We start from the raw sequence: 144,179 nt of genomic DNA, 5'->3' as shown, positions 1-144,179 counted from the left end.
GTATGTAATTTTATGACTTCTACAACATAAAAATCGTTGAGAAATGGCATTAAAAATAAAATTATGTCAAATTATTCCATAACTTGCTTCATATATCTTAAATAAACTAATTTTGAGATAATTATAGATTCACATACACTTGTAAAAATAATACAAAGACATCAATGTACCTTTTGCCCAGTGTGTCTCTACAGTAACATTCTGCAAAACTACATAGTATAATTAAAAATAGTTTATTGACATTGCCACAGTCAAGTAGTGGAACATTTCCATTACCATAAGGATCCTTCATGTTTTTCCCCCCTATGGTCACACCTCCTTCCCCCTTACCAGTCCCCCTCTGAATCTCTAAGCCCTGGCAATCACTAATCTGTCTCTTTGTCTATAATTTTGTCATTTCTAGAATATTATACAAATAGACTCCAAAATGCAGCCTTTAGGATTGGCTCTTTTTACTCAGCATGATTCTCTAGATTTTCATTCAAGTTGTTGCATGTTTCAATGATTTATTCTTTCTTATTGCAGAAAAATATTCCATGGTATGGATGCACCACAGTTTCTTTAATTTCACCCACTGAAGGACATCTTTATTGTTTCCGGTGTTTGGCTATTAGGAAGAAACCTACTATGGACATTGTGTACAGCTTTTTGTGTGAACATAGCTTTTCATTTCTTTGAAGTAAATGCCCAGGAGTACTATTCCTGGATTGTATGGTAGTTGCATGTGTCTGTGTATTTTGAAGAAACTGCCACCCTGTTTTCCAGAGTAGCTGGATCATTTTAATTTCCACCAGCAATTTATTATTGATCTGGTTTATTTCTAGCCTCACCAGCATTTGGTGTTGTCACTATTTTTTATTTTAGACATTCTGATGGGTGTGTAGTAATATTCCATATGTTTTAAATTTGCATTTCCCTAGTGGCTAATAAAAAGGAATGTCTGTATATCTTCTTCCATGAAATATCTGTTCATAACTTTTGCCCATTTTCTAATTGTATTTTAATTTTAGATGCATAAAGTCCTTTGTTGGCTATGTGATTTGCAAGTCTTTTCTGTCAGTGCTAGTTTGTCTTTCATCCTCTTGTTTTTTTACAGAAAAAAAAATAAAGCTTTGATGAAATCCAGTTTATCAGTATTTTTCTTTGTGAATCATGCTTTTGGTGTGAAGTCTAAGAAATATTTGCCTATCCATAGACGCCAATGACTTTCTTCTATATTTTTCCCTAAAAATGAATAATTTTAACTTTACCTTTAAGTCTGTGATCCATTTTGAGCTATTTTTTTAAATATAAGATGTGAAGTTTAGGCAGACATTCTCTTTTTCCCCCCCTATGAATGTCCAGTTGCACCAGCACATTTGTTTTTTTTTTTGTTTTATAAATTAATTTTTTATTGGTGTTTCAATTTACCAAATACAGAATAACACCAGTGCTCCATCCCGTCAATCAAAGTGTACCCCTCAGTGCCCCGGCACCCATTCACCCCCACCCCCCACCTCCTCCCCCTCCACCACCCTAGTTCATTTCACAGAGTTAGAAGTTTCTTTATGTTTTGTCTCCCTTTCTGATATTTCTCACACATTTCTTCTCCCTTCCCTTATATTCCTTTCCGCTATTATTCCTATTCCCCAAATGAATGAGAACATACACGGTTGTCTCTCCGGTTACTGTGGCAAGTTCAAAAGGGTGTTTTGCCTGAGTTTCTCTGGGATTTGCTGGATCTAGTCTCACATTTTAGATTTTCATCTATTTGAGTTTATCTTTGTGTATGGTGCAAGAGGGTTCCAGTTTTCAGTCTTCTGCATGTGTGTCCAATTCTCCAGCACCATTTATTGAAGAGACTGTCTTTCTTCCTGTGGATCGTCTTTACTCCTTTATCGTATTATTAGTTGGGCATAAAGTTCAGGTTCCACTTCTGGGTTCTCTGTTCTGTTCCATTGATCTATGTGTCCTGTTTTTGTGCCATACCACACTGTCTTGATGAACACAGCTTTGTAGTCAACCTGAAATCTGGCATTTTTGATGTTGTCCCCAGATATGGTTTTCTTTTTTTTTAAAATTCCCTGGCTGTTTGGGGTCTTTTCTGATTCACAAAATCTTTAAAATAATTTGTTCTAAGTCTCTGAAGAAAGTCCATGGTATTGATAGGGTATTGCATTATACGTGTGATGCAATCCAACTAGAAGGTCCTAACGGCGCGGGTTAACGAGGTGGAAGAACGAGTGGAGTGACATAGAAGAAAGTTAATGGCAGAAGAGGGAAACTGAGAAACAAGAGATAACACAATTAAAGGAAACCATGAAGAAGTTAAGGAATAAAAGACCTCTAAGGAAGAAAAACCTAGTTTAATTGGGGTTTCCGAAGGGCGCGAAAGGGCCAGAGGGCCAGATTATGTATTAGAACAAATCCTAGCTGAATAATTTCCCATCTGGGAAGGGAAAGGCATTCAGATCAGGATATAGAAGAGATCCCCCCTAAAATCAATCAAACCGTTCAACACCTCGACATCCTAATAGTGAAGCTTGCAAATCCCCAAAGTTAAGAGAAGAAAGATTCTTAAGCAGCAAGAGACAAGAAGTCCTGACTTTCATGGGAGGTAATAGTAGGGTAACAGCAGACTCTCCACAGGAGGACCTGGCAGGCCAGAAAGGGATGGCAGGATATATTCAGGGTCCTAAATGAGAAGAACATGAACAAGAATACTTTATCAGGCAAGGCTCCTCATTCAATGGGAACGGAGAAGATAAAGAGCTGCCAAGACAGGCAGGAACTGAAAGAATATGTGACCTCCAAACCAGCCTGCGAAGGAAATTTAAAGGGGGACTTTAAATCCCTTTAAGAGTAGTTCCAAGTAAATCTGAATGTGACTGGGCTTAATGAACCCCATCAAAAGGCACAGAGTTTCAGACTGGATAAAAAAACAGGACCCATCTATTGCTGTCTACAAGAGATCATTTTAGACAGAAGGACACCTGACACCTGAAAATAAAAGGTTGGGAGCAAACCATTTTACATTCAAATGGTTCTCAAAATATACCTAAAAATACAGAAATAACACTTCTGAAAGAAATTGAGGAAGCCACAACGAGCTGGAAAAATATTCCATGTCATGGATTGGCAGAATTAATATTGTTGAAAATGTCAATGTTACCAGGGCAATTTTACACGTATAATGCAATCCCTATCAAAATACCATTTGTTGAAAAAGATATTCTCCTATTGTATTGCTTTTGCAGCTTTGTCAAACTTTAGTTGAGCACATTTGTGTGGTCCTATTCTGTATTGTCTATTCTGTTCTGTTGATTTGAGTGTCTGCCCTCCACCACTATCACCGTTTTGATTGGAATAGCTCTAAAGTGAGTCTTCAAGTCAGGTAATTTGATTTCTCCTACTTGATCCTTTTTCAAAATTCTTTTACCATTAAGTTTCCTTTATCTTCCATATCCTTTTTTTAAAGAGTTATTTTTTTTAGTGCAGTTTAAAGTTCATAGACAGTGACACTGAGAGGAAGGCACAGAGATTTCCCATACATGCTCTGCTCTACCCTGCATAGCCTCCCCTATAATCAACATCCCCCACCAGAATGGTCCATTTGTTAGAACGAGTGAGACTGCATTAACACATTATACTCAGCCAGAGTCCATAGTTTACCTTTATGGTTCACTCTTGGTTTGGTCAGTTGTATAATGGATTTGGACAAATGTATAATGACATGTACTGTCATTACTGTCTCATACAGAATACTTTCACCGCCCTCCAATTCCTTTGTGCTCTGCCTTTTCATCCTTCCCCTTTACCCAAACCCCTGGCAACCACCGATATTTTCACTGTCTCCCTTGTTTTGCCTTTTCTAGAATGTCATTTAGTTGGAATCATAGTATATAACTTTCTCAGCTTGGCTTCTTTCGTTTAGTAATATATGCCACTCCTGTTTTATTTTGAATAATGTTTGCATAATATATCTTTTCCTAATCTTTTACTTTCAACTTACTTATATCATTATATTTGAAGTGTGCTTTTTGCATACGCATAGAATTGGGTGATGCTCACTTTTAATCTATTCTACCAAAGCTTTGTCTTTTAGTGGGGATATGCAGGCAATTTATAGTTAATATAGCAGTTGATATGTTGGGGCTTATATATTGATTTGACTTTAATTCCTGACAGATATTTTCTGTCAATGTAAAATTTTAAGTTCACAGCATTTTTTTCCCCTTTTAGTACTTGAAAAATATGCGTTTTTTTTTTTCTGATCTCAATGGTGTCAGATGAGAAATCCACTGCTATTTAGGGTGTTTTCCCCCTTAAATTAAGTTGTTACTTATCTCTCACTGCTGCTAAGATATTTTCTTTGCCTTTAGTTTTGAGAAGCTTCATTATGATGTGTCTTCGTGTGGATTTCTTTGGGCTGATCCCATTTTGGAGTTTGCTTAGTTAAATCCGTAAGTTTATGTCTTTTGTCAAATTTTGGAAATTTACAGCCATTCTTTCTTTGAGTATTTCTCCATCTACCCTCTTTTGTACTACAATGACATGAATGTTTAGTTCTTTTATTATACTCCCACAAGTGTATAAAGTTCTGTTACTTTTTTTAAAGTATATTTCTCTTTGTTGCCACAATTAGGTTATTTTTATTGTTTTATCTTCAAGATCACAGATTCTTTTCTCTTTCCTTCTATTCTGCTGTTAAGTCCATCCACTGAGCTGCTTTCTAAAATTTCAGCTGTTGTACCTGATTGGCTCAGTTGGTTAGGCGGCTAGCTCAGGTCATGATCTCAGGGTTTTGGGATGGAGCCCTGCATCAGGCTCTGCACTCAGTGGGAAGTCTGCTTAAGGATTCTCTCTCTCTGTCTCTCCTCCTGCTCATTCTCTCTTTCTAAAATAAATAAATAAAAATCTTAAAAAATAATTCCTGCTCTTGTATTTTTCTGTCCTAAAATTCTCATTTGGTTCTTCTTTATATCTCTTTCTTCTCTCTCTCTCTCTCTTTTGTAAGCTGAGACTTTGTATTTTTTGCTTCATACATGTTCATAACAGCTTGTCAAAGCCCTTTCATGATGGCTAGTTTAAATCTTTATCCAATAAGTCTTACACCTCTTTAATCTTGATTTTGGCATCTATTGATTGTTTTTTTCATTCAAGTTGAGAGCTTCTTGGTTCTTGATATGATGAATAATTTTTGTTTGAAAGAGGACAGTTTGGATATTTTAAGACTGGATTTTATTTAAACCTTTTGTTTTAGCTGGCTCCCAATGATACTATTTTGGCAGGGGAAGGATGAGGGGTGGGTGTGTTGCTAAGGTATTGACATTTAAGAATTGACATCCAGTTTCCTTACTAGGCTTCGTTTGACACAGATGGAGAGGGAGCAAGGGATGGCTCCTCATTGTTCCTGGGTGGGCTGAGAGTTTCTGTCTGCCCTATTAGGCCTCTACTGTTAACCATTATGACTGAGAAAGATAGGAATGTCTCTTATCACATATTAGTCATCCCATAGCCCTGCTGATATCACAGAAGGCAGTCCCATTACTGTGGTGAAAGTCTTGACTCTTTACTAGACCTCTGACACCACTTCAGAAAGAAGGATGGAGTGGAAGTCTGGGATACCCACTTGGTCTCCACTAAAACTCTGAGGTAGGTGACTCTTGACTGGCTCAATGCAGATGGAAGTCCTGGGTCTCTACTCGGTCTTCTCTGACATTACCCTATGGGGTAGTGTGTGGTGTATGTGCTGGTGCAAGCTTTGGTATGCTTCATTTAGCCTGGTAAGGGCAAAAGTTTAGTTTCTTCACTTGTCCTTTGGTGGCATGGACATAAATGGGGTCTCGGTTTTCTCTGTGGTATTTAGATGCAGTAATATGGTTGATGTCTAAAAATTTTCTGTTCTGATAGGTTTCCCTTTTCTTGGTCCTTTGGCTAGAGAGATAATGTTCTTGGGTTTTTTTCATTGTTGTTGTTTTGTTTTGTTGTAGTGTTTGTTTTGTTTTTTATCTGTACCTTTGGCATTCTTCAGGTGTCAACATCTTCAGCTCTAAGTCTGGAATACAAGAGGTAAAGAGAAAACAATCTCATCACCTTGTCTTTTTTTTGGGTTCCAAGGTCCTCATCTAGTCTGTCTTCTTCCCATCTTTCAGAGTCTTCTATTTTATTTTAATATATGTAATATTCAAAGGTTTTAGTTGTACTTGGTAGGGGGAATGTGTGTATATACTCTATCATCTCCATCTTTACAGGAGATGTTTGAGCTTTTTTTTTTTTTTAAGAAAGGAAACTTTCCTCCCTCAGTAGTCTCATCAGTAGACTAAGGCAGGGTGCCTCGGCTTAGCCCTTTGATTGAATGCCAGACATTGCCATGGCTCCTTTCTAATACTATTAGCAAGTATTTCCTTAATATAATATGATTTTAAATATACCAAATATACCTAAATGCTGATTAATGTGTGTGACCAGGGTGTCTTGAATTCTTTAACTTTTCTGGGCTTTTTCTTAGTATGCCAGAGGCCAGATTGGACTGACCTGGAAGATGGCAAGATATTCTTGGCCTTCTGGGACACTTAGGAGCATTTAAAGACTACTGGGGCCTAGTTTGTGCATATCTCAACTAAAATTAAACTATAATTGTAGGGCTTTGTTATAGAGAATTCTAATCAACCTTGAAACTAATGAAACATTAAAAAAATTCTACATTGAAGCTCTCTTCACAAATGAGAGTTGTATTTTTTTTTCCATGTGAAGCTTATACCTATACCTCTTTGGGATCTTAAGCATCATATTTTGCATGATAAAATTTCATGGGGTTGAAGAGATATTACAAGAATAATCTTGTTATAATCTTATTTGTATTTTTCTACTCCTTATTTCTATAGTATGATGGCTAGGGATTCTTGACTGCTTTTCTTTTTCCCTTTCATTTTATATTTTCATTTTACTAAGATTACATTTATGTACCTTTGAGCAAAAATATTTGAGCCACATGACTGAGCTAACGTTACATTTAGAAGTTATTTTATTAGGCTGAATTTTAATTTTATTCCATTTGTCCTCATTAAACAACTGTTTGCCCCCTCAGGCATTTTAGAGCTAACTTTCTGACTCTATATTGGTTCCCAGGCTGTAAAAGTTAAAGCTTATTTGAATTTTTTGCCTAGGACTGTTTTAAAAATACTCTCATAAAAAATAAACTTGAGAAATTCTAAATGTTTTTGTGTATATACCTACTTTGGTAGCATAATATTTGTTTTATACCCAAAGGATTGTACCCATAAATGATAATAGTAGTATCTGAGTAAATAATTTTCTCTAAAAGAGATGGTTGTGTGTGTGTGTGTATCCCTAAAAAGGATATGTGTATATATACATTTATATGCATAAACACATAGATATAGATATCTATATATATATAGTTGGCTGTGAAACAACATCGGTTTGAACTGCGTAGTTTTAGGAATTTTTTTTTTTTTGATAAATACAGTACTGCAAATGTATTTTCTCTTCCTTATGATTTTCGTAATAATACTTTTTTCCCTAGTTTACTTTATTGTTAAGAATACAGTATACACAAATCTACAAAATATGTATATGTTAATCAACTGTTTAGGTTAATGTTATAGCTTAGTAGTTAGGCTCTAAGTAGTTAAATTTTGGGTGAGTCGAAAATTATATGCAGATTTTTCTACTGTGGGACAGATTGGTGCCTAACCCTCACATTGTTCAAAGGCCACCTGTATATATTTATGTATATATAGTGTATATTTATATATAGTATATAAATTTACAGTATAGATTCTGCCTAGGACTACATGAAGCCAATGTGTCCCTGTTGTGTTCAAGCTCCAACCTTAACTGCTCTTCTTTCCATCCCTGCCTCTCACCCTTCCTCTGTCACTTCCATTCCCTCTTCCCCTTCTGTAATACTTGACTGGAGGAACTGGAAGGAACAGGAATGGGGACGAAGAACTGGAGAGGAGATGATAGGGGCCATTGTTACAATACTTTCTTGAGGGTCTGTTCCACCACGCTGGAGTTGTATTTCTCCACTGCTCCTTTTTACTCTTCTCTGGGAGGCATGGAAAAGGAAATCCAGACACATGGTCTTTGCTAACTTGAAATTCTATTGTTACAAATTCTGATTGGATAGAAATCATTCAAACTCTGTGGACTTCTTGTTAAGGGATTTAACATTGTTTTAAATTAAGAGCTTTAAATTGACCTTGCTCTTTGAGATCATTTTCTAGATTTAGGTCTGTAATTTATCTTTTATTTTTTCTCTTTTTTTTATCATCTTTGTATCTTAACTGCTTTATAATTTCCTTTACCAGGCTTCTTCCTCTCTCTAGCTTTTTTTCATCTGAAAGTATTGTGGCAGATATCAAGTTCAGAACTATATATGTAGCTGGAAAGAGATTTTTCAATAGCAAAGGAAAATAATTTCCTTTTATTTGTTCATGTCAGAATTCTTTGTTTCTTTATTAGTGTCATATTCATGATATGTTAATTTGAATTATTGGTTTTGTACATTTTCTTTTTACTCATCCTCATTGGAAAGGCAATTTCAGTCAGTGGGACAGCAATTTCATTACCTATATCCACAAATATCAAAACTCTCCTTTCCAATAAAATCAAATACTTGCCAAAGAAAAAAACCATTATGTGATCATGAATTTCATACTGTCTTATAACTTGTCTTCAGTTTGATATAGTTCCTGGTTGCTACTGAATTTTATCTTGGAAAATTCTACTCATTAAGAAAATTTTCATAGTGTAATAAAAAAGATTTCTCAGCCATGTGATCAAGAAAAGGAAAGAATGGAAAATAACCTTATTGAATATCTGTGTGTCAGGCATGCACTCAAAGTTATATAGGTATGAACTCTTAAACATAAGGTCAGTATTGAAGAATGTAAGAAGCTGAATAATTGCTTAATTGTTCTTAAATGCTTAAAATACAGTATTGCTTAAGGATGAAGAATACCTCAATCAATATTTAGAGTTTCTATTGATTGAACACCTTAAGCATTTTAAAAATGTTTATTTATTGATTTGAGACAGAGAGGGAGAGAGAGAGAGAGAGAGAGAGAGAGAGAGAGAGAGAGAGACAGAGAGACAGAGAGACTGTGTGTGTATGTGTGTATATAGGGGGAGAGGGAGAGAGAGAGAGAGAGAGAATCACAAGCAGAGTCCTCTCTGAACACAGAGCCCATCATGGGGCTCACAATCCCAGGATCCTGATCATGACCTGAGGTGAAATCAAGAGTTGGCTGCTTAATTAACTGAGCCACCTAGGGGCTCCGAGCCCCTTAAACATTTTGAACCCCGTCATAGACAATAATATAATGATAATGTGATAATGGTAAAAATGTTGTGAATTTCATGGACAAGCAGCCTGGTTTAAGGGAAAGAAGACTCCTCATAGCTTTTTTCTATTATAATTATGTGACCTTGGGATCATCTTGAACAAGTTGTAAACTTCTACTGATCATCTACAAAATGGGGAAGCAGTAGAATGTAGTTTAACAGTGAAGTTATACTTTAGGTGCTTTCTTCCCTACATTACAAAGATCATAGCCAAAATTCTTCAAATTTACTATTATTGCCACCAAATAATCTGGTTTATGCCTCTTTTTTAAGTAAAAGAGGGAGAATTTGGCTATTTGATAATTTATTGGAACTGTCCTAATATAGTTCATATATGGAACAAAAGACTGCATAAACAAAAATGGCAATAAGAAAGAACTATGCTTCTATGTTCATGTGCAGGGGACACTCCTTTATTAAGTTTTAGGAAAAAGAGCTGAGTATGTTACTCAACCTGGGTTCAAGTCCTAGCTATGCCACACATAGATATCATTTAACCTCACAATTTCCTTGCCTAGAAATAATGTGGTATTAATACCTGCCCTGCCTAATTCATGGTAACAGCGGTAAGATTAGTTGACATTCAATATTTCTTCTTTTAATTCACATTGGACAAGATCACTTGGAGGTATAAGAATCCATGGGTTACTCTTCTATGTGAAACAATGCTTCTGATTGCTTGTAGTTTTTAAGATTGCATTTATCAGTTACACAGTTTTGAAAATTTACTGTATCTTTCAGAACACCCTACTTGCTATGTTACTTCCAACTCTAGGCTCAAGTTCTTTTTCTTAAACGAATGCAATGTGCATAAAAAATGTGAGAATATTTACAGGCTGTTCCAGAATGATATTTTGATGCATAGTACTAGAAAAATGAGACTGACTTGGTTGGGACTAACAAAGTTTCATGTTTTCCCCCTTATTCACAAATGTTAATGATGGTTTCAAAAAATGTCAGTTTTCCAAGATAAAAATGGACAGTTTAATGTCATCTTGTTCCAATCCTTGTTTTTGAACATTTCAGTATTTGTTACACTGAAGTGTCTGTCAGTAAATAATATTCACTCATGCTTCTTGCTTTTTCTTTTTAATGTTTTGAAAAATTTGACTCTGATGGAAAAATACTGATTAACTATTCCAAAACTATTTTGATCATATTCCAAGACCCAAGTGGTGCATGAATAAGTTTTTTAAGTTTTATATTTTAAAAATAATTGGATCTTTCTAATCCTAGGTGCCCATATCCCATGTGTTAGCTGGCACAGAACTAAGTAAATAACCCTTTTTTGTATTTGCATTTTAATTTCCCTTTAACGGTTTTGCAATCTATGTTTTCATACAGAGAATATGTCTGCATTATAAATAGATGTCACTTGAGCTGTCATTTCAAGGATCTATGATAGGAATCTGAAAGCCTAGAGACAATGTTTAATGTGGCAAATTTATTTAGAGTTTTTGAAACATTTTTTAACTGTGCACCTTAAGATGAAAGATTATATGGCCCCCTAATTGATACCACAATTTACGGTGTAGTGCTTATTAATATGAATTACATAAATGCATGAATTTGATTTATAGTTCACAAGATAGTTTTAAACAAAATTATACATACAGGGACGCTTGGGTGGCTCAGTGGTTGAGCATCCGCCTTTGGCTCAGGTGATGATCCTGGGGTCCTGAGATCAAGTTCCACTTTGGGCTCCCTGCAGGAAGAGGAGCTTCTCCCTCTGCCTATGTCTCTGCCTCTCTCTCTTGTCTCTCATGAATAAATAAATAAAATCTTTTAAAAAAATTATACATACATCATAAAACTGGATAGTTAACACCCTCCCATTTGATTATGAGTATACATACATACATATGTTTCATCAACACATTCTATCAATACAGATATAGTTCTCCTAAATACACATCATTCTTCTAATAAAAGTTAAAGACATTTAACAAAATTCAAAAGATACATCATATAAATGAAGTAAGCCTCTGGGGTGTTTATTTATCATAAATGCTTGAATTAACTGTGACTATGGTGAGTTTTTCCTGAGTTATGTTTTCAATGAATTATATCTTTTTATGAGTTTTGTTTTTAAAATGATATTACATTGTTGCTGTTCCTTGCTGAAGTATACTTTGCAGTGGGAAATATTTTAAACTAAATACTTCCCATCTGGCCCTGCCAGAGTGAATGTTTCCCTCCCAGTCTTGACTTGCAGTGGAAGCTGATGTGAGAGTATGTCACGGTTGTTTTGACAGTCTGGTCATCCTAATCCAGGGATCCGATCCCTGTGGTTTGTCAATTATCCTGCTAACCCTACAGCGAGAGCAACACTCAAGGCACTGAACTGTCAACCAATAACCAAGAAATAATGTCAGGAGCCAGAGAGGCAAGAATGAGAGAGGGATGCTTTTGACAACAGAAGTCTGTATCATTCAACATTTATTTTATTTGTGGGGGCTCGTAACAAATTAATTACGGGAATCATATGATGAAATGTCATCCATTGCTTTGGACATTCTTTAGTGTCTAAATTTAAAAAGCAAGATTTGACTGCTTGTATAAGGTGTCCTAACATAGGATTCTGGAACATAACTCTATGTTGAAAATGGCTAGATCACCTGAACTTAATTTGTTAGTGATTTTTTTTTTTTTACCTGCCTTATGTTTACTTTAAGGTCTTTAGGGAAAAAAAATGTACCTGGGGACTATGTGTGTGATTGTGGAAATAATTTTGAAAGTTATTAGGAGTCCCATTAATGTGGAGATGAACATAAATATAGGGGGTGAAATTGTGCCTATGTATGACAAAAAATGCATTCAAAACCAAGAATTTCAAAAGGAAACTTATTTTTGAACAATTCATGATCATTAACAGTTTAAAAAAGAAGAAATAAAAGGGACTTTTAAGTGACAATGGTATCTGTCTTAAAATGAGAACATGATAATGAAGATTTAAATCTGCAACTGCTCTTGAATAGGGCCCACTGGAACTCTCCAGTGACATAAGGTAAAATCTACCTGGGTTTTTATTCTTCTCTAGTTTCCAATTTGTGTTCTATGCATCAATTCATTTTTTTTTTTTAAATTTTTATTTATTTATGATAGGCACACAGTGAGAGAGAGAGAGGCAGAGACACAGGCAGAGGGAGAAGCAGGCTCCATGCACCAGGAGCCCGACGTGGGATTCGATCCCGGGTCTCCAGGATCGCGCCCTGGGGCAAAGGCAGGCGCTAAACCGCTGCGCCACCCAGGGATCCCTATGCATCAATTCAAATATCTGCTGTATGTATAAACTGAATGGTAGACCATGAATAACGAACATGAACCTGGGATTGATCTTCAAATAAATGCTTGATTGCTATATCCAAATGAAACTTTTTATCTGCATATATTTCCTTGGGAAAATATTGAATGATTCAAAGTTCCCACTTTGGAAAGTGAAAAAAGTTTGAAATTTAAACACATTTTGTGAAATTCTAATAAATAGTTACACTGGCTCTTGGAATCGATTTAATGAATACAGAACACATTTTTCCTGCTTTGAGAAATAATAAAGTAGCATAAACTAATGCTTATTATTGGCAGTACCCCCCAAATAAGAAGGAAAAATATAAACATCATGCAGACATTCATATGTATAATGCATGTATTTTATGTATAATGTATGTATTATATATATATATATATAGAATGTAAACTACTTCTTAAAAAATGATTTTATTTATTTATTTGAGAGAGAGAGACCACAAGCAGGGGAGAGGGGCAAAGGGAAAGATCGAAAAGCAGACTCTGATGAGCAGGGAGCCTGACACACAGCTTGATTCCAGAATGCTGGATTCATGACCTGAGCAGAAGGAAGATCCTTAACCAAAGAAACTACTCAGGTGTCCCTATAAACTACTTTTTAGAATATATATATATATATATATATATATATATATATATATATAGAGAGAGAGAGAGAGAGAGAGAGAGAGAGATCAGAAAAAACATATCACATTATATAGATATAGATATGTAATGTTTGTACCCAACTTCTTTGTCCCATTTAATGAATATGTTCCCACGTTATAGCAAATTCTCTGAAGATATATTTTTGACCCTGTTATATTTTAATATATGAATATAGTATAATTCACCTAAGTAATATGCCAATGTTGGATTTAATATTAGTTAAATTTGAAAGGATGTACAATGACTGCTAGAGATATCTTTTTTTTTTTTTTTTAAGATTTGATTTATTTATTTGACAGAGAGAGAGGCACAAGCAGGAGAGAAGAGGCAAAGGGAGAGGAAGAAGCAGGTTCCCTAGTCTGGGATCATGACCTGAACCAAAGGCAGACACTTAACCAACTGAGCCACCCAGGCACCTGCAAGAGATAACTCCTATTTCTGATTTAGTTTAGATTTATTTCTAATTTTCATTTTAGGATGGATTTGCTTCAGGTAAATTATAAGTCAGAGGATATTTAATAGTTTTGGTCATGTGAGAGGACTTTGAATCTCATTTAAAGTTAATGATTAACTCTTTTTTAAAAGATTTATTTATTTATTTATTTATTTATTTATTTATTTATTATAGACACACACACACACACACAGAGAGAGAGAGAGAGAGAGAGAGAGAGAGAGAGGCAGAGATACAGGAGGAGGGAAAAGCAGGCTCCATGCCGGGAGCCCAATGCGGGACTCGATCCCGGGACTCCAGGATCGCGCCCTGGGCCAAAGGCAGGCGCCAAACCGCCAAGCCACCCAGGAATCCCCTAATGATTAACTCTTAAAAAAAAAAAAAAAAAGAGGTATCTGGCTGGCTTGGTTGGTTGAGTGTGCAACTTTTGATCTTGGATTTGTGAGTCTGAGCCCCACACTGGATGTAGAGATTATTTAAAAATAAAATCTTAAAAAAAATAAGTCAAGTGATTAGCACTAGACATTTCCCTATCTACTTAATATATTGTTAATTGTTTCGTTTTAGGCTATTCGAGGTATAGCAGACTTGTAGTAATTAGTCATTAGGTGTTCTAAGAGATAGAAACATGTCATGGCTGAAGAATAGCACTGGGGTCATTAGATGAAATACTTATGTTTTAATCTAGGTGTTAATTTCCCAGTGCTAGTGGCTTACTCCAAAATTAGTAGGGTGGATGGCAGATTTTCTACTTCTGTGGGTTTAGGTTCCACACTCACTTCATGCCAACTGTATTCTCACACAGATTATTTAACCTCTTTGCTTTAATTTCTCCTTCCATAAAATGAAGGTGATATTATTGTCCACATCTTGAATTGTGGAGAGGATTAAATCAGGTAATGTGCATAATCTACTTCATGCAGTGCCTGGCACATAGAGAGCCTCCAATGAAAGTTAACTCCTGCTATTACTGGAATATAGTCATTACCAAAGAAAAATATATTCAGATTTAACAAGCATTACATTTCTATTTTTTATAATAAATTTATTTTTTATGGTGTTCAATTTGCCAACATACAGAATAACACCCAGTCCTCATCCCGTCAAGTGCCCCCCTCAGTGCCCGTCACCCATTCACCCCCACCCTCCACCCTCCTCCCCTTCCACCACCCCTAGTTCGTTTCTCAGGGTTAGGAGTCTTCATGTTCTGTCTCCCTTTCTGATATTTCCCACACATTTCTTCTCCCTTCCCTTATATTCCCTTTCACTATTATTTATATTCTCCAAATGAATGAGAACATATAATGTTTGTCCTTCTCCGATTGACTTCTTCAAGCATTGCATTTCTTGTGTGGAAGTCAGGAATAGCAAATATTTTCATTACATACATAATCCCTGGTTACAAAAGCTTTTATTTGTGGCAATAGGAACTTTTAAGAAAGGTACAAAGCAATATAAAAACAATTACTCTTGCTTGCTGGGAACATCAGAGAGGAAAGATCCTAGTGTCTGGTTGGGTTATGTGTTATGTGCCTTAGCTCAACATGTGAGGATTCTGTGTCTGTATTATGTGAAGAAGCCCAGAACTGCTTAAAGTTTAATGAATCATTTGGTTATCTTACTAAACAGCAGATTCTGTAAATCTGGGGTGCACCCTGTTAAGTCTGGGGTGAGTCCTGTATTTCTGGTAGATCTCAGGTGGTACTGATCGTCTGATGGCTCCATTGAGTAACAAAGATTTAGAATAAAAAATAAAGTTAGTAAAGTTTAATAGCAAGTTTTAATTTTTTAAAGATTTTATTATTTATTTATTTATTTATTTATTTATGAGAGAATGAGAAAGAGAGAGAGCATGTGAACAGGGAGAGGAGCAAAACGTGAGGGAGAGAGAATCCTATGGGGCTCAATACCAGGGCCCTGAGATCATGACTTGAGCTGAAACCAAGTCAGTCGCTTAACTGATTGAGCCACCCAGGTGTTCTGTGAGTTTTTAAATTTTGAAATAATATTTTTTTCCTCTTCAGCTTTTTGGTTTGGGCATTTAGTATATTTGCGTATTAGGAATTTGAATTTCTTCAGTCTTGCAAAAGTGAAAAGTCAACACTGTATTTTTCTTTTTAGAGAGAGGGAGAGAAGGGGGAGGGGCAGAAGTAAAGGGAGAGAGAGAGAGAGAGAATCTTAAGCAGGCTCCACACCAAGTGCAGAGCCCGATGTGGGGCTTGATCTCACGACCCTGAGATCATGACCTGAGCCAAAATCAAGAGTTGGACACTTAACTAACCGAGCCACCCAGGCACCCTAGGAAGTCAAGACATTTATATAAAACTAATATTCTCAAACAGTTGGCAGGTGGGAGGAGACTAGGATTAAAACAAACAAACAAACAAACAACAAAAAACGAACCTCTCCATCCACTGATCTTTGGTTGTCTGCCAATTTGACACGAATATTTGTAGCCAAGTTGTGGATTTTCTCATCTCTGGCTGCTCTCAATGTCACTGTTACCAGAGAATGGTGTGAGTTTTTTTCAGCTGGCCTCTACCATGGCACAGAAGCAGAAACAAAATTCTATCGGTATTGTTTACTGATGACCCTGGTGAGGACACACACATTCCTCATATCATAATCTGTGCTCTGATTGCTTTTTGTCCATAATCCTCTCCTGATTATTACAGAGTAGGTGTGCAGCCAGGAGGCTATAAAATATTGGGTAACTTATCCTAATCTTCTTAGAACATCCATTTTACTCAAAGACCTGGAAAATTCTAATTAACACAAATATGGATCATTTATACCATAGAATTTGTATGCATTAAAAAACAGTAGGAGAGATTATGGTAGGCCACCTCTGTCTATGTTCCTATACCCCAGGGGTGGTGTTTCACATTATTTTGCCATTAAGACTAATTTCAAGGAGAAAATACGAATGCTATAGGAAGTGGAAAGAACAAGAGAAGAAACCCAGGGAGGCATCATGATAAGAAAATTGATATAAGTCAAAATACTCAGTTTCTAATCCTTGCCCTGCCATTCACATCCTTGGCAAAGCTTTATCTCTGTGGGCCTCATCAGTTTTCTCATTTGAAAAATGAAACAGTTAGACTGATTTTGCAGTCCCTCCAAACTCTGGCTGTCTATGATTTTATGATTGAATTATTCTTTTTCTACTGAGAATTTTACCCTAACTCATAGGCGGCCAGTTGACTATTTTGTATGGTAGAGCCTTCCCCGGCCCTGGCTCCTGTGGCAGTCTCCATCTGTGACCAGGACTGCCAGTCATTCTGTGATTATTTTTACTGTTCTGCAGAGTCAAAGGCCTACCCTAGAGATGGAGTTTCATTTGAAATACAGTTGAGTACACATGATGCTAAAAAATGTGTTACCCCTCATGCAATGGGGTAAGTCTCTAAGAGAATTTACCCCCTAAATTTAGGGTATCAATGAGACAATGTAAACCACCACAACAGCTACTTGACAATTTGTCACTCAACTTCAGCAAAACTATAGAGGAACAGCACAATGAATTAATGAAGAGCAACAAATCCCCATGACAACATGTTAGTTCATTAAAATTTTATCAGCATTCTTCCTAAGGAAAGTGTGCCTTCTGTTCTATGTTGAGTTTCTTCAACATTGTTTTACAGCCAATTCACAGCATTCTGGTGCTTCAAAATTAGTTCCTGTGGAGAGTGAGATACAGATAGACTCTATATTGTGTCACACATGGGTCTCCTGGGTGTCACGATGAAATACTGCTTGCATTTTTGTATATCTTATGGCTTAGACATTAACAAGCATTTCCCTACTGCCTTTTTTGAGAGTAGGTTAATTAGCTGAAAATCCATCTCTGTGTTAATTTTTAGCAAATATATTAAACCGCATTTCATAAGTATCTTTCTAATATTCAACAAAAAAAAGGCATCAAATTGGGAGGGGGGCGGTTGGCAGAATGTTTTTGCCTGCTGCCATAGTGGCATTTTCCCTCTGGCTTTGGAATACACAGAGTAACACACAAGCTTCGATAACTTCGATAATTTCCTTGGATTCCTTTTCTCTCCTTGAATTTTTTTTTAACTCCTTGAAATTTTTGTTTTGTATAATCCAGATGCCAGTGATCTGGGTGTTCCCAAATCTTAGGGATATACTTCCTTTTTATTATTTAAAAAAAGTCTCATAATCTCATTGTATGAACAATAGGAAGTGCAGTACAATTACCAATATTTTCTAGAGTTTTTGAGAGGATTTCATTATTTCAATTTAATTTCTGCTATGAGTTCTACCGAATTCTTGACTTTACTCACATCTATCCTTGTATAAAAGTATCTAAATGGACATATATATATATATATATATATATATATATATATGGAAGTAAGTCCTTTTTACTCTATTGACAACAAACTGAGGATTACAGAAATTTAGCACCCTCTTTATTTACCTCTACAAATTGAATATTGTGTATTGTTGAAGAACATGGATTTAGACCATTCATCCATATATACCCATGGCCATCATGAGGTCTATTTTTTTTTTTTTGGCACAGAAATTGAAGGAATGAGAAGGAATGATTTTTTTCACTTGTCACTAAGTGTGTTTATAATGGACTTAATTATGAATTTGTAAATCTGTGTAACCTTTGTAAACCTGTGTAAATTTTAGCAAAGTGTATCATATAGAATTACACATTTCCCTTGACTCACAATTTTTTTAATATACACTAGAAATAAACACACTTATGCCAAAATTTATATATAAAAATATTTATGACAATATTGCTTATAACAAGAAAAACAGAGTTAATCTAAATATCTGATAAGGTTGATTAATATGATTTGTTACATCCCTAAATTGAATACTAATCAGTCATTTAAAATAATGAGGTAAATCATGATTTTCTGACATAGTGGATTATTTACAATATGTTAGGAAACTATAGAGAAGTATAACATGATTATATGTTTGTCCCAGAATGTGTGTGTGTATATATAAATATACACACGTGAAATGAGGTCTATAAGAAGAAACCAGAAAATATCACTACGTTGTGGGATTTAAGGTGACTTGATATTTTTTCTTTATGCTTATTTTCTATTTTTCTGTCATGGTCATGTTATATTTAGTAATGTCTTAAAAAAGAAAAAAAAAGCTTTTAATCATAAGCTTTAGAAAAAATTTCAAGAATTACTTTTATAGATAACTAAATGCATCAGAATCTAATTATTTGCATTATGTATAGTAGGATTTCTTAACAGCCTCATTATAGACGTTTTAGGTCAAATAATTCATTGTCATGGGAGCTGTCCTATGTATTGTGGGATATTTACTAGCATCCCTGGCCTCTACCTCCCTGATGCAAGTGCAATCTCCTCATTATGAAAACCAAAAATGTCTCCAGAGATTATCAAATGTCTTCTGAGTAGGAAGAGGCGCAAAATAACCCCTGTTGAGAACTACTGATTTACAGGTATTGATTGATTTATACCATATACCATGATTCTTTTTTTTTTTTAAGACTTTATTCATTTATTCGTGACACACAGAGAGAGGCAGAGATATAGCCAGAGGGAAAATCAGGCTCCCTGCGGGGAGCCTGATGTGGGACTTGATCCCAGATCGCCGGGATCATGACCTGAACCAAAGGCAGCCGCTCAACTACTGAGCTGCCGAGGCATCCCTGTACAGTGATTCTTAATTCGTATGTGGAACAATTATCTTCTCTCACACTTTTTTTTTAAAGATTTTATTATTTATTTATTTATTTATTTATTTATTTATTTATTTATTTATTCATGAGAGACACAGAGAGCGAGGCAGAGACACAGGCAGCGGGAGAAGGCTCCCTGCGGGGAGCTTGATGCGGGACTAGATCTTGGAACTCCGGGATCACGACCTGAACTGAAGGCAGACGCTCAACCCCTGAGCCACCCAGGTGTCCCTTCTCTCTTATGTTCATTCCTCTAGTAATATTATCTCGTTTCATTCTTCCATCTTGAAGGAAAAGTTGTATTTGCCTTTTTCCAGAGAAAACCTGAATGCAGACTGAACTAGAGTAATTGACAAAGTGTAGCTGGCTTACACCACTGAATCTGAAAGGATTATCTGTTAATGTCACCATGGCTAATTGCTCAAATCAAAGTTATCAAGGGGGACTTGTGCTCCATACTAGTGGGCTGTACATCTTACACTTAGCTTAACAACAAGAAAATGTCCAGCAAACTTATTCGATCAGTCACATATTTGAAAAATATTTATTCTAAATATAGATACATTTTTATTTCCAATAATTAGTCTGACTGTGGAAAATGTGATCATTAGACAGGGCTTTGAGTTCTGAGCCTGCCACTTTCCTGTTAACATGACCTTGGACAAGTCTTCTAATGTCTTCAAGCTGAAGTTTTGTTATTTGGAAATAAAGATAATAATATTAACAGCCCCACTTCATTACATGATTATAATAAATAATGAGTGCATTTATAGCTTGAAAGTGCTGTGTAAACTGCCAAGGATTCCATACCCATTGGGAATTCATTTCTCATGGAGATTGTTGGCAGCTGAGGTTGCTATGGCAACTTCCTGGTCTTTTTTTTTTAATGTCCCAAAAGCAATGCCTAATATATAAGTGCCATCTATTTACACCTAGAAAGTAAATAGGGATAATTAAGGAATTTAACTTGTTTAACTGGTGCTTTTCTGAATGTCTCTGTTCCCTTTGTCAAGATTTCAGTACTCATAGTAGAAATTAAATGAATCTCAGATGTTGGTAGATAGATAGATAGGAATATAAATCTAAAGCAGATAGGAAAGTAAGAGAAAGTAAAATAAAGGTGAATTCTTAAAAGAAAATAACATCACAGAAATTAGGAAACACATGTTTGAGCTCATTTCAAGAATTACCAGTGTGAGATTTCCTCTGATAGTTGTTTTCCCTGCTTTATTCAACCCTGTTAAAATGAATCAACCAATGGGGCTTCTGCTTATCCCTCAGGAGCCTCTGCTACACTGTAGTATAACTAAACATTAGAATATCTTTTTCTGATTAGCTGTCTCACAGCTTCTCTCCAAAACATCCCCTGTGGATTTCGGAAAATTATTGCAAGCTAGCATCTGAACAAGAATGGAAGATATGCCAACTCCTTTCCCTGATAACTACTATGCCTGCTAAGTTCAAGATTGTACATTGACAACTTTCAGAAAGCAAAAATAAAATGGGTTTAAAAACATGTACCAACCAACTACTTGCTTTGAATTTCATTTGTTCTTATTTTTCAGGTCTTCAAAGTTAAGATATAAGATCAGACCTAGATATGATGCCCAAATGGAAGATGATAATAAATACTTGAATGAGATGTGGGGTATGTACATGTGTGCATGTGTGTGTGTGTGTGCGTGTGTATTAAACAATTCTTGGAAAAGGACAAGTAATGTTATAGTTCCGACATGACAAATTTGTGCAAAAGAATATTACTTTGCTGCCCACTGTGTGCAAAGATGATGCAAGAAGTCCTCTGATTAGCAAGAAAAATATTTTCAGATTAGTTTCCAAGGATGGGGAGTGGATTCCGAGATTAACTTCTTTCCTTCAGTTTTGTTTGATCTTCATGGATGGTAGCACACATTTGAGAAATGATTGCTTTATGTACTCTTAGATCAAGGAGCAGCTTAAAGAGAGTTAATAGCCACAAACTCACACAGATCTGGAAGATAGTTAATGTGATTAACTGAGATGAGAGAAATGGCATGACAATACTCAATTTAGGGAAATGGCCGGATCCATTTTTGATAGCTGTGATATTGGCAGAATGTGTACATACCTATCTAGTCATTCAGCAAGCAGTTGGAATTGACAATGTCATGACCAGGAGAGAAATACATGGGAAAAATAGATGTGAATATGACTGCTTATGCTAATTGGAAGTTTCAAGAGTGAGTGAGATGACCAAGGTCTAAAAAGCAAGCATATGAAATTGTCAAACTTGTCACTACTGTCATTTATTATTATTCTTTTTTACATTTATTGTATTTTTCAGACCAGACCTTAAGCTCTATCACGGAATCTCCAGAAGTCTTGTTTACTATTGTATTCTAGAGCCTACCATCATACCTGGGACATGGCATTCCTGAAAGAAGGCACAACAGCAGAGATTATTCATAAGTTAATACAGAAGTTAACTTGTGTTTTTTCATTGTCGTTACTGATTTTAAGTGGAGCGATCTTATCAACAGAAGAATTTAAAGGTCATTTTGCCTCTCCCATCAGATAGGCTTTTTTATTCTTTATTTGCAGATTTGTGAGTGTCATGGGGTCAGGAAGAAGAAATTATGTCTCTTCATTTCAGGCTAGATGGAGACTGTCATTAAAACACTCTCCTTATTTTGTATGAAAGGTATGTGCCTCACAGGCAATTATAAGGTAGGACTTCTTTAGAAGAAAAGGGCTTGGTGCTTTGGTGCTTCTGTGTAGGGTTCATCTAGATTCAGAAGAAGTCTCTCTAGACCTGAAAGGGACTGTGAAGGGTCCTCTACAGTGAGGTCTGGGTGACTGTGGATTGATTTGTCAGGGCAAGATAACCATTGTTAATATCAATACTGCTTTCTAAGTTAAATGGTCATTTTGACAAGGCAGAGGAATGGAAACAGTAGCAGATATGGCCTCTCCTCTTTCTGAGAAACTGATAGCTTAATTCCCAGCCCCTTGGAGCTAAGTGGGGCCATTTGATTGTGTTCCTGGTGATTGGAATGTGGGAGGAACTACTGTGTGCTTCTGCCAGACCACACTGGACTGCTGAACCTTCTGGCAGCATCCTTTATACTTTTTCTTCCCTGATGGTGGACCACATTCAAAGGATCTGTTAGGAGGCTGGGATCTCACGAATGTCAAAGAAACAGAGTGATGACTCCATGGAAAAGAGTTCTGTTCCTACCAAACTGCATGGATCCATGACATGATCAAGACATCATACTTACACTACTAAAAACAATAGTAAGTGGGGCGTCTGGGTGACTCTGTCTGTTAAGAAACGACTCTTGATTTCAGCTCATATCATGATCTCAGGGTCTTTTGATGGAGCCCCAAGTAGGGTTCTGCACTAGCATGGATCTTGTCTAAGATTCTCTCCCCACCTCTCTCTCTCCCTTTCTCCCTCCCCACAAGACCTCCCACCCCCTTCCTGCCCCCCCCCCGCACTCATACTCTCTCTCCCCTCTAAATAAATAAATAGATAGATATGATAGATAGATAGATAGATGATAGATAGATAGATAGATAGATAGATAGATAGATAGATAGATAGACTAGTAAGTTGAATGGGCAACATGGGAGTGGGGTTAGTGCCCAGTGTGTCTCAAGTCATTATAAGAGGGAAGAAGGATCAGAACCGAAATAGGAAATGTGATGATGAAAGCAAGTAGTTGAGTGATATGAGGAAGGGGCCATAAGCCAAGGAGCACAGATGACTTCCAAAAACTGAAAAAGACAAGGAAACAGATTTCCTACTGAAGGTGCTAAAGAAATATGATCCTGCCAACTGAGGATCCCACACTGATTTAGACTTCTGACTTCTAGGACCAAGAAAGAATAAATTTGTGTTGTTTTAAACCACTAAGTTGTAATAATCATTTACAACAACAATAAGAAATGAATATATGGTATCTATTTGCTTATATCTGATTCAGGTGGGACTGAATGTAGAATTTTTTTTTCAGTTCCTGATTAGAGCTCCAGATGTTCATTCTTTCATAAATCTTATAATGAAATATCTATGATTTCAGTGTAAGTGTATTTAAAGTGAAGTATAAACTTGTGATGCAGCTGGATCACAGAAACTATATGGAGTTATATAATGTCCCCTGTCACTTGTTGTTGGTGTCTCATCTACATGCAATTCCATAGGATTTTCTTTGATCTAGTCTTTCTTTCCAAAGCATTCAGCTTCTTATAAAAATAACACCTACCTTTCTTTTTCCTTGTATTTCATTAGTATATTCAGTATTTAATAGCATTTTTATGCTTTTATTCATTTGAGAGAGAGAGAGAGAGAGAGAGAGAGAGAACGTGAGCAGGAAGGGCAAAGGGAGAAAAAGAGAGAATCCCACTACCCTGAGATCAGGACCTGAGCCAAAACCAAGAGTCGGTCGCTTACCTGACTGTACCACACAGGTGCCCCCATATTTAGTAGCATTTTATGATTACAATAAATTTGAGAAGAGGTATTGATGACTTCATAATAATATTGCTAAACTAGACAGATCCATTCAGTGTGTATGGTTGCCAGTTCACTGTGTTTTATTGAAGGCATAAAGAGTATTAGTTAATATAGATAATTGGTTAAATACAGATCAATTAAGAGAACTCATATCATAGCTCCATTGGCCTGGCATGGCTTACACAATTATCCTTGACATAATCACCCTGACCAAAGGAAGATATTGCAGATAAGGACAGGATAGTTACCCCACAGTGTTTCCCTTGAGCTCTTCACCATCCTCCCACTATAAAAGTTGAATAAACCAGGTACTTGAATCTCTATTCTTTATTGTAACTACAGATGGCCACATGGCCCAGTTTTAACTATTGAAATGTAAACAGTCTTTGGAGGGATTTCTGGGAAAGGGCTTTCTCCCTGATAAAAGGTGAGATGAGCATGAAGAGTGTCATTCCACCCTGGCATGTACCCTTCCCTCACTTCTTGCTTATAGATGCAGTCATGGGAGTACAAGGGAAAAGTTAAGAGTCTTAAGGATATCTACCTCACAGGTTGTGATTATGAAGTTGCTGTAATAACCTGGAATTGGTTATTTAGTTATGACTGGTCACTTTCAGTTGTTTTCCTCTTGCTGGAAGATGAATACTCTGTTAACTGATGGAAAACAGAATAAACTGATTGACTGTATGAGGATTATGTTTTCATTCCCAGAGACAGGGTGTATATTGGTTAACAGTCACCGACTGAGGACGGGGAAGAGTCATTTGCCTAAAGGAAAACGATCTCTCTTTATTAAGAGAAAATAGGAAATGGATCTTAGACAAAAGTAACAACAGTCAACCTCACATGGGCATCAAAAACTCCACTTCTTTTATATGGATCCAAAGTGAAAATCCAAGCCTTAGGTGTTGTTTCTCGAGAAAACTGAAGCACTAAATTCAACTATTCTGCTTTCCTAAGCTCTGCTAATATTTCTTTGCCTTTTCCTTCTTTTCCTAAGATGCTAGGTACTTGTAAATTAAAAACCTATGTGGAGTAGGAAGATAAGTTAACTTGAGCTAGAGTCAAATGAAACTGTCAAAAGAGGAATGCCAGTCACTTTAAGCTGCTGTCTGAAGTCTGCCTGCCTGTCTCCTTCCTATAGTCTCTGTAAGACAGCTCTTGTTAAAGGCATATGTCATGTCAGTCAAACACCATAGGTGGTATTTGGAGTTTGAGGTATTGACAATAGGTATTTGCTTTTGTCTCACATCATCCCATCTCAAAGGTATGTGGTAGGTACAGATGCCTCTTGAAAGAAAGGGGACACAGATGATGGATGAAAAATTGTCAATGGTAGCCGGTACTATCTATTATTTCCTGACTTACCAAATGGAATATTAGATTTAACAAAAACGTTCTTCTTTATTTGAGCATAAGATAATTTCAATGACTGATTTTATAAAAAGATTTAGTTTTGCAGGTTGGTTGAAAATTGCGTAGTTTGCATACATTTCAATTCAATGAAGGTTACTGAGAATCTACTGACTTATGTGCATAATTTAAGACCTTGTAATGGGTAACATAAAAATGAGAAGACAAAAATTCCTGCATTGAAGTGAGTTATAATAGAGGTACAGGGTGGGGAAGAGGAGGCAAGATAGTTCCATAATTATAAGTCAAGGAAATTAATTAAGCAACAAAGCAGAGGTACAAAATAGTAGGAGTTCTTAATTGATAAGGTAAGGTAATCTTCAAGATGAACATGATATTTAATATTATATTTTTGGGGGGCTGTGAAAATGAACTCTATGTTAGATGGGAACACCTGCATTTTAGGTCTAATCTTTAATAAACTAGAAAAAAATCTTTATTAATTTTGGGAAAATTAATACTTGAAAAATTTACCTTTATTAACTCAGATTCATCTATAGGATGGACAATGTTTTATTAGTGATTTTATTAGCCTGAAATATTTTTGTTTCTTTTTTATCTACGGAAGTGATTAAATTATTATATTAGGTGTATTTAAGTATAAGACTTTAAGTTGAAAAATGAGGGTTGCTGGTGGAGAGGTCGGCAGGGAGATGGGTTAAATCAGTGATGAAGAGCACTTGTGATGAACATTGAGTGTTGTATGTAAGTGATGAATCACAAGATTCTACACCTGAAACTTGCACTGTATGTTAATTAATTGGAATTGAAATAAAAACTTGAAAAAAAAAAGACTTTAAGTTGAATACAAAAGGGTAATTGAGTGGTAGGTACTTTTATGATTAATTATGTATAGTAGTATCTATTTTTTAATATGAGTGCTCTTAGAAGATTATATTTATTTCTTTTTGCCCTGCCTCATTTCAAAAATGATTTATACTTAACAAAAAGAAAGTGTATCAAAAGAAAGTGTTTTTAAGAGTAAATTTAACTTCTTGATATAAATATGAAATTTAAAAAATTAAAACATTCTAAAAATGCACGGTATTATGTTATGACATCTGCAAAAAGCAAGTAAAAAGAAAGAGGTAGTTTTTATTGAACATATTTTTCACAACTACTGTCCACAGTGTTAAATCAAGATATTTTTGGGTGTTCATTCAGCAGACCTCCATTTTGTATTTCATGATATCAGGAAGGGTGAGGCTGAGGAAACAAGGTGGGGGGAAAGTCTTGGTTTCTTGAGGACAAAATGGTCTACCAACAAATAAATAATACATACTGACTGAAGGAATTAATTTGGTACTGAATGCATTTTCAATGTTATACTATGGAGTGATAAATGGGATAAATTTAAGTGAACTCCTAATTGCTTTGAGAATTGGTCAAGACAGTTGGAATCTCTATTTTTTTTTTAAAGGGTTAGTAGATCTCTTTTGAGAGAACTAATCTTTCTCAAAAGGCAACAATATTTCAGTTTTTTTTCAGTACTCAATTAGAGCAAAGCAAAGCAAAACAAAACCAATAACCTGAAGCTGATTAGCAGACCAGGGAGAAAAGATAAAGCATATAACAATTTTGGAATGTTTTTTGAAACTTGTTTTACCAAAAATAGAAAAAAGAGAAGTTGTTTAAGAAATCTGCTTTGAAAACTTCTATTCTCATAATCTCTTTCTTAGCCTATTTTCTTTCCTTTTCCTTGGATATCCTGAATGATTGACATCCCTCAGACACAGATGAGGAGAGAAGGGCTGAATTTAGCTCTGACAGAAATTAAAAAAATACAATAAGGAGGGGTGCCTGTATGGTGCAGTCAGTTAAGGGTCTAACCTTTGATTTTGGCTCAGATCCTGATCTCCGGGTCATGAGATCAAGCCAGCATCAGGCTCTGTGGTCAGTGGGGAGTCGCTTGAGACTCTCTCCCTCTGCCCCTCTCTGCCCCTCCCCCTACCTCCACCCTTGTTCTCTCTCGCTCTTAAATAAATAAATAAATAAATCTTAAAAAAAAAAGGTAAGAGGGGCAATGACATATGACTATATTCCCAGGACCACATATGCAATCAGTGAGTGCTTACTTTGTGCTAGGTATTATGTCTGGGGCAAATACACATAGTCCCTATGATGATCTTAAAGGGCAAATACTATCATTCCCATCCTACATAGGAGAAAGCTGATTTAGCAATGAGATGCTGAAGTGGTGGCTTCAGTTTGGATGCTGAAGTGATATGTATTGGATCAAAGAGAGTTTTGAGACATCCTCCATGCAGGTGGTCTTAAATCCCCTATGAATCTTAAATCTGTCCTAAATGTAGAGGATGTAAAAAGTGTTGGGTCATTAAAGATGGGATAGGGGAGGATTTTTGAAGATCTCAGAACTATGAGTGCTATCCCCTCCTCACAGGGTCAGAGTTGGAGGTGTTTTCTCCTGTAACTGAAAAAGAATCTATGAGTTGAGGTGAAGAGAAGGCTGGAGAGATGACTAGGGGCCAGATCATGCCAACATTCTATTTGTCTTCTAAGGATAGTGGGAAGTTGTGAATTATTTTACGCAGTAGGATGGCATACTTACAAGTTTACTTCTGCTACTCTGTGTAGAATGTTATTCTCTGCAGCCAAAAGTGGAGCAAGGTGGTCATTTGGTAGTGGTGGCAGTGGACATGCTGAGAGTTGAGGGGGGCAGCTGTAGTGATGGACTCAATGCATATTTTGTGAGTAGAATCAACAGAATGAGTTAATGGAGTAGATGTGGAGGTGAGAATAGAAGCTGATTTTTATGGAGCAAATTTAATTTAGAAAAGTAGACAGTCACTTCTGAGTTACCTGAAGTGACAGCATTTTTAGGTACTATCAACCACTGAAATTGAGTCAAACAAAGATACTTAATGTCCGCTTTTTAGGTAATTAAAAGAGGAATTTTAAAGGAAAGCATTTACCTTGTAATTCCAAAAATGCATATATAAGTCAGTCCCTGCTATTCATCTGTAGTGGCACATAATTTTCTTTAGGGAAATAAATCTGTTGATTGTTGGAACTGCCCACCAAACATGACATCCTTAGCTTTGGAATGATTAGAAATGGAATTCAGAGAGAATATTTTCATGTGTATCTTTTATAAATAAGAAAAACTGAGACAAGACCAGTCACACACACAGTTCATTGGTTGTCAAAGAGCTCAGGGATCCAGATCCCATCTGATCTTTTTCTATCATCATCAAACACAGGATGACACTGACAAAGCTTGTCAGATGTCAAGGTCAAGAGGCCTGAAGTGGTGGTGAAGCTGAGATCAAGAATGCTGCAGGTCAAAATTATGAGAGAGAAAGACAACATTCAGGTTCGTAGTCTGGAATAAGGTAGGGTCAGAAAGGTAGGAATGCCGATTTGTACTATTGGACGATACATTTCGGCTGCTAGAGTTGACTGATTGGGTCCAGCTCATTCGCTATTTAAATATAACTCTTACGAATTTGTTCTGCTAATTTGTCTCCACTCAGCTTTCTCCTTTTTACTCTCTTGTTCAACTCAAACAACATATAACTTGCACTGATTTGCTTTTGGTAAATAACTCAGAGCTCTGAGACCTTCCCTCTGATTCTTCCTGGTGAGACACTGCCAGAGTGCCTTTTTCTAGGGAGAGCTGCAGGATCCCTTTACTCTGCGTAATCAGACTTGCTACTCATAGGTCCCCCATGTATATATAGCTGGGTGCATTCTCTTTGTGATCTTCACATAAAGCAATGTATATGTCACTTTATAATATTATATATTATATACAGTAGTATGCAATTATAATGTATATATTATAATTATGTCTTAATTATATATTATATTAACCAAATACTTGATTATGTAATTAATTAATCATAACCACCAGAGCTTCTCATCTCTGACTTGATTTTAATTAAGATTTGGTTATTACAAATGATAGGTGTGCCTCAATTCAAGAAAAACCCTTCCTTCTGCCTCCCTCTCTGCCTACCTTTCTGTCTTCATGTCCTCTTGCCTTGTTGCTTTCCTTCTGTATCCCATCGACGCATTCAACAAATGTTGAGTGCCTTCTATATGCTAGGCTTTGAGCTAAGTGCTTGTGATTTAACAGTGAAAAAGACAGATATAGTTCTTTTCTTATAGCTTTTATAAGTAGTAGAAAAAGATCTATTAAACACAATAGTTTCAGATACTGTTAAAGTTTAGGAGGAAACACTAAGCTGTGTGAGAGAATGATGGAGCATGATTTTGCATAGAGTTCCAGGGACAACCTGTCTGAGGAAATGATGTATCCATTGAAAGCTGAAGGATTTAAAAGAAGTAGTCAAATATACTTCAGGAGAAGTGTTTCCATCAGAGGAAACAGCACGTGAAAAGGTAGCTGTAGCCCAAATGGTCTTTTGTATGATGTAGAAAAAAATGTCCCTTCCTAAAGACATTGCTGGATAATTACTATAATAAATAGACAAATATGTGAAGAAACCAAATGTGAGTTAAGCCTCTTATAAGTTCAATTTATACTTTACACAGTTTTACATTGTTGCCTGACAATAGCCCTAACAAAAGTGGGAAAGAAGTTCATATATTCATGGAAATAAAAGATACCTCGTGATTCTGGATTCAATTTAATATGATGGAGAGATAGATAGGAGTCACAGTTATGAAAGTTTTTGTTGTTGTTTATTTGTTTTGTTTTGTTTTTCCAAGCAACTCAATGTCAGAGCATGGAAAGCATATTTCTGCAATTTTTCTCACTTTTCCTTCAGGGTTACAGGATGGTTGCAGTATCTTCATGTGTAACACATTTACACAATTTATTTCAGAAGCAAGAAATAGCAAACGGAAAAGAATTCTCTGTTGGACTCCTTTTCTCTCCTCCTCTTCCCTCCATTCCATTCTTCTTGTCCGTTCCTCTTCCTTCTTCAATTCAGGGAGGTTAGGATTTCCCAGAAGCCCTCAGCCGACTTCATCTCATGCTTATTGGCCAGAATTGATCACTTGAATATACCTCAGATAGGATCACCTTCCTGGTATCAAGGGGTACCCACTTCAACCTACTACCTCCAAGATTTACCATTACATTTACAAGGAGATGTACAGAATAGTGCCTGCTAAATTCTTATGGCTTTAGAAAGGAGTCTGTCGCAATCAAAAGGTTCTAAGAGGAGTTCCTAACGCAAGTTACATCATATAATGTGTGTTTTCATGAGATACCACTAAGAACTGGATGGTGAATGTATCAAAAGGCAGAAGAGTAGTAGCGGAAAGACAAGTTAGGAGGCATTTTCAGAAGTTCAGGTGAGAATTCAAGCCCCCTACCCTGAGGTGGCAAAAGGAGAAATGAGAAAAGGAGCAATGAGGAAAAGAAGTAATGTAACCCCAGGAATACAGAGCAAGGATATAACTCTGTTTATCTTACATCTATGTCTTTTGAATTAAAGATGGACAGGGGTGCTGGGTGGCTCAGTCTTTTCAGCCTCTGGCTCTTGATTTCAGTTCAGGCCATGATTTCAGAGTCCTGGGATCGAGCTCTATATTGGGCTCCCTACTAAGTGGGGAGTCTGCTTGTCTACTTCTCCCTCTTGCTCTTCTCCCCTCTTGTGTACTCTCTCTCTAAAATAAATAAGTAAATCTTAGAAAAAAAGAATTAGAGATGGACACAGACTGCTGAACTCTATTAATATTAGAAGAGAAGGGTGGACTATTAGATCTACCTTTTATTTTATGTGATGAGATGCTGTTAAAACAAATCAAATCAAAACAAGATAGTCATCTTTCCTTTTGCATCGGAGAGTTTTCAAGGTTTTAAGAAATTTTTTCTAAATCTTTGACTTAACCAAAGCTCATGACTTATCACCAAGTCTTATGATTTATCTGCTCTCTTATCTCTTCTTGGTCCTTTGCCTTTCCCCATCATTCTCTCTTGCATGTGGCACCTCACAAAGCCTCTCAAAGACTCCTTACTCAGAGTCTAGGGGTGAAATAGTTGAAACTCCAGCCACATCTGCTATGACAGTATGCAAAAGGACCAGTTCCTCAGGGATCATGCTCCCATTACTCTTCCATGGACTTTGGAGGGATAGGATAAGAGAAACTATGTAAAAACAGTAGCATGCTGTAAATCTCTGCTCCCTGTGTGTCCTAAATATCCATGTCAAGTGCCCTGAATTTATTGACAAAATCCACACTGTTCTTCTTGACGGCAGTACAGAAACTTGAGAGCTACAGAAGGACAAACTGTGTTTGGTTCTGCCTTATACATCTGTGAGAGAATCGCCTCTTAGTTCACCTTCATAATCTTTATAGTTGATGGTGAGAAAAGGTTTGGTTCCAGCTACTAAGTTGAAGCTCGAAGCATTAGCAATGTACGCATTTTATTTAATGACATTTACTTAGAAGAGTGAAATAGCTGTGTGGTTGTGTGATTTTTCTAGGGTTACTTCTTTAACTAACTTTTTGTGAGAGTAGTTTGAAAGTTTTATGCTGTCTTTTAGAAGGCACAAGAAATGGTGCAGAACTTCAAAGCTAGATAAAGCTTCCAGAGAGCACTCAGCTGGTCCTCTGGCCAGAGTGGAACCAGAAAAATTATTTAAGAGTAATACATTTTTTTAATTCTTATTGATAAGATTTTAAAATATTGCCCTTGATATTTTATTACCCACAGGTTTAATGTTTTGGGAATTTTTTTTTACATTAGCTAGGATTCATGAAGAGTATTTTAAGTGAACAATTTAATATATTTTGTCAGAGGTGTATTCTAATGTAACCTTAACCATCTAGTCAGGTGTAAAACATTTCCCTTACCCAGGAAATCCTCTAGTATTCCCTGGCATTTCTTACCGCAACCCCACACAGCCAGAGGCAACCATTGTTGTGTTTTCTATCACTATAAATTAGTTTTGCCTGTTTTTGAACTTCATATGATTCATATTTTTGATGTTTATTTTCTTTCAATATAATATTTTTAGTCATGCATGTTACTGTATTAATAGTTTACTCATTTATATGAGCTGAATGGTATACCACTGTATAAATATAACCCGATTTGTTCATCCATTCTCCTGTTGGTGAACATTTGAATTGTTTACATATATTTACTATTAGAAATAAAGCTGTAAGGAGCATTTTTGTATTGATGTTTTGGTGGGTATGTGTTCATGTCTCTTGAATAAACGGGATTACTTGGTCATGAGGTAGATATACAATTAATATACCAGAAAATATCAAGCCATTTCTGAAGTGGTTATAACATTTATAGTTCCACCCAAAGTTTTAGAGAGTTTCTATTACTCTCCATTCTCAACAAATTTGGTGGTGGTCTTGTTTTTTTAGTTTTAGCCAATCCAGTAGATATGGAATGCTATCTAGTTGTGGATTTGATTTTCATTTCTCTGAGGAATAAAGATGATAATCATTCATATATTTTCTTTTGTGCAGTATATATTCCTACCTTTTGCCCATTTTTAGTGTAATTTTTAAAAGTTGGTATTTTGTTGGAAATTTTTATATATTCTGAATATAAGCTTTTTTGTCAGATATATGCAGTGAATAAATTTTCTCCCAGATTATGGTTTGCTTTTCATTTTCTTAATATTGTCTTTGGATGGGGTGCCTGGTGGCTCAGTCAGTTAAGCATCTAAGTCTTGATTTCAGCTCAGGTCTTGATCTTAGGTTTGTGGGCTCAAGCCCCATGTTGGGCTCCATGCATATAAAAACATTGGGATGCCTGGGTGGTGCAGCTGGCTGAGCTTCTTACTCTTGGTTTCTGCTCAGCTCATGATCTCAGGGTTGTGAGATTGAGCCCTTCATCAGGCTCATCACTCAGCATGGAGTCTACTTGAGATTCTCTCTCCCTCTCTCTTTGCCCCTCCTGCTCATGTTCTGTCCCACTAAAATAATAAATAAATCTTTATAAGTCTTTAAAGAACTGTCTTTGGATGAACAGAAGTTTCAAATTTTGATTAAGCCCAAATTATCATATTTTTCTATTATAGTTAACACATAAAATTCAATATATCAATTTATTAGCTTCATTTTTACTTCTATTTGTTAATCAGAATAAAATTCCAAATTATATGTAATTCATTTCACTGAATACCTTTATTAGCCAAAACTTTTTATGATACTTCACTAATTGGAAAAAGAAGACAAACTTTTTTTAAAGCATTATTGTAGCCTTTATTCACAGAGAGCTACTTTTAACTACAAACACAAAGCAGTGCTGTACAAAATAAAGCCAAAACATTAATTTCCCTGCAAATTTAAATGAACACAAAGGGGACGCCTGGGTAGTTCAGCGGTTAAGCATTTGTCTTCGGCTCAGGGCATGATCCTGGAGTCCTGGGATCAAGTCCCACTTCAGGCTCCCTACGTCAAGCCTGCTTCTCCCTCTGCCTATGTCTCTGCCTCTTTCTCTTTCTGTGTCTCTCATGAATAAATAAATAAAATCTTAAAAAACAAATAAAAGAATGGAAGGAAAATTCCTGCCTACCAAGGAGAAAAGATAATAACCATAACCTCAAAGCCACATCAATAAGAATGCAAGATGATGCTTAGAAGCTGAGCAAAAGGTTAGGGATAAGTGTAGTGGACAGAGATGTTGGCTTTCATGGCTAGAGGCTGGGCCAAAGAAGCTCTTGTAGGAGATGATAGGGCTCAGGGCCCATGCAAAGTCATGTGATAAAACCAAACTGTACACATTTGAAAATGCTCTGTGAAATGGAGACTAGAGAATTCTACCTTTTTGAAACTTATTCCTATTTGGGTACCTGACTGGGAAAAAAAAATCTACCACAAGGCAAAAAACAATAGTGAAGTAGCTAAAGCTTGAACAATACAAAAGCATACTGAAGTCCAAGCTGAAAACTTAACATAAAAACTAGCCCTCTGCTTGGGATACTCCTGGACATTTGGTGAAAGTAAACATAGAATATCTCTGTAAGGGACATTTTCTCTAATCAGAGCAAGCAGTGTCTCCCACCCACAACAGAAACAACAATAGCAAAAAATGAAAGAAAACAAAACAAAAAAACTTTATTGAAGATTATCTCATACCAAAAAAATGATCAAATACATTAGGAAATATTTCATAGGAGAAAGAGTAAATGGATATACTAGTATTTTTCTCAAGATTAAGAAGGTAAAACAATTGAAAAATAGAAGTATACATTGCATATTTAAAACAATAAGACATATAAAGAACATATAATTCACACACATACACCACAATGAAATAATAGAACACTATAAACAAAGAACTAGCAGATCAAAAAAAATCTAGAGATGCAATATATAGGATAATCAGATTAATCTGAAGAGTCTATTAGTGAACTGAAAAACAAATTTTATTAAGTGCTTGGGATCATAGCAAAAAAAAAAAGATTAAGAAATGGGAACTATGAGAAAGAGATTAAGTAACAGTGGGTAGAATAACAAATCCCTACACATGCCTACACATGGAGGAGGGCCAATGCTAAGAGCTAATATCTGACAATCTCCATGAATTTCTGCAAATCTAGATCCCAGGACAAAGAAGCACATCAAATCTAAAGTGAAGTATTTAAGACCACTGCATGCATCACTGGAAATTTGAAAAATAGTGAAACACCAAAGACAGTAGAAAATTATAAGGGCCAATAGAAATGATGACTTACCTACAAAAAAATCTTAGACTCAATGTAATTTTCTCTTTACAAAACTAATGACCAGAACACAGAAGAATAGTATGTTTAAAATACAGAGAGAAAATAACTGATACTATGGAAATGTTTACCCTGCAAAGCTGTCATTTAGCACAGAAGTGAACTAAAGGTATACCAGAAAAGAACTAAGACAGTTCACTATATATTGAATCTCAGTGAAAGAAGTACTAAAAAAAAATGTACTCCTGTACTCCTGTAAGAAGGAAAACAGATAGAGAACACCAGACCTTGGTAATGATGCTGGTTAACTTCAAATCAGTTATACCTATTAATAATAGAAATACTAAATACATTTTCTAAGTCAATAGAAGGGAATAAAGAAAATTTGATTATCTCATATAAGGCAGGAAGAAGAAAAGTAGACAAAGAAAAATCACAGAAAAGAGAAAGCATAAAATAAAATGGTAAATATAAATCCAAATGCATAAAAATCATGAGAAATAAATGGATGAAACACATACTTAAAGATAGATTGTCAGATAAATAAAAAGCCCCAAATATCATTTTTGTGACTTTAGAATACACAAAAAACTACATGATTTCTGATTACCAAAAATGTGGTAGAGTATAAAGACATGATTTGCAGGGAGACACAGGATCTTCTAATTATTAATTATATCGGAAGAGAGATAAGCTGCTTCAACTAACCCTGTGATGTTTTATTTCCTAAAAAAACAAGTCCAATCAAATATGGCAAAATATTAACATTTTTAATCCAGAATGTGCAAAACCTTAGTCATTTGAGAAATAATCTGTTCTAGGTATTCTCTTCTTACCTCAATGGAAAATTGAACAGTTTAGGAAGATTGTTGACAGGTACACACAAAAAAATACATTTTCTTTTAATCTGGAATTAAATAGAAGTCAAACTAACCATAGCTTTGAATTTCTTAAAGATTCATACTTTTGGAAATTTTTCTGTAAATATAAGTACATTAGATACATCTGGGTCTCTCCCTCATCCAATGTATTTAGTTCTGTCAATATAAATTCCTATGAAACACGATATTAAGATAAAATTTACAGGAGAGAACATTTTTTTTTCTGTAAGGGACAGTACCCAATTCACATTTGCTGTTTTAAAAATTTCTTTTAAGTCTTCAGAGTTTTCAATATGATAGTGATTTTATATTTTTAATGATAACATGACTTTGCACAGAGACCTTTGAAAAGAAAATTCCACTGCATTTCTTCATTTGACGAATTATCCCCATGGCCAATACAGCTGTGAGATGTGTTTTTGGATTTTGAAGGGATGTTTGAATAATCATTTTGTCTATTGAAGCTTTGATAATTTTCCATGTACTGCACAGCAGGTCATATAAGAGTGATATAAGGGGAGTGCCTGGGTGGTTCAGTCGGTTAAGCGTCTAACTTCGGCTTGGGTCATGATCGGGAATGATCCTGGGATCCAGCCTGGCACTGGGCTGGGCTCCCTGCTAGCAGGGAAGAGAGGAGGTGCTGCTTCTCCCTCTGCCCTGCTCATGCTCTCTCTCTGTCTCTCAAGTAAATAAAATCTTTTTTATTTATTTTTTTTTAAATTTTTTTAATTTATTTATTTATGATAGTCACACAGAGAGAGAGAGAAAGAGAGAGGCAGAGACACAGGCAGAGAGAGAAGCAGGCTCCATGCACTGGGAGCCCGATGTGGGATTCGATCCCGGGTCTCCAGGATCGCGCCCTGGGCCAAAGGCAGGCGCCAAACCGCTGCGCCACCCAGGGATCCCTAAAATCTTTTTTAAAAAAGAGTTATAAAAGGTGCTAAAAATGTTACCTTGTACTACACTTTGGTTTTTCTGTACTATGGTCTTTTGTTTTCAGTGATAGATTTCTCCAAGAAAGTCAGGTACAGGGAAAACTGATTCATGACACCCAAACCCACTAAAGACAACACATCAGTAACAACAGAACAAACCCCACCTTAAAGGTGAACAGTAGGAAATGCTGGAAACCTACTTTCTTCCCACAAAGAGAAGACAGAAATTCCCATGACAGAGGAGGCTTTTTTTTTAATATTTTACTTATTAATTTATTCATGTGAGACAGACAGAGAGAGAGAGAGAGAGAGAGAGAGAGAGAGAGAGAGAGGCAGAAAGATAAACAGGCTCCATGCAGGGAGCCTGGCATAGGACTCGATCCTTGGACTCCAGGATCATGCCCTGGGCTGAAGGCAGGCGCTCAACCACTGAGCCACCCTTGCATCCCCAGAGGAGGCTTCTTAATGAGTATGTGAGATTAGATCTGGAAAGGATCGAGGAAGGGCAGGAGAGAGCATGGGAGAGAGAGAGAGAGAGAGAGAGAGAGAGAGAGAGAGAGAAGGCCATCACATTTCAAGTACATCAAGAACCTATCTGATTTGAGTGCATATGCAACCTGTGCTGGAAACGGGATTACCCTCCTTTCACTTGTTTTTGTTATCTTATTTGTGTCAAAATGTGTTTACCATTGCTGATGCACTAAAAGGAATTTGGATTTGAATTATGGAAGAAAGTCTAGGCTCAGGATAAGGGTGTCTAAGCAATTTAGGGGTGTGAAGGAAAGTTGTGGAAATGGGAAGACTGAAAGAAAACCTGAAAAGTAGACTTAGAAGAGTTGCCATAGGAAGGATTCTGGGTACAGTCTGTATTTCTGATCAAGAAGTGGGTTTTGAGTGCTGTGTGCTTCTTAGCCTGTAGCTATCCTTCACCTACATCTTGTAGGTGAAAACCTTCTGTTAGTGTCCCACTGGAGGGTGAGTACTTCCTAAAATGATAGGTTCGCTGTTTCTAACAGTGATGGCAGTTGCTACAGCAGACAAACCCCCAGATCTTTGGGGCTTAACACAATAAAAGTTTCTTTCTCTCATATGAGGTCCAACACTGATGTTTATGGCTGATGGGTGGGACTTTTCTGAGTAGTGCTTAAGGTGTCCAGGATCTTTCCATCTTGTGGTTTTGCCATTTCAATGTTTGGCTTTGAAGACCACTCTGCTAACTGCTTTATGTCAGAGGGTGGAGGATGGGGACCATGCATGAGGAGACCTAGACCAGACTTGGAAGTGGCTTATGTTCTTTCTATCCTGGCCACACCAACTCTAAGGGAATTTGGGATAAGTGGTCTTGCCATGAACTTTGCAAGGAGAAACTCCTGGAAGAACTCTCGAACCTTTCAAGTCAGTATTCCTATATCCTCACTGATGTCCAATATTCTACTATAAAGCATCTTTCAATGGTTTCTTATGTTTGTTGCCATATAAATAAGTAGGAATTTGGGGCATTGATGGATATCTATTCTTTAGTATAAATTATTGGTTTGTAATTTGCTAATATAACCTATTAGCAGGTTTGAAATCAATTTAACATCAAGTTATGACCTGCATAATTTTAAAAAGATGAAAAAGAACAGAATAAAAAAGTTACAGTGTGTTAAATCAAGTGCAGTTAAAAATTGTTTTGTATAACTTTTGTGCCAATATATATGTAATATATATAAAACATATAATATCTGTATTATTTATATGTGTAATATGTAATTGCATATCAATATGCTAGTATATGTAAACAAAAAACGAAAGTTATATGTTTTTATCTATTCATATAAATGCAGGTTATTAAGCTGGCTGCAATACATATTTCTTCCTATGGTACAGTAATAGTGTAACTAGTTTATTACATCTTTTCATACAAGGTAGTACTTCAGGTAGACTTGGAAAATAAATTGAACCTATCCTATTTCAGTTCTGGCTGGGGTTGCACAGGGGGAGTGAAAGGATGCCCATGTAATTTCCAGTAAAACCTGAATTTTCTTTTTCCTATAAATAAAAATAACTGGATAGGAAACATCCTAAGAAATTATCACATCTCTACACAAGGCTAAGGATGAGTTGGTGGCAGAAGTACAAACTTAACTCTCAATCTGTTTGCCTTCTGTCAGTTTTAGACAGATAACTTTTTTTTAATCGTTGTTTCAAGAAGTATCAATATACATGCATAGTATCAGTCCTGTCATCTAAAGTTCTTTATATAAGCAGGTGGTTTTGGACCTTGCCTGCAGCAATAGCCTTTGATCATTTAGGGGCTACTGATGTACCCTAGGCAGCTCCAGTTAAACAGTTAGCTGTAGTCATTTAGATATACACCTTTATACTATATCTTTAATCTTTTTGCACTTATAATAGGCTCACAGTATGAGAATATTTGAAAAGATTTTCCCCCACAGTTATACTTCACCTTTTTCTTTCTGGGGACATACGTAGTGTTTTTTTCCTGTATGAATGTAATTGAGATTATACATAAGCATGAATATTTGATAAATACGATTATAGACAAGCCTAGCAAAATCATTTGAGATGGTTTCTACTAGAAGCTTAATGCAGCTGTTTCTATTCAGATCTAACTTTTGAACCTAAAATCTGGAGCTCCTCAAGAATCCCAGAATAATAAAGATATCTATTTCTCTCCATATATGATTTATGAAAGATGGAATATAGTGTATTAAGCAGTTAAGGAGGAGGAGAACCTAAGACCAAAGCCCTGGTTGATTTGGTCCCCACTCTGTTTTCACATTAAGGTTCATATATTCACAACTTATAGGAATGAACAGCTACAAACCCAGTGATGCCACAAAAAATTCCCATGTAGTATCTGAATGTGTGGAAGGTCTCAAGCACATTGGTCATTCTGGTGGGGGATATAGGATGAGTTCACTGAGAATCTTTAGTCTGATGGCTGTATGAATTAGTAGAAAAATGTATTGGTTTGGGACTCAAAGAGAGCTGTTCTTGAATCCTGATTCTGCCATTTATTCTGGCTGCAACGGTTGACTAATTATTTAGTTTTTCTATGCATTAACTTTCTTACTTGTAAAACCAATATGATGATACTTTGTCAGGAATGTTTATTGCTGCCAATAGAACTCAGATTGGCTTAAACAGAAATAGAGGTGTTTTATTTTGTCTTGTTTTTTTGGCTCACCTAATAGAAAACCCAAAGGCATACCAGTATCAGAAGAACCGTTTCATTTAGGGTGATGTGTCATCAAGATTCCAGCTCTCTTTCTCTGCATTTCTCAGTTTTGCTGTTATCTTCTTTTGAGTTGGGACATCATACGAATTGTATTAATGGTAGCAAAAATGACTGGAAAACATCCAGGTTACATAACTGCAGACTAAACAAATCAGAAAAGAGGGCAGGTAAAAAAAATAGTTTCCACAAAAGACTAGAAAGTGAACTAGAACTCTCCTATGAAAGGCTCTTCTTGCAATAAATTTGATTACATGACAGTCTCTAAAATAATCACAGTGGCCACATAAGTGGGGTAAGCTATCTATCCTACAAATAATTTCTGGTTGAGAAGTAGTTCTCCAAAAGAAATGTAGGTTTTGTTTAGAGGAAAAATGCTGGGGAGGCCAGCATCTGCTAGCTATCACTTGACTATCCCGCATCTCTTACATTCTTCTTCCTGTGAAGGTACACTAAGGACTATGTCAGATGTGCCTGTCCCATCTCCCCTCCTCCAAGGAGGCCATCCAACTTCACATCCCTGAGTAGGAAAGAATTAACACAATGCACTTGGTTTTTCAACACTAGCATATCTTCAAGAGGGTCTGCTGTGTGACTGACCATTGGCTAACTCCAGGGAACAGCTTCTGGAGATGTTCCCCCTGTTACTAATGAATATGGTTGTTTTGTATACCCAGGGCACCCACCCATGCTATACCACTTTGTTAAGACAGCTTGTACAGACTTCTGGTGGAGAATGGTTTCCTTCTAGGGGTCTTAGTTTCAGAAATCATGGCTGGTCATGCAAGTAAATGAGCTCATATACACAAGCTCCAATAAAAGTCCTCTCCTCTAATACTCAGGAGTGCCTTCTTGGTCAGACACAATTTGCTAATGCCACAATTCTTTCTTCATGGAACAGTGCATCCTGTGTGATTCCTTTAGGGCCTTAGGAACATGTGCCTACCTCCAGACAAACTCTATTCAAAGGACTTTTCCCCCTTGCTGATCCTGCTTTGTATCTTTTTGCTATAATAAACATTAGTTCTGGATTTTGTGAATCCTTCTCAGGAACACTGAAAGTGTGTGTGGTTGCGTTACCCTTGAAACAATCATATTGCAGCATCCAGATCCAAACTAGGGTTTTCTAGGTTAGTGGTTAGGTGCCCAATCTTAAATACATTTTGCAAGCAATAATACTGTGACAATAACCTAAATCTGCAAGCTGTTGTAGTGCAGCTGCAGATAATTCATAAACAAATGGGTGTGGCTGTTTCACTACAATTTTATTTATAAATGCAGGTGGTGGGGAGTGAGCAGATTTGGGCCACACACATTGAACTTTGTTGACTGTTACTCTAGGTAGTGGGCCATATTCTTGGCTTTGTTCATATCTAACTTCCTATAATGTGATGATCTGATCAAATTTAACTTGGAAGTTTAACTTCTTAAAGTGCAGTCAATATACGGTGGGGGATAACAGATAAAAATATATATTAATCAATGGTCTATAATATACATGTTTCCTGCTGGACTGTATAACATAGACTCCTTGACTTGGGAGTAAATTCTCAATCATCAATCTGGTACTTCTATCCCCCCTGGGAGGTATTTCCTTTATCCCTTGTTACTGTGATTACCTCTTGGGTAGGATTTGAGTGGTATTTGCCTTCACACAGCACACTTTCTCTGGGTGTAGGCCCAATAATTGCCTTGGGGGTAGAGCCATCAACATCCTTAATGTCTCACTAATTGTTTGAAGGTTTTGTCTTCAAACTATTTCCTGAATACTTTAATTGAATTTTAAACAGATTTTAGACTCCTTTTATTGAACTTCAAAGGCTAGTAAACAAAACCAGAGATATTATTAGGTAATAGTCTTTGAGTGTATAACTTGACCTGAGAAATTTATTTCCCAAAGATAGGTGTTGTTTAATGGCCTCTGCCTTGTTCTTTTTTAGGGGAGCAATTCAGAGCAACCCCAAGATAGTTGTGGGGTTGGAGAGTCACTCACCTGCATCTTTGCAATGAGAGGAGATGGTCCCCTTTGCATGCCGTAATGAACAAGAGTTTTCTTGGAAGATGCTTAGGTGATAAGATTTGTCTCCATCTCCAGTCCTATCACTTGTGGATATCTCTCCCCATGATTTTTATTGCAACTGACTTTAGTGTGGGCTGATAAGTCAGGTTTTTTATTTTAATTAATTAATTAATTAATTACCTGTGCACAGTCAACTTCCAGTCAGTTTTGGTTGCTAGGAGCAGACCAAAAGGATCACTCAGAGAACAGTGAATCTTTTTTTTTTTTTTTTGGACCAGATTATTCTCTTTTCCTTAGAGAAGAGTATGTTGGTCTACTCATCAATGAAATGGAAATAAAAATGATGGCTGTGTTGTTAGGTAGGATGTAATGGGCGCATCTTGTATCAGAGAGCTGAAAGCTATCAGTAGAAGAGAAGAGGAAAGGACAAAGGCAGGGAGGGAATAGGTTTTGTTTTTCAGAACCAGTAGCTCCTACCATAAAACTTTCTAAATGTTTCACTTGATAGCCCTTTATATGAGCCAGTTTCATCTGCTTTGGAGCCCCCTAAGTGGTCCTGATGTTACCTTTAGCTCATTATAATACTAAGGTCATCTTTCCACCATTTTTTTGAACATATGATATATGTACTAGCATGTTGACATGCTAGGCATGCATGATTGAACCTAGGTAATAGAATATGTGTGTAAGTTCTTTAATATGTATACAAGTTCTTAGGGCACATGGGTGGATCACTTCGGTGAGCATCTGACTCTTGATTTTGGCTCAGGTCATGATCTTGGGGTTGTGAGATGGAGCCTCATGTCCATCTGCTTAAAATTCTCTCCCTCTCTGTTTGCTCCTCCACTTGCTTGTTCTGTCTTTCTCTGAAACAAATACATCTTAAAAAAATATATGCATGGAAGTTCCCCGTCCTCAACCCCAATACACCGAATAAAAGCCTCCTGTACCAACCCCAAGGGGTGACAGTGTTTTGAAAACTGTCTCTCTGTCTCCTTACTTGTAACAAGTAATGAAAAGTTATTTGCTTTCAATACTCCTTGGGTTGTGTTCAATTTAATGTATCCCAAGAGGTGAACCCTTTGAAGTTGGCTATAGTGTCATCAGTTATTATTAGTGTGAAATTAGTGAATACAAGTAAACTGTTAGAAAAATGCCTGGTGCCTAGTAAATAGTTGATATAATGATGGCAAAAAAAGGTCATAGGAGTCAGCCAACACACTCATATCTTGAAAATTTCCTATTAAATCCTTTAGCGCTTTAGCGTCACTAGATACAAGGTCTGAGCCTAAAGCTACAATTGCTACCAGTTTTCGTACAATAAAGGGGCCAGTTTTTCAGATCTGGACAACAGAATCCTCATTACTCTTATCCATACTTCAGTTTAGCCAATTCTGTATGTTAGCTCTCTTTTGATACCCCATTCCTGGTTCTAAACCCTATATGACTAAGAATCATTTCCAAAAGATGGAGAATGCAAATCAAAGTAGCTTAACCAATAATAAAGAGCTGAGGACTCTGTTAGCTAACAGAGAAGTTCAAGGAAAACAAAAGCCATTGCTTGATCTAGAGTTTCCTGTTACCATCAAAGTTTCAGTTATATATTTCTCTATGAATTTCTTGGCTTTACTATTCTTCATTGATCAGTGTCATTTTTAGGTTGTTTTCCATCCAATTATCAAGATGATAAATGACTAAAAGAAGTTAGAGCCTCACCTATAGTCACTACACTATCCAGAATATATAGCCATTCTGGTTGCTCCCATTAAAAGGATAAACTGAGGCATATTAAGACTTTTAAGAGTTTATTTGAGCAAAAATCAATTTGAAGTAGGCAAATTAGCACTAAACCACAGTGGTATGGAGTGCTGAACAGATAGGAGCCCAGGAGAGACACTTTTATAGAGAAAGGTGGGAGCAAAATAAGGAAATTGTTGATTGGCTATAGCTTAGTGCCTAGTTGGCTGCTTGTGCTTGGTTGTCCTTAGGTTTTGATTTCATAACCTTGAAGCATTTGTAGGCTTAGATTTTAGTTTGTTGCATAGGCTGCCAAGGCATTAGAGTCACCTTAGTCTAATGGTCCTCCTGTAAGTTTAGCTCTCTCAGAGAAGAAGGGAGTTTCCTTATGAGGACATAAGCTCTTCACTTACTCAAATATTTTGGAAGACAGAGATTCCATCTATCTTGTTGACTGAGTGAGACAGCTATTACATACTGGATGCAAAAACTCCGTTCCCACTCATGTATAATACATTTTTCTTTTGTTTTCAAACTGGGAAGTTTAAGACTGTTTCTAGACTCCCTTTCAGATGATATTATTTCTGCCAAGAAAGCCATCAGTGTAAGATTTGCAAGGTAGAAAGAAGCCAGTCTCCACTTTTGGCTTCAGCTAGTTCTGCAGATAAGCACAATTGTGGAGATTCTGTTTGTTTGCTTTTTCTTCATCACTGTTATTAGAGTTCCCAGTGTCCAGTTTTTGTCTCATGAATGTCAAGAGTCACGGGATGGGGCCTGATTTTAGTTGAGGCGATGTGATCTTGGGGCCAAAAGCCTAGATCTTGGAGGAAACAATGGAGGATACTGTAGTTAGCAGTTCAGTGTGCCACTTTCTGATTATCCAGCTTTCTGGTAACAGTGAAAGCAACAGCCTTGTCAGGCCAGTGTCTTGGTGTTCTGGGAATCTTTTTATGATGTTCTGGCAATCATTTCTGAACACTGAGATTTTTGTCTGTCTTCTTTAGCTCCTCCAATGATTTTGTAAGCACCCTGCACTAAATCCCTTTCTGCTTAAGCTGTCTAGAATAGTTTCTGTTCTCCACATCTGAATCAATGCCCTGCTATATGCTAAGTGCCTACAATAGTAGTTGTCATATTGTACATAAACAAAAATTATTGATTACCTGGCTTATTTTTTCCCCAGACACATCTACCCCTAAATTTCTTTTATTTATTTATTTTTGAGTAAAATTAGTCCCCAAAAGATACCAGTTATATACTGAAAAATTAGAACCATGGTACTGGGCTACACTGAGCACTGGAATTGAGGATGAAGTAGAGTAAATCATGTGGCTGAGACTGAAGAAACAAAATTTCCTTAAAATAATCTACTTGTTATTTTGGGAGAGCAGGGAATAGCGCCTGGGGAGGCAAACAATGAATATGTAGTAGAGAGGCCTACTTTTAAAGAATTGTGTGCATTCTAGAAGATGATGTATATTTATTGCAGCCAATTTTATTTGTGGAACAAAAATACCACATATGGGATAGAGGGAGTACAGTTAAAAGGAATTGTTTGAGACAATGCCATATATACCATCTCTTTTCCTATTAGCCACTCATCCCTTCTTCAATAGTATCAGAATCTCAATTTTTAGTCTGGGGACATTGATGCCCAAGTTAAAGATATATTATCTAACTCTCTAGCAGCTAGGTAGAAATAGGTGACTAAGTTATGGCCAATGAGATATAAGCAAGTTTTATGTGTGACTTCTAAGAGAGTTCCTTACCAGGGAAGAGGCAAGTATAATTTTGGCTGTTTCACTTTTTCACTTTGCTAGCTTGTAACACAGATGTGATGGTTGGAGTTCTGGCAGCTGTTTTGGACCATGAGGTGACCTTGATGGTGTAATGGAAGAAGAGGGTCTTGATCTCATAATTAATGAGCCACCATGGCAATTCTGGGCAGCTGATTTTCAAAATCATTTTGTAAGGGATAGGAAAACTATGTTGTTGAAACCAGTGCTGTTTTAACGGCTTTCAATGCAGATGAGTCTAATCATATATATCATATGATTGTATGATATTATATCATACAATATGATATGACTATATCTGTATCATATAATACAGATATAGTCAAGTCTTATGGGATAGGGATGTGATTAACTTCTGTAAGAGAAAGCACCTTATAGACTTTTAAAAGAAAATAGAAAAGGAAAAAATTTGACGAAATCAGAGAATAAGAGTCAAAGAATGGAGAGCAATTATCATCTTGTTAATATTTATCTTTAAAACTTTCTATGCAGTATCTGAGTCTTCTTTTATTTTGTGAGTGTAACATATTGTTATCTGGGCTACTCAGGCAATCAGACCACTCAGTAATCAGACCTCTCACTTTGGACCTTAAATCATAAGCAAATGATGCCAGGCAGAGAGAGCAGGAAACCCCTTGGATGTGCCAGTGGAAAGTGGTGTCATACAGCATCCAGTGCCTACAATGTGGGAGAGTGAGATGTGGGATTGAGAAATTCGTGGTGGCAGCAACAGGGCTCCTCTTTGCAGAAGTTCTCTAGTTGGATTTTGAGGGTAGTTCCCTGAACATTAACAAAAGGAAACCTCATTAACAAAGGAAACCTCATTAAAATGCAGTCGAGAGGCCAGCAGGGGGAGCGCTCATGCCCGACCGCTTGTCAATTGCAGACCTAACAGAGACAACACCTTGCCCGTTGAGAATATTTCAGCTACTACTTTACTCTCCCAGCCGGAGGAAGTTTTCTTTCCCAGCAATAGCCCCACCAGTAAGAGACTATCACAACTCAGCCAGCGAAAAACCACTATACTTCGGACTTTCCATTGGAGTAATTTCCCCCCTTTGCTCTTTAAAGGTGCCTTCCTCACCTTTGTTCTCTGAACTTGCCTATGGTTTTTGCATTAGCTTATTTGTCCCATGTGGCAATTCTTTGGTCTTTCCCAATTAACTCATTTTTGCAGACGATATAACTGGCAGTTTTGCTGTTAAGGGTTTACCGTTCTAGCTATGTTGTTCCTACTTGATTCTTTCTCTTCTCCAGGCTTCTTCATCTGCAGTTTAGCTTTCTATGGTTTCAGTGACTCGAGGTCAAGTGTAGGCTGCAAGCAGATGATCCTCCTGATGTATTGTCAGAAGGTCAGTAGTAGTCTAATGCTATGTCACAATGCCTGTCTTACCTCACTTCATCTCATTGTGAGCATTTTATTTATTTATTTTTTTAAGATTTCGTTTATTTGTTAGAGAGAGAGCAGAGGGAAGGTCAGAGGGAGAAGCAAACTCCCAGCTCCGCTAGGAACCTGACACAAGGCTCAATACCAGGATCCCCAGATCATGACCTGAGCTGAAGTCAGATGCTCAATTGACTGAGCACCCAGGCGCCCCTCCCATGGGCATTTTATCATCTCACATCATCACAAGAAGAAGGGTGAATACGGTCCAATAATATATTTTCACACACACACACACACACAGAGAGAGAGAGAGAGAGAGAGAGAGAGAGAGAGAGAGACTGCATTCACATAACTTTTATTGAGTATATGTTACAGTTGTTCTGTTTTATTATTCATTATTGTCGTTAATATCTTACTGTGTCTAGTTTATAAGAAACTTTATCATAGGCATATATGTATGGGGAAAAGCAGTATAATGCTTCAGTACTCTCTGTGGTTTCAGGCATACACTGGGGGTCTTGGAACATATCCCTCACGGATAGGGGAGACTGCTGTAATTCAAATCTGGGAGCTCCCCAACATCTTTAAAAAAACTCTTTTTATTTGCTTACATTAGCCAGAGTCAGTTTGTGTTGATTGCTAAAGTGAACTCCATCTGATACTCATATTCTAATAATCATGCAGTATGTAATACTGCAAAGACAAGCTTTGATTTAAATAAGAAATTTCAACCTGTCTTTTTTCTGAATTGATTTTAAATAACATCCATATGTTTCTCCAGGGGCGAGAAGTCTTAGGAACCTCTTTGATTAGTCTTTTTGCCTTTCTAAATTCATGTTTCAAAACCAATTCATTTAAACTTGAAAAAGATGAATTTGGATTGAAATAAGGAACCCATATGTTTCAAATGGATTTTGAATTTACCAAGAATAAGACTCCTTAAATCCACACTTGACAAATACTCATCTAAGCCTGTTACAAATGTGACTTTATTTAATGTGTGTTAAAGTAATGCAGAATGAATGGGACATAGTTTCTGTGTTCAGTGAGGTCAGTCAAGATTTTGTCTATTTTTCAAGGAAACTTCTATTAAGTGCCTGGCTCATAGTAGGTCCTTAATAAATATGTATTGATTATTGAATTGGGTGAGAATAATAGAATGACTGTCATGGGATTCTGTTTATGTTAACATACTTGTAGATGGAAATAATTTAACAGCAGGAGGGTGGATAGTAGTAGAAAATGATATATGAGCTTTATAATTTTATTATGCTAATTAAATAAGGGCTAGTATATTTTAAACAAAGCACAATTCTGATTTCTATTTGCAGATTATTTAACATTTCACTGCTATAATCAATAGCAGCTTTTCACTGCTATAATCAATGAGCATTTTCTAAATAGGCATACCTTATCAGGTATGCATTCAAAATTTGCACCAAACATACTATATTTCATGTCTTGAAGAACAATGCTTCTTGACTGTGTTCTAGAGGAGATATCATTATTTATTTAATTTTATGCTTGATATCCCTCTGCTGTGGATGGTTTGCTATGTGGATTAAAATTTGTCCTAATTTTCTTTGAGAGATATAGATTATCCTTGTGCATAATAAAATGTCCTAAGATAAAACAAAATAAAATTTGGGATTCACTGGCTTCAGAGTTTTGTTACTGAGCAATCACCTTTTTACGTTTTTGTTTTATCTTTTTTCATTTCCTCCTCTCCCCAAATTGTCAAGGAAAAATCTGTATTTTTTGCTGTGTTTACTTATCTGTGTTCCTCTTAGACTGGGAGCTTCTCAAGGTCAGGGCTGATGGCATTTTTCCTTTCAGTAACTATCACCTTGTCTGAGATACATATGTAACATAATAGCCACTAAATGAAACTCTACTGTGAAAATATAACAGCAGGAGATGGACCTGACAATTTTTATTTGTGAGATAGTACATTTAAGTGGAAAAAGCACAGACTTTGGGGTCAGAAGCATAGTTTTAAATCAGTCCTCTATTCCTTATGTAAAATTATACTACTTTATTACTTAGATAATGAGTAATATTACTGGATTTTATACTCTCCATGTCCTCAGACAAAAAAGAGATGGGTTATTGAGAAGATTAAGGGGAGTAATTGTATAACTTCTTAAGCTCAGTGACAGATGTATGATAGGCACTAGTCATGTTGCCTCCCCCCACTTGTTTTACTGGCATTCATATTAGGGAGTGTTAAGCATATAATTTTACTTTAGTAGTGAAAGCACTGGGTAAATAGTTGAGAAAACTGAGCTATGGCGTTCATTTTAATCTTTGGTTAAGTTTGTATAAGATCTGTAAACAATCTGGGTCTTAGTTTCTTCCATCTTAAAATGAAAATAACATCTATCAAAGGATAGACAGTGATAAAATAAACCAGATAAAAGACCTTAACATTTTTAATAAATATGCACCTCAGTGATGTTACTATTTTTGCTTAATTGTGCGTAGTACAATATATTGCAATTTATTTCTATTAAAAATATATATTTGTGAGATGCCTGGGTGGCTCAGTGGTTGAGCCCCTGCCTTCTTCACAGGGTATAATCCCGGGAGTCCTGGAGGGAGTTCCACATCAGGCTCCCTACAGGGAGCCTGATTCTCCCTCTGCTTGTGTCTCTGCTTCTCTCTCAGTGTCTCTTATGAATAAATAAATAAAATACTAAAAAAATAAAAATGTATATTTGTTATTAGGTTCAGATACTTATTCTGAGGCTAAGTAGATGTTACTAGAATGCCCCCAAGGGCTCACAGAACATGTTGATTTAGACATAATGATTATCTTGAAAAGTAATCTTACGGTACTATGAGTACTATGGTAAAAGAAGAGATTTAAAAGATGTTTTGAACTAGAAGAGTTTGGACAGATTGAAAAGAGAGCTAAGACAGGTGGTGAGGAATGGGTTTTGGAATATCAGATGTGAAATGACAAGGACAGGAACAGAGATTTAACTGTGGGGGGGAAATGTACTAGAAACATATAACTAATTTTCCAAAGGAAAACTGTTCGACTTGTCTTTGTATGTAGAATTTTGCAATATGGTCTTTTATACACAGCTAACCCCTGACTAATAAAGCAGGGAGCAACTTGTTTATTATTTTTTCTTCATCTGGTAAGAAACCTGTTGTCTTATTTTGCTCCATTGCAGTCAAGCTCTCAAAGTTCTTCCAATTCTTCACTGCCGCTCTGCAAGGAATTCTTTTTACTAAGTGTTTCAAACAAGAAAAAAATATGTAAATGTTTGAAAGGGAAGCCTTTATCTGCAAGAAGATTATTAGCAACCTTTCACTAGAGTTTATATTTAAAAATAAAAATTCAGGCAGAGAAACATTCAAGGCTAATAACTACAAGTTCCAATTTGTGAGGTCTACACCCTCAGCGCATAAATATCTGCCATCCTCATTGCCATTTTTTAGAGGAAAATGCAGGCTATTAGGATAGTCAGTGAGTACTCTTCTTAAATCATATGGATCATTTTGAAAAATGGACATTAGCTTTTGTCTTCTGTGCTGGGAACTCCTTCTACCACGTCTTCCCAGTTGGAATTTGCCAAGGGTTTTTCTAAAGCCTTGACCATGACCTGGATTTCCTGGTCATGATCCGTATGAAAGATATCAGCCATTCTCATGCCCCTGAACATTACTGAAGACTGCCAAATTGATCATGCTAATCTGAACTTTTATAGTTTCCTCTCCTATTCATCTGCCAATTAGGTACCTCTACCTGCGTGCCTTATGGGTGCTTCAATGCCGGCATTCCTAAATTGTTTCCTCTTACAACTTTTCCTTCCCTCTATGGTCTCTATCTTATTTGATAGTGTACTTTGTATCCAGCAGCCATACAAAAAATCAGGAAGTCGCTACAGATCCCACCCTTCTTACATACCATATGGTAGATGTCATGAAATCTTGTTGATTTCCCCACCTAAACTCTGGAATAAGTTCTCTTTTCTTTGTCCTTATAACACTCTTTGGGTTAACCCTCATCCTTTCATGTAATAGATTCCTACCTGGTCATATGCTCGTGTCCAGGCTTATCCTGCTGTGATTATTCTTCATCCTGCCACCAGAATGATCTCTTTAAAACTCAGATTTGACTCTGTTGCCTATTGGTATATAACCCTTCAAAGAAGTCCTAACTCTCACAGGGTAAAATATCGAACTCTTTAAGGTAGCATATAAGCAACTCAGTAATTTAGCACCTGTCATCTTCACTTCCCTACTCTTTTTCCTATTGTCTCTTGTCTGGGATGCCATTACTACCCTCTTAACCCACCGGGCTTTGTGGAATTCCTACTAACGGTAGGAGAGTCAGTTCAGGTCCCCTTCTTCAGGAAGTCTTTCTGGACTCTCCTACTTGCTCTCATTGTGATCCCCAGAAAATGGCTTACTCTGAGCTTTCATCATAGTTTTGCCTTTGTCTGTCACTGTCCTCACAGTGTTGCATTTTGATTATCTCTCTGTAATAGCTTCCAGGCTATATTATGGGTGACTCAAAGGTGACTATAGCTTGTTCTTCTTTGTATCCAACATGCTTAGCACAGAAAGTCTGTACAGAATAGTAACAAAAAGTATTTTTTTTAAATCAGTGAATGAATATATAGAAGTGCAATGAAATTATAAAGAGAGGAATAACATCTTTAAAAACATTTCATCTATGTTTTACTATTTGCTCTTCCTCAGTTTTACTAATATTGTAACCAATAAATCGCAGTGAACAAAATCATAGGCTAGGAGGGAAAGGAAAGCTACTCAGCCTTCTAAGTCGAAGAATATTTCTTTGCATTTCTCTCCATTTCTAGATCTAAGATCTAATTAGATTTCTGGAATTTAATCCCAAATCATAGTAATGTAAAAGATGTATGTTTTTCTTATCTTCACATTTTAATAATTTTACCACCATTTAAACACTTTGGAATCGGTGTAAAAGTCTAAAACTTATTTAGGTCATAATCATTTGAAAACCATTCTGATCTATACTCTGGGTGTGAAAGTAGATGGCTTTATTGCCTTTCCATATTTTTTGCTTTGGTGATATATATATATATATATATATATATATATATATATATATATATCCAGAGAGTTAATTTGTTGTACTTAATCCCATACTTAATAGTAAAACTAAGTTTGAGTCCTCTATTTAAGCGTAATACATTTTAATGAAATAAACTCAAATATTAAGTAGTCAGATGCCACCTTCTGGCTCTTGAAGAAAAGAAGCAAGAATATCAATAGTTGTACACAAATTGGTATATTGAAGGTGACTGTCAGTTCCTTGAGGTTGATTTGTTCTCCGCCCTTAAACACATATGGTGTATCATGCTGTATCTTCAGGCTGTGTCAGCCACACATAGTATAGCAATGGTAAGGAAGAAACACAAAATGCATGGCTTTGATCTTCAAAGTTACCTAATTTCCCTTTGCTCAAAAGCAGTTGTTAGAGCTACAGAGTTAACAAGTCTTCTAAAGAAATGTAAATGGCCGTCTGTGCAACTTCAGTCTTCGGCATAAATCTAGAGACCCAGGAAATATTGTCACCATAAATCCAAGTGGCAACAAAGTCCACAGAGAGAGGAGAGAGTCGTGTTCCTTTGGTGACTACAAATTAAGCTAGTGCATTCCCCCAACTTCCAAGGGGTGGAGTGACTCTTTTACTTTCCTCCTGCTTCTTTTCTTAATCTAGGTTCCACAAGCCCCTACCTTCGGGAAGGTGATCAAAAGTGAATTCCATAAGGCAGGAGGAGAGTTTCTTTTTTAAACTGTGCTTTATGTATTCTCATCAGATTGATAATATGGCTGAACCATTAGTAGAATTTGTCAGTAAAATGGGTTTTTGATGATTGGGGACCAACTGTGATACTTTTGTTTTTGTTTTATTTATTATTATTTTTTTGTTTGTTTTTTGCCTGTATCTGTGGTTGTTATAAGTGAATTTTCTGGAAAAATAAAATAAAACTCAGGACATGTAGGATCTTGTTGGAGACAGCTGGAGGGAAACTTCCTAAGAATTTGGAAACCAATTTTGAAGAGCCCTCAGGTGCTTTACTATTAAATGTGGAAATTTAAAGTCAACAGCCCTTTGTTTAGCAAATCATGTTCATGAATTTTTGAGTATGCAACCCTGAGCCCAAACATTTGGTGTGGGGGATAGAGAGCTGAACTGCTCCTCACAAGAAATGAACCAGAACAGTGATTTGGAGGCTATCTGGTAGAGATAGGAAAAGGATGTAGAAAGTTACATCCAAAGTTGTCCATGATCAATGAGAAATTACTCAGTAGGAGAGGCCCAGTAGAATATAGAATTGTATCTGATAACTAATGTGAAGATTTAAAAAATATTTCTTATGTAATTATCACACTTTGTTGCCAAAAACCTTTAGTAAATTGGGCTCTACAGATACAGTCTTCATTAGAGATACTTGAGAGAAATGAAAGAAACTAGGAGAATGCTATATGTGATCTGAAGTAATGCAGAAGAGGAACAAGATAAAGCAAAACTAAACTTTTGACTGACACAGGAAAAAGAAGTCAATGGTAACTAGAAAAAATGAGGAAACCAAGAATGTCCTTAAAAATTAACAAGTTGGTGCAGTGACTGAGTGGCTAGGGAGGAAGCTTCTGCCTTCTGCCCAGGTCATGATCCCCTGCTAAGCTGGGAGTCTGCTTCTCTCCCTCTATCTTCCCCTCCCCCTCATTCATACTCTCTCTCTCAAATAAATAAATAAATAAATAAATAAATAAATAAATAAATCTTAAAAATAAAAAAAATTAACAAGTTGGGTTAAAATGTTTCATGTAATGAGTGCATTCTGTGGAACTCACAACAGTAACATCAAATGAAGCCTTGACAAGTGAAAAATATTATTCACTTGGATTTGTAGTTTCCTCTATGTAGTATACGTGCTTTGAGCATAATTATTTTACTTTAAAATTTTAAAACCCTGCTTTTTTGTTTCTGACATTACTTTTCAATGGAAGGTAATTGGGTTATGTATTGATGTAAATCAATGACGTACAAATATTTCTATTTGCAGAATTAGTTTTCTCATAAAACCTTAATTGGAAATAACTAAGTTTTTTAAAAAAGATAACCAAATAGAAATACTATAGCAGTAGTAGAGGGTGGGTGTAGAGTTATGGGTGAGATTGCATCAAATAGTTCTGCAGGATGAGAGAAAAGAATAACTAATAACTTCTGGTGTGTTTTGGTCCTCTCCAAGCTCACCCTGTCATCCTATTGTTTTAAATGTGCTCAGAATAATAACCTCGTCAGACAACTTCAGACATAATTAACAATGATCTTGTAGCTCTTTTGTGTTTGCTTTCTGGAATGTTAAAAACTTATTTTGCCCCTTCTTTGCCTTTCTCTTAACAGACGTTGTTTACTCAATTTAATTTGTACCCTTGGTCTTTATTGCTCCTGTGGGAAAGGAAGAGCTTCTTCTGCCTTTCCAGATCCTTCTAGCTGGACTTAGAATAAAATTGACATAAGATAGATTAACAGGAGAAGGTAAAATTTAATAGTGTGTCTATGGAGAATTCAGAGACATTAAATTTTAAGGACAATGAGGCAACATGAAGCTTATATGAGCTAAGGAGAGGAGTAGGGTCTAAGAATACACAGAGGAGGAAGGCTATTAGGAGAAGGTGAAGGGAAATGTTCTGAAAAAATGAAAGCTGCCCTATTGTGCAGTTAAGTTTCTCAGGTAAAGGGGAGAGTCTGTTAACAGCCATTTTCCTGATACAGACTCTCCTTTCCAGTGTAAATTTAAGCAGTTGAGGACCAGGATGAGAGCTTTTCCTGCATCTGCTGGGTTCTGATTACTTTTAACTCAAAATAACACTCATGTCAAGGTGGCCTATCGTGGGGCAGCCTGTGCATTACCCCTCTAATCCCCATGGAACCTTTAATGATTCCCAAGTTGTAGCTGAACCAGCATTTTCTGTCTTCTATTCTCTTCTGAATCTTCCTCTTGTCTCTTTCTGTATATTCTTTTTTTTTTAAAAGATTTATTTATTTATTTATTATAGACAGAGAGAGAGAGAGGCAGAGACACAGGAGGAGGGAGAAGCAGGCTCCATGCTGGAAGCCCGACGTGGGACTTGATCCTGGGACTCCAGGATCGCGCCCTGGGCCAAAGGCAGGCGCCAAACCACTGAGCCACCCAGGGATCCTCTCTTTCTGTATATTCTTCAGTTTGTCTGTGCTATGTCCCCCATTCTCATTTTCGCTGCTTCCTGAATTCCTATACCTTACTCAAAATTCCTTTTGCATTTGCTTCTCCCATAATGACAAACTCCCATAGCTGCTCCATGAAGGAATGTTATTCATTTAATGGGCACTTCTGAAGAGCTTCTTATATGTTCAACTCAGTTTTAAACAATACAGAAGTTACCTGTAACATCATGTCATGGAAAAAAAATGAAATGATTTAAATCTAAACATAGAAAGAGAAAATATGAGCTACATTTCCAACATAGAACTCGTCAATGAAGCATAAAGTTTGCAGAAATTCAAGGCAAACTACATGCCAAGGCAGACTAGAGTTAGATTAGGAAAGATTCTGAAAGTTAGAAAGAAGAATGCTTGACCTAGAAATCAGCATAATTTACTGAGAGCAAAATATGGTAGTCTATCTCGTTTCAAATTTTTCTCAGTGTTACTGGAATGAGGAGTCCAAAAAATGATGTAGGGATAGTGTACTTGTAATTTTGAAAGTATTTTACAAAAACATCTGATAATTTTCTTATAATTAGTTAAAATATAAAATATACATGATTACAACTAGGTGGATTTATTGAATGACAGAACCCTGGATGATGGGTTTATATAACACATAGGGAAAGTTCCATGACCCTAACATTCTCCCCATTTCCCTTTTGTATTTGGCATTTTAATTATTGACTCAGATGGACATATGTAAAGCAAGATTATAACACATAAAGATAATACAAAGCTAGGAATTTCCTCCTACCCCAAAAGTATGAAAATCCTGGAGTAATGGATCAGAGGCAAAAAAATAAATAAATAAAATTGAATATTGATTAGTATAATAGTCTACACTAATAACTCTAGGCCCACTACCCAAATAAAGGATGAGGGGCTCAGTGAAAGCAAAGTGTAAAAAGACATGGGGCTTCCACACTCCGTTGAATTCAGAATGAATCAGCAATGTAATGGGACTGCCAAAACACAGTTAATTCTGTTTATTGCTATGGACTTAGTCCGTGTCCCCGGAAATTCATATGTTGAAACTCTGACCTCCAGGGTGATAATATTTGGCGATGTGACCTTTGGGAAATCAGGTTTATAGGACATCATGAGGGTGGGGCTCTCATGATAGGATTAGTACCCTTATAAGTAGAGATACCAGAAAGCTTGCTCTTTCTTTCTGCCCACCACATGAGGACATAGTGATAAGTGCCATCTGCAAGCCAGGAAGAGAGTGCTCACAAGAACCCAACTGTGTTGGCATCCTGATCATGGACTTCCAGCCTCCAGAAGTTGGAGAAAATGAACTTCTGTTATTTAAGTTACCCAATCTGCAGCATTTTTTTTTTTCATGGCGCCCTGACCTGATAAATACATGTATCTTGTATGGATAGGATTCCTTGATCTTTTAAAAAATATGTTTTTTGAAAACCTTTGATTACATTCAATCATTTCATTTTATTTTAAATATAATTTCAGTTGTTCTTGGCACATTATGTCCTTTTGAGATTAAGCCCCTCAGAAGACCATAAGTGGTTACTAATTCTATGGCAAGCTTGCCCTCAAACTTATTCTCCATAGAGAACAGATATTTTTAAAAGGCTACAAGTCAAATCAAATAATTTGATCTAAATATATAGGCCTGATATGTCCTGGAAAACACGATTATACTATTTATAGTGAATGAAATTGTACTCTAAGCCATGAAATTGAACATGTACACATCTTAAGTAGCCGCAGTAAAATAGGTATTGGGAGCTGGAAGTTGACGATAGAGCTGCATATGGAAAAATTAGAAAGGATTACATGGATATAGGATCAATAATTATGGTTCGAGTTCAGTACCTACATGGTAAAAATTCAGATTTTTTGTTTGATATACACTCTTGGACTATGACTAATTTATAACACCCAGTGAACTAAATAAGTTGAAGAACTTAGTCTGAAATCTATTATCATATTCATTTCTTTAACACTTGTGAAAATGTCGCTGATGGCACTCCATGAATTTCTGTGAATTCCCTTTTTTAGTACTTGAGTAAGGAAGTGTGAAAGAAACCATGATCAAATTAACGCTAAAACATTTCCATAGGCTAGAAAAAAATCTGCCTAGAAACCAGGCCTGGAGGAGGAACAAGCAGTCCAATGTGAACTTTTGGTTACTGTTGAGTGTTTTTGTTTTTCTGAATATGGGCCTGTGAAGAAGAGGTGAGAAGCAGTGCTGAGCTGTGGTCTCTCAGGAAATCCTTTGCCTCCCGCTATCTTGAAGCTAGAGTGTGGTAAATTGCTAGAGGTGATATACAACATATGGAAGAGGAATGGATGTGATGAGACAGACATAATTTATCTGTCTTTTTCATTTCTCTGCTAGTTTCCCACTCCTTCCTATTTATAAATATTGTCAAATTTCATCTACTTCCCCCCTCTTTCCTTCTGTATTTGATAACATTGACTTCTAATCCTTATTAATTCTGATTTGGTTTTCAAACTTAGTTTGCTTTTGTGGAAAGAAGAAAGGAAGAAACAAACTGGCTCACTACAACCCATGAAAATGGTATGAGGAGTAATACAATGGGATGGTGCGATTTAGACTGCACTCAAATAAGCTAAAGAGAGCAAGAGATAAATGGAAAGAAAAGAAAAAGCATCAAGTTAGTGGACTTTCTCATCAGATTTAATCTCCAGCTGTGTTTTGCAATTCCCATTCAAGATTCCAAGAGTAAATGTCTAAGTGGGCATTCTCTGGTATATGAAGACACACATAGAAAGGTTGCTTTTTGCACATTCTCTGAAACCTCTATTCCACCAAAGAGAATTTGACCCCAAGAGTATCTGACCCATAGACAGGTGACCTATAGGATTTCTTCAAGGATTCACATAGAAAGGTGGGAAGTTAATTTCCCCAGTACTTTAGAGAACCTCTGGGGTCATTGGCCACATAAAACCAATAATACAGGCAATGTTGGATCTTCTAACCCTAAATTCAAAATATTTCTGTGCCTGACTCATTTTATACTTAAGAAGCATGTACCACATATTCTTTAAGGAAGGCTAACATTTGAAAAATGCACAGGGGCTAATTTCTTAAAAGATAGTTTTAGACTTGCAGAAAAATTGAAAGAATTCCTAAATTGCTTTACTGAGATTCCCCAAATGAAAACATTTTACCATATTTGCTTTATCATTTGGTCTTCCTATGCACACGCAGACACACACACACACACACACACACACACACACAAACACACACACACTTCTTCCCTGAAATGTTTAAGAGTAATTTGCACAGGTTACTCTCTGCAACCTGAGTGCCTCTGCTCATTAGGATTCAACTTTTGCTTAGGTTTATTCAAATGACAAGGTTATTTAACATACATGACAAATTGACAAATGAATTATAAACAATTATTTTGGAAATAAGAAATAAACTTTCAGGAACTTTTCTAGTGTGAAGTCCAAGTGTACTTTGTTTCTGTTTTATTCTAAATAAGCAAATGCAGCTAACAATATTTGCATAGTAACTATGTGGAGAAATTTAAAAGGTACAAAATGTGATTTAATACTATTTCTTAAATGCCTACCATAAGTGAGGCATTTTACAACAGATGTGTATATGTGTATCACCAATGTGTCTAACAATAATGTCCTTTTTTTCCTTAATGGCAATGTCTTAAGGAAGACATTGCTTATTTTGCTTTTGAGGTACAAAGAAACTGTACCTCAAAGAAGTTAAGTAACTTGCATATACACAACTAGTAAATACTGGAACTGTAATTTCCAGAAAGCATATTTTTTAATAGAGTAAATTCTATAAAAAACAAAGCCTAGTTTATTGTTAATCTTCATCTCTCCCAAAATGAAGCCAGCCAATAGCAAAATTCAACACACGTCTCTTCTTGAAGATGGCTTGAGATGAACTTTAATTTGCATCAGTAATTCATTACCAAGTTATATCAGCTGATGCTTGGAGGAGTTAAGTTAATGCCTCAAGGTCACACAATATCTGGGAGCTGGAATTAGTAGAATATTCTGGAGAAATGGTCTTGGCTCATTGAGTTTCTGGAGGCAACTAAAAAATGGCTTTCTTGTTTTACATAATTGTGTATTCATGATTTTGAAATCACATTTTTAAAAAAGATTTTATTTATTTATTTGAGAGAGAGAGAGAGAGCATGTGTGCAAGAGCAGAAAGAGGGGAGGGGAAAGGAAAGAGGAGGGAGGAGGGGAAGAGGAGGAGGGAGAAGGGAGGAGGGACAGAGGGAGAAATAGACTCCGTGTGGAGCAGGGAGCTTGATGCAGGGCTCAATCCCAGGACCCTAGGATCATGACCTGAGTCGAAGGCAGATGCTTAACTGACTGAGCCACCCAGGCATCCCATTAAAATCACATTTTGAGTTAGCTTTGAAAATTTGTATTTTTTTTTCTGGAAAATTAACTGTGATTTTGGTATTTTAAATTTCATTTAGCATAATAGTTTTATATTTTATTAGGACAATTACAGAATTTTATATTATTTCTCTAGGTCTGTTCTATATTCTTTTTCTTTCTTTTATCTTTTGAACTTGGGTTTTTAAAAACAATCTGTTTTTGGTCTTTTCTAAGAAATAGTTCTTGAATTTATCACTCTACATTTTTCTTTTCCTAATTAATTTTTTTTTGCTTTTATCTTTATTTTTCTGGCTTCTTGAATTGAACTTCACCAATTAGATTTTAACTGCCAGAACCAATGTGTTTTCCTGAGTTCCCATGCTACTTGATCTCTCTGTAGATTTAATATTTTTGGACAGAACTGTCCTCTTAAAATAACTTTTCCCATAGATTTTTTTTAACTCTGTGGTTCTTTTTTTCCCCTTAACTTCCCAGTCTACTTTTTGTTTTCATCATTAGCTCATCTTCTTCCTATTTTTCAAATGAAAATCCCTATAAATGTAGCTCTTGGTTCCGAACTCTCACCTCTACTCTTGAGATTGCAACAACTTCTGGGACTTCAATCACCATTTTCAAGAATATGATCTTTTACAATTTTTTTGAAATATAATTTATATATCCTAAGATTCTTTCATTGCAAGTGTACAATTCAGTGATTTTTTTTTTAGGAAATTGATAGAATTGTGCAGCCATTGCCACAGTCCAGTTTTAGAACATTTCCTCCATCACCCCAAAAAGTGCTCTCTTGCTCATCTGAAGTTAATTCTTGCTTTCACCCACAGTCAAGGCAAAAATTGATCTGCTTTTTATTTCTATGAACTTACCTTTTTTAGACATTTTATATAAATGGAATTAGGCAATCAGGTAGTCTTTTGTGTTAGCCTTCATTCACTTAGATGAACCTATGTATGGATATTTTGTTCCTTTTTCTTATTGAGTAGTATTTCATTATATAGGTACCTCATATTTTGTTTATCCACTAAACAGTCAATGGACGTTGCAATTTTTTCAGTTTTGGCCTATTGTGAATAATGCAGCTATGAGCGTTCAATTCTTTGTGTGGGCATATGTTTTCACTTTTCTTGGAATTCTTTCTAACTGTGGAATGGTAAGTTTTTGTTTTGCATCTGAGGAAACCTCCAAACCGTTTTCCAGAGTGGCTGCTCCACTTTACCAGCAGTTTAGAAGAGATCCAGTTTGTCCACAGCTTTGCCAATACAGAGTTTTTTTCTGTCTGTCTTTTTATATATTTGTCATCCCAGTGGGTGTGATGTATCTTATTTTGCTTTTACGTATATAAATTTTTAACTTAGTACCATGAGTCCTGACCTGCTCTTGAAGATCTAGGTACATATATCCGGCAACTTGCTACTATTTCCACTTGTGGAAATATCCACTTGAATATTTCATAGTCACATTAATTTTAACATGTTAAGAAGCTGACTCCCCACTGAGCCTTAAGCAGGCTCAATCCCAAGACTCTGAGGTCATGACTTGAGCCAAAGTCAGATCAGATGCTTAACCATTTGAACCACCCACATGCCCCTGTTTGAATTTTTTTTATATGGGGCACAGTTAATTCTATAGATTTTATTATAATCTAAAGTAAGATGAGATGTAACCTGAGAGTTTTGAAATATCTCTTGATGCTTCTCATGTTTAATTTGAAGGAAAAGAAAAAAAAAAAAACACTTCAGTGCCTCCTTGCTAATTATCTCAAGAAGGAGCAAGCAAATCACCACAGAAGTAGGGAGCATTTGTTTTTCCCATTTTGGCAGCAAACTAGGGATGAGTGAGAGGCAGAAGTTAGACGTCAATTATATAAATGATTCCAGAACAATGCTGCATGAGCCCACAATTTAAGTTGCATTTTCATGATTTGGCCATTATCTTTGGCAAAACACATAAAGAAGATTTTGTTGGACTTAGTTTGCCTCACTGTATTTGGCTGAGTGGGTTACTGTGATGGGTCAGAACAGAGTCATCCTTACACCTGGAGTAGGAGAAGAATCAGGCTTGTCTGAGCGATGTAGAGTGGGCTATCCTCAGACAAAAAGTTCTCTAATACCAGACAAAGTAGGGGAGGTGTCCTGAAGAGACAAAATCAAGGGATGACCACCATAATCATTTTTGCCAATATAGGAAGTTGAAGACTAATATGAATGAGTTTTTTTTCTGACAAATGAAATATTGATAATTTATAACATTACATATCTAACTATTTAAGCTTATTTTTTAAAACCTATGAATATGGAGTTTAGGGGAATATAGCTGAGACTGAACTGGATTTGCTCTTTTATTTGCCACATTCACTTCTCTATTTGCCAAATCACACATCCAAGAAGATCCTAAGACTTGACCCTTACACATACTCTCAGAAAATCTACATTAGACATGCTTTTGAAATACAGGGTTCTCAGAAAGTGAACAAGGCATTTTTTAATGGGCCATCTGTAAAAGTGCTGAATGACAGAAAGATTTTCTATAAATTTTATCAGAATGGAAAGTATAATGTGTACCCTGACCAGCCTCCTGGTAATATAAATGTGATAATAAATGGGAACATAAATTTGTTGGGCTTGAGCTCTATAAAATAACTTTTTATTTTATATCAACCTATAATGATGTAATTTAAGAACTGTTTTTTGTTGATCCCTTTACTGTATTCTACTTTATTCATAGTCTCCCGATTTTCACTACCCTGAAGCAAAACAATTGGTGAAATAAATTTAATTAGTATTTATGCTATTTGTCTAGTATAAAAAAATTCCATTCCCTAGATTTTGAGGGATAATATAAATGACAATTATTAGGAATTAAAGATGCCACTTTAAAAATTTTAGTTTCTTCTTAGAGCTCACCTTAGTTACTATATTTCTAATGTATTAAACTAGACATTTTATTTTCAGAAGAAAATTTTATGACACTATGTTTACAAGTATACCAGTACATTATCATTAATATCAACTACATTTATTTTGCATACGGAATATTTAAAATAGGTTTAACACATTATACTAATTTTATTCCTTTTAAGAAACTGCATAAAGTGATGAATAAAGAAAAAAAAAGTAGTTAGGGCTGGGTTGAGCCCTAGCCATTATATTTGTTTATAGCCTCACAAGATTTTTATAAATATTAAATAGGATAATTCATGTGAAAGTGACTAGCTTGCAGAGAGGAATTTTTGTAGATGTGCAAAATAATTTTCTTCCCCTTTCCAATTCTTATTTTCCTTTCCTTTTTCTTGTTCTCTCTTTTTATCTTCTCCATTCCTTTATTCTTTTCCATTTTTTCCTCCTTCCGTATACTTCTTGCTTCTGAAGGGGAGCACAATTTGCCACCCCAAAATATATCTCTTTGTTATAACGATCATCTTGAGCTGGTTGTTATTCTGATTTTTTATTATTTTTTAAATTGAGGTGTAGTTGACATTGAGCTAGTCATATATAAGAAACAGCACCCAAAGGAAAAGCAGTGAAAAAGAAGCAAAAGTTACCCTTTTGTAAGAGGCATTTACATTTATAAGGAAGATCTTCATTTGTAAGCGTTCCTTTCTGTACCAAGAGAAGGATGACTCACAATCTCTAGAACCTTTTATCAGTGGAGTAGGCAGAGACTTAAATCTGCGTAACAACCTTACCTTCTTTTACTATGCTTTATTCGAAAGCTTCCATAAATGGTTATCCACCCCCCAAATACCGTCTTTGTCTTTAGCTGGAGATGGTGTTTAAGGTGATGGCTTAGGCCATGTAGGGGAGTAACTCAGGTTCCTTGGGTCTTTCCCATGTATAAAGGAGGTATATGTGTTATGAATCCTCTGTTTTTCTCCTTTTATTATAGGGGGCTATCAGTTAAGAAGTTACAAAGGTAGAGGAAAAATTATTTTTCTTCCCCCATATTTCTCTCAGATTATCCTTTTTTGTTTTGTTCTGAAGCTCCATGTAGTTCCTTTGAGAGCTTCAAGGCTTCAAGGCTCATATCACTTTTTTTTTCCCACTAGAAAAACACCCAGGACTTTATTACTCCCAATACAAAGGACAGGTCTTCGCAAGAGGAGGGAGCAAATTCTGCGGGAAGGAGGCCGCTACTAGCTAGTAATGAGTGGGTTCCGTAGGACCATGATGACCGAGTCCCCGTGCAGGAACATCTTGGAGATGTAGTAGTCCTTGTTAGCTGGCTTGGACTTCTTGCCCTAGCCACTCTTGGAGACGTTGGTCCACATCTCTTTCACATTCTGTAGCACCATGTTGCAGTGCCTGTTGAAGGCCTTGACGTAGCCCAGGAGCTTTTAGTTGTTGTGACAGTTGATTGGAACCTGGGTGTTGTTCTTGACTGACTGCGTGAGCACAGAAAAATTACCCGTGTTTAATTCTTCCTCCTCCCACTTCTGCAGCTCCTCTGGGGTCCTCTCGCTCTTGGGGTTGTTGAAGAGACTCATGGTGGTAGTGGCTGTGCTTGCAGGTCAAGGTTAAGTCCAGTAGGTAAGGCAATATCTCTGTGGAAGGTTTTCCCACACATTCTAGGATTCATTCTGGACTAACTTGGCATCTACTCCTAAATGAGTGTTTCAAGAGATTTGGTGTACTCACTGATATACATTGGGTCATGTAGTGAAGAAGTGGAAATGTGTGGAGAGTGAATGAGATATTTTCCTTAAAGAAACTTTGGATCCTTCTACCAGAAGAAAATGATTGGATGCCGGATAATCAAAACCCAACAAATGCTCACTACGTTTTTTTCCTTTAAGGAGCTCACAATTTAGTTGAAGAGGAAAAATATCTGTTGTATCATATACAGAATGAAAATAACGTAACTGAATTCAAGTTTGTATGCCCAATGCACAGTAATGGCAATCACTGAGACATCAGGTAAGTAGTAAGGAAAGAGTTTACTTGAGACAGCCAAACAAGAGGCTGGAGGGCAGGCCATGAATCTATCTCTCTGAAGAGTTGAGGTTGGGTGTATTTAAGGATAAGGATGTTATGGGATATATAGGTAGAATGGAATATGCTGAATGGATATAGGGAAAAGAAGGGTGTCTTCTTGTATAAGCACGCACATTCAAGAATCATGTCTCTTCATGGGACGTATGCAAAAACTGGCAATGTAAGCATGATGAATGGGGAGGAGAACTTGGTGTGTGTTATTGCAGAGGTTACTGTCATTCATCTTGCTCCCTTCTGCACAGTCACAAACATTCTTCCTGGTTTGTTCAGGTCTGAGCTAATCTACAATACAGGCTCATAAATCAATCAGATGAGCCAAAGTTAGGGTAGAACGGTCAAGCACTTGTTAATGTGTCAGTTTCAATGACTAATAAAAAATGTCAAGTAGAATTGCTGATAAATATATTTATCTTTATGATGATTTCTGTAGAGCAGGCACTAACTGTAATGGTTGTGAACACAGTCTAGAGCCAGAGACCCTGTGTTTGATTCCAGATCCTCCACTTGATAAGCTTAAATTCTTAAATTCTTTATACCACCGTTTTCACATTTATTCTAGTATCTACCTTAACTGGCTATGAGTTAATACCTATAAAGCACATAGAGCCTTGCTGACATATAATAAGCATATAAATGTTAGCTACTATTATTGTTATTTGAAAGGACATCTATTTCAGTTGGAATAAGACTAAGAGAAGCTATGAGAAATACGAAGATAGTTCAAGTAGAAACAAACTGATGGCTAAAAGTATGAGGAGAGGTGCATTCATGTTCAAGGAACAGTATCCACAGAGATCACAATACAAAAACATAAGAATGTACCTCTCAGAATCTTTGTGAAGTGACTTTCTCATTCTGCTCCCTTTCCTTGATATCTTTTCACTTTATATTCCTGTTTCTTTAGATCACTTACTTCCTCATCTTTTATTTATTTATTTTTTAATAAATTAATTTTTATTGGTGTTCAATTTACCAACATACAGAATAACACCCAGTGCTCATCCCGTCAAGTGTCCCCCTGAGTGCCCGTCACCCATTCACCCCCACCCCCGCCCCCGCCCTCCTCCCCTTCCACCACCCCTAGTTCATTTCCCAGAGTTAGGAGTCTTTATGTTCTGTCTCCCTTTCTGATATTTCCCACACATTTCTTCTCCCTTCCCTTATATTCCCTTTCACTATTATTCATATTCCCCAAATGAATGAGAACATACACTGTTTGTCCTTCTCCGGTTGACTTACTTCACTCAGTACAATACCCTCCAGTTCCATCCACGTTGAAGCAAATGGTGGGTATTTGTCGTTTCTAATGGCTGAGTAATATTCCATTGTATACATAAACCACATCTTCTTTATCCATTCATCTTTCGATGGGCACCGAGGCTCCTTCCACAGTTTGGCTATTGTGGACATGGCTGCTAGAAACATCGGGGTGCAGGTGTCCTGGCGTTTCATTGCATCTGAATCTTTGGGCTAAATCCCTAACAGTGCAATTGCTGGGTCGTAGGGCAGGTCTATTTTTAACTCTTTGAGGAACCTCCACACAGTTTTCCAGAGTGGCTGCACCAGTTCACATTCCCACCAACAGTGTAAGAGGGTTCCCTTTTCTCCGCATCCTCTCCAACATTTGTTGTTTCCTGCCTTGTTAATTTTCCCCATTCTCACTGGTGTGAGGTGGTATCTCATTGTGGTTTTGATTTGTATTTCCCTGATGGCAAGTGATGCAGAGCATTTTCTCATGTGCATGTTGGCCATGTCTATGTCTTCCTCTGTGAGATTTCTCTTCATGTCTTTTGCCCATTTCATGATTGGATTGTTTGTTTCTTTGGTGTTGAGTTTAATAAGTTCTTTATAGATTTTGGAAACTAGCCCTTTATCTGATATGTTATTTGCAAATATCTTCTCCCATTCTGTAGGTTGTCTTTGAGTTTTGTTGACTGTATCCTTTGCTGTGCAAAAGCTTCTTATCTTGATGAAGTCCCAATAGTTCATTTTTGCTTTTGTTTCTTTTGCTTTTGTGGATGTATCTTGCAAGAAGTTACTGTGGCCAAGTTCAAAAAGGGTGTTGCCTGTGTTCTCCTCTAGGATTTTGATGGAATCTTGTCTCACATTTAGATCTTTCATCCATTTTGAGTTTATCTTTGTGTATGGTGCAAGAGAGTGGTCTAGTTTCATTCTTCTGCATGTGGATGTCCAATTTTCCCAGCACCATTTATTGAAGAGACTGTCTTTTTTCCAGTGGATCATCTTTCCTCCTTTGTCGAATATTAGTTGACCATAAAGTTCAGGGTCCACTTCTGGGTTCTCTATTCTGTTCCATTGATCTATGTGTCTGTTTTTGTGCCAGTACCACACTGTCTTGGTGACCACAGCTTTGTAGTACAACCTGAAATCTGGCATTGTGATGCCCCCAGATATGGTTTTCTTTTTTAAAATTCCCCTGGCTATTCGGGGTCTTTTCTGATTCCACACAAATCTTAAAATAATTTGTTCTAAGTCTCTGAAGAAAGTCCATGGTATTTTGATAGGGATTGCATTGAACGTGTAAATTGCCCTGACTTCCTCATCTTTTAAGACCCATTCTAGGTTAAGAGGTCTTTTTTAAAATCTTTTTTTATTTATTTATGATAGTCACACAGTGAGAGAGAGAGAGAGAGGCAGAGACATAGGCAGAGGGAGAAGCAGGCTCCATGCACCAGGAGCCCGACGTGGGATTCGATCCCGGGTCTCCAGGATCGCGCCCTGGGCCAAAGGCAGGCGCTAAACCGCTGCGCCACCCAGGGTTCCCGGTTAGGGGGTCTTATTGAAGAGAGGTCACTATCTAAAATTGTTGCCAGCCTCATCACCCAGATTTTGAATGGAAGATGTAATATTACCACAGGCCAAGTTACAATCCTTCCTCACCTTCATTAGTTCTCTCTTCCCAAGGGTTCTGATGATTTTGTGTTTAGGTTCCATAGATAGTCCTGAGTACTCATCTTGCTTGACTTTTTTGAATTATTTTCTCCTACTAATAACCCAGTCACTTTCTTCCAGAGATGTTCCTTTTTCAATGTTATGGTGAAATGATCTATTCGAGTTGCTCCTGTATTGATGGTCATTCTTTCATAGTCTACTTTCAGGAGCCTCCTCTTGTCCTCTTATATTAATGCTTGCTCTTCAAGTTCTTTCCTGGGCTACTTTCTTTTTTGCCCTTTCACTTTCTTCTGCAAACCAAGTATAATTCATGGGCTAATGGCTCTCAGATCTGTATTTCCAATATAGTTTTCTCTCCTGAGACAAATATCTGTGAAGGCATCTCCCAACATCTCCTATCCAATGTCTAAAGAAAATGAAAAATCATAGTAAACCTAAAATGGGGCTATTTATCTTCCCAACAAATCTATTTCTTTCCCTCTGCTCATTATTATCTACCTAGATGTATGGTCTTAAATCAGGTTTTCATCCTTACCTTCTTTGTATTATTAACTTTCCAAATGTCTTGAGTCTATTCCCTTAACTACCCTAGAATCACAACCTCATCCTATCTACATCCCCCTGCTCCCCACTCCATTCTTGTAATTGCTTCCCAAATGGTCATTCTGACTCCAGGCTTGTTCCTCTCTGACCTATTATCCATAACTTTTTTTCCTTTTTGTCTTCCTAATGATAAAATTTGATTAGAGCATGCCCCTGCATGAGGTTATTCAATGGTCTCCTATTGCCTTCAAGTAAAATCCAAAATATTACCGGCTTCTTGACTTCATTTTTAGTCCTATTTTATATTATTTCCTCTGTCTTGCCCTGTTTTTAGTCACTAAACCCTTTTCTGCCCTCTAGGCTTCTATGTGTACTGTTCTCTCTCTGCACTATTTTTCTTCCTTTCTTTGGTTAAATCATTGTCTCTTTGACCCTTTCTAATCCTTTGTTTCCATTTCACTAAACACACTGGATTTTCCACATGCTTCTGGTACCAATTTATTTTAGTCTCCTTTAAGAGTTCTTTGTCTTCTAAGACCAAACACTTTGTTGTCCTGTCCTGGAATAATCAATGAGAACTTCATGATTCCCTAACTAGTCTTCTTCATCATCCTCTCCATTCAACATTCATCCTCTTTGGTCCTCTCAATTTCAAATGATTACCTTTCATCCACACAACTGTCCATATTAAATTCTGGGAATTATCCTAGATAACTTCTTTCTGTTACACACATAGTCAATGAATCTCCAGATTTCCTGATTTTACTATCTAGATATTTCTCAAATGTCATCATGTTTCCCTCTATTGCTGCTCCCACTGTGTTAAGATCCTCATCATTTCTGATAACAATGACAAAAATAGCTAACACTCATTTTTATGGGATGGTGCTCTTCAGTGTTTTTATGGACTATTTTAGTTAATTCTCACAGAATTTATCTTTGAAATAAAGACTACTATTTTTGTCTTTATGTAGATCAGAAACTGGAGGGTCAAAAAAAAGGATACTGGAGGGTCAGAGAAGTTTGGCAACTTGTCTAAAGTCACACAGCTACTCAGGGTTCATGCATTTTTTAAGGGGCTCTAAAATACAATGACAAAGAGTCCTTTGTTTTGTAGTGGTTACCCTTAAAGTCAGATTACTTGTACTTAAAATCTTCCTTGCACTTTTGTCAGAATATGTCACATGGCCTACTTAAAATCCTGTTTCTAGATTGAAATCATTAAAAACATTTTCTGTGACTTTTTCCTGCTGGCATTGATGTTGCCTTTCAAAGTGGATTTGGGTCAAAGAGTAGTCATCAGCCACAGTCACTAAAGGCAGAACACTCTCTTGTCTCTCTCTCTTCTCTTTATACAGTGGCATGAGTATCCTTAGAGCTTTGAATCCCCAAACTCTGGAAGGGCTTCCGCAGGCTTAATATTTTGTTTTTCAGCCCACCTAAAGGAAAACTCAAACAGTGCCTCCACTACATAGCCACACTCTCATTTCCCACCTTATCCTCTCTAGCTCATTAGATGTCCACTGCTTGCCTCCCAAGCAGCTTTCCTAATTATGTCGGTGGCGCACAGCTTGTCTTCTTAAAGACTGTGTTTTTCACTCTGTTCGTGCCATTTCACTGGAGAGGAAATCTGCATCTGCGCTCCTATGGAAGCCATAAGGTCACCACGTGAAAACTTGGAGGGCAAAAAAATGTTGTCAGTAATGAGATCTCAGGCATTTGGAAAGTTCACAGGGTCCTTTGTACAACACTGAAGAATCCCTCTGTTTCCTCTGGTGCTGTTTCATGCTAATTTCAGAACATCAGCCAGTATAAGGCATCTCAACTCAAACTTCAGTTCACAGTGGAGCCCCTTTCATCCTTTTTTGCAGCAAGGCAGTTAGATTTATCTTGTTGATCTGTGGAAAAAAAAGGAATAAAAAAACACAGTCACATGAATATAACAGATGGAACAAATTGAAGGGATTGCTCCTACCACTTTTCAACCTTATTAAAAGGAGAAGGGAAAATTGTTTTTCAACGGGGCACCAATTATTATGATTATTTAATATTTTAAAATTATGTGACATTCTAGAAACTTTAAGAATTGCTGGTATAGGCTGAATAACAATAATACCAGATTAATTCTATCATAGTTACAGGGTTTTTGTCATCACTTCGCTGGTGACAAAATTGATTTTTGATTCTTGACTCCTCTGTTTATATCTAGTTAAGGAGCAGGTCCCCACTCTGTGACCTGTTTGAATATACTATACAGAGAAAGTCTGGGGATGGCATAAAGGAAATAATTGACTCTCTGACCTCATGCTGTTGCCACTGCATCTTATTTAAACTGTGACATTTGATTAGTGTATCGATTTGCTCAGGAGATTCTGAGATCACACTCCCAAAAAGTCCCCTCATTATATTACCCACTGTCCTAGTTTTCCAACACTGTGTGATTCTATCTCTAGGAGTGTGCCTTCACAGTACAGGAAAAAGAAAACATTAGTAAACTTTATGATAGAAAGGATTCTAACTCCCCAGATCCAAGTTTTTGATTTGTAGAATCAAATAAATTCTAGCAAAATTATGTGTTCAAATCCCCCAACTTTAGGCTGTAGAGTAGCTAAGGTCTTGCTCTTGCTCTTTCTTCATTAATCTTTTTTTCAAAAAGTATTTTTGTATTGAGAAGTGAGTCATGCCTTAAATTTGCCAGTCTAACAAGTAGGAAATGAACGTTGATACTGTTACCTCCCTGAGGCTGTCACATAAGGTGTTCAGCAATAGGTCCTTTGTGGCTTGAGAAGTTGTTTTATAGGGCACAAACCATCAAATCCACTCTGCTGTGTTATTTTTATGTATTTATTTATTTTTTTAGAGTGATAAAGAAAAGGGGTGGAGTGGGGGGAAGGACAGAGGGAGACAGAGAGACAGAATCCTAAGCAGGCTCCCTACTAAGTGTGGAAGCCATTGTGGAGCTCGATCTCACAACCCTGAGATCATGACCTGAGCTAAAGTCAAGAGTTGGACACCTAAATGACTGAGCCACCCAGTTGCCCCCTGTGCTGTGTTATGATTTAGCAGTCATGTTGGTTCATAGCACCAGATCATCTATTTTTCAACTTGCTGGTGTCATCCTATAGAAGAGACCTTAGTATAAAACTATTTGTGGAATTTTAGCATATAAAGGGTATTTTAAATAATAACTTGAAAAAATGGTGATTTTTACAAGGATTATGATTTTGTCTAGTTTCTCATTTAATTATATCATTTCAAGAGACACCTGGGTGGCTTAGTTGGTAAGTGTCTTGATTTCGGCTTAGGTCATGATCTTAGGGTGGTGAGATAGAGCCCACATCAGACTTCATGTTCAGCATGAGTCTACATGAGATTCTCTCCTTCTGCCCCTTCCCGCAATTCGTGCCTCTCTCTTTTTCTCTCAAATAAATAAATAAATCTTTAAAAACTTACGTCATTTCATTACATTGCAAGGTTAAATGATATAGGTCTCAGTTTCTCTTTTTTGTACCCTTAACTACCTACCTGACTGCTCACATTTTAGTTGCAGCATTACATACTATTTCTTTGAGGAAGTTTTCTCTGACTTGACTTGACCCTGATCCCCACCCTTTCCTGCCTATACCATATACTCATCATTACTTTCCTTTGTAGCTCTTATCAAAAGTGTAATTATATATAGACTTGCAAATTTACTGTCTGTCAGTAATTTAATGTCTGCAATTTTCCTAGGAAATTATGAGCATAACCAGTGTGGAGCTATATTTATCTTGTTCGATAGTGTGAGACAATATGTACATATAAATATGTACATATAAATACTTACCGAACTTATAAATTATTTCCAAAGAGATACTTAACATTTAACCCAATGCATTAAGCATAATTTGTAACAGGAAACTCTTTCACTCAATTCTAAAAATTTGGATGAATAATTACAATGGCTCCCTTAGAGAAGAAAAAGGTCATCCACAAAGGAACAAGAAATAAGAATGAGTTTAACAACTGATTTATTAATGGGCACTTGAGATACTAGAAGTAAATTGCACTATTTTGAAAATTCTGCAGGAAAAGTATTTTAAACCTAGAATCCTATACCCAGTTAAAATTGCGTTCAACTTTGAAAGTAAAAAAAAAAAAAAAAAAGACATTTTTGGTTATTGGAGAAGTTAGGAAGTTCATCATTTGCAAATTTTTTTCTACAAAGATTACTGAGGATATATTTTACTAACCCAAAATAACTATATACCCACATACATACACAGAGTGTGCCTTTCCCTGTGCCAACACATTAATCCCCAAATTAAAAGTTAAACCAGAAAATAAGACCCGAAATCTATTTCTGGAAGGTGTTTGAGCCAGATTTGGGCAGCTATTGACATACTTGGGTATGCAGAAGAGCAAGTTTACAGGCATTACCTTGATGTTGATAATACTTTAATGAATTTGCTCAAAATGGAATGGTAACTCTCACAACTTATAAAGGAGGAAAATTATAACTTATAAAGAAAGAAAAATGTGTCAATCTAACTATAAAAAGAAAATGTGGAGGGAGGAAAGCAGCAGAAAAACATAGTATAAAAGGTATCAAGATAAGTTCAAATATATTGTTAATTAAAATATTGAAAAGAAGACACGCAGGAGAGGGTGGTCATCTTGTTTTCCTATATTGACATCATTCTTTGATGGTGGAGGAACCTGATTTGAATTTACTTAAGTACATTTGAATTTTTCTTTTCACCACTTCCTCTCTCTTCCCAAACTACTAGCTTATTATTCTAATTAAAAAATTAAATTAAAAAAATTAATTAAAAAATTATGGCATCAAAACTGAGGTTTTTGAATAACAAATCACCCTCCTGATCAAGAGTTAGCCCTTGTTTTAGAAAGGTGTGAGCAGCTTTTTTTGGTGTTTTTTTCCCTAGATATTCACACATTTGATATATCTATATATAAATATGACTATATTATATATTTATATATAAATATCCATATAACTGTATATATTTACATAGAATCATATTATACATAAATGTAAATATATAAATATAACTATATATAAAACATATATAAAACTATATATATAGTTTTTATATATTTATATATAGTTTTATATAAAATAGTTTTTTAATATATATTTATATATAGTTTTATATATATGTGTTTTTAAGAGAGAGAGTGAGAAAGTGGGAAGGAGAGTAGGGAGGGGTAGAGAGACAGAATTTTAAGCAGGAGACAGTTCCATGCTCAGTGCTGAGCCCTGTGTGGGCTGGATCTCACTACCCTGAGATCATGACCTGAGCCAAAGTCAAGAATTGGATGCTTAACCAATTGAGCCACCCAGGTGTCCCATGTAACCAATGATAACAGTGAATCTTTAATTTATCATATAGATCATTTGAATGAAAGTGTCCATTGTTGAATAGTACTAAGACTAATTAAGGATGTTGATTACCTACCCACGTCAGTAGGTTACAGTTAAAAAAAAAATGAGTCACAGAAGTCCAAAACATTGTCTACAAAGGAATGAAAGGTTTCAGAAGTATAAAGTGCTAGGATCAGAGTTATGATAGAGATAACTGATCCTGAGAGTCATACTTCAGAAGATTTTAAAATAAAAAGATGTAATTAAAGAATAGCTAGGGAGTCTGAATTTGAGATTATTTAACACTTATTGGAAATGTTAATAAAATAGTTTTTTGAGCTTGAGTTTCAAGATAATTTTTTTTAATTTTACTTTTTTCAAGATTTATTTATTCATGAGAGACAGACATGGAGAGAGAAAGAGAGAGGCAGAGACATAGGCAGAAGGAGAAGCAGGCTCCTCACAGAGAACCCAATGCAGGACTTGATCCTGGATCCTGGGATCACACCCTGAGTCGAAGGCAGATGCTCAACCGCTGAGCCACTCAGGTATCCCTCAAGATGATCTTAGAATTTAGTTTTTGAGTTTATGAGAAGTAAAGACATATTCTTTCTAGAGCAGTTCTTCCTTATATGACCTTCTGATTCAAACAGGACACACACAAACTATTAAAAACACCAAATTAAAAATTATGAGATATTTCTATAATTTTAAAATATATAAATTAGAAAATTCTCCTCTTCAATTCTTTTTGCCTTCACATTACACAGTGAAGTTCAGATTTTGCCAGATTAGTTGACTATAATAGGAATGTTGATTTATTTGACTGGACGTGTGGCAACATTGTTTTGTAAAAGGTGCTCATACATGATAGTTAAAGAAGAGAAAGTTCTAGAGGGTTTTATATCTCCAAATTGAATGAGGTATAAAACTTAGTCAACATTGGGTTAATTCAAATAATTTTCACACATCCTGTCTTCTGCTATCTTTCTGTAAGAAAAGAGAAGGAAAGGTTCAGTTTTGTTCTTGTTATATTTGAACTAGTTTCCTCTCTCAAATAAACCCAGCAGGTAACAGTTGATACAGATGGAGAACCAAGTTTTAATTACTGTCAATAGTATTGCCTTCTCCACTTTGCCAAATGCTGCATGTTCCTGGCAGGCCAATCGGAGATCCTTCTCTTTTAGGCCTGCTTCTGCCTAAATCAGTGTGCATTTTCTTTGATATTCCCACAGTGTGCACAATATACCCTGGAACACACACTGCTCAGGGTAATATGTCTCTAATGTGCTGAAATCAATGGGAACACAGCCTTTTTTGCCTGACAGTGTTGTCAGGGTGTATTATCTGGTTTAGGCTGTGGCTTCAGTTCATAGCAGTCGTCAGTTAAATTTCCCTTTCTGAAGCTGAGCAAAGTGTGGTAATGTCACAGCCACAGGCGACTGCCGTTCATAGGACGGTTACTGGAGAAGCATAGCCTCCTGGCTTGTCACACTGTATATATCTCAGGGTCTTCTCTTCCTTCCTAGTCAGAGGTTTCCAAGAATGTTGCCTGGAGCAGTCATGGGATGCAAAAGAGAAAGATTTTTGTTCTGCACTTAGCAACATTACCACACTTCACACTCAGTTTCTGATAAGGGAAAATTTAACTGACTTGCTCTGAACTCCATCTATCAGATAATACACTCTGACAGGGCTGTGGATAAAGGCTAGAAAACCTACTAATTTATATTTCATTATCTCTGCACTTGGCTTAATCTGTTATCTTTTGCTAAGTGTTACAAAGATGACAAGGAGAACTGAACTGAGAGGGGAAAGGGGAACCCTGACCCCACAGGGGAAGCGGGAAGGCACACTAGATAATTCAGCTTCCTGCGTTTAAGAAGATGCATGCCAGAGGATAACCTTGGAGTCTGTATCTAAGATTAGAAGAGGCAGGGCAATCCTGCACAGGTGGAGAGTGAAAGGGACATTACCATGCATTAGAAAAAAAAATAAGGATATTGGAAATGTGAAATAGCCCATGTTGGTGCCCAGACACTTCCTAACCCCGGTCTCAGGTGTTATACTCAAGAACCAGAAGAAAATGATGTTTATGGTATTTAGCCATTGTTACTGAAAAAGACCCTTTTAAGTACAGATATAAGTTCATTAGAACCAATGAACTAGTAGGGGTATATAAGGTTCAATTAACTCAGGGAGAACTCTGCTTCCCTCCAGTGCAGAGAATGGCTAGTTGTCATAAACACTCCTGGAGGTGGAAGCATGGGGCTTAGTTTCCAACGTCAATGCAGGAATGTAGTGGTTCAATTTGGAAGTTCTTTACAATAAGGATAAACCCACACTGGAATTGTCCTAGCTTTGAAAAGGAATTATAAAATACAGATATTATAAAATAAAGATAATAAGTTTAAGGGACTCTGGAATTGTGCTGAAGGATATTCTAGGCACTTGCTAGTATTTATTTGTCAGGAATGAGGTCAGACATTGGGAACCTGAACATTTGTAAAACTTTCTTAGAGCCTTTCCTTTTCTCTTTAAAAGAGAATCTTGCTGGCACCTTTGAGAGATGGTCTCCTGATTATCTTTTTGGTCTATGTTGAGAAGAAGCGTACAGAGAGGAGGGTGGGTAAATGCATACAGATTTCAGTTCAAGGTGAGCTTGCTCTGTAAATTATTCTAAGAGGAATTTTAGCTCTCTTGGGGACATGTGCTGAGCAGAGAACATTATGAATTGTATGTCTTCTTTCTCAATGAAACTGTACTTCTTAGTATGTAGTAAATAATTCCTACCCTCAGAGCTTCTGCTTTCACATCTGTAAAGTGGAGTGGTAAGGAGGAGTAAGAAGATATACTTTAACCATATTTTAGGGATGAAAAGTATCAAAAAGGAAGTGACTATAATCACAGAATTTTAGAGCTCAAAGGAACCACAGAGATGTTTAGAAGAAAAGAACTAAACCAGGAGTGAGGATATGTGGATTTGATCTTAGCTCTGTGTTGATTTATTGCATGTCATGAGAACATACTTTCTTTCCTCTGAGATCTCAGGGGCATCTTCTATAAGATGATAATATGTCAGTAATTTATTTCTGAGAGTCCTTCTGCTTCAATTCCTTACCGTGTTATCTACAGAAATGGATATCTGCCAGGGTTACGCTGGTGGTTGATGAGGCAACCAGTACCAGAGTCTCTGTTCTTTGACTCTCTTTCCATTGTTTCCTTCTTCTCCCTTTCTTCCTTCTTTCTCTCTTCCCTTCCTTTCCCTTGCTTCTTTCCTTCTTTGTGGTCTGTTTTTATTTTCTAAGTTCATTCAAATTCTCAAAATAATACATTAAAGATTCAATGTTGGGTTAGTAGTCACAATAAATACTAGTTATTATAACGTAGCTTCTGATAGATTATTTAAATTTTACTGCTTTAAAGTAAAACTTTACAGTTGTGAAGCAGCTACTGAAACAACCCTATGTAAATTTCAAATTACGATACTGAACTGCTGACTTAGAATCCATGAATAACAGTATGTTATCTTTAAAACTTGTCTTTCTCTAATGATGCACTTCAAATAACCATATAAAGCTAATGTCAGCTCCCAAATTTTTCTGTTCCCACGGATTTGGTGCCCTGATTTTAGGGATTGTTGTGAAACCCCTGGCTGAGCTTTCACAGTTCTGCCAAACTGACGCAAGCCAGCTAGACTCACTCAGTTGTTTTGGCAACTTTTCCAGGGAACTCCTATAGTCCCCCAAAGGAGGCAGTGATGAGGACTTCATCATTTTGATTTCTCTCCACCTCCTACACACAGCCAATTTTGGTCCAGGGGTGTGTGTGTGTGTCCTTGAATGCAGACTGGGAAATGGCCTTCCTGCTGTTTTATAGTTGGTAGCTGTCCTTTCTATTAAATGCTGCTATTTTTCTGTGTATAACCTTTTTTTTTCCCCCTTTGGGGAACTCTTCTCTCAAAATTAGCAAATAAAGTAGATCCCGCAATCTTTCACTTAATTTCCAAGCTAACTCACAATTTTGAGGTCCTGATGAAAACCATATAATATCATTTGGGAACACTTCTCCATTCCTGATGAGTTTCTTTTCTGTAAGGGAGCTCTATAACTACAAGTATTTCTCCAATTCACTCTTTATTTCATCTTTGGGGAGATGAAGGGGATTGTTTGGCTAGTAGTATTGGGAGCAATAGCTGGGCTTGTGTGGCTCAGCTGCACCTTTGGTTTCTCTCTTTCTCTCTGTTCCTCTAGTATTTCTGTCCCCTAGATTTGGGAGCTGGAGTGGAAGTCAGCTTGTGCCTAATCTTGCCCATGAACAATTCTCCCTAATTCTGGGATTTAGTTGTGAGATTTCTAGGATTTCATATTAAAAGTCATCTTCCATCTAGTCCTTGATTATAATAATGGTGTACTTGTCTTTCATATTGTTCAGACCTTAGGTGGCAAAGAGGGAAGTTATTGTTGAAACCCTCTTGGAGAAAGTATCTACAATACAAAAAAAAGTTTAAAATGATGAATTATCTTAAGTGAGTGAACAAACTCTTAGGGATCATCTACTAAGTGCGGAGGCATGTTCGTTGTCATTGAGAAAATAAAGATGATTAGGCATAGTCCCTTTCTTAAAAGATTCCAGAGTTTAATAGGGTTGATTTATAGGGAAGACTAGAGACATCAAAAAAGAGGGGACATACTAAGACACGCAGATATTCATCTGTATCAACAATTCTAAATTATCTAGGAGTGTGGGATACTGGCAGGGAGAGGAAATGAAGGCAAAAGATAAAATATCCAATTATAAGTAGATTCCACTGGTAATTCACTTAGCCAACTATTTCACTTTTTCTTGTATCTATCTTTAAAAAAATTGTTTCAAAAAACATAACTCTTCACGAAAATATAACTTTTTCTGTGGACCAGGAAAGTTGAGTTTAAACATATAGCAAGTAAAAAAAAAATTAAAAAGATAAATGTATAGCAAATAGACAAATGAAAATTGAAGAATTAAAAATATAATTTTTAATAACATGTGCCAAATTAAATGTTTTGGTGGCTAATAAACGGGCAAACAAATTAGCCTCATTTTCCTAATTTACAAAGTAGGAGTCAGAGCAACCAACTTGTAGGGTTTTTGTAATGATTAGAGCTTAATGAATTAAAGACCTCGGCATGAAGTCAACGAATGATTAATAAATAGTAAATTATTATTTATATTATGGCAAACATCTGGTTTGGATTTGAGTAACTCCCTGAATCTGAAACTTAGTAAAAGTCTGTGTGTCTTTTGCAAAAGCAAATGATGTACACCTCTTAAGCTGTTTTTGAGTTGTTTTTGGAATTACATAATCACAGCTGAACATGATCAAAATTTAGATAGGAGTAGATTATATTGGGATTGAGGTCAGAGGATAAGAGTAAAATAAATTGAGGAAAAGGCAGAAAAAAGGAAAATGTTAATTCATAGATAGTTAATCAACTTGAAGACTTTTTAAGAATGGACTTTTTTAAGAGTAGATTTTATTTAGACAAACGTTTATCACTTAAATGTTCATTGACTTGGATCAAATTTTCTTTGCCTCTGAAATTTTTAGCAAAAATTATTATCATCTTTATTTCTATTTGAAAAATCCTACAAAATACTAGGAGTTACAAAAACAAGTGTTACCATATCAATTATAATTCCTTGTAGACAACAGTTTTTCTATTCCATGGAGAACAAGGGAAGATTTGTTCTTTGAGTGATACAATTGAATATTAGAAAAAATAAGTATAAATTGCTAAACTCTAGTTGGAAGATTTTATCCATTGGCCATGATTCATGTAAAGGCATATGCTGTGTTCATAGGAGCACATAGGGTGATGGAGAAGGGAGAGAGAGAGAAAGAGAGAGAGAGTATAACATTTACACTCTAAAGGAGCTGTCACAATACCATTTCACTCTCTGCTTTCTTCCTTCTCTAACTTGCAAAATTAAGTAGTATTTTACTTTACTTCACATTCACTCCTAAAATTATATTAACCCACAAAAAGCAGAGGTTAAATTTCGTTTCTGGTTAGGCTGATTATTATCATTTTTAAAAGATTTTATTTATTCATGAGAAACATAGAGAGAAGCAGAGAGAGAGAAGCAGGCTCCCTCTAGGGAGCCTGATGTGGGACTTGATCCCAGGATCCTGGGATCATGACCTGAGCCAAAGGCAGACGCTCAACCACTGAGCAACCCAGGTGCCCCAAGTCTGATTATTTATGGACAAAATCTCTTGGGGTGCTTGGGTGGCTCAGTCGGTTGAGGGTCTGACCTTTGACTTCAGCTCAGTCATGATCTCAGGGTTGTGAGACTGAGCTGAAAGCCTGCTTAAGACTCTCTCTCTCCCTCTGCCCTGCCCTGCCCCCCAACTCATGCTCAGGCTCTCTTATTCTCTCTCAAAAGAAGTTCTTATTAGTGGATCCTGATTAAATCCTATGCCATGCATCATACTCCATTGTAGAGATTTGTGAGTATTACAATTTTTAGCCTTATATATGATGGTGAGGGTACCCCTACACAAGTGTCTGGTCCTAGGGAACAACCCCATGTACTCATTCAGGGACAATGAGTTGCATATGATGTGTTGTAATTTTTAGTCATGAGCTGTCTCTGTGAATGCCTTCTCTGACTTTCTAGAGAGGATTTAGTTGAGCATATATTGTGCTAGAAGTAAGGGTTACTCCTATTCTATGAAGCCAATAATATATTCCTCAAAGAGACTGCTATAGTTAATCTCCTGCAAGTTTATAATTCAAGGAATGCAGTACTCTAGAATAAAGAATTATTGAAGTATTAGAAACACTGGATGCATTTGATTCAGGGTTTTTATGTTAGAGCATACATGTGTGCATGTGCATGGTAAGTCCTGCCCTGCCACACTTTAGATCTGCCATTATCCATTCATGTATAATCCATCTAATCACATTATAATCACTCATGTGTCATGTGGGCATGCCCCTTTTCCCCCACAGAGTCATTCTCTACTCTCCTTCTCTTCCTAGTAGGGAGGGGACACAATTGCTTCAGCCTCCCCGAAGCACTAGTTCCAAATGTTTTGTTTATCCTACTATATTTTGGCAAGGCAAGTTTTATAGACAACATATGTCTAATTGGGAAAACCTTAGTGGCTTAACCAAGGAAATTTTTTTACTCATGACCATTATATCTCACGAAGGCATTCTACTCCATTCACACATTCAGGAGACATATTGATGGAAGTAACAATAGTTCAACCTGTGGCTTTAGCAGTCATTGTGGAGGGGGAAGAGAGAGTAGGTGAAGGTTTCATACTGCTCTTCTATTTCAGTTTCTAAGGGACACATAAAAGAGGTTTCACTCACTACCATTGGCCAGAACTAGTCATGTGACCCCCCCCACCAACTTTAAGAGGAATGAGAAGTGTCATCTTCGGTGTAGCCAGAAGGAAGGAAAAGAGATATTGGTGAGTGCTGGTAATTTTTATTATACAGGACAAGCCAAATGACTGGCTGTCTTTGGTTGGGTTTCAGAAGACAAAGCCACTTTGGTGACATCTCCGTCATCCTTAAAGTTTTAAAACTTCACTCTTATCAGGATTTCCATAGCTGGTCAGATTCAGAAAACTCACCCATGTTAACTAAAGTCGAAAGACTGAGGTAAAAATTACCTTTGTCATCAAGCTAATCAAAAAACAAACACAAAAATACACTAATACATTTTAGACACTTGCTTCTAAATTTTATGGTCTTTTCATACAGTAGATACTAGCATGCACAGGAGTGGGAACTGTGGCTTATTAGAATATGCACCTTTCCTAGGTCTTTCTGACTGCTGCGTCACCTTTTTGGGACCAAACCATTTTTGTCTACCCTTTAAAACATCTTTTTCCAATATTAGAGTAACTAGAAAGCTGAGTTAGTGAACAGAAGTTTACTTCTTTGGTAAAAATAGAATCTGAGCAAAAGGAGGTGAAAACTCATAAATTCCCAATCCCACTGTGATGATGTCTGGTAGAGTTATTCATACCCCACAGCAGAGTATACATATCTCTCAAATGACTATATTCATAGCTGCTATACACAGCATTCTTCTCTTTTTCCCTCCTTCCCTGTCGCCTTTCCCTCACTCAGTATTGAATTACTATAGCCACATGATCACATTTTTTTCCTCTTTGGGCATCTTCTTTTATATTTCACAGTAATGATAAAATCAAGCAGTTGATTAGATTAGGCTTGTTAATTTACCATTGTATTCTTGTTCTGTCTTCCTGGACACTTCTATTAGAGTTTGGCATACCCACCTAAGACTTTTACATTCTGGTAAAGATATCTATACGTCATGGACTGATAAGCATCTATGAATTTCTTGTATGTGCCTGGCATTATTATAAGTACTACTCATAGATCAGTGGGAGAGTAAGAAAGATGCAGTTTATATTCTAATATGGGAAGATAGACAAGAAACAAACAAAATAGATAAGATGACATGGCAAATATTGATAAACAAAGCAGGCACTGGAGGGGGAAGGAGTTTGAGAGAAGGCTTCACTTGAGAAGGTAATATTTGATTCCAACATGAAGGATGTGAAGCAGCAGGTGATGAGGAAGACAATGGTAAGAACTTTTATATAGAGGGAATAACAAATGGAGAGGCCTTCAGGTAGAACCAGAACTTGAGAGGGTCACAGAGTGAGTAGTATCCTCAGAAGAGTTTCAAGCTTCAGGTGGACTAGAGTTTCTTAATCTCAGCCTTATTTACATTTTGAGCTAAATTATTATTTGTTGTAGGAGATTATATTGTTCACCATAAGATGTTTAGCAATAACTTTGGCTTCTACTTACCAGATATAAGTAACATCTATGCAGCTGTGAAAATTAAAAAAAAAATGTCTCCAGACACTGCCAAACATTCCCTGGAGGGTAAAATTGCTCCTGGCTGAGAATTACTGAGTTAGAATGAAAACATAAAGGGTGTGCAAAGCTCTATCTATTTATGACCTGTCTATCCATCACCTCTCGCCCTACTACCTAATTTAAAGAAGCAAAAGTGCTGCTTCCATGTTGTCCTGTTTCCCATCAACTGCCATGAGGTGGAATGGTGAACTGCTTTCCTCCAGATCACTAGTTGCTGGAAATTAGGGGCTTGAGATAGTCAATCATCTCTAGATTGGCTTTCTTGTTGTTAGCCTGTTGAGACTTTTCAAGGAAAGATTATAAGACATTTCTCCAACACAAGAAACTCTGGAATGCTCCTTTGGGGCATCTCTGGCCTCCAGGTCTTCCAGGCACAAAAGTAACCTATAGTTCACAGCACAGTCGTTCAAGTCAGATATCCCATCTATTTCAGGCATGTTAACTGTCAGAAATTGGCCATATTTCCTTGTTTCCAACCTCATGATTTTCTCCTTGGATTCTCTACATTTTATTGCCCAAAGCAATATTGTAGAAAGTTTAAAACTGCCTGGTCTTCACTCATCATTCACCATTTTAACAAGATCATAATATGATCGACTACTATCGATTTGCCTTTAGATCATGATGTTCTAAGGAGGCAGGCTGATTAGGTGTCCAGTGATTCATTGATTGTTAAATCTCAGGGTTGGTTCTCGGCTTTGAATGTTGTTTGATTCATCTTTCTAGTGTATCAATCCACTGTCCTTCCTGGGAGATTAGCTTCTTTGATTGGTTTTGAATATGGTTTTATGTTTGATTGGTTTTCATCTTCTTTTCTAAAACTGTTTTTCTTTATTTATAAAGGGAAGATCTTATCAGACAAAATGAATCGTTGATGCCCTATGGTTTCATCCTCGTGTGTTTAATGCCCTCTTCATCTGTTCCCATTAAGAAATCTTGGATATTTACAGATTTATTATTCTGTCAAATATACTTTCAAGTAACATGGACAGAGAAAGTCCTTACTATTTACAGTCATTCAAAAAATGTTTTCAAATATTTTACCTGCCTTCCTGAAGATCTGTACTTGGTTTGTATTTCATTCAAATTATGTTTATAGATGGGGAAACTTCATTAGAATCCCAATTTCTATGAAACACTTAGGACTTTTCCATCACTCTCTCCTCTGATAAAAAGTGATTATATATTTCTACCCACTGTCATGTAACATGTGTAGCAAGAATACAGGTCCATGCCTCACTGACTTTGTACTTGGCCATGTGGTAGATATGTAGGTGATATGTTTCACTCAATGGTCATTTCTGAGAAGAGGATGTAACAGGCATCTGCAGTTTTCTCCCGGCTCTTTTGATTTTCTCTCTCTGACACAAGTAAGGACACATCACACTAAAGGGTTGCTGCTTTAGCCTAGAAGCCTAGACTGAAAAACACCTGGTAGCAGATACAAACTAAGTTGTCATCATGGAGCAGAACTGTAGCTGTGGTCTCACATCTACTGACTCATCACATGAAAAGAAATAATATTGATTTTTGGAAGTCATTTAGCTTAATTTATTGTAGGCATCACCTAATAAGAGTTGAAGAATTCACACTCACTTCTGATAGAATAAAGAAACAACTCAAAAGTCATAAAATAATTTAGAAAGTCTTGTAGTCTGCCTGTATGATAGACCATATCATAAGCTAGCATGAAATTAAAGCCATGTTTAATCAAACGGATTGACTTTATATCTTAATTGTTGGTAATGATCATGTTCCCTCAATTATGAATAAATAAAGTATTTAGCTTTGTATAAGATATCCAGCTATCTTTATGTGTTGATTGTGTACCATTTGCTGATTGCCTCATGTGTATTTGAATAAACTTTTTATATGTTAAGACTTAAAAAAAAAGCCAACTCTCTTTGGATGTGAAAATTGCAGGTTCAAATGAATGAAGTAGAAAGCACAGAATAGACATGATTTTCCTGTTGAATAATATTTGCTTATTCATTGGTTTGTTTTAATAGATGACCGCTCACCAAACCCTTAAGATGAGTGAGGTACGTTACTTAGGTAATTTGCATTACCTTGTTGTATCATCAGAATCATTGTGAAAGGTGGTTTCAATTTAAAACTGGATTTATAAGGTCAAGTATCTCACCCAGTTTTATAAAATTAGTAAGTTGTTAAGTCAGAAATGACTTGTGTATTTTAGACCCCTGATTTTAGGGTCCCAGTTTCAAAGATTTTTATTTATTCATGAGAGACACAGCGAGAAAGAGAGAGAGAGAGAGAGAGAGAGAGAGAGAGGCAGAAACATAGGCTGAGGGAGAAGCAGGCTCCCTGCAAGGAGCCTGATGTGGGACTCGATACTGGATCCTGTGATCATGCCCTGGGCCAAAGGCAGACACTCAACCGCTGAGCCACCCAGGCATCCCAAGGGTCCCAGATTTTAGAGCCCTGATCTCTTAACTGCTAATACACTATTTTAATTGTGAGAGGTGGTAGCCAAGTTGAAATCAAGGAGTAGCTTTCGACTTAGGATTCACATTGTGTATCAAGAATATTATACTGTAAATCTCTGTTATTTTCTCTCTCATCATAAATAACCAAATATATTGAGCATCTAATATGAGGTAGATCTTTTTCCAAGTGCTGAAGATATAACAGAAGAAAAGAAAGCTAGAGAAATTGCCTTGGAGGGAGAGAATCTGGTAGATATTCAATAAATATTCAAGTAGAGTTTGCATTGTTTTTCAATGCACCAAAATTATTAAATGAGAAACATCATTTTTTCTTATTTGAGATTCTTCTCTCCTAATGTGGGTATCTTTTATCATACCATAGCAGGACATTTCACTATGTGATTCAGGTTGAAATGCTGTATTTTGTCTAACACAGGGGAAAAGGAAAGCCATGCCTCTTCCCAATGACTGAGACAATGCACCTGGCCTTGGCCTGTGTTGGGAAGCTAGATGGCTTGCTTCTACTGTGTATGCATCTTCCCTTTCATCCCGATCTATTCCCAAGTTCATTTAAGAGCAATGGGGCAATCTTAGAGCAGATCTGAACATCTTAATCTTTATAAGATCTCTTGCCCCTCCCCCCTTCTTAAATTATGTGATATTGCATTCTTCATTATAACAGAAATCTAAGAATTCTACATTTGGAGATTAATTAGATTTTTAAGTTTTCTCTTTCAATATTAATAATATGAACTCTTTTAAAAAGGAAGTATGGTACAGGAGCATTCTTCATGCCAGATGCAGAGTCTGTTTATACCCCTTTTTGCAAACTGCCTAAGAACAAGCCACTTATTCCTTTAAATTGTGTAGTAGTATGGAAGCATACTTACAGCATATAGTAAATTGAGAGATTAAGTAGTCCTAAAGATTTTTTTCTGAGACTATTACACTGCCTCCAATAAATACTAAATTTAAGCCAAAATCTAAACAAAAACTGAATAAAGTGAAAGACAAGTGACTGTTACTTCTTTTTGAAATGCCAAATAACTCAATGAAGCATTGTCAGCAGGTATTTGCTTTCCAGTTTTACATTGAAACCATTTGAAGACTTTTTTTTCAAAATCATGAGAGTGACCTAGAAGGCCACAATCTCACTTTAGGATCATAACAAAAACTATAATATTGGATAGTTCATCCTGCATGGATGAAAGATAACTGTAGGTTTTTAAGTTGAGTTGGATCTAACAGACTTTCTGTTTGGGAAATATAATTTTCTTTGGAATTCGAGAGACCTTTATCTTTTTATTTTTGCCTTTAACATGATCTCTAAATAAACTAATTGGATTTTTTTCCTGGTCCAACAACTTCTAAGTTCTCAGATATCTTAGTCTATAGGCATTTTATTCAACAAATTTTTAGTCCAATGTGTCTTAGTGCACATATACCCCCCACCTCCCTCTCCCCCCAATAAAAACCAACAACTACCTGGAATGAAATACAAGAGTACAAGAAAGTCAACAAGAATGTATTTAGTTGATACCTTCAAGGGGATTCAGGTAAAAATGCTTATATCCTAACTATGAATGCTTCACCTGAATCTCAAAAGGTCCAGTGGCCCAATAAAATGAAAACAAAAAAAAAAGATAATAAATTCTTTTTGAGAAGCTAATTTTAGATAAGAAGATCCTGTGGTAAGTCAAGATCTGCAACAAGTTTTGGTTTGAGATAATCCAAAAATCATGTATATTTCATAATGGTTGAGGGATATTTAGTATTTTAACAGGAGATATACTTCTGAATTATTTGCCTATAATTCAGGCAAATATTAATATTAATCTTCATTCCCTGACCATCAACTAACTGATTGCAAGGAGAGTGAGCTAGAACAGTAAGTAGCTGCTGAAGGATGGGTTACAGATAATCAGGAAGGTGGTAAATTCTTAAACATGAATCTAATAAGTTTACCACATGAATGCTATTTGAGATCCTATGAAACCAGAACTCTTCTCACAGGATAATAATAAGGGCTCCCAAATTTAATTCAATGTATAGTGGCCTAGTTTCCATTGAAGGACCCAAACCAACATTTCCTCATTCTTAACTATTTGAGAATCTTTGTATTCACCTTACTTTAGGTCCCAAATATAGGTAATCTGGATAGTAAGCAATCTTCCAGTTGTCTTGCAAACTTTGGGTAGTAAGCCATCTTCCAATTGTCTTGCAAACTTTGTGTGACAGCCTTTAGCTGATAGGCACATTTTAATTGTTTCTGTTCCAACAAATGCTGACTCTTGTATTTCACTCCAGTTTCTTTTTTTTTAGTAATCCAACAGAAAAATATTCAAGTTTGATAGCTGGTTTCCAGAGAGAACACCATCTTCCACCTATGGGTTCCATTTTAAAGATAATTCCATGAAGAATGATAAATGTCCAGAAGCCAAATGTAGTATGCTATTGCTAATATTGGAAATACAATTTAATTTTTATCCAAGTGTCTATCATGTTCCAGAAAAACATTAATGAATTTGATAGAAAACTAACATTGTTTAACTATGCTCATTTACAATTGAATTAAGTCCTTAACATGAACCTGTAGTTTTTTTCTTAATGAAAAGCCTCATAGGATTCTCACATCTGTGTCATAAAGAGAGCGGATTTCAGGAGAGTAATTATCAGTGGCATGGCTGCCATTTAAATATTTAGTACACATGTTAATTTTTGCTGAGTCATTGGTTAGTTTCATTCATTTTATCGTTTGGAACTTCAGTATATTGTTCTACATCTGAATAGCTATAAACAGGAACCTGGCAGATAAACACAAAGCCTCATCTGATTGATGTCAGCACAGCCTGCAAGGCTTCAATTGATCTGGTTTCTGCCTAATGTTTCAACATCTTGTTATACCATCTTCTCTTAATTCCCTTGTTCTTGCTATGCTAGCCTGCTTTCTATTCCTAGGACCAATGCACTCTTCATTGCTTTAGGTATTTCTCACCAGCTGTTTCCTCTAAATGGAAAGATCTCACTAGCCTTTCTCATGTCAGGCTTGTTATCCTTGTTAGTTTCAATGTCACCTTTTGTGAGAGACCATTTTGCTTACTCTAATTAAAGTAACTATTTCCCTTTGCTTTCCTAGCTGTTAACCTATTTGTGTGCCCTTTGATGGATCTGTAATTACTTTTTCATTTTATTTGTCTGCTTGCTTTCCATACATATTCTTGATTAGAAAATGTCAGCATTGGAGAGCTCCAGTAAGGGTGACTTAGCAGGAATGTGACTTTTGGAAGGTTGGTTGTAGCAGTCATGTATGTTTAGTGATCATGGGTAATAGATTTAATATGACAACACAGGGCAAAGGATAAATCAAGTGGCCAAGCAGACAGGGCTACCCAGTGACCATTTTATGTTTCCTTTACAGGAAGGTGAGAGTTACACCAAGTCAGAGGAAAGCTAGGCCTTTTCTTCCTGGCTCTTATCCTCTGACAGCCCAGATGACTTCATCATCAACAACAAATACTAACATTTGCACCTTAAGTCTCACATCAAATGGACCCAAATGACTGGATTCCAAAGATTGAATGTCTATACATAGGGTCTAATGTATTCTAATGTGAAACTTACATGAGATTTTTTTTTTAATGGTTTTTCAATGGCAGTCCTTTCACACTTGTAAGATCCATGTGAACAGGGACTTTGTCTTTCTTTTCCACTTAGTCACCAAAGACCAATATATGCCTGAAATTCAGTAGGCGGACAGAAAAATGAATTGCATACACACATAAATGAATGAATGGACAGAATTGATGGAAAAGTGAAATAGCCATGTGGCATTCTTCTTTGGGTATCACGTAGATACAAGTTTTAGCTTTTAGTATTCAAAAGGCTAAATTTTGTCTTTCAACATTAAATAATTCTTTATTTTCTTAACTGTGGAGCCTTTTTCACCTCTTCTTACATTCTCTCCAAGATTCAGGCATATGCTTAGTCAAGAAAAGAACACTTTGCCTCAGTGGGTGGGCTGTGTCCTCTCAAAGCTAAAACTGACGGTTTACAAGTATTGCAAAAAAGCAAATTATCAGGGTAACAGGAACAGACTCAAGCAATGCCTTCTGCCAGATTCTCTCCATATCTGGCCCCTAGTATAAGTATGTGCCTGGGGGTGTGGAAATGGAGATGTCTTGAATGCAATGTATCTAAAGCAGCCTTTCATACAATTTTACAAGTATAGTAAGGAAATGCATTCTTATATTTCTTCTATATCCCTCACATAAACCCAAAGAGGGCTTCCCTCCATGGGTTTAATTAAGCAAAAACACTCTGACCTGTCAGTCAGGGACTGGGTTCATCCTAGGGCACTGACCTCCTTTTCTGAAGTGTCCCAGATGAAGCTGCCAAGTTTCATTCTGCTCTAATTAAAAGTTGTGAAAATATTTTTTTACATTTATTATTTTTGTCTTGAATATATTTGTAATTTTATCTATTTAGGCATATTTTTGAATTGCCTTTGGAAACTGTTTCTTGAGACAGTAATTATTCATCATGTAGTAAGCTTATTTCTTAGTACTGGAATATTACAGTAAAGACCATGTTTCTACCGAAAACTTAGAATAATATATCTTTTCTTTGCTTTTCCCCACCAAATTAAGAATATAGTTTATCTTCACAGAATGTCTGAGGTAATTCTTTGCTTCAGTCTTTCCTTATGCTTAGATCACTGTTTACTTATGCTTAGATAAATAATGATTTATTTCTGCTTAAATCACTGCTATCACCTTTAGTTATCTCAGCTGTCAATAAAAAAATAAAAATCTGTCAATACAAAGTCATATTTACTTAGTATATGTCCTCAACTCCTACCCCAGCCCATTACAAAATAAAGCTAGAGAGGAAGTATTTTCCCATGTAACTGCTCTTATGCTGAGAATGTCATCCCCAAATTATGCTACAATATTAAAAAACACAGTGTATAAAAAGGTTAAAGTTCGTATTTTTGGTATCTTTTGTTTAGCATCTCAAGAGATAGGAAAACAAATCATTGACCTTCCAAGATTACGCTTTTAAGCCAAACAGTCATAGTGAGTGGTCATAGGTGGGTATGTCAAAGCTTAGGAGCTGCTTCTCACATGTAAGACGTTCTGGATAGGTGAATTCTGAAGGGCCAATATGATGAAATGATAGTGACTCATAAGGTAAAATTTATCAACAGATACAAAGTGTGAAGTTATCTGAACCACCACCAACTTCCTGACAGTGTCTGTTGGAGTCTATTGGCATAACTATCACTTTTGTCTGCTTTACTCTGGGAATCAATCACACCCTAGTTGGGCATTTCCAGAATTTTAACTGAATCAGCAATGTTTTATGATTTTTAGTTTGGGCCCATAATCTCTCAACCAGTAGCTTGTGTTTATTAGTATTAGACTTTATATTGTTCTTGATCTTTGATAATTTACTAGGCAACATTTGAATTTTATCCACTTATTTCATGTGAGACCTTTGGTTAAGTTTCTCTCTGCAGCCTTCCAGACAAGAAACTCGGTAGTCTTTAAGACTTCCATCCTTGCATCCTTACATGCAAAATCCTTCATGTAGATTTTCAGGGTCTTATTGTTTCTGTTGTTTCCAGATTCTTTCATTGACTAAGTTCTAGTATAATTAACTTTCTATTATCAGGACTTTGTGCCTTATCAGCTGAAATAATAAATAAGATGTATTCAGTTCTAAACTGCTACCCTTACTACTTTAAAAGTATCTCTCATTCTTTCTTATTTTCCCAGTTATGCATCGTGTATAATGATCACACTGAATAGAGATAAATGTCATAATTAGAGAATTATTAAATTATATGGTAAATTAGTATTCTGTTAAACACTTTGAGACTTAGAATTGTTAAAGCAAAAAACAGAAACCTGCTCAATTTTATAAAGAAGTAGAGAAAGGACAAAAAGTCTAAGAATGTTGTTGATATAATTAGTCAACTATGTAATGATAATAACCCCCACCTCCCCTTTGAGTGTCTCTTCATACAATGCATCAAAAAAATTCCAGAATTAAAAAAAATTAACAGAGTATTATCCACATTATAATATTATATTATATTCAGGATATTATAATATCCTGAAAATAGGTAAGGAAAAATAAGAAATCTGATATTAAAGAGTATGATAAAGTTTATTGGGTAGAGATAATAAATAGGTACAGTCCTAAGAAATGTAAATGCCTAAAAATTGATAAAGAAACACTTTTAATTGCTCTAGGAGTCAGTCTGGAAACTAAAAATTATCCCCATAATGATATATATATATATTTTTTCTTTATCACATTGGTAAAATTTTAAGAGCTGTGTGAATTTCACATCTATTGGTGAGAATGTGGAGGAAAAGGCTGTATCAACCAACATCCTTAATTGTAAGCATCTAGGTGATTTAATCAGAAAAAGGAATGTATTGGAAAATTATTAAGGAGTTTGTAAAGTATCCAGAAGGCTGGAAAACAATGCTCACATAATGAGCAAAACAAGAGAAACTATTTTTTTTAAGATTTTATTTATTTATTCATGATAGAGAGAGGTAGAGACACAGGCAGAGGGAGAAGCAGGCTCCATGCAGGGAGCCCAAGGCAGGACTCGATCCTGGGACTTCAGGATCCCGCCCTGGGCCAAAGGCAGGCACTAAACCACTGAGCCACCCAGGGATCCCTGAAACTAACAGAATTTAATCACAGATAAAATCATAGGTGAGGTCTTGTCTGCGGAGGCTACTACCTACTCTGTAGGCTTAGTGACCACCTCTGAACCCTAGGTATAACTGTTGTGACCTCAAGAGTGGTTCTCCAATGCCTCCCCCTCCTGTCACAAGGCTCCACGTCCAAAGTCCAAGGTGAATTCCTGTGATTGATGAGGTGTAGTCACATTTTCATGCCAACTGCAGGAAAGGCTTGAAAAAATAGTTCTGGTTTGTTGATGTTTTATACTGGAGACAAGCTTTGTTTTTCACCAGTATCCTTTTGGAGAAGGAATCTCTAAACAAAGGAAAATTTCAGATGCTGCAAATTAAAAAAAAAAAAATACTACTTTGGTCTCTCTACTATTTAGGGACTGTGAATTGCTGCAATCATTTTTTTTTATTCCATTGTAAACATAAAGCTAGAAAATAATTTAGATGCATAAGAATTAATGCTCTCATTTTTAAAAAAATATTTTACTTATTTATTCATGAAGGACACAGAGAGAGAGAGGCTGAGACACAGGCAGAGGGAGAAGCAGGCTCCCTGAAGGAAGCCTGATGCAGGACTTGATCCCAGGACCCCAGGATCATGACCTGAGCCAAAGGAGATGCTCAGGAGACTGAGCTACCCAGGTGCCCTTAATGTTCTAATGTTTTAAGTTCAAAAGACATAAGGTATTTCTGAAGCTATAATTTTCTTCTTTATTAAATCAGCAATATTAATTATTTTTTAAAGTGCCTTATAGTGGGATACCTAGATGTGACCATAACCCTGAAGGAGCTTAAAAACTTGTTTTAATTCATTCTCCCAAAGGGCTGGTCTCTATCAAAATTGATATCTCAGAGGAGGCACATTTTTCCTTTTTCTAGTTTGTGCAAAGGTACATAATAGGCTAAACAACAGCCTTTTACAAGTGTGAAAAGATGGGGAAATACAAGATACATTTAGAGATTAGTAAACAAATCCTTTATAGCATGGGTTGGCAAACAATAGACCATTGACCAAGTCTAGTCCTCCACCTGTTTTTGTAAATTTTTATTGTAATACTTCACTTGCATTTGTTTATGTATTGTCTGTGGCTACTTTTAGCCTATAACAGAGACAGGATGTCATGCAAAGCCTAAAATATTTATTTGATGCATACAAAAAACATTCGCCATCTTCAGCTTTATTGCAAAATATGGAGAAAAATGACAAGTTGGGATAGATTGTCCCTACTGAATTCTAATCTTTAATGAGGCAGTAATTTATATAAAGATTCTTGGAAATACTGAGGCAGTTTACACATGTGAGTTACAATGTGATTCTCGGGCTTCACACTGAAAGTCAGGATGAAAAGTCCTTTCTTGATGGTGTGATGATGTTGTGATGAAGAAACCAGAGCAGCAAAAGTAACAAAGGTGAGATAAATGATTATGTATTGACTAGATAACTTCAGATAAGAATAAAGGTATTACCATCTTTACTTTTGTTCATCCTCATTTGTACTATTGTCTGATTTGGGTTCTGTAGACATGTTTGGAGGAAGGAGTATTTGGGATATTTGGCCACTTAATTTGGGGTTCTGACCCACATCAAAGTAAAGCAGAAAACGATCCACACAAAGGAAGTTTCCACGAATGACTATACGATGAGAAAACAAAAAAGTAACACTGAACTCCCACAGTAGGTGGCAAATGAGCAGTTCTGCTCCATTGGTTATTTATCTCTTTCTACCCAGCAATGCAGTCCATAAGACAGAGAGGAGGAGAGGGCTGAGCTAGGGGGCATTTTAGCGGGTGGTCCATCTGGGACAGATTGTCTGGATCCTGGTGAGAAAAACTGCTTGGATATAGAACTGAAGAGGCAAGAAGTGACAGAGAAAGGAAAAAAAAAATGAAGTCCGGAGCAAGCAAAGGCAGTAGAATGATAATGCCCTGAGGAAAGGTTAGAAAATGTGAACATAATCTGTTCTAGTCTACCTGTAGATATTGAAACCTCTGCAGAAGCCTCATAGACCTGCATGGTTTGAACAGAAATTCTACTCACACACACCTTCTTCTAATCCTTGTCCATGAGACACACATACCGTTATATTGAAGGCACTCATTGCCTCTTTCCCTCAATGCCTCTCCTTACACTCTTTAGGGGCCCCAGGCACTACTTAAACATAAACCTAGCTTTTGTGACCCTAGTTTTATTGGTCCCCAGTAAATTCTAATTTATTTAGCATAATAGAATTGGAATTGCTATTACAAACTAAGAGAGCCCCTCTAAGTAGAATCATTGCTTTATGTTTTGACATGATTGCAAAATGTGATTCTTTTTTAGGATTTATTTATTTATTTGAGAGAAAGAGAGAATGTGGGACAGAGAGAGAGAAGGGACAGAAGGAGAGGAAAAGAGGGAATCTCAAGCACACTCCTCATTGAGTGCAGAGCCCCACATGGGGCTCCATCCCATGACCCCGAGATCGTGACCTGAGCCGAAACCAACAGCTGGATGTCAACTGACCGAGCCACGCAGGCACCCCGATAAAGTATTTTTCTTTAACAGTTTTCTCTCCACTTCCTGGCTTCTGGAAATAGTTTTGGGAAGGGATTTTTCTGAATCTGATGCTGTAGCTTTCAGTTGGGTTTGTCTCCAGCAGGGCTTCCGTATGGTGTCCATGAGAAAATGTTTGATTGCGTTTTCTATTCTGTTAGAAATCCCATTCTGACACATGGGGTAAACAATTCTAATCTGAGAAAATAATGCTGAATTATAAATGTGCTGCAATTTAGTTTTTCCTAAAAAACTCCTTGAGAGAGTGGATCAACAGAACACATCTATATTAACAGCGCTCTAATTGGCCAAGGTCGATTTCAGGTTATGACTTCTTGCTCCATAGTTCAGGCAGTATGCTGTGTGTGTGTGTGTGTGTGTGTGTGTGTGTGTGTGTGTGCGCGCGCGTTTGTGGTGTGTTTATAAAGAGCTAAAGAAAAAGGAGTTACTTTTTAGGATGGCAGAAGAGCTGTTCATTCAAACTTAGAAACACTGATTGGTTTGCAAATTATGTAACAGTTTATGAAAGGAGAGATTTTAATTTTACTTTTCTGATATACTTGGAATTTGTCACCAAAATAAGAAAGACCATGCTAGATCCAGATATGTTTGGAGGAGGAACTCAAGTGTAGTGGTGAAAATATGGGACTTCATTATAGGAATCTTGAAATCAAACAAAAGTTAAGGTGCCAGAAAGAAAAATCAGCAACAATTCAATAATTATGTGATTCAAATTCATAGGTTTCACACTTTTTTATATGTCAGACTCCATATGAAGGATGATATAAAAAAGAATAAGAGATGGATCCTTCTATCTACACACTCCTATTTATTAACTCATCCAGTGAAAACTGTGGTTTATTCTATGCAAACCACTCTACTAAGGGAAGGAAGACAAATAACTCTAATTCATGATTGATTATAATACCTTTTAAAACACGTTGGTTAAAAAATAACTAGAATATCCTTTCTATAATGACATTCAAGAAAAAATGGAATTTCTGTCCATAGATGAGCTAGAGTTGAAGTGAGTCAAATGGAGCACAGAGGATTTTAATTTTCAATAATTTTACCTTCATATGTCAGGTTTAAGTATAAGAGTCTAGCAGCAGTCATTTAAATACAGTGGAGGTTGTATGAAATGGCCCCCAAATATTGTGGACTTGTAGATTTTGGATAGTTTCTCATTTTAGTATTATGGCCTTAGGATACAGGCCCACCTCTTCTATACTGCACAATGTGCTATCTGATTAGTTTTATGTTTTTCCACATATGTGTGTCTCCATACTATATTGACCCTGAGGGTCATTATATATTTTCACAGCTAAGGGGAGAAAAGAAAATGCAAGTGAATGAATTCCAAAATCCAAAGCTATTCTTAGGTCTGACTTGACTATAGGCTTTAGAATACTTATTTCCTTCACACTTGGCCACTGATGTCTGTAGGAAATAAAAGCTCTTCTACAATATTATTAGTATGAAATTCAAAACATTAACAACACTAGCTAACCATTTACTGCATACTAATATATCCTAATCACCGTGTTTTGCATGTTATCTACATTGTTATTTAATCATATCATAGGGAGTGAGGTAAGGTAGATTATCATTTTCCAGATAAAGAACCTTAAGACTCTGAGAGAAGTTAGGCAATTTGCCTAAAGTAGCATAAATAAAAATTAGTGGAAATTGGAAGTAATATTCACATCTGCCTTTAATGCCTTCCATACCTATAATATACCTATATTTTTGATGACGTCTTCCTTATTTTTACCAGTTCAGTATTCATAATAATCTAATGCCACCACCAGAAGGAATTGAGAGCTTCACACAAAAGACTCAGTCTATTTCTCATCTATCCACTCCCTTTCTTTAGGTCCCATTCCCTTGTTCAGATAATCCTTGTTCTGCCTTGTTTAGTATTTCTCTTCTGTATTTCTGCCTTGCATATTGACGCTTCAAGTAACATGATTGGATTAGAGATTATGGCTCTCCTAAATATGGTTCTTTATTTTGCACGGTGCTTGGCTCTTCCCTGCCTTCAGCCCAGTGGCAGTTCTGACTCTCTGCCCTCATACTGAATCCTTGGAGCCTCCCCACTGGATACTTTTATTTAATCTTTGCCTTATTTCCTTCTAGTTAACTTCTTTTCAATGAAAGTCCAAGGAGAAAGTCAGTTCTTCAGGGAATATGTTTTAGGCAAAGCTTCAAGTGGAAATGATATCTGTGTAAGGGCCTAAAAAGTAGGTCAGGAGAATTGCGTAATAACTCATATTCTTGGGTTTAAAAATGATGCCTATATTATGCAGGAATTATATAAAAGTCAACAAATCAATGGGCTTAGATTTGAGATTCTTAATATTTATCTACTCTTTGCGAAAATCACTCCTATAGCTGCATTGTTAGTTATCTTTTCTGGCTGAAAGTGGTAGTCTCTATGTTAGGAGGAATTTTCCTAGCACAGAGCCTGGGTTCAAAATAGAGAATCTTGGTTTTTGTTTAATTAAAGGATTAATGAATGCACGTGTGCTCCAAAGCTCAGTTGATGGGCTTCCCTGTCTCATAGATGGTGTTGTATGAGTATCAGCATTAGAATTTGGAGAGAGATTTTAAAAGAGGTAAAACACAGCAATAAATACATCATGTCCCACCTAATAAGCTCTATATGCACATTCCACTACTGAAATAAACTTGTACTATATAAAAGATACTTTATTTAACTTAGATATGACCAATATTTAAAAAGGTGTTTGTGTCTCTGTATATTCTTTTATGAACTGTAATGTCTTCAGTTTGTCTCTTTCAGAGTGAAAGCACTAAGCCAGTGATCATATCTATTTTCTTAATTTAACCAATGGAGTGCTTTGTTCATACAAGAGCTTGATGTATTATTTTGTGTAGTGGTGATTTCCCTTTGCAAAGAGAGACCCTTTTTGGCACGAGGGATGAACTTTGGAAAGTTGGCTATGAAAAAATAACTGTGAACATTCTAAGTGGCATTGCTATACATAGTTTAATTAATTTATTTCAATGACTTCCCATTCTTTCTGTTGAGAACAGTCCCCTCTGTACCTCCCCGCCCTCATAACTGTGTCTTTATTACAATCTAGTAACTGCTGAGAAACTGCCTTCTCTAAAATGCCTTTCCCTGTGGCTTAAAGTAAAGATTTTTTTTAAATAAATAAATACAGTTTATGTTGGGCATCCACCACTTGAAGGGCTAATGATTATTGACTAGCCTCCAGCAGGCATCAGGGAGTCTTGCCTCAGGCCCTTCCAACTAGCCCCCAAACATGCCGAATGTTAACACATGTTTCTGGATTCTGGCTGGGATTGGACACAAACAAGACAGTCAGAATGGACCATTTAGTGTACAAGTCAAGATGACAGATCTCTGCTTAATACAAGGAAGAGAAAAATTCGTATCTTATTGAAAACGGCAGAAGAGCCCCGGGTGCTTTCACTTTGTGATTCTGCAGCAAAAAAGTGGGTTGTGTCAATATAAGTCTATGTCACCAGCTCACAGCTGCCACACTGAATTGACCCTGTTCACAGCAGACATAAAGGCCTTCCATTTCCAAATTCTCTCTAATGCTCATCTGTGAATGGGAGCAGAATGTGGAAAAAAGCCAACAAGTCTTCTTAACTATAGTAGGGGAAGAGAGACAGAATTGCCTTAATGCAGCACAGCATCTGTGGCGTGATTTCCATTGAGCAGTCAAACCAGAAGTATGCAATCATTTGGAGTCCTTGAAGGAGAATACTCTGACAACACAAGCTTATGCAAATCATGAGCCAGAAATTCTTCATACCCCTCTAGATTCTTCTAGACTACATAAGGCTAGATTAAATAGCATAGCTATGTATTTCAGAAATGGATGCTTGGCTGCCTTTCTCAAAGTAGATGCCACAGAATGTTTGTGAAATGTTAATAAGAATTCCTTGCAAGAGTTTCCAGGATCAAAAAAAAAATCTTCTTCTTTTTTTTTCTTTTTGGAAAAGCTTGGATAAAACATTTATACTGATCTCTTTATTTTAGGACATTTCAATGGTATTTTGGGCCAAAACTATGAATAGCTAAGGGAGATACTTAAATTTCATAGTTTGTTTGACTGCAGAGCCATCTTTTTTTGTTGTTTTGTTTTTTGTTTTTTGTTTTTTTTTTGAGGAATGAATATGAAGTGTTCTATGGAATACTCTTAAGGAATGTTGGACTGTGAGAAGAAGCAGCATTGAGTTTCCATCATCTAATATTTTAGTGTTTCTAAATTAAAACATACTTCTAATCACAATATTTTAAGCTAGAATGTTCATTTCAGCAAAAATGAACTAGATACCAACTACATTACAGAATTATGTCAAAGATTGTGGCAGAGGTTCAAAGAAAAAATAACATAGCATATATTTTGCCAGAGCTAATGATCAGATGAAATGTTGAGTACTTTTGAGGTAAAACAGATATCCTCCAGATTATATATAGGTCTTACTGCTTCTTATTATCATTTTAGAATAAAAGAACCTGAAAAGAGGGATCCCTGGGTGGCGCAGCGGTTTAGCGCCTGCCTTTGGCCCAGGGCGCGATCCTGGAGACCCGGGATCGAATCCCACTTCGGGCTCCCGGTGCATGGAGCCTGCTTCTCCCTCTGCCTATGTCTCTGCCTCTTTCTCTCTCTCTGTGTGTGCGACTATCATAAATAAATAAAAATTAAAAAAAAAAAAAAAGAACCTGAAAAGAATTGAAAGGGAAATATTTTATCCCTATAAATTGTAGAGGATTCTTATTCCGTCACACTTCTCGCAGACAGGGCTATATATAAACTATCCTAAATATCTGCTGCTTCTGAATCTCACTGGATTTGCTCTTTTCCTTATGTAATCTAGAATTCAACTTCTTTTACATGTACATCTTTAATCATTTGTCCTTATTTTGTTTGGTAAGGGGCAAGGAAGAAAAACACTGTCCAAAACTGACTATTATGAATCATGTTAGTGGGCAGTTTGTCATAATATCTTCCCTAGTTGTACATAAAGCTATATAAAGAAGTATTTGTCTCAAATTAAATTGAATCATATACACAGTTCCCACTTGGAAACCCCATGCATTCACAAAACCTGATCAACCATGGTGTCCAATCCTGACTTCATATGTGGTGTGATTTAAATACATATGCCTTATTACTTAATTTGGTTCAGATATTGGCAGATAACATTGAAAAAAAACAGACAAAGGAGTAGGTTTTTAAAAGACTTTATTTATTTGAGAGAGAGAGAGAACATGTAAGCAGGGTGGGGGGGCAGAGGAAGAGAGAGAATCTCAAGCTGACTTCCTGCTGAATGGGAAGCTCAACATGGGGCTCAATCCCATGACCCTGAGATCACGACCTGAGGTGAAATCAAGCATAAGAAGCTTAACTGACTGAGCCACCCAAGCGCTCCACAGAGAAATAAATTTTTAAGTAGTATTGAAATAGCAGATCAAACTACAAAATAGGCAACAACAGAGACAGACTATTTCTAGATATGTTTCTAATGGAATTAATATAAATTATGACTAAAGAAATACTGTGCCTGGAAAATTAGTTAAAAAGATTTTGGAATTGGAAAAAAAAATCAATCTATTATTCTCGTTCTTGTGGTTAAAATTGCTTTAATCCACTTGATTACTAATATTACGCACCAAACTTCTTGCACTATTGTTGGATATTTTCAAAAAGGAGAAGCCGTCATCAAAAAGACAAACATTTGCCATTATTAAAGATATTTGGCTGAGCCACATATCAAAAAAGGTAATCAAAAATGTTTCTTTGTTCATTTAGTCATTTAACAGTTATTGACAGACCTACTATATGCCAGGTACTGCATTATGTGTTACAGGTACCCATGTAAAATAAAAAAAAATATTTTAAATTTCAGATTATTCACAAATACTAGAATAGTGGTAACATTGCTGGATTAAATGTAGAACTTTCCAAGTTGGCTACTGTTAAAGGGTTAAAATTAATCAGATGTGTCAATTATACTTCAATTAAAAAAAAACAATGATTACATATTAGAAAATAAAATTCATCAGATGGATAAGTTCTCAGTGGTAATGTAATAATCATCATTATCTGAGATCCTCTTGAATAAACTCACACTTCTATAAATATGAATGTTAAATGTGGTTGGTTAGACATCATATATAAATAAAATAATGTTCACCCTCAAGGAAGAGAAGAACTGATGTGTGTATACTGACATCTATTTTTTCTCATATTACTTTATTATATATAAATGATACAAACAAGGGTTATAAAAGTTTAGAGAGAGAAATCAATTCCAGTTTATATAACGAGGAGCAGCTCTATCCCTTTGAGAAAGTTCTTGAATGAAAGAGAAAATTTCACTAGGAAAGAGATAAGGAACAAGTATTCTAGATGGAGGTGACAATGTATACATAGGTGTGCAAGTGGAACACATCATTTGATACATAATGAAATATTGTTAGAAAAAAATCTGTTTCAGATTACAAGGTAAAGGTAGCATGAAGTCCAGAGACTGAACTTATCAGTTCCTTCCTCCCTTTCTTCCTTCCTTTTCTTTTTCTCTGTCTCTTTCTCCCCCTAGGTTTTGGGGCAGGGATTGTAGGGAGTGTCATAATCCAACTGTACTTAAGGAAAAATATTATGTCAACATTATGTAGAATAGTGATGGATACTAAAAGCAGGAGGCAATTCAGGGTATTATTTATAGGTGTAAGAGAAAATGATAATTATATATGACAGATGTTAGGTAGACTCAAAGGGACTTGTCAGCTGATGGTGTGGATGCTTAAAAGAGAAAGGAGTCAAGGAAATGAGTCATAGATAACTGACATTTCAAACTTCAAACCACAGGAGTAAATGAAAACACCAACAGAGTGTATGTAGACAAAAGTCAGAGATTCCAAGGGAAGATAAGGAAAAACATAAGGGAAAGTTTTAATGAGATGGAAGGAAACAAGGAACCATCAAAGAGACAATCAAGGAATGATCAGTGAGACTGGAACAAGAAGTATAACAGAGAGACCCAAGAAAGAGACCGTAAAGGAGAGCCATTTTTGGATCAGAGCAATGAACAAGCCCTGGAAGAAGAACAGTATCTACAAATGGCAGCTACATTGTATTATCTAAAATGTCTAATTTCCAACAACATCAAAAATGATATATACAATGAAACAGAAAAGTGTGACCCATTCAGAGGAAAAAAAATAAGGCAATATAAATTGCCTTTTAGAGAACCAGATGTTGATCAGATTTCAAAGCAGCTTATAAATAAGCTCAATTTATAAAAATTATAGGAACTTTGATGACAATACCTTATCTGAGAAGATATCAATAGAAAAAAATTTAAAAGTGGAAATTCTGGAGTTGAAAAGTCTGATAACTAAAGTGAAAAATTCCCATCAGGGGTATAAAAATAGATTTGAGCATGAGAAGAAAGAGTCAGTCAATATGAATACAGATCAATAGAGATCATATAATGTGAAGAACATAGAGAAGAAATAATTAAGAAATATATACAGGACCTTTGAGAAATATGACACACCATAAATATAGCAACAAGTGCGTAAGAATACCAGGAGAGAAGAAAGAGAAAGGAGAAAAAAAATTTTTTTAAAATGTTATGGTTGAAGATGTCAAAAATTTGATTAAAAGAAAAACTAATCCATGTATCCAAACCTCAGTGAACTCCAATTCAAATAATCAGTCCAATTCTGGATAAACACAGGGATTTACACCCAAACCCAGCATAGTCAATGTTGAAAGACGAAGAGAAAGAGAAAATCTTGAAAAGAGAAAACGACTCATCATATATAAGGGAACTCTCAAAAATAGAACAGCTGATTTTCTATCAGAAACAGTGGTGGCCAAAAGCAGTGGTAGGACATATAGGAGATCCCAAGGGTGGAAAGTGGGGAACTATCAGTCATCTTTCAATAGTGTTTCAAAAATGAATGCAACATTTCCCACAAAATAAATACATCCTCAAATAAACAAAACCTGGGAGAATTTGTTTCTAGCAGACCTATCTTACAAGAAATATTAAAGTTCTTCAGGCTGAAAGCAAATGACCAAACAGTACTTTGAATAAATCCACTTGAAAAAAATTAGAAGCTCTGGAAAAATTAAGACAAATGTATAATATATATATAATATGTATAATATTTAAAAGACAAATTCATCTTATTCATTTGACTTAAAAAACAATTTAATGAAATATGAAGTTTACAATATAGAGAAATGTATTATTTTTGAAATAGCAAAAAAAAAAAAAAAGCAGGTAGCAGCAGGTTTTAAAGCTATATTGTAGTAAGAGAAGGATGCTAGAAAATATCCATAAGAAGAAATGAAGAGAACTAGAAAGGGTAAATAAAAAAATAATATATTAAATTCTATAAATATGTTATTACTCTCCTTTCTTTTTTTAGCTTTTTAAAAAGATAATAATAAATGTTTGCTTTTGAATTCTTCATGGATGTAGATGCAATATGTATAACAATAATACCACAACAAATGAAGAGAAACTAGAAGTAAAATTTCTAAATCTTTCTGAAATTAATCTAGTAAATATAGTGTGATAAGTAGATGAACATCTTTTAGAGATTTATTTATTTATTTTAGAGAGAGAGAGAGAGAGAGAGAGTGAGTTCATGAGCAGGGAAGAAGAGAGAGAGTAGACTCTCTAGCCGACTCCCTCCTGAGTGAGGAGCCCAAAAAGGACCTATTTCAGGACCCTCAGATCATGACCTAAGCTGAATTCAAGAGTCAGACACCTAACTGACTGAGCCACCCAGATGCCCCATATATGAACATTTTAAGCCTTAGAGCAACCACCAAGTAAGTAACTAAAAAAATATAGTTAATAATCATTAAAATAACTAAAATTTTATGCTACCAAATATTTACTTAGCACAAAAGAAAGCAATAAAATAAAGGCACAGAAACATTTTGATGTCTTTGTGGACATTAGACACATGGGAATAAAAGCAAAATGGCAGGGGTAAATCCAACTATATAAATAATAACACTAACTATAAATGAATTAAGCAATCCAATTAAAAGAGATTGTAAGACTAATAATAAAATCAGGATCCAATGTTATGCTGTCTATAAGAGACATCCTTTAAATTTAAACATACAAATCAGTTGAGAGTAAAAGCATGGAAAAAGATACACCATGTAAATAGTAACCATAAGAGTCGGAGAGTCTATAGTAGTGTGAGACCAAACTGATTATAAAATAAAAAACATTGCTAGAGATAGAGGGATATTTTACAAGGATAAATGGGTTGTTTCATCTGGAAACCATTGCAATTATAAACATATATGTACCTAAAATAGCAAAAGTATTTATAATACTTAAAAGTTGCAAACTACTCAAATATCTATCAATTGATGAATGAGTAAAGAAAATATGGAGAATCTACACAGTGGATTTGGGGGAGAACAATAAAAAAAAAGAATGAAGTACTCATGTGGATGAACCTTGAAAACATTGAGTGAAAGGAGCCAGACACAAAATATTGCATATTTATTGTGCATACTTTAATATAGTTATATACATTTATATAACAAGGAAATATATAGAGACAGGAGGTAGATTAGTCACTACCTAGAACTTGGGAAGGAGGGAGTGTGGAAGAGAATGGGGAATTCTAATGAGTAAAACATTTCCTTTAGGTGAGATGAAAATATTCTAAATTTAGGTCTTGTGGATGGTGGCGCGACTCAGTGAATAAACAAAAAATATCGAATTATACACACAAATAGGCAAACTGTATGGCATCTGAAGTATATCTTAAAGCTGCTGAAAAAAAAAGATGAGGCAATGGCCATGCATTTGCTGGTAACCAATATCTTTAATAAGACTTAACTTCAGAAAAACTGTGAAGGAACCAGTTAGCCTTCTCCTTTTCTGGACATATCCTTAAGAACTATCCAGGGAGTGATTTCTTCACTGGTCTCTGGTTTACTCAAGACTCTTGATGGAGTGTCCCACCAGACAATTCAGAACAAGAAAAGCAATATATTAATAAGAAAATGCTATACAGCATGAATGGTGCAGTTGCCTTACATATATTATTCAGTGTTTATTCTCAGAAAACCATATGAAGTAGGTATTCTTACTTCATATTACTCTTACAGATAAGGAAGCTGAATAACACATAGATGTGTTAAATAACTTACCCAAGGTTAGGAGATAATAGGGCCAGGTTCAGTAATCAAATTCAACTCAAATATGAATGTATCATGTTATACAGCTTTGCTAAATGTAGTACAATTTGGAGCTTTACCCATGACACTTCATGCATGAAATCAACTCCTCATTTATTGTGATAATTGTTTAAATTTACTGAGCATTTGCTATGTACTAGGCACTATTCATTCATATATGTCACCTTGTTCGTATTCCCACTGACCTTATGAAATAGGCATTATTATACACTATATTAGCAAGGAGCCAACTAAGGCTCAGAGAGCTGAAGGAACTCACCCAACTGGGTGATGTAACACACTTGAAATATTAGCACTGTTTTTTCTTGACTTGACACTGGATCATTTTTCTATATGTTATTCAGCATAGTGTTCTCAGAATAAACTAGAGGCACCAACAGAAAGGTGGAAAGAATGAATCATGAGAACTGGACTTTTGTCTTATCTCTCATCTTGGGCAGAGTTTCTCTTCAGGGAATGTAGTTACTCCCTTGAGTGGGTGTTAGGCTCAAACAAGCAAATCATATAAAATGTCTTTGAACACGAAAAAGTGTTATAAAAATATAAGGCATTATTAATATAAACTAGGTCAGAATCAGTAAATCCATAAAGTTTTATAACACTTTCCTGGCTCATTAAGGTAGCAGTGTGGTTTTAAATCAATAATTTACAGTGTAGCAAGACAATGCAAGTCGGTGTGGGAGAACAGAATGTCAGGGTCTGAAAACTCTGATCTGTAAGCTGCTACCAGTGTGCAGTATAACCTTAGGAAGGTCCCTTATCATCTACTTTTGCAAAATTATGAATGTATTACTCACCTATTTTATAGAACTTTTATTTAGAGGCTCTGATAAAAAGCAATTATAAAGCAACTTGCAAATAGAATTGTATGTAAAACTATTCTAGCATAGTTCATGAATTTTACTTAAACATTCATTTCAATAGCTAGAACTTTTTAAATTCAAAAGTTTAAACTTGAAAAGTTTGAAAATGGATTACTGCAATTAAGAGAGGCTTTGGGCTGATTTTTTAGAAAGACGTTTTTACCTTTTCAATTATCTGGCTCCACAGCTCTAAAAGTGATTTGGTAATAAGGATCTTACAATTAATATGTGACCAGATATTTTATGGCATTTAAAATAAAATAATGGAGCTGTACCACTTAGTGACTCAAATAAAATAATGGAGCTGTACCACTTAGTGACTCATATCTACATAGTGGGGTTAAATTACTGTGGTTATAGAACATAATTCTGAAAGAAAACATATTTACTCATGAACCTTTCAGTAAGAGTGGGTAATAAATTATACCTTGAAATAAGATCTGTTGATTCTATAATTCAGATGATCTTTACTGCTAATTTTATTGTATAAACAGCTATAGTAAAAATGATAACTGTAATATAGTGTGAATTCTGTGTGCTCCAGCCATCAGGCACCTTCCCTACATTTGATCCCCATTTCAATGATGAGATATCCAAGGCATACGGCAAAATATTCAAATGAATATGAGTATCTTGTGTGAGTATAGGTTAGGCAATGCTACCATCCTTTGTCAGTCTTTGTGTTTCATCTATTAATCGATCCTTCTGGCAACAAGATGAATTTCATTTAAACCTATAATAATAATAATAATAATAATAATAATAATAAAAACCCTACAATACTGGTTCTCAAATTGTGGTTGCTGGACCAGTGACATCAGCATCAATTAGGAATTTGTTAGAAATGCAAAATTTCTTGCCCCACCCTGGACCTTACCAATTCACAAACTGCCTTTTATTATGCCTTCCCAGTAATCCTGATGCAAGCTAATGACTGAAAACCACTGAGGTTCCAGTTTACTTATTCCTTCATCAAATATTTAAAGCACTTAGTAGATGCCAAGCACATGGTAGTTTGGGGAGAATGACTTTGGTGCTCATATGATCAATTGATTGGTCTAGATATAAAGGATGATTTAAACAAGAGCCTAGGTATGAAGAACTTGAACTTAATGTTTGAAGAACCAATGGTTTACAAGGAGACATCAAGAAATAGTCCAAGGCAAACACTAGGGTGGAGTTCCCTTTGGCAATCATACAGCTTCTGGAAATACTGGTGCCTATTGGGTTGAGAGTGACTGAAACTAGGGAATGCAGACATTCTCAACTATGTGTCATATTTTAAAAAGCAGAATTTTAAGCTAAGAGGGAGATACCCTCATCCTAGAACTCAGAGATAAGAGATATGATAATATCAATGAAATGTCTTCAACTGTATAAATCAGACTAGTCATCTATTTGTCTTATGTTGCTTCAGGATCATACAAGGCCACAACTATTAAGTTTTGTCTTGGTTCAGGTAGCAATAATATAATATATGTGAAAAGTGAGAGTAACACTGTCTTCTTCACAGGTTGTCAAAGTCAGATAACAAAGGGCCTACCTATTGTTACCGAATTTCTCTCCTCTCTCTCCTCCTTCTTTTTCTCCTCCTCTTCCTTCTTCTCCTTCTTCTCTTCCTCCTCCTTGTCCTTCCTCTCCTCTTCCTCCTTCGTCTTCTTCTTTTAGACAAAGGGATTCCTATGGTTAGAGGGACATGCCTTACCTGACCTAAAATAGCATTATGTCTACATTGTGGTGGGTGTAACCATGTTAGTGAGGTTTGGACATAAATTGTGGCACTTCTGGTCATACTACTAAGAGAAAATGAGCCTGCATTGCTCTTGCCTTTTCTCCTCCCCCTGGTTAGAAAATGACAAAAAACAGCAGCAGATACTTTAGACCCAGAGATGGAAGCTGAGTTTTGTGTGCTGCAGAACCTCCTTACTTCCCCTAGCCTGCTTCCTTCATCGGATTGTTTTGTGAAAGAAGCACATATTCTTGTGTTGTTTGAGCCACTGTGTTTTTAATTTGGTTGCAACAATTCAGGGTGTACTCTAGCATCACCAATGACTCTTATTAATATGTAGTTTGCAGTTCAGTATACCTCGGGTGGGGCCCATGATTTTGCATTTCTAATAAGTTCCTAAATGATGCTGATGTTGCTGGTCTATGGACTATCCTTTGAGTAGCCTGACCTTGAATAATACATTTAGCATTTAATACAGATTTTTCAGTTTTTCTTTTCTCCTTGCCTTACTTGAGGCTACTATAATAAAATACCGTAGACAGAGTGGTTTCTGAACAACAGGAATTAGTTTCTCATAGTTGCGGAGGCTGGAAGTCCCAGACAGAGGTTTTATTTTTTTATTTTTATTTTTTAAAATATTTTTATTTATTCATCCATAGAGACAGAGAGAGAGAGAGATAGAGGCAGAGACACAGGCAGAGGGAGAAGCAGGCACCATACAGAGAGCCTGATGTGGGACTCGATCCAGGGTCTCCAGGATCACACCCCGGGCTGCAGGCGGCGCTAAACCGCTGCGCCACCGGTGCTGCCCCCAGACAGAGGTTTTAGCAAAATTTGGTTCTGGTCAAGGCTTTCTTCCTTCCAGTAGGCTGCTGATTTCTCATTGTAGCCTTACAGAATGGAAAGAAAGTGAGAGCTAGTTCTCTGTCTTCTCCTTATAAGGGCACTAATTTCATTCATAAGGGTTCCGTCCACATGATTTATTACCTCCTAAAGACCTCACCTTCAAATACCATATATTGGGGATTAGATTTCAATTATGTACATTTTGGAGAGGGAGATATTCAGTCCATATACTCTCTTTTCTGAGACCATATCAAGTAAGTGGTTCTTTTACATTTCAATTAAATCTCACCAATTGATCCTCATAATGTAAAAAGAGATTGTCGTAAACCAAGATAGGTTATATTGCAGGGTCCTGAATGTTTATAATGAGTTAGTGTTCTGTGCTAGAAGACAAACTGGCCTACATAGTAATACATATTCCATAACTTATGTAAGTTATGTAACTATCACATTAGCTTCATGATAACATTATATTCAAACTTTGCTCAGCCAGAGCTCAAATGTATGCTTCAGGTCAAAAGAGGGAATGGTGGATCACTACTCCCCTCCCCCTACTCCTGAGAGCAGCTGACAGCATGCTTTTTGCTAGTGTTGGGTCTCTGGAATTATGATCATATGTGAGAAAGCACAATAGGTAGTATCTTTGGACTCTCTCCCAAAGAAGGATTTCCTTGCTCTACCTCACAGTTTCCTCCTACCCCAGCCCTATGACTTGGCTGGGATTGAGTCTTATGTGAAAATGAAGAGTACATTTAGGGGCACCTGGCTGGCTCAGTCGTGCCCTGGGCCAAAGGCAGGCGCTAAATCGCTGTGCCACCCAGGGATCCCAAAACTCTTATTTTCTTTATGTCCAGCTACTTCTGTGTCCTGTGGAATTTCTCACAGAGAAAATTTAAGTTGGTGCCTATTCAGTATGATTTCAGGGGCATTTGAAAGCTCTTCTCTCAAAAAATGACCTCAGTTGCAGAGTGATGCTTAAATGCCAAACGAATGAATTTCTGGGGGATTTTGGGTATTGACCTTAAGATCATGGTATTTCTAAGGATTTGTGTATAGGAACGAATTTACTAAAATTATTTGCAATATTTTGTATTTCAATATAAGTGTTCGTTTCCCTTAAGAGAAAACTCTTAGTTTTCATTAAATTTCTAAAGATGAAAAGAAGAAAAAGAAAGAAGAAAGAAGAAGAAGAAGAAGAAGAAGAAGAAGAAGAAGAAGAAGAAGAAGAAGAAGAAGAAGAAGAATGAGGAGGAGGAGGAGGAGGAGGAGGAGGAGGAGGAGGAGGAGGGACGCCTGCGTGGCTTAGTGGTTGAACGCCTGCCTTCGGCTTGGGGCGTGATCCTGGAGACCGAGGATTGAGTCCCTCATTGGGCTCCCTGCACGGAGCCTGCTTCTCCCTCTGCTTGTGTCTCTGCCTCTCTCTGTGTGTGTCTCTCATGAATAAATGAATAGAATCTTAAAAAAAATAAAATCCTAAAGATGTTCATGGTTCAAAAAGCTTCTAAGAAGCAGAAGCACTTCTACTGAAGACATTAAGATGTTATCCATCTACACATTAGCAGGAATTAAAGATAATTTTTTGACAATAACTTGATGAAAGAGAGTTTTAGAATTCTACTTTGTGAAGAAACTGACAGGGAAAATATATGGTAGGAAGCAAAAGATTGAAGCTTCAGGGTTTTTTTTTTTCCAGTTTAAATAGTGATTTTAAAATGCCAATAAAAAAAAGTGCAAACAAAATTAAATAATTCTAGCAGCATACCCATTGCATTGAAGCTTCATTTTTATAATTTTGCCCATGAATGGAAGTGGAAAAAATTAGACTATTCCTTCTGTTTCAGATTTTTAATGCTTTAACCTGAAAAATTATAACCTAAACCTAGGGTGTCTACCTCTCCAGATTTGATTTTCTTCAATATATGCTGTACATTAAAATGGCATATTGGGATTCTTCCTTAAAATACTACTTTCATCGTTTTATTACTCTGCTCAAAAATTCTACTGTCACCCTTGTAGCTACTAAATAAAATCCAGTCACCCTAACCAGAGATTCAGAATTCTCTATGATTGTGATTGAACAATAATCACCCTTTTAGCTTTTGCTCCTACCATCTCAAATGTTTTAAGTTTTAACTAAACTTAACACTTGTCATTTCCCAAACAACGTGTGTTTTTGTTTCTATACCTTTACTGATATGAGGATTCTATCATCATGTCCTCTCTTGCTGAATCCTGACTATCCTTATGATTTTCCAGATAATGTTTTCTGAGGTGCTAAATTATTCTGTTGCAGAGTTGGTCAAATGGAGTGTATGTTTTCTGGAATTTTCTTGCCTGTGAAGCTCCAGGTTAGAGTTGGCCAAAGAGATTAGTGAGTTTTGAGAGACAGAAGTGAAGTAGCAGCCATTACCCTTCAAAGGTCTTTGCAGTCAGAAAAAAATAATAGATACAGAATTTCCTAGGAGGAAGGATAGTCAGCTACTGAATGGTGATTGGAATACTTTGGCCTACTTTTCTCAGATAGGGTAGCGCTTAAAAAAAAAAAAATATAGGGATCCCTGGGTGGCGCAGCGGTTTGGCGCCTGCCTTTGGCCCAGGGCCTGATCCTGGAGACCCAGGATCGAATCCCACGTCGGGCTCCCGGTGCCCGGAGCCTGCTTCTCCCTCTGCCTGTGTCTCTGCCTCTCTCTCTCTCTCTCTCTCTGTGACTATCATAAGTAAAAATATATATATATATATATATATATATATATATATATATATATATAAAGGAGAGAAAGAGAGACAATCTTAAGCAGATTCCCCACTGAATGCAAAGCTTGATCTCATGACTCTGAGACCATGACCTGAGCTGAAATTAAGAGTGGGGAGCTTAACTGACTGAGCCACCCAGGCTCCCCAGCAGTGCTTTGATCTTATTTGAATAGACCTTATGCTGGTTTTTGGATTTGCCATCTCTGACCACAAGGCTTCTGCCCAAAGCATCATTCATGGAGAGACAGAATGACTTATTCATTAGATCTCTGTACAATAGTACTTTTGATCAAGAACTGATTTTACAATCAATTAGATCTGCTCATGGTGTTCACTGGCCAAGGTAACATGTTTCCCAATACCTCAAAACAAATAGCTTTATAAAATAGGGAAATAGCTTCTATTAAGGCTCTGTTATAGCACTAGCTGGATGGCAACATCTTTTAGGTCTAGGAAGATATCCTTCAAAATGAATCGGTAACCAATATGATACTCTTTCATGGGGAGGAATTATGGCTTTGAGATATAGGGATGGAAAATAGGAATGTCTTCTCTCACTGTTACATTTAATTATCCACTAGTGGGACACCTGGATGGCTCAGCAGCCTAGCACCTGCCTTCAGCTCAAGGTGTGATCCTGGGGTCCAGCACTGAGTCCCGCATTGGGCTCCCTGCAGGGAGCTTGCTTCTCTGTCTCTCATGAATAAATAAATCTTAAAAAATTATCCCCTAGTAAAATTTTTGCTTCCTATCCTCATAACCTTGGGTTGTTGTTTAGTTGTCTTAAATTCCAAGGGAAAACATAGCAATGGTTCCATTTAATTGGAAGTTAAGACTACTACCTGACCTCATAGTAGTGATCTAGTGTTCAAAGAAGGGGGTTATTTTACTGAATGGGATGGTTGGTTGATCTATGAATGGGAAATCAGGTTGCTAGTCCACATCAGGGCCGATAGGAATATATAGAGATTACATATGTTTCCCTTGAGCACCTCTTAATACTTTGATGTCTGTGGTAAAAGATAATGGATAAATATAATATCACAATGCTAGATGAAGTGCTAGTGGCACCAGAATAAAGGTTAGAGTCATCCACCTGTCAAAGAACCATGACCAGCTGCCATAGTCAGAACCAGTGTGAGACAAGTGAGGCACCCACTTCAGGGGTACAACTTAAGGGAACACTACAAAATTCAAGAATACAAATAAACTATATTTTAATCCAATATTTTTAAAAAAATCAAAATCGGTACAAGTCCACGATAAAAAAAATCAACATTCTAAATAAAGATAGAATCTAAGTCTGACCTGACCTTGCAGAACTTACCTTATTGTCAGTTCATATCAGCACCCTATCAGTTCTCCTGCTGGGTCGTGCTGGGTTATTCTGTTGCCAATGTGGTTAAACTGCGAATTATGCTTCCTATATCTTCTTCCCAATAAGATTTCAGGTATGAAAAGATTTGATCAAGATTTGGGAGGCAGAAGTGAAGCATAGCTATTATTCCAGGAGGACAGATGAAGAAGTGCCTGGTGGCTTGTAGCTTATCTCTTTTTCCTACTCTGCCAGAAGCTCTTCTTTCTATCTGCAGCCCCACGTCAAATACCTGATGTTTGCCTTTAGACCCACAGAAACTTATCTACCTAGAGGCACTTCCTATAGACCTCTCAGTGTGCTTCCATTTCTCAAAATGAGCTCGGAGCTTTAGGAGGACTGGTTAGAACCTTTTTTTTTTTTTCTGAAACTGTGACTCCACCTTATGATAGGCAATTTTTGTATAGTTCTGAGTTTTACCAGTAAACGAAGTAGAAATATTGTCCTCATTTAATTTTACAGAATTTGCACTTACATTTATTTGAGACAAAAAAGTGCCTTAGAAAAATAAAATTCTTAGCAATTGAACAGATGACTGAATTCCTTCAACTTGTTAAAAACATTACTTAATATATGAAGGTTAGTTTCCTGAATTGCAACATGTATCCATATGTATGTACGTATGTATTTATGTATCTATTAGATATCATCTACATAATGCAAAATGCTTATTTAGATCTCTTATGTTTTATTTGCTCAACAAGTATTACTAAGCACGTTCAATGGGATGAGTTTAAGTTGTGGACAAACCAATAAACAAGGCAAAGAAGCCATAGTTCCTGTACTTCAATTTATAGTCTAATACTGGCATAACAAGTATGTTGCATTGAACCTAAGTGTCTAGTCTAAATGCTTTATTAAGATGGCTTCTTTTTTTTATTTTTTTTATTTTTATTTTTTAAGACGGCTTCTAAAGCAGAGTCCAGAGTCAATTAAAAAAAATCTGTGATGAATTAACAATGCCAGACAAAAATCAACACAGAAATGGGAGTGGCAAGAGGCATGACTCATATTTGCTGTTATCCATCTAATCTCTAAGATTCAATGACCTCGCTACATGTTTCTAAACATTAGCCACTCAATTCTCTATAACACTGGATTGAGAGAAATAGGAGAACAAACATGTTGGCAAGCAAGGCTTTTTTTCCCCCTTATAATAATGACTAAGTACATCAGCTATTGATAAACATATGTTAGCATTTACCTATTCATTCTGTTGGAGAAAACTGGATAACTCTTAAGTGTTTTGCCCTCCAGGCTTACATTAAAAGTTAATTATCACCACGTGGGACAGGCCTCCAGAGGCCATGGCAGCCTTGAACTAATATCAGCAAAACGTGCATTTCACATTAGCCTCACAGTTGTTTACCTCTCACAATAGAATGCTTTCTCCTTCAGTGAATGCTTATAAGTTAAGACCATAACACTTTCTGGATAGTGAGTTGAAGAAAAACAACTTCTAGCTGAAGAAGAGCCCTGCATTATGCAGTTAAGGACAAGGGCACCACAAGAGATTTAGCATCAGATATAAATGTGGAGCTGTAATTAGCTACACCGAGTAATCCAAAATTTATTGTGTGTGTGTGTGTGTGTGTGTGTGTGTGTGTGTGTGTGTGTGTGTATCTCTGTCCGTCTCTCTCTTCTAAATATATTTCTTCACCTTGGTTCTCTGTGCAAACTTGTCATGGGTACTTGTGAATAATATGGTCTAATAGTAGCCATTGCTATTTTCATAGGCCTTGGATCACTCTTGTCCGTAAAACCCTCTTTGACTTGCTTGCAAAAGACCTTCGATTTTTTCTATCAAATATTAATTTCTCAATCCATTAAATAGAAGCAGCCTGTGCATGGGCCAATGATGAGTGTATTTTATGACCAATTCTCTAGTTTATGCATCTGAGGTCAAAAATTAAATTAAATTTAAAACTCTGAAAAGCCCAAAGTTGGGATTGTTTTGGAACCTACCAAAACCACAACATACCATCAGTGTTACTGTATATACACATTGGTCTCATTGATTCATCATTTATTTAGATTTATTTTTTGATGTGTTCAGGGTTTTTTCCCTCTCAATCTAACTATAAGTCCTTTGAGGGCAAGAACTTTTCTTTGCAGTTCTATAGTAGTGCACAGTGATACATCTTATATTTGGGATATTGCAGAGAATACAAGTGTCGTGTAATCCCCGGAAACTCATTTAGTGGTCTGGAACTCTATGGATTATTAGTTGCTCTCCTGAAAGTCTATGTTTGCCTACACTGGCTTCTGGTTGAAACGCTTTGAGATACGTGTTTCTTCTTTGTATGGGCCAATAGTTATGATCTCTTTTATTTTTTAAATAAAACTACTGATAGAGAACTATCAGGTAGTTGCCAGAAGGGAAGTAAGTGGGGATATGGGTGAAAGAGGTGAAGGGGATTAAGAACACAGTTATCTTGAGGATCCCTGGGTGGTTCAGTGGTTTGGCGCCTGCCTTTGACCCAGGGCACGATCCTGGAGTCCGGCGATCGAGTCCCGCATCGGGCTCCCTGCGTGGAGCCTGCTTCTCCCTCTGCCTGTGTCTCTGCCTCTCTCCCTCTCTCTATGTCTATCATGAATGAATAAATAAAATCTTTAAAAAATACAGTTATCTTGATGAACAGCAAGCAATATCTGGAATTGTAAAATCACTATATTGTACACCCAAAACTAATATAACTGTATGTTAACTACTCTGGAATTAAAATTTTAAAAAGGGGAAGGAACAATATAGGACTGCAGACACTTTATTTTGCTGAGTGAGAAATTAAAAAAAAATAATCTATTTGGGAAAAGGATACTTTAATATTTAAAAAGAATGACAATGAGTGACAATGAATAAATGTGGTTTTACGCAAAAAAAAATATAACACTACTGAAATGCATTTATAAAAGGTTGTCTTTGTTTTTGAACTAAATGAGAGGTCTACTTGGGTTGAAAATATTACTAACAGTCTTCAGCTAGTGAAGAAAGTTTTCATATTGAAGTTTATACTTTAATATAAAGCAACTTGCATTTCTCTGCTCATGTACCAATGATGTAGGATAATATAATACATCCTAATAATTAAGGAAAATGAGACCTAATTACCATAATTTTCACACTATAAAGAATATGTGATGTCCATACTTCTGTTTTCACTTACAGCTCCTTTGAACTTACTTAAACCTTTGTAAGCATAATATTTAATGAATGTATTTGTTCAATGATAATTATTAAAACTGTACAAACATTCTATGAATGGCTCAGTATTTTTTTGTCTTAGATTTTATGTGAGTTGAGGGCCAGGGATAATACCTGTATAATTCACTAAGTTCATTATCAAGTGTGTGGGGAGTCTTGATAAGTGTTTTTCAATTAGCAATAATCGCACTTCGGATAAACCTCATTGGCTCTGATACTGCCACTGCGCAAAGCTGATAACTGTTTTTGATGAAGATGCTACATTACCCAGAATGAGGGAAGGAGATGCCATTAAGGTATTTCAAAGGGAGACATTAAATAATTGTGGTGGAGAAAGATGGTAATGATGGCTAGCTATGCGGAAGAATAAAATGAGATATGAGACAACAAAGAGGATAAGAAAATAACTCATATAAAGGAACTGCATTGGACCAGTAAAGCATCTGAAAATCTGCTACTCGCATCAATGTCAAAGCATCCAAAGTGAACAGGTGATCTGAGCATGCTGCTGACATCCATCTTCACACCCTCTTGGTCTATAAAGTACTTCTTTAGCTTCCTTGAACAAAGACACCACAGTGGGCTACACAAGGTGTAGCAAAGGAAAGGAAAGCTGTTCTGTTTCCTCTGCATGCATTACTCATTTTCTTCCTCTGAGTCTGTGTCTTAATTGCCTTGCCTGTCTTATTAGATTGAAAACCCACTGGGTTGGGACCATCGCTACTAAGGTGTGCAGCACTGAGCTTGGCAGGTGATCAGCACTCAATAAATGTCTATTGCTACCATAAACCAATGTATAAATCTCAGAAATAGGCATAATAATGGACCTGACAGATTAATGCCCAGGGCTATTTTTGTACAGCAGCATGGGCTAGCCAAATCAAAATCAGACATCTCAGATTCAATTCTTCTCAGTTTTGCATGTAATTCTCAGCCTTTCACTTTTTTGTCCTGTGACAGTTACGAAGAAATGAGTCAACTTTTCAACATAATTGAATTAAAAAGCATTCTTCCCTCCTTACCTTTTTGTTTGTTTGTTTGTTTCTCAAATGCTGTTGACCCATTATGTAGATGGCATTGCTTTTTTTAAATTATTGATGGAGTGGTTTCAAATGCTGCAGCAGATGTTTTATATGGTATTTATACTCAATATTTCAAGTCCTTGTCTTTGTGGGGGATTTTCTCTAGGAGCAAGAAACTACTTAAGGAAACCATGTAACTGATACTCTAATGCATTCTCTCAGGTGACTAAGAAAGAGTTATTACTAACTTTAACATGTAAAGAAATTGAATGACTTAAGCATGATCCCTCAGAGAAGCAGTAGTAAAGCTCTGAGTAGAATTCCCCTGAAATAAGAGCTCTTCACAGAAAGATAGGGCTGTTTCTGGAGGTCATTGAAGCTTTTTGCAGCCATAACAAAATATGATAAGATTCAAATTCCTTGTCTTTACATGAACCAGCAGCTTTGTCTACCTGTGAGATAAGATTTTCCCCCCATCTTTGCAAAGCTCCACTATCGCTACAATCTACTATTGCTTTCCTTTTCTTAGTTAGATATTTTTATATTTCTATTCTTTGCCAGTGTGTAAAAAGTCACCCAAATTAGATCACCCAAATACATAACATGATCATGAAATTATTGAAGAATTCCAATAAATTCTTTAATCACCCAACTTTTCTTTGTGGCAAGATGATTATAAGTAAAAAATCAATTAAATAATCTGTTCTCAGATCTAGTCTTTTTGAAGATAAGTATACAAACAAAACCAGGGTTGACCATATGACCCATCAAGGTTACTAAGAGAAAGCTGGGTATTGAGGGTATGGACTGAATGCATAATTAGATTCTATACTGACAAAAAAGGAAGAGTCTAGAGTTCAAATTTATGCTACATAAATCAAGAGGGATAAAAGAAGCAATTGTTTATATAACTTAAAGTAAAAAATATGCCTTTGTCTTTATTATTAAGATATTCCAGGTGCTTCCAGAATATTGTCAGCAAATATGCCCACCCGTATAGAACACTTTGTTAGGCACCTGAAACTTTTGGGTAGAATAGCAAAGACAAGGAAAATATTTTCATGTAAATATTATTTTACAAAATATATTTGCATAAAAATAAAATTTGGATCCATCTCTTATTTTTTCAAAATAAATATTTCCAAGTGCTTATAGTGTATCAGGCAGCTAACTAGGCTTCATGTCTTAATTCTTATTCCTTTTAGTCTTCCTTCCTTTAAAGTAGGTTTGCGGATGCTCCATGCATTCTGTTTGAAATATAGGTGGATAATAAACAAGGTCTATAGATGTCTATAATAAATATGAACCCACACAGAAGGAAAAAAACAAAAAACTCTGAAACTTGTCCAAAGAGATTTTGAAGTTTATGAGTTTGGGTGACTTGGAGAATGGTGGTACCATAAATGGAAAAAACCAACTGCCAAGTCAGGAGAATAAGTAACTTGTGAAGGGGCACTTAATGACTTCCGTTTTGACTATGATGTGAATGTGAGAGCATGGTAAAACACTCAGACAGGAGTTAACCTGTCATTATTGTATAGAATAGGATCAGAATTTGAAGGAAATACTAGTCATGAATGTCCAAATTCAGTCATCATCTGCAAAAATAAAGTTAATACATATTTGTCTATTTTGTTTTGTCTGTATAACCAACTGTAGTCGATTAAAGTTAGAAGTCGAAATACTCAATACATTTGGAGGAAGGAAAGAGGAATTTTTCCTTCTAGAAGCAAAATTGAAAGTGCCTCTCTACCATGTATTTGTCTATCTGACCTACTCTGTTCTCAGATCTGGAGTACTTTTCTTCCAAGACACATTAGAGCAGGAGGAGCATGAGAAGAATTAGAGAGATACCTGTTTTCTTCAAAATTGTATTTATTTTGTAATATTTCTAAAGTTGGCGAAATCTATGCAAGGTCTTATTCAGAGGCACGGCAAGTCCTATGTTCATAAAAGAATGATTAAATCTTTGTAATTTGGCTTGCTAAAAGAGGTACTAAGCATAAGAAAAACCAAATCAAACCAAAAAACCCTGCAAAATGTTTAGGCCATGGAACCACCATAATGTCAACATCTTTTTCCACTGGATCTAATGTCCCATCATGAAGATTGTGTTTTGATTTTTTTCCAGTCCTTATCCAGCTGTCTCTGGACCTATCGAATCATGGGTCAGTTGGCACAACTTAGGGATTATAGGACACAATGGATACACAGTGAGAGGTTGCCCCCCAATTCCATTAGTTCATATGATTTCTTTTATTTATCCAATTTGCTTACAGAGGCATTAATCTATCCATAGGGGTCTCTCAACAAAGGCTTCATGGATTTACTCTTTTTCTCTTTCCCTGATCAAGTTAGGTTCTGTCAGTAACTGAATTGCCTGCCCTCTTTTGGCTTGTGACCTTCCATAAGTCATTTTGGGCACATTTTTAATTTTTGAAATTACATAAATGAATCCAATGTTGTTTCTGGCTCTGGAATTTTAATTTGAATATGTTGTCCTCTTTGTAATCTTTCTGAAAATCAGTTATGAGAAGATTATCTGCTGCTCAATAATCTGAGCAGACTGTGGTGTACACTGAGTTCAAAAGATCCTCCAGCCTCCTTTTCTAGGCCTATCTCCCTCCCCTGCCCCCTCATATTCTTGTGTCCAGTCACTTCATTAAACCATGATGGTTTTATGGTAGGTATTTACACATGTTGCTTTTTAAACAACTTGGCAGTTCCTTGGATCTTTCAAGGATTCTGCTTTTTTGCTAAAAGCCTTATCTAATCCAATGAAATGAAATAAGTTGTTACTCCTCACTTCTTATCACCACTAGGCCTTTTATAGAGCCCCATTATTGCATTAATCATAGCATCTTGCAACTACATGTTAGCTTATTTATTTACTATGATATGGCATACCTAAAGAACTTGAGCTGTAAGGGTTAAGAGGAGAGAAATGTTAAATGAAAAATGCCCACAAGTCAATTGATATCTGCTTTTCATTAATTGGCACTCAATAAATGTTTGATGACTTAATTACAGAGTTGACCTTTGAACAAGTTGGGTTTGAACTGTGAGAGTGCTTATATGTAGATGGTTTTCATAAATACTATCTAGTACTGTAAATAAATTTTCTTTTTTGATTTTTAAAAAGATTTTATTTATTTATTCATAAGAGACACAGAGAGAGAGGCAAAGACATAGGCAAAGGGAGAAGCAGGCTCCCTGCAGGGAGCCCAACGTGGGACTTGATCCCTAGGACCCTTGGATCACGACCTGAGCCAAAGGCAGATGCTCAACCACTGAGCCACCCAGTCACTCCTCTTCCTTATGATGTTCTTAACATTTTCCTTTCTCTTGCTTTCTTCATTGTAATAAAACACTATATAATAAAGATTACATCAAAATATGTGTTAATGTGTTGTGTTATCAGTAAGGTTTCCAATCAACAGTGAGCTATTAGTAGTTAAGTTTCAGGGAGTCAAAAGCTATACGCAGATTTCACAGACACAGAGAGTTAGTGCCCCTTATCCTGAATCATTCAAAGGTCAACTGTATATCCTCACATGCTTTGAAAGCTCCTTGATATTACCAATATCACAGATTTTCCTATTATACTCTTAGAATAGTTGCTTAATAACCATTTGTTAAAAGTTTGGAGTAACTTGATTTTTTTAAAACAAGATTTTCTATTTTAAACTTAATATTTCCAGAAGCATAGGCCTTTATATGTGGAGTCAGGGATGTCTAATGGGATGCTCTTCAGCTATCCTTGTTATGACCAAATAAAAACAGTTAACAGAGATTAAACATTTATCATATTCCAAGCACTTTGTCAAGACTTTTACCATTTAATTTTCACAACAAACCTATAATGTAGCTGCTATTTTCATTCTCATTGAATAGTGAAGGCATATAAACTTTAAATTGCTCAAAGTCACACAGTAATTGGTAGAACTAAGATTTAAACTTAGAAAAATGCCGGTGCAGACTGTACTCTTAGCCACTGTGTTATATTGCCACTAAGGCAAGCAGGCTATAGTAACCTGAATAAGGAGAGCTCTCAACAGCTTTGTAGCCAGTCACCATTAATACCACACATTTGTTCAACACAACCGAGAAATCCCTTCCTATATTTTATAGGTTATCTCCCACATTCTTAAATATGTTTATCCTAAAAAGGAGACTCCCAGAATCTAAGCAATATGTTTTGCATATGCAAATTGTCAAATGTTCTATCCAGCATTTTTGAATGATTTGCTTCAGTGTTTGTTGCTGTCTTTAAAAATTAGCACAGAAGTGATGTTTATATTCATTGCCACCAGCTAAAAGCGTTGGAGTCCTACAGTGCAGCTTGAGGGATTTTGTAGGTTTTCTTTTTTTCCATTAATATTTAAGCTTAAGCTAAGTCAGACAAAACTGAATACATAACAAATAACCATCAAGGTTACTCTTTATAGGTCAAACATAATGACAGTCTCAATTATTAAAAATCACGGCAACTTGAGGCAATGATTTTTACTGTGAATACTTTGCAAGTCCTTCCTCAAGCTTGCTGGTTTTTCAGTTTTAATAAGCCAAACTTGGCGTAGTATTCAGCAAATGGCTAAAGAGTTGACCTTTAGACTTTAAAAGATAAAGTAGACTTTATTCTTTCTCTTTCTTAAAATATTTCTAATTACCTATATTAATAGCAAATAAGCTCCAGATTCATCCACTCATTTGCATGACAAAATGAATTAGAAGCAACAAGTCCTGAGATTCAAGGAGTGTGGTCAGGGTCTCTTCTCTGTGGAGGAAACACTATGGGCCCCTCCGGCCACTTGACATTAATTTGTTGAACTGAAGTGACACCTGTTCATGGTACATCCCAAATATTTTGCATCCCTTGAGTACACCAGAGTGAATAATCCCGTCCATGAAATCTGTTAGAATTCCTGAATATGTGACATGGACTCTACCTCGTCTTATCCACCCCTAGCCACATTTCTTTTTTATTTTCACCTCATTTGTTCTTGTCTCTAGCAACTCTGACAGCTCTCTGTCATCCTCTGATTTTATTTTATTTTTTTTAGAGACAAACATGTCCTCTTTCCTGAAGGCAAAGGCAGGTTACCATTGCCTCCAAGAGTCCACAACCCCACACAAGCCTGCCTGTTCTTCTCAGTAAAACCATAGGTGTGAATTTTGAACACTGAAGCCCTTTCTTAAACTCTCTCAACCTCAGAGCTTTTATTTCTTCATGTGGAGCTTTATCCCTTGATGTCCTATTACACAGCAAGCCCCCCTGCAGGCATTGTCAGGCCACCAAAATAACGACAGATATTAAAGATGGAAAAGATTGTCATCTGGATAAATAGCTAAGATGGAGAATCACCTGAACATGGGATTTGCCCCTATTCTGACCACATGTTACTGGCTGAGGTTCTAAAGGGAACTATACAGAGAAAAGCCTAGAAAACCTAGCACTTGGACTGGGTTCCTAAAGCAGCCTTCTGGTGTACCATTCTGTTTATAGGGAACATTGCCTGTACCTGGGTCAGAAACAGGCTTGAGACCTGGAATGCAGGGCTGAATTATCTTTTTTCTTTAGCTCACATTCAAATTTCAAAAATTACGTCCATGATGGTGAGTAAAGGATTAGTTCAGGGAAGAAGCAAAGGCAAGAGTAGGAGAATCTATGGATAGGAGAATGACTCCTGTTGATTATGCTGAGATTTCTTGGCATTTCAGATGGAACAATAAACCATCTTTTCTCAGGAAAAGTATTCTGAGAAAAAGGATAAGAGACAACTATCAGTCTTTCAAGTTACATCAGCTAATTATCACAGCAGAACTGTGGCATGGCTACCATTACTATTTTCTTTGGAAAGTTGAGGCACATAGATTTTAGCTTGTCTTACAATGAAAGAGAGAGAGAGAGAGAGAGAGAGAGAGAGAGAGATTCTTCTTATATTGAGGGGGTGGTGTCTTGGTGATTGGTAAAGAGCAGTCAGTGAGAAGAGCAAAATGCCAAGGAAATGCTTCTGAAGTGGTAGCCCTAGGTGAGACAGGTCACCCCTGAAGGACTAGGCAGGAGGAAGTGGAGTGGACTTCTCACGGTCTGCATTCAGGGATGTAGAGAAACCATGTACCAAAAACATATTACTAGGATGTTAGTGAGTGATCCCACCACTTGGTTTCTTGGGCCTTTTATTTCAGTCTGCGATGGTTCCACCTGGGGCTGTTTACTGTTTCAATTCACCTACATTTCTCTTAGCTTCTAGGTAGAAATACCAGAAGCATGTTTGGTAGTTGGAATTCATCTAATGTCAGAATATGAGATAGATGGAAGATTAAGTTCAAGAAAAGAAAAGAAAGACTCAGGTTCTCAGGTCTCTGCAGATTGAGCAAGTGCTAATTCTGGTGCTCCCAGCCCCAGCCTGAGTTTTGCTAAGAATGCCTTTTGTTCTGTATATTCTAAATTATAAAGGAAATATGAGGACTTTTGGATTTGTATCAATCTTAGGAGCTTTCTTTTACCTAATCTTTACCAATTCAGTTTTTCACAGATCTGAACACAACATAAAATGTTGGCGATGAAGTTCTGTGGATCTGTCTGTCTGTCTACCTCCTTATTTACTTAGAAAAAGCAAATGCTAAATAACCTCCTGTGTGCAGGGTATTTACTGCTTTAGGGCACAATCTGTTGCAGAACAGTTAAAACTGTTGCTAAGGCATCTATTGTCATAATATATGCCTCGGCAGCCCTGTGTTCTGTCTTGCTCCGCATCTGTGAGCACAGTGATTTATTGGTAATACTAATCTTCTTTGAAAGTCCTAGTGCTGCTAAGTCAAACGTATTTGAAGAGGGGAAAAACAGGTTCATTTTCTGTTGTTTGTTTCCCTGGGATTTCTTATGGCTGCTTGAGAAAACATTTTGAAAGAGGACGTGTACTTACGTAATTAAGTAAGAAGTAAGGAGTGGCATCTACTTTAGGATTATATTATTCAGATGAGGTTTGCCCTGCTGCTTTCATGTTCATAGGATCCAGTATTCCAGGGGATTATATCATCATTACCACCACTGTCGTCATCAGCACTGCGGATGAGCCTTATCGGAGAGTCTCTGCGGGCAGAGTTTCTAACAAAAAAGGGGGAAATTTGAAAATAGAGACCCTACATAAAAACACAAGCCGATTCTTCCCATCAAAGAGGGGAGGTTCTAGGAAGAGAGTTCTCACCATCATTTCACCTTCTTTTTCTCTCCTTTGGCAGAGTATTAGCAAAACAAGGACAGCTCAACAGTGATTGGACTGCAATAAATGATGGGTTGGGCCATTGCATTGAAACTCAGATTTTGCAATGGTCAATTGGGAAGAGCCTTAGGGTCTTGGGGCAGCTACTAGGCAAAAAGTACTTGGGGTCTGCACACTCACCTGTAACCTAGATTGATCCCTAGGTGAAAACCGGAATGTGGGCAAAAGCAAGCAGGAAGCTTGACTCTGGTTTGAAAAATAAATTGTATCCTGCATCCCAGGAGACACACACATACACACACACACCATCAACCACCAAAAATATTTTAATTTTATTTTTCTTTGTGCTCTATCTTCACTGTACCAAATGCTGCCTTCACCTCCCTATTCACATTAAGGTAAAAGTGAGTGAGTGATAACTGCTCCCAGAAATAATTGCTCTTAATTAAATATAAACTGTCTGTCAAATAAATACAGTTCTGAATTGAGGACGTTACTCATCCAGTGGGAAGTGATTTTGTTTGTGTGAAGAAAGTCAGTAAAGATGAGGCAGGGTCTTCTGACGCTAGCTTGGAAAGGGAGTATAATTATCAACATTGTGACTCCTGATGATAGATTGACCTGAATTTAAATTCAGCTTCATCACACACTCACTGTGCTAAATTGGGCAAATTTGTCAATTTTTCTAAGAGCCAGTTTCCATTAAAATAGGGATAATAGTAGTTAACACATTCTCAGAGGTATAACACATATTGGATAGTACAATGCATATAAAATACAAGCTACTGTCTGGCCACAAGCTTGTGCTTGTTGTTATTTATATAAGATAGATGATAGCATGCCTTCGTGTAAAGATAGTAAGGAATGATTCCATTAACTGAAACTGCAGACTCCACTGATTTGAGCTCTTCTCACTAAAATGAAATATTTCTTTTTCTTCTGTTTGGTTTAGGTATTAAATGATGAACACAAAAGGAAGCATTAAAAATAAATGTATAAATAAGTTAATAAGAGATTATCTACCAGATAAGCTAGTTGAACATGCACTTAAAAACGCAATGATCACAAACATATAATAATTTGATCCCATTTTATTAAATATAAGGGTGATCCCTTATATTTATATCAAACTTTTCAGGTCAGAATTCAAGACAGAAACAAAAAATGTGAACAGCTGGCTTTTAATAATCTGATTTTTTTTAAAAAAAATCTTTCTTTCTTTCTTTCTTTCTTTCTTTCTTTCTTTCAGAGAGAGCACAAGCATGAGTGAGGGAGGGGCAGAGGGAGATAGAGTATCTCAAGCAGAAGGAGGTAGGGGAAGGGGCTTGATCCCACAACCTTGAGATCACAAGCTGAGCCCAAAACAAGACTCTGATGTTTGACCAACTGCACTACCCAGGCACCCCTTAATAATCTGATTTTTGAAATAGTAGGGATAGAAATTTTGATTATGCAGCATAATTTTTCAATCTATTGAGGCACTGAAATACTTCGCCAACTCTGTGGACTTTATGATGCTCTGGCATCATGGTTTTGGTAATTTTTTAGCTTACTGAACATGCCTGACTGTTTAGAGTCGAAGTTCCCTCATCTACCTCGTGCATCAGATTGATATTAGAATTAAAAAGAACATATTCATAAGAGGCTAGATACAGGGAAATAATCAGTACCCGGTGATTAGAATTGGGCACTTATTAGGTATAAGGTGCAATTTCTTCAAAGAACCCACATGTGGTGACAACCTGCTTAACAACACTTTCCTTCTGTAAAGTACCTCTTTAATTTTATGTTTACTGTTAAGATAGAATAGAGTAAATAAAGGTTTGAGTGTGTTTTTACTCACCCATACAACAACCAACAAACAAAGCAATCAGCGCACTCTGCAGTACCCTGTACAATAAGGAACAGCCTTTGCCTACTTATTGTGTCCCTGTTAATATTTGAAGGGCAAGGAGTTAAATCTCTACAACCTGTAAATGCTTCATTTGTGGCCTTTGTACCTCTGGATGAATAATGAATGTTAATTAATGATGACACTGACAATAGCATTCCATGTTTTCTGTTTTTTGCACTTTACCCATCTCTAAGCCTTTGCCTCCTGAAGTGGGTTCCCTATTATTTTATTCATTATATTATTCCTGGAAACTTGTGCTTTGTTAAAATACAGCAGATATCTTCTTGTGTGTTACCATAGCAAATTGCATAAGAATTTACACCATAAATTATTCATTACAGCCAATTTAGTATAATTATTAATTCCAGCATACATTGGTGCCTGATTACATCTCAGTGCTCGTTGCTGGATCTTGACCATGTTCTGCTGAAAATAATGATCTGTCATGGCTAATCAGGATCTAACAAGTCCCACTAAAAGGTGAAAATGTTTAATTAATATCGGTTTAATAAAACAATGATTGATCCAATTGTTACAATGTGTCAGAGATTCTTCCGAAGGTAATCTAAAATCTACCTGGTAATGAATTTAAGACCTGGCAGTGGTGTATAAGCAATCAACGAGTTTTCCAATTCAAGGGCAAATTGGGATGTACTCTTCCCTTGGTATCTTTCTGCAAAAGTAAATCAGCTCTCCTTTCACTGGGAAGCTTTGCTCCCAACATCAGTTCTGGTATTTCAAGCTTTCATGCCTTCTGCTCCCAATGAGCCCTTTTCTTGCATTAAAGATGCATCCTGTATTGTATGTGAATGTTCCAAACTGCGCTGCCTCCCACGCGGATCTCATTTTAACTCTAACTTGAGCTGAGCAAAGTTTGCAGTTGCATTTCCCACTGGGATTAACTGTGGAGAATATGGGTAGGAATTCAGTTCCAAAGCCCTTTGGCTGCAAAATCACGTAGTCTAAGTACCCATGGAACATCACTGAATAGATATGACCCAATTTTGATATGAATTTTTCTGGGGGAGGGCTCTTGAAATGTAGAGCAGAAATCAGACCTATGTGCAATAAGACCGATTTTATTATGTTAACTTATTGTGTATATTTTGAATAATTTCCTCTGTTCTTTTGCTGTGTGCCCTCAGGATTAAGTGTGAGATGGTATTAATTATTTTAAAGTCTACAGAATAAATTAAATGGCTTGTTTTTTTTAATCTTGGAGGAGGACATAAGCTAAAGTGATAACATCTCTCTTACTGAGGGCCAATAATACCTATGCTAGGCACAGTGTGTCTGTTTGCTTTTATACTCACAGTGGCCTTTAGAAATAGGGAATATGTTCCTCAGTTTCAAGATGAGAAAGCAAAACTGGAAGTCCTCATGCAGTAGATTGATGAGTAGGGGTATAAACTCAGGTCTGACTGATCTCCTACTACCTACTTCAGAATGGTTATTGGAGGACAGCTCTAGACCAGGGGCTAAGGCAGGGACTGTTTGAATTGCTAAACTTACTAGCTTTTGATTCTTTCCTTGTTAGAACAAGGGTGAATTTTAATGCTTCATTTTTGAAACACACACATAGATGAGATGAATGAAGGGAAAGAGGCAGAACTTATATTTTTGCTACCAGTTCAATATCAGGTTAGAATTAATTTGGCTGTGTATTTGGCTCTCTTTCAAGGGACATAAACTTGTAGATATCAGATCCATGTACAATAGAGATAAGTCATATTGCAAAAACTATAAATCCATCACATTTCAATTATCACACCTCTCCTACCAATGTCCTGTGTGTTTTCCCAAGAAAACATTCAGAAATCACTTCTAAGTCTACTTCTTTTTGTGAATTTTGTTTAAAGTACCTTCCCAGAGCTTGTTAGGGCTGAGATGTTTCAGAAACTGTCAGTTGTTTGCCTTGATGGCTCGGGGGCAGTGGATACCTCAGTAACACTTTGTAGGGCCACCTTAGAAAACCACAGACAAACAGATGCTATCATCTTTGCCCTGCAGTTCACTGCACATCAACTGAAGGTGCTGTACCACTGGAGAATTCTCTAAGGTCTTCGGGGCTAACCCGATGTGTTCCACATTCAGCTCACCCTGGAGTTCTTCTACTGCTGCAAATGTAACTTACATGTGAGAGGAGAGGTTATGGCTATGTTTGTATATAACCATTCTACTTGCTTCTGGGATTTCATTATCCTTAGTGCATATCATGCCATTTTAGAGTCTTCGCTGGAACTACTCATTATAGTCCTTCAGCATTGCTAAAGCTTGCTAGTTTTCTCTTATTTTCACAAGTTTATTGGGTCTCTATAAAGCTGAGAGAAAAACTGCTGGGAGAAACAACGTGAAAGATAGCTAGTGTGGGAACAAAGACTAGAAGAACCAGGAAGAATAAGGAAAGAGAAGCCATAGACAGTCAAAACTGCAAAAAGAATGCCAGTTTCACTAATCTGTCTCTTCTTTATAAAGATAATTTATATCAGCATTTTTCACCAAAGAGCCAAGTGAACTGCTTGATTATTTATTTACTAATGAGTCAATAGCATGATTCTTATTCCTACACTCTGGGAGCAGAAAATTGGATCACACAAAGGAATTATCTCTCTCTCTTAATTTAACTTTGCTTTGTTGGATGCTAGAAGAAAGTTTCAGGAAATGTCCATCTTTGGGTTTTACACATCTGTGTAAATGTGGGTTTACACAGCTGGATAGTGGGTTTACTACAGCTGGATAAAAGAAGGAAAAGATTTATGAAAATCTTTTTCATAAAGGAAAAGATTATTATTAATGCCTCACCTAGGCATATTCCAGTTTTCACAAGGCTGAGATAGGCTATTTTAGGACAGAAGACAAGATGGACTGCAAGGTGGAAATCTTTAGCACTGGAAAATGGCAAAGCCCAGAGACATGACTATGAATGTTCTTATCTACAAATAATGGCAACCCACACTGGAAGATGCCCCAGAATCAGACCAGTTATCCTTCAAAGGTCACCACTTTGTATATATGAGGGAACCAGCTCCTTCCTCCAATGCCATGAGGTCAAAATATAATATCTTTTTCCTATATCCATACCTCATGGTGGAGAGGAACCAGGGAAAATCATGGTGGAAATAGGACAGTAAAGCCCCCCCAAAAATCTTAAAAGTCTAAATGATACGTAAATATCTTTATTTAATCATGCATTAGTCAATTATCATAAATTGTTGTGTAAGACTTTTGAAAACTAGGGTATGATAAAAGGTCAATACAAGCAATATACACACAAATTCCAAAGTTTCTAGCAAAACTATTTCTGGGGAAATTTGTAACCCTGTTTTTTTTTTTTTTTAAAGAATGATTTGGGTTGTAGCAGTGATGCATATCTTAATGTGAGTGATTCTCCTGGATCTTTTTTAAAGAATAAATTAAATGGGTTGAAGGGGTAAACATTGGTATAGGAGAAATAACAGAAGGCTGCTGACCAAAGCAGTCAGGACTTCACTGTTCTCCTTCTCCCCCTTGAGGATATTTTATCCAGAGTCCCAGTTTTTATTATAATTAATGCTATATTAGTAAGATGATAACAGAAATTATGATAGTTATTACTAATAGTAATTTATAGTCACAAATGATAAAGGAGATAGTTTGCTAGAAAAGCCTAACATCAGATCTTAATAGTGATTAGGCAAAAAGCTTCTGACAATCACATCTGTGGTTTCTACCAGTCAGGGCAATGAGAGGAACAGAGGCCTAAATTGCTGAAAAGTAATGACATAAAAATATTGAACCAAACAGACAGACACAGGCTGTAAACTACCAGTCTGGGCATGCAGGTGCACAGTAGCAAATGCAGGTCTTTTTATCAGGCTTCTGAGAAACCAAATTGCATTTGTTTCCTAGAAAGCAAATAAGGATAAAGGCAGTAAAAACAGTGAGTGTATCTAGGCAATTCATTAGATTTTAAACTGCTCAAAGATTGATTGGTATCACATTGATAACACAATTAAAGTAGTTTCAAATGGGCACTGTTTTCATACTGTAGCATTTTAAAAAATTTAGAATATGTGGGGGGAAAGGTTACCTACAGTTCTGTCTTCCAAAGATGATGACCAATTACACATTTGTATCTTGAATTTTTTTCCTTAAACAGATATTTTTACATTTCCTTTAACATTAGAGGCATTTTTGTTTATGACTATACATTAAAAAAATAAAACAAAACATGTAGATAGATCATCTTTGTTTTAAAAACACATGAAACTGAAGTGACTAGATAGGTACTTTGAGCAATTATTGTCACCGAAATATTTGTGTGAATTAAGTAATAGGTGTTTGCACATGTGTGCATCTGTGTATTTGTAGTGTGAGTATGGGAAGAGGTTGGGCTTATTGGAATTTAGAAGCTTGAACAAGTGGTTCTGCAGAGCTGACACTCACCTCTAAGGAGGTTATGCCCTGCTGATGGGCACAATAAGATTTACCCAGGGGGATTCTGAAGAAGCCAGAAGCTGGAAAGAACTGCCACTGCCAGAGTAGGGCCCTGTTGCTGATGCAACGCTGGCAGTATCAGCATCCAAAAGAGAATTGAAGAGCCTCCTTTTCCTCCTCCAGCCTTGCAATCTGCATTCAGTGGCCCCCATTAGAAGACCTTAAGAGAAAGTCATCCGGCAAAACCAAAATGTGGTTTACAATATCTCAGCCCTAGCACTGTGCATAGAGTGCAAAAAGGAAGGTTTGGAGCTGAGGGACCTGGCACACAGAGAACTGTGCCATTTATGAACAACTGAATCATTTATAGAGAGATCACGTCTACTTCATCTTGGAAAAGGAACGTCCATACTCATAGCTCCCTCTCAGGGCTAGGGTGAGTTTGGCATCTTATTACTTTATCTCTTTTCAAGTTTTCTGATTTTTGCTCTCTAGCTTCCCTCAAGAAGTCTAGGGAAGTCTATGTTTAGGAAAGTATTTATTATGCCCATGGATATTCCACATACCCCTGCTAGGAGCCACTAACCTATAGATTTCCTATGTCTTTCCAAAATATTTGGTGTACATCTTATTGAAGAATATTATGAGTAAAACATATTCTTAATAACCCTTTTCCCCCAAACACCATCATACTATTTCCTTTCAGCGTTTTTAAAGATGCTCCTTAGTTGTCTTCTAGATTTCCTGATTTCTATTGAAAAGTCAGTTGTCCTTGGGGACCCTACTCTTCTGCCATCTTGCCCCTGCAGTGCTGGGGATTTACCCCAAAGATACAGATGCAATGAAACGCCTGGACACCTGCACCCGGATGTTTATAGCAGCCATGTCCACAATAGCCAAACTGGAAGGAGCCTCGGTGTCCATCGAAAGATGAATGGATAAAGAAGATGTGGTTTATGTATACAATGGAATATTCCTCAGCCATTAGAAACGACAAATACCCACCATTTGCTTCAACGTGGATGGAACTGGAGGGTATTATGCTGAGTGAAGTAAGTCAGTCGGAGAAGGACAGTGTGTGTTCTCATTCATTTGGGGAATATAAGTAATAGTGAAAGGGAATAGAAGGGAAGGGAGAAGAAATGTGTGGGAAATATCAGAAAGGGAGACAGAACATGAAGACTCCTAACCCTGAGAAACGAACTAGGGGTGGTGGAAGGGGGAGGAGGGCGGGGGGTGGGGGTGACTGGGTGACAGGCACTGAGGGGGGCACTTGACGGGATGAGCACTGGGTGTTATTCTGTATGTTGGCAAATTGAACACCAATAAAAAATAAATTTATTATTAAAAAACATTCTTGGGATCCCTGGGTGGCGCAGCGGTTTGGCGCCTGCCTTTGGCCCAGGGCGCGATCCTGGAGACCCGGGATCGAATCCCACATCGGGCTCCCGGTGCATGGAGCCTGCTTCTCCCTCTGCCTATGTCTCTGCCTCTCTCTCTCTCTCTCTGTGTGTGTGTGACTATCATAGATAAATAAAAAATTAAAAAAAAATAAAAAAACATTCTTGAAAACAAACAAACAAAAGAAAAGTCGGTTGTCAATCTTGCTGCTCCTTTGAAGATACTATATCTTTATTCTGGCCGCTTTTAAGATTTTACTTAGTTTTCAGCAGTATGGGATTTATTTAGGCTTGATTTTCTTTGAATTTATTCTTTTTGGAATTTATGGACCTTCCTGAACCTGGAAATTGATTTTTTAAAATCAGTATTGCAGGGGCACCTGTGTGGCTCAGTGATTGAGCGTTGGCCTTCAGCTCAGGTCATGATCCCAGAGTCCTGGGATCGAATCCCACATCAGGCTCCCCACTTCTCCCTCGGCCTATGTCTCTGCCTCTCTCTGTATGTCTCTCATGAATAAATACATAAAATCTTAAAAAAACCCAAAATCAGTATTGTAAAACACTTGACCATTACCTATTAAATATTGTTCTTTTCTTTTCTTCCTATTAAACTCATTAAACATACGTTACACTATCTGTATGTGTCCTACAAGTCTAATATACTCTGTTGTGTTCTAGTATGTGTTTTCTGTTGCCCATTCTCTCAGTTTTCTAATTCTGTTGTGTCTAATCTGCTGTTACAGATTTTCATTCAGATCAGATATTATATTTTTTTCTTCTGGCATGTCCATTTGATTCTTTTCAGAGGTTATAATTCTAAGAGAAATTTTATAACTTTAGTCTATTTTTGCCCATCATTTTCTCTATTTTCATGAACAAATTAATCATATTTATAAAGGTTCTTTACAAATTCCAATAGTATATCAATTTGTGGATCTGTTTTCTTATCTATTATTATTTTGGTTATTGGCCAGATAGCCTCTATGCTTGGAGGTTTTATTGCATCTGGACATTGTGTTAAAAAAGTTTCAGATAACATTATCTTCCTTCAGAGAGGATTTTCCCTTTCCTTTGCCAGCCAGTTAGAATGGGAATCTGATCACTTTTATCCAATTAAGGACTGCCTGGGTTAAGTCTTGAGTTGTAGGTTAGTGAGATGTAGCCAGTTGTTCATTCAAGTTCCTAGGGTGAGGTTGTCAAGCGCTCTTAATAGAAATCTGGGAATTTCTCCCTGCTTTTAAGAGACTTTATATCAGTCTTTTAGTATCATACCATTCACTGGCTTACAGTTTGGCAGATATCTTATGGGGTAGACCACCTTGATGATCAAGGCTCCTCAAAGTGTACAATTTTGTCATTCCAGATCTGTGCAATGCTCAAAAATACAGCTGGAAGCTTAACATCTCTCTTCCTGGGGACAAGAATGGATTCTCAGCCTCTAATTGTGCTCAGATTGTCAAATATTCCCAGGTGGAAAGTCTTGAGGGTAGCCCTGTGCCAGCAGGAATGCATTCTACTTGCCCAAGAGCAAAGCAAAAATGCTCTTTTTAACTTCACACTACTTTGAAAGATTTATATTTTTAATAACCTTTTGGCTTGTTATTGTTTTGATTTCTGAGAAAGAAAGAAGAAGTAAGTGGAGTGCTTGGTGCATACTGTTTTCTTGTCTCCCATATTATCCGAATCTGAAATGTCTAAACCACAGGTGAGGAGATTAGACCTTACAGCATCCTTGTTATTCTCTTTTTGTATACAAATGGTATACTAATAGTCCAGAAAATTGGGGATTCTGGAGCTGTATTTGGCTGTATTTCTTTGCAGAACTGTGTTTTGGGCAAAGCAAGTAAATATTTAATTGTAGTGTCGGGAAAACTTCTCACAACGCTTTTGCTATGAAAAAGGGGACATTATATGATAAAATATAGGGGACATTAAGGAGGGACCCAGATATCCAATCAGACATTACCACACCTAATAATGTAGCATGAACGTATTACAAAGTTTTAAATATTTTTGTGATCAAGCTAAATGTACCTTCTTCCATTTTTCCTTGTCAATCATATAGCATGGCTTACATAGAGTAACTGTAATTTTGGATTATGCAAACTTTATAAATACACATTCCTTATTTTCATATTTTATATCAGCCTTGGTAATTTTCTGCTTCTTGCTAGTTTTTTTTAAGAATGGGTAAAAAAATCACTAAACTTCCTGGCTCCTGAGGAAGATTTTTCTGGGCTCCAACTAAAAAAGGTTCTTTGTTGGAGAGAGGTTCACATATTCCCTACTATAAATTTAGTTTTGCCTATGATGACTATACATGTGTGCGCATGTAAGCACATACACACACACACACACACACACACACACACACACACCAACAATAACCATGAATGTTCTGACTGTAACACAGGTGTGTAGATACAGTTTCTCCCTCTGGAAGGTTATAGCCTATTAGGGATAGTAAATGAGATTATGAAATCTGACAGCACACATTTAAGACATATGCTAAGTGACCAAAGTGATGGAGAAGGCAAAATCTCTTTAGAGGTAGAAATGACTCATAGTCACAGGAAGTCAATTAATAAAACTTATTCTCAGTTGTGGAATTAAGAGACTGAATGAGTTAACTTAATTAATAATTGACAGCCACACAATGAATACTTACTTTACATCAAGCATTTTATTAGATTCATATCATCTTAATTTTTTCTTGCTCTAAAAGTTGAGGGGACTGTGATTTCAGAGAAATGATTAATATTTGTGGGCTTAGATCTGTAGGCTAAGGAATGCTTCTTAGCGCCAGAAGAAAAAGGCCTTGACTGATGAGTGTGGCATGCTATAGGATATGGGGCTGTGGGTCTAGAAGTTGCCTTCCATGTCTAGGAGAAACACTTCTTAAAGGGGATCGGAACACAGGTTTTTTACAAAGTTTTGGTGGCTCACACAGCCTGTGCCAATAGGTACCTGGAGAGGCATGTGGTCTTGTGTGACTCCCTATGTGCTTGTCCTTTGCAAAAAAATTAACTATACAGCAAAGTGAAACTGTGTCCTTTACTATTACTTTTAAGATGGGTAATTTCAAACACACACACACACAGGTGAATGTTCAAACCTTTTTTTTAAAAAAAATATTTTATTTATTTATTCATGAGAGACACACAGAGAGAGACAGAGACACAGGCAGAAGGAGAAGGAGGCTGCAGGCAGGGAAGCCCAACGTGGGACTCGATCCTGGGTCTCCAGGATCACACCTTGGGCTGAAGGCAGCATTAAACCGCCGAGCCACCTGGGCTGCCCTGTTCAAACATTTCAAATTATGTAAAAGGTTATAGCCAGTGATAGAGTTCTAACAATTTTGTTTCATTTGTGGACATTGGTATGTGTGAACACAATCAGACTTTTATCAGAGATGTTTGTATGAGTTTGGGTAAAGACTAACATTTTAAAGAAAATGAACATTTGGTTACAAGATTTATTTTAAAAGAGTTGTATAATGTTTCTTCTAAAGAACAATAAATATACCATTCTTTACAAGGCCATACCTAAAGAGCTGCTGTCTGTGCCCAGATACTTGGTTAAATAGAGGTTATCTTTCAATCTATTTATCTATCATCTATCTATCATCATCTATCTATCATCATCATCATCTATCACCATTATCTACCTATATCTATCATCTACTAACTACTTAACCATCTTAATCATCTTCTTACCCAAGTCATTTATAGATAAGTTTCTATTTTTCTATTTTTGACTAATGGTCCTATTGGATGATTGTAAAAATTATCTGTGCATCTGAGGAGAACAACAGTACAGTGAGAGAGAGAGAGGGAGGGAATGTAGAGGGAAAAAAACTGTATCCTTGCTAATAGAAGAGACATTTCAGTTGTTACATTGCTATATTTAACTAAAAAGAAAAATTAGTAGGATGAAGCCTGATGTTTGAAAAAGAAGGCAAAATAGTCATAATTCAGTAGCATTTACAATCAAGTTTCAAATAACTGTCAAAAGTTTCCTTCAAATGCTAATAAATAAGTTAGTTATTCTCTTCTCATATCAAGGGACTGTGCTCTATGACACACAATAAACGCTCTATAAAAGAAAGTTCACATACCTTTAGGATATGCCTGACTGTAAGCAAAATGGGAAAAGAAGGAATAAGAGATGAAGCATTTGCTGAAGTTATCATGCACTTGAAGCTCCTTTGTGTCCTGGGCTCTGAGAATTTTATCAACAGAGTGAGTGAAAACAGAACCCACCAGAGCCGCTGAGAGAGTGCCTCGGGGAACTGCCTGACCTGTGGCATTAGGGGCTGAATGAGGTAACCCTAGTGCAAATTCTCCAGCTCAGGTTTCTGGAATCTGCAGATTCTGATTGGGAAAAACAAAACAAAACAAAGCAAAACACCACTACCACCTCTATCAATATTGCTACATCAGTCTAAACACTGTCTGAATTATCCATTTGTACCTGTCCCTCTCCTAGCTGCTTCTCATCAGATACGATTCATAGTCAACCTTCTTAGTGGCACACTTCAAAAACAGGTTCCTGCAGAGAAATGTGCACACAGGAGAGTCACGTATCATAAAAATGTCAGCCAGTGAGTTTTCATAAACTGAATTTTCTCCACGTAGTGGCAATTTAGATTGAGCAACATAACTTTACTGGAACCCCAGAAGCCCCCCTGCACCTGCTTCATGTCACTACCTCCAAGCGTATGCCCATTCTCAGTTTGAACACCATTGATTAATCTGCCTGTTTTTGTTCAAAATAGAATTATACAGTTTGTGCTTTTTTGAATTTGGCTTACTTTGTCAAACATTATGTTAGTATATTCACCCATTTTGCCATATGTGGTTGTAGATTTTTCATTTTTTCTGCTGTATTCCAGTATTTGAGTATACCACAATTTACTCATTTTTGCAACTCTTGATGGAGATTTTGGAATTTTGAAATGGCAATTTTTGAAGGGCTACAAAGGAACCCCTCTGCCCAAATATACCTTTACTCAGAACCTACATGGTGAAATTCCTTGTTGAAATATTCCCTTTAGCTAACACATTAACTATAACCTGATTAATGGAGCTTATTCATTCCTGTATGAGTTGGCTTCTATTCCTTCTCTACCTCTTCTCCATTGCTACTTTTCCTTGATGTCTCTGCCAAACCTACACCGAACAACTTTCATCTTTTCTCCTCTGTGTGTTTCATTCTGGGTAATTTCTATTGCTAGGTTTTAAAGATCATTGTTTTCTGTTTTCTATAGTGTCTAATCTGCTGTTGTTTTCATCCATTGATATTCTTATCTAAGTATTGTATTTTTCATGTCTAGGAATTCACTTTTAAAAAATATCTTTCATTTCTGGCCTCATCATACTTACACTGTCCTTTACCTTCTGGAATGTGTGGCATACATTTATGATAGTTCTTTTAAAGTCTTTGTTTAATTTTAGAGTATCTTATTTCTCATGTGTTTCTATTATCTGGTTGTCTCCTGTTAATGAGTAATATTTTTCTGTTTCTTTTAATCTGCCTATTAATTTCTGATTGGTCACCAGACATTATGAATCTTATATTGTTATTGCTGGATTTTTTTCCAATTCTTATAATATTTAGGGCTTTGTTCTGGGCTGCAGCTAAGTTTAATCTTTTCGAGGCTTGTTTGTGAGCTTTGTTAGGAAGGACAAGACAGCTTGTAGTCTAGGGCTTCTTTAGTGTCACTAATGAGGCAGTGCCCTTCTGCATTCTGCACACGATTCTCTGTATGTGAGGAGGGCTCACCAAGCCGGCTGGTGGACACATGAATTCTTCCTTGCCCTGTATGAACTTTGGTGACAGTTTCACCTGCTTCTCTCTGATGATTCTTTCTCCAGTCTCAGTAGTTTGCTCATATATATATGCGGTTAAGTACCTGGAGGCCCCAGTGAAGGTTGACAGAGTTTTGTCTGTGCAGCTTTCTGTCCTGTGATACTCTGCTCTGCAAGTTCTAGCCATCTTGGCCTCCTGGAATTCCATATTTTGCCTCCTCCATTCAGGGAAACTCTGGTAATCCATTTGGCTTGTCTTCCAGATCAGGTGCTGTGATCTGGAAAATCCCACAATGCATGGAGGTGAGGCACTTGCAGGGCTGACTTCCCCTTATTTGTTTCCCTTCTCTCAGGGTCACTGTCCAGCGTTGCCTACTGTCTAATGACTAGAAAATATTGTTTCATGTATTTTTCCAGTATTAATTGTCTAAACTGAGAAGGTAAGTCCTCATTATTCCAACATGCTAAAAGCAGAAATCACTACCTGACCTTCTTTAATTTGTCAGCAAATACTGCTTTTTAAAAAAGATTTTATTTGCTCATTCATGAGAGACACACAGAGAGAGGCAGAGACATAGGCAGAGGGAGAAGCAGGTTCCCTGTGAGGAGCTGGATGTGGGACTCTATCCCAGGACCTCAGGATCACGACCTGAGCCAAAGGCAGATGCTCAACTATGGAGCCACCCAGGCGTCCCAGCAAATCTTGCTTTCTATTTCTAAGGTTGACACATACTGTTCTCTTTGTCTCTCTCTTACCTCATTTTCCTCAGCTCACTTGACTCCTACTCATTTTTATGGTCTTAATTTAATGATAGTAATTTGTATTTCTGCATATGCCATATGCCAATTGTGTGTACTGTTTTATTTCATTTTCTTCTAAGCTGTTGTGTGTAGCATTTCATTTAAATTTTCACAACAGTCCTGTGAGTTTAGTGCTGCCACTATTACCTTCATTTTATGGAAAGGAAATGAGGCCCAAAGACATGGAGTCCCTAGTTGGAAGTCACATGACTCATACGTGGCAAGTGTGTATTTGAGCTCAGCTAGCCTGGCTTTATGCCTTGGAACTCCTAACCATCACTCTGTACCTTCTTTCCTAGCTATACTTTATTCTGGAATGATTTGCTGATCCTTAAATTCTATATAATTTTGTTTTTTAGAAATGTTGCCATAGCGCATAAACTTTCCAAAATTAAACTTGTCATTCTATATTAAAACCACCTGTTTACTTCCCTGCATCCTCTGTTTGTATGCTCTGGGAGAGCAGAGACTATTGTCTTGGTAATTGTTACATCAGTGTCATCTAGAACATGAAAGGCATTCAAGAGATGCTTATTGAATGAATGATTAAAAGAATAGTATCTTGATGAGATGATACAATAATTTTTGTCAGGATCTTTATTAGAAATGATTCAATTGTTGAGTTTAACTAGCTAAATTCTATTTCCTATATTCCCGAAAGAAGGAATCACAGAAAAAAAATATGTTTAGATATGAGTGCAGAGCTTAGGAGAGAAGTGTGTCTTGAGGCCTGGCCCCTTGATTGTGAGCCTGTCTATATGGCAGGGGCTCAAAAACTCAAGAGAAGAGGAGCTTGAGGATAGAAGAGATAGAAACAGAGGGGAATAGGGAGTTGTTGAATAGACAACACTGTTATTTTGCCTAGGGCTGGCCTGCTTCCTAAAAGAGAGTCCTTGATCACATCCTATTTTAAACCCATGATCTCTTAAGTTTGGGAGTCATTTTGCTTAATGGGCATAGGTAGACAGCTTTTCTATCAGTCTAAATAAATTACTTAGTCAATAAAGGTGTATTCTAATGACAGAGGAAAATAGATATTCTTTTTTTTTAAATTTTTATTTATTTATGATAGTCACACACACAGAGAGAGAGAGGCAGAGACACAGGCAGAGGGAGAAGCAGGCTCCATGCACCGGGAGCCCGACGTGGGATTCAATCCCGGGTCTCCAGGATCGCGCCCTGGGCCAAAGGCTGGCGCCAAACCGCTGCGCCACCCAGGGATCCCGAAAATAGATATTCTTTTGAGAATGCTTGATCTTCTTTCCTATGATGTAAAGGAGCACAGAATAAGTGAACATAGTCAAATGTGAAAGTTGCTGTATTTCATATTAGGCTGTGTAAATAATGGTTATTGATTATCATTGCCTTTTCTTTTTATCCAGGCTGCCCCAGAATTAGGGGATCATTGTGAATATTACTTTTATTTTTTCTGACCATAGTGTCCTTTGTATATGTGGTTCTCCCTTTTAGTTTACAAAAAATTTTCTTATATATTATTCTGTGACCCTAACAGCAATAAGATAGTGGGAATTATGCAGTTATTACTACCTTGCTTTATATTTCTGCACTTGATCTTATCCAAAAGGCCAAGAAGTGATTATATTTCTGAGCCTCAAATACTCACATATAAAATCGTTGTATTTTTCATTAATATTGTAACTCCATTGATTTTCATAGTGTGCTTCATGGGAACTCAGGATTTTACAGAGGCACCATAAAGTAAAATGTGGAGGGAAAGGTAGGGGAGACCAAGCAGGGCTCTAGGACTCTCACCTTTACACCAACTAGGAACGCTTTGCTTCTTTTATCTGTGAAGGAGGATTTGCATTAAACCATCCTCACTCCCTCCCCTGGTACCATTATAATGAACTGACCTGAAAATAAGTGCATTAAGTGGCCATAGAACATAAAGACACTAATTAGTTCACTTGGGGATCAAATTCATGATAACAGACTTATTCATGCTTTTCTCTATCCCCAAAACTATTCAGATAAAAGCAAAGGGGGGAAATAAATCTATCATATATATGACAATCCTCAAGAACAAACACTTGAAGTTTCAAATATGATCTGGTTGATTCTGTCACAGAGAAAGAATCTTATCACTATTAAGAATAACTAATGATTGAATCTGGACCCATAGCAGACAATATTTCACAACAAAAGAAATGCAAATAGCCAATAAACATTAAAGGTTTAGCCTATGTGATGATCAAAGGAACTTACGGTAATATTCTGAGACACTATTTTAGATTTTTAAATTGACAAATATTTTAAAAATTATATGCAGTGGTGATGCGGGAGGCTGGAATCTTCTCTTCATGCACTGTCTGTGGCGGTTCACATTAGCAACTTATTCCCGGAGAGTAATTTGATATTATGGAAAAGCCGTAAGCATATTCTTGTGTTTTGACCAATATATTCTATTTCCAAAACCATCTTAAGGATAATCAGAGATGTGACAGGAGTATATACTCAAGTTTTATTTTAGTGATGTATATAACAGACTCTTAATTTATAAGTAATGTGCAAATTGGCCCTCAGGTTGTATAAAGTTTGTTGTAAAGCTACAAGGGTAGGTAAGGAAAACAGAAAGACATGTTCAGCCAGGCTTAAGTCAGAGTGGCATACCATTTGGAATAAAGGGCAGGGAGAGGGAGTCATTCAGGGCATGTTGAAATTTCTCTAGGAGGATCATCTCATCCCATCCTTAGTAGCATGTGCCCATTGCTTTTTCTTCTTATAAATTGTCACTTCAGTTAAGTTGTTCTTTATCTTTGTTTTTTGATGCTCCTGACTCTTGCCTGAATCTCTTCTCACTACTTCATGGATGTTCCTGCTAGATTCAGCTTAATTGCTTTCTCTCTATATTTTGTTTTCTGCCTTTACAAGGAGACTCTGACCTCTTTGAATACCTTTAGTATACCCTCATTCATTCATAAATAAATATGAATGAGCTTCTGCCAGAAATCTCATTGACTATTGTCCAGTCCATAGACTGGTTGCTCTTTTGTGTGCTTCCCAGTACTGCCCCAAACATGTGTCATTTCCAGAGGGGGCCACAGTAGTTGGTTTCTGTAGAATGGATTGTGAGTGTACCTGTACTTGGAGGAAGACAAATTTCTTTTTTTTTAACATTTTATTTATTTATGAAAGACACACAGAGAGAGAGAGAGAGAGAAAGAGGCAGAGACACAGGCGAGGGAGAAGCAGGATCCATGAAGAGAGCCTGATGTGGGACTTGATCCTGGGACTCTGGGATCATTCCTTGAGCCAAAGGCAGACACTCAACTGCTGAGCCACCCAGGCATCCCAAGAAAACAAATTTCTACTTGAGACACTATCACTAGTAAAGGCCCAAGTGGGAAACAATTTAGCTATTCAAAAATAGGGGAATTGGCACACATACCACACATACAAATGATAACATTGTACAATTATTACACATGTTTTGATGACACTGTGATTAAGGGAGAGTGTCTAGATACAATTTAAAGTGAAAAAATATTCAAAACTAAGTAGTGTTGGTTTCAGAATATATAAGCCTAGAATAAAAACACTGGGGTAAAATACACTACACTGTTGAACAATTATCCAATGGTGAGATGTGGTGATCTCTATTTTCCCTTTCCTATATTTGTTTTTTTAAATTTCATCTTAGTCTATTTTACGTTTATAATAGTGATATTTTATGAAATAGAAATAAAGAGCGATTGATTTGAAAAATCAAAAATTTAAAATCAGATGAAAGAAATGTTTATAAAATTGCCCATGAGGCAAATTTTCCTGTGATGCTTGTGTTTATGCAGATAGAAGCTGAGATTCATTAACTTACCTAGCAGAATATATCCCTTAGGAAAATGACTACACATCCAGAGTTCTTTTATGCTCTCTAGGATTCTTTTCTCTAAAATATTACAAGGAACTTATCTCTTGTTTCTTATCCTCTCTTGGACAACCCTTTTTTATCATTTTCCAACCAAAAAGGTGAGGAATAACCACGATGTCACAAATATTTATGCATTTGTCTCTTAGAGAAGTAATGCATTTGTCATTTTCTACAAACCTTCTCAGTGCTACCCAAAAGGGTGATGGAATAAACATAGAGCCTGCCATGTCTTTGGGTGACTATTTATTCATATTTAAAGATCCGCAATAAAAAAGTAATCTAGTTATTTATGTATATCTGATATATCTTTGTTGGTAGATGGTGGGCTTCTGACACCTAGAAATAGCACTTGGCTCTTCTTTGTATTGTCTGAGCAAATAGTCCATAAAAGATCATAGAAAAGCTGTATTTTAGATCTCCAAAGATATTAGAAATCATATGGTCCTCTTCTGTAGTTGAGGAAACTGGAGCCCCCAGCAAATAAGTGGTTTTCTCAAGATCAAAGAAGTTAATGGGACAACTGACACTAGAACCAATATTTTCTGATTTTCATTTGTATAGAAAGAAGAAAGAAGGAAGTTGAGTTTTTTGGCTTAGAGAAGATGACATTTTCTTTTTCTAAAAATAAAACCACATAGAATCAGATGTGATGAAAATGGAGAGTAATAACTAGTCGTGCTGGGTTAAGTTTGGGATAAGCTACTGCCAAGATAGGATGAAACGTGAAAGATATTTACTGGGAGAAGGAGCTGTGAAAGATCAAGAAGAGGGAGTGGTAGAGGAAAGGAGAAAAGGAAGGCCTTCAGATCATAGGTCAGATCTATGAAGGAGTTAGGACAGGAAGAAGGATCAGGTAGGAATGCTTTGAATGCTCAAACCAAAGCACAACTCCAAGAAATTATGAATTAGGCTGTTGGAGAGTACTCAAAACAAATTCAACCACTAAAGAAGCTTCATGTTTTGTGAGAATGGCCTTCATTAGCAGCATTGCAGCGTTCAGTCGTTGGAGCAGCTGTCTGGAAGCACAACATTGGTGCATACTCAATGGCTGTAGAAGGCAGCAGCTGGGGCTGTCAGTCAATGACACATCCTGCAGGAAAAAAAATCTTGATGTATATTCTCATGGCTACCCCATTAATTGGGGACTTACTATGCCCAGGATTAAATATTTATATGTATTATCTCATTTCATCATCTGAACGATTTTATGGCATAGGTATTATTATTTCCATTTTACAAATGAAGAAATTTGGACTGAGAAAAAGTAATAGCTTGTGTGAGATCCCATATTTGGTAACTGAAAGAATTAGTATTGAAACATATGTAGTTTGACACATGAGTTTACACCCTTATACCACACTATTTTGTCTATCATGGCTATGGAATTTGCCATGAAGATGGGAATCCCAGTATCAATATCCCATATCTATTAGTATTAGTATTAACTCACACTCAACTAATTTGAGAACAATAAATATATCATACTTAGTAGTCAGGAATTTCCCAGACTATACTAACTTAATACTTTACACTCAAAACATAGTATTACAGAAAGAGAAATAACTGAAAAATTGTAACAAAAATTAAATTTGGTAACTACAATGAAAAGTTGTACAAAATTCCTACAAAATTCTTCTTTTCTCAAAAGTGTTTGTGTGGTACACTCTATCTTTCTATATGAGAATAGAAGACAATCTTGCTCTATCAAGGGCTAGAAGCCTCTACTGTCATCTGCATCTGAACTACATGTAGTTAGTGAGTGTCTCTAGATAAAAGTGATTAAGTGATTTGGGATTCAATGAGAATGGTTCTTGATTTCCTTCTTTCCAGTTTTCTCCCTTCTGCTTCTATATGTATTTAGGGAGTGAAAAAAATGGTAATAAAATTGATGCTAAAATACATTACTATGATCACATTCAAATGGTGTTTCAGAAATAAACAGACAACGATCTTAAGAAATAGACTTACATGAAAAACAGATTAGTCAATGAAAATATCATATAATTAACCAATCAAATAAAGAAAAAGCAAAAAAAAAAAAACCCTACAATAACAAACAACAAATTTTCAAAATGTGAACTGGTCTATAAGATAAAAATATATGAGTGATTTGTATCAAATTTTGTACAGAACCAGAAGGTTTGTAAACATGTAACAAAGGTAACTAGAGTCAAGAAGCTCAGGCAATAAGGGTGGTCCAGGACTCCAAAAGACTTCACAGGTTATAAGTTCCTCTGTGTAAAGAAGCAATTTGCCAAGCAGAATTTGGTCCTTGAAGTAAGCATCTCTGTAGAACTAGGGGGATGGGGTGATACTGGGGATGATAGTACAGTAAGAATAAAATAAAAAAGGGAGTTTTGTGTTTTTGTTTTTTTTTTTTTTACAAATATGTGAATTTAAACTCACATATTTGACAACTTGTGGGATTCTTTTTTTAAAAAATGTCTATTTTAAATTTTTTTTAAAAAAGATTTTATTTATTCATGAGAGATACAGAGAGAGAGGCAGAGACATAGGGAGGCAGGCAGGGGGAGCAGCAGGATCTCTGCAAGGAGTCGGATGCAGGACTCGATCCCAGGACCCCAGGATCATGCCCTGAGCCAAAGGCAGATGCTCAACCACCGAGCCGA

The 144,179-nt window shown here is 36.5% G+C and overlaps 1 long non-coding RNA gene and 2 pseudogenes across 2 annotated transcripts; all 3 read right to left on the bottom strand.

Annotated features, from left to right (window-relative positions):
• Positions 1-60,286: 60,286 nt before the first annotated feature.
• Positions 60,287-64,614, bottom strand: LOC129512820 (small nuclear ribonucleoprotein Sm D2-like; annotated as a pseudogene).
• Positions 64,615-66,949: 2,335 nt separating this feature from the next.
• LOC129512924 (uncharacterized) lies at positions 66,950-125,229 on the bottom strand. Of its 2 annotated transcripts, none has more exons than XR_008665107.1 (3): positions 125,183-125,229; positions 123,043-123,224; positions 66,950-69,985 (listed from the first exon to the last, which is right to left on the bottom strand). It is a non-coding gene; the product is annotated as an uncharacterized LOC129512924 (long non-coding RNA). The 2 variants fall into 2 exon arrangements; XR_008665106.1 differs by lacking the exon at positions 66,950-69,985 and adding an exon at positions 119,303-119,483.
• LOC129513226 (U4 spliceosomal RNA) lies at positions 115,202-115,326 on the bottom strand (annotated as a pseudogene).
• Positions 125,230-144,179: the final 18,950 nt, after the last annotated feature.

Source organism: Nyctereutes procyonoides, unplaced genomic scaffold, assembly GCF_905146905.1.
Source record: "Nyctereutes procyonoides isolate TBG_1078 unplaced genomic scaffold, NYPRO_anot_genome, whole genome shotgun sequence".
NCBI classification, from domain to species: domain Eukaryota; kingdom Metazoa; phylum Chordata; class Mammalia; order Carnivora; family Canidae; genus Nyctereutes; species Nyctereutes procyonoides.
Note: the sequence above shows the minus strand (reverse complement) of the source record. Positions and strands in the feature narration are given on the sequence as shown.